This window comes from Malaclemys terrapin, chromosome 22 (genome assembly GCF_027887155.1).
Source record: "Malaclemys terrapin pileata isolate rMalTer1 chromosome 22, rMalTer1.hap1, whole genome shotgun sequence".
Classification (NCBI taxonomy): domain Eukaryota; kingdom Metazoa; phylum Chordata; order Testudines; family Emydidae; genus Malaclemys; species Malaclemys terrapin.
The window spans coordinates 1,610,464-1,732,359 of record NC_071526.1 but is presented as its reverse complement, the minus strand read 5'-3'; the positions used below and the strand labels follow the sequence as shown (position 1 = coordinate 1,732,359).

Genomic DNA, 121,896 nt, shown 5'->3' with positions numbered 1-121,896 from the left:
TGATATGGGGTCTGCTTTGAATTCTTTATAGTAGGTGATGTCGGAGAGTTGTCAGTTGGCTTCGGTAACGTAGTCATCACGGTTGAGGACTACAATGGCACCCCCTTTGTCTATTGATTTAATCACTATTTGGTGGTTGGATTTCACGGGCTGTATTGCTGCCCTTTCAGTGGTGAAGAGATTGTACTGATGTGATGTTAAGGATTTCACAGTCCATTTTTTCCTGAGACAATCAATGTAATTATTAAGAGTGTGGTTTCATCCATTGTGGGGTGTCCAGTAAGATGATTTTTTTTTATGACTGTATGTGAGGACGTGGTAATTGTGTGTGGTGTTATCTCTGTTGTGCAAGAATTCTTTGAGGCGGAGTTAATGGAAGAATTCTTCTAATTCTCCACATTAGTATGGTATCAGGTATGACACTGTATGGAATATGTGGATCACTTTATAAGAGTGTTGATACCAATATTGGTAAAATTGCAAGGAATCTGACCAGATATGCTATGTAAGATATAGGTATCTGAAAATGTTATGATTTGCAAAGTATGATAATCTAGTTTATATGTTTGTATCACGTTTGTATTAGGAATTATAGATCTGTAGGGTATATTTGTATTTCCAAACTTGTGCTGTGTTTCTGGCTGACACCCCCTGACAAAATAGCATCAGCACTAAGCCTGCTTGATGGCCCATTAAGGGACATCAACTGTAGAATGAACCGATTGAAAGGGCCAGGGACTACACCTTATGACTTAGGCTACGTCTTCACTACCCGCCTGAATCGGCGGTAGAAATCGATCTCTCGGGGATCAAATTATCGCGTCTCGTTGGGACGCGACAATCGATCCCCGAATAGACGCTTGTACTCCACCAGTGCAGGTAGGAGTAAGCGCCGTCGACGGGGGCGCCGCGGAGGTCGATTTGCCGCTGTCCTCACAGCAGGGTAAGTCAGCTCGGATACGTTGAATTCAGCTACGCTATCCGCGTAGTTGAATTTGCGTTTCTTAAATCGACCCCCCCACCCCCCGTAGTGAAGACGTAGCCTTAGCAAGGCATGCAAGAGCATGCCTATGGAGAGAACCCTAAGGCCTTTCAATGCCATGTGCTATGAGTTTGTGTTTGGAACAAAGGAAGTACCAGCCACATGGCAAAAGGATTGAAGGGCAGCAGCATCATCTCCATTTGGATGTACTTCAGAGGGACTTTCAAGCCAGCAGACACCAATACTGCTAAGAACCTGATACATGGACTTTGAATCTTTGTATGTGACTGCTTTACCATTTAACAACTCTTCTTGTTCTTTTTTTTCTTTATAATAAACCTTTCATTTTAGATGCTAAAGGATTGGCTGGCAGTGTGATATTTTCAGTAAGATCCAACTTAATACTGACCTGGCAATGTGGGCCCTTTGGGGTCAGAAGAACATTTTGTATAGTGAACAGAGTTTTAAAATAACTTCTCACTGTAGTGGATCTAGATGCTGACTGGAAGCCAGAGAACTGGAATGCAATAAGGGGACTATGTGATTCCTTTTTTTTTTTTTTTTTTTTTTTTTGCTTCTTGATAACCAGTGTGACTGGTTGGGGAGTTTAACTTCAGTGTTACTCACAAGACTGGTGGGTATCTGCTCTCCCTTTTGCAGCCTGCCCTGACTTTGGCATTTCCAGTGAGGGCTGCCCCAGGCACACTGGGTCATATCCGGTTTTGTGGTGCAGCAGAAGTTCAATTCTTTGGGGAGTACAAATATTTCAGCTCCAATTAGCGGTAGTTATGAAATTTCCCAGGGTACAAGCTGGACTGTTAAACAGCTCTGTCCCCTCAACTCTCCAATTGGGTTGCCTTTTACAGTGCTTCACTATGAGAACAACCACTCCTAGTCTGTATACACACAGCCTCCAGCATGCAAAATCACTCCCAGCTGAATTATGAGTGCTTGTAGCCAGCCACTCCTGAATTATATTGCAGTGACACCAGCAAATTCCCAGTCCCAGACTTGTCCTGCCCAGTTCTTGCCTTCTGTTTAGTACAAGCTCATAGTCCGTCATTTCATTATAGAAAATGATATGCACAAACCCAGTTATCTTAAATGGAGGTTCCAGACACTTCAATCCAAACACACACTGGTTTAGATAAAAAATAAAATAAGTTTATTAATTACAGAAAGGTAGATTTTAAGTGATTACAAGTAATGAGGCATAAAAGTCAGAATTGGTTACAAAGAAATAAAAGGTAAAAAATATCTAACTTAACAAGCTAAGTGAACTTAAAGCAAAAAGGTTTTTCTCACCACATCATCACAGCAGTCTGGCTGGATTTTGTCCAAATGGTGAGTCCTGGTACTACACGTAACACAACACAGGTGTTCCACATTTTGGTCATTAGTCACACCTTTTGAATGATTGTGTCACACACTGGCAGGTTTGAAGGTTGAGAGGTATACTTAGTAAACCAGCGTTTGCTTTACTAGTATTTTTTACTAACACTTATAGCCATCAGTGTAATTATGGATTGCTTACCCAAAAACTGTGTTGAAAGAATGTGAAGTCAAATCAAGCACTCAGAAATTAGGAAATGCCAGAATTACTGTTGCCCTTGCAACCCTAATTCACCTGCCCAATGCATATCCATGTGATACAATCTTTAATTACATAATCACATTTTATTTTTCTCCATGACCCCTGCATCATTCCGTGCCGAGACTGGATGATGCTCAGGGAATGGTTTCTTATTCAGTCTTTTTCCTTAACTTCATTGTTCAGTGTGTGGTCTCTGGCCTTGTTTACTGCACTCCACTCAAACCTTGCACTGAATACAGAATGGGCTCCTTTATAGATGATATCTAGTGGTAGTGAGTTCTACAAGCTAATTGTGCACTGTGCAAACAAATATTTCCTTTGATCAGTTTTAAATGTGCCCTTGTTCTCGATCACTGATATCAGGGGGGAAACAAGCAACTAGTTACTGGTTGCTGATTTGGGGTTTTTCCCCTAAGCAGCTTGCAGTATCCTAACACTATCATTAACTTCCTGTGTGTAAATCCCTCTGTAAAACAAGGATAATAGTACTTCCTAACACATTCATGTTTGGAAAGTGCTTTGGGATTCCCACATGGAATGATTGGTAGTTTGAGTATCACAGTTACTGACCTTGAGATCATAGGGTCTCCTTTAACAGAAATGGGCCCAAACTTGAAAACCAGAGTTTTGGTTCAGGTTAATCTTTAAAACTCTTTGCCAATAATGAGGAGGGGAACTTGACTTGTCCCTGATGTTAAGTCTCAACCTGTTCCCTGGCAATGGCCAGTAATACAGTAGTTTGGGCACAATGTAGTGGATCATGTGAACAAAGATGTGTGGATGAATATATTCTTTAACTCCATCCTCCATATCCTCGCAAGCAGCCCAAAGGGTAAATGCAAGATAAACTTTGCCAATCTGGCACAGCTTTTTGGCTACATGTAGAATTCCTTGGCATTGGGAAATCAGCACCTCCTTAGCTAAATCCAACTGGAGAAAGGACAAGCACATCCAAACCAAAATTTCTCTAGTAAAAGCCTGTCACTCAGCTGAGAAATGAAAACCAGGTTGAATGAGTGTGAAAGTGGTTTATTGAGAATTAGTTACTTGTTAAATATAATTATAACATGTTCAGTGCAATACAAGACACAACTGAAAAGAGAGTCCTGGTCCCTAGTATTTTATAACCTGGCCCTCAAGCTGGTACTCTTAACACTGAATCGTACATTACCTCTCATATAATCCCATTGGTTTCAGTAGGACTACTCAATGTGAATAGGGGTATTGCAGTTGGCCCTGAGAGAATATTTATGCTCATGGAATACAGCTACCATCAATCCTCTCAGCAGGCAAGGTGGTGATTCGGTCTCAACTTCACCTACCAGAAATCACAATGTAAAACTTAATCTGAAAAAAAAAAAATTGAAACCCTCTTCACAATACTGATTCTTCATATGACTGTTAAACAGTCACTTTATGGAGACCTAAACAGTCACTTTATGGGTTTCCACAATTGTTTGTCCTCTGTACTGTCCATTACCCTCACTTCATTATTGTAATGGATGGAACCACCTTTCTTCTCTCCGTTTTGCTCTGTTACAGAAAGTTTCTGAAAATAATTGGTTTTCAGCCATTAAATCATTTCAGTCGGACTATTCAAACCCAGCATATTTGATGCCCACCTTTTTAAGCAAAGTGCAAAGCTCTTCCCTTTCCCAGTCTTTTGGAAAGTGCTCCTTGTTATTGACCTGTTACTGGCTACTGGCTCAAGCCAGTGTTTCAGAAGTTGGCTTCCTACTGAAACCTCATTTCTTTCCCTTTTCCCTTAACAGGTTAGATTGTGCTTTAATCTTCTATTTCGTCATTCCAGACAATCTACTCTTTGGTAGTTTGAAAAAAAAGATTGCTGCCAGTGAACACGGTGCGATATCATGGCAACCTGGTTTTGCGGGGTTGTAGACCTTAGTTGTACTTTCTACTGCACCAAAGGAAATAAATGAAGGTTAAATACAGTATCAGTTGCCTTTGAATTCTACCCCAACATCTATTTATTGTTATAGAAATATTCCTCTGGAGTTTTTTCACCTTCTGTTGCAGCATGGGCATGGGTCACTTGCTGGTTTAAATTAGAATAAATGGTGGATTTTCTGTCTTTAAATCATTGTTTAAGGACTTCAGTAACTCAGCCAGAGGTTATGGATCTATTGCAGGAGTGTTGGGAGAGGTTCTGTAGCCTGCAATTGTGCAGGAGGTCAGACTAGATGATTGTGATTGTCCATTCTGGCCTTTATGTCTGAGTCCTCATCCCCTGATTCTGTTCATCATTACATATGTCATTCTTATAGTCCTGTTTGCACTATCTTAAAAATGTGTGCGTATTTCATCACAAGCATCCAGCTTGGCTAGATTTATGAATTTCTACATTTTGGTCTGGGTGAGAACATCACTTTTTTCTACCCCATTTCTCTTCACGTCCCCTTCACACCGCTCCTCCCCATTTATTGGTGAATGTAGAAAAAATATTAGAGGATTGCGCACAAGTGGGCAGAGTCTTATATTTATTTAAGACTCTCCTGGAGGATCCATTTTGCTAAGTCAGGCCAGGACATCCTTGTCCTGCATGCAGTTTACAATTTCCCATTAGTATAATCCTGTTCCTCCTCTAAAATTGAAATGATCCTCTCAGAAGCAGAAGTGAAAAACGCAGCAAAATTTTTAAACATATATTTTAAATGATTTGGGTAAGTTTAAAAAAAATTCCAACTGGAGTGCATTGTCTGTCCTGTGCAAATATCTTTGTTTTTGCCCTTTGATAATAAATGCAAACATCTAGTAGTAAAGCACTTATTGCCATAGCAGCTAAGCACAGTGGAGCAAAACATATTTGTACAAAGTTATCCACAATGTGTAGCATAAACTAGTCTCTATTGCAAGATTTCCAGGAACACACAGTACAAAATGAACACACTTAAACTCTGCAGCAAACACCACCCCCTTCCATTGTTCTCTGAAATTTGCAAAACTCAAGTAATGGAAGCCCGCCAATGGGAGAGTTCTCCAAAACCAGAAAATTCTGCTACCATGCCTGGGGAGTGCCACAACATCCTCCAATAACTGTCACAGTGGGGCATAAATGTGAGAGGCGGTGCCTCCAGCAAGTAAGCCCGCTAAGAGTTTTGAAGATCATTGCCATTACTTTGGATTGCATTCCAAATGAACAGGGATCCCAGGCAAAGGTTTGAGCATGAGTGTTAGGCACTCAGAATGGTTTGCTCTAATAATCAAGTGGATGCCATATCTGCACTAGAAGAAGCCCCTGTGTAGTCTTCATGGGCAGCCCTAAGCAGAGATCATTGCAGTAGTCTTGCCTAGAGGAGGCAAAGGCACATGCAGTTCTGATCGGGTTCTTACCCATGTCCTGCACTGTAGCATCTGAATGCATGGGTGACCACTGTGAGGTACTTAGTAGAAAGGAAAAGTCTAAACTTTTTGCCCATTCACAGATATCAAAGTTTCAGTGATCCACCAGTGATGACTGGGGATCGAAGAGCTGGGAATCCTCTCAGTGAAATATGGGCATAATATAATACCATTGTTGGTCGGATGATTGGAGAGGTTTGGAGTTTGCCACACAAACACTCCTAGCAGTTCTCTGGCTGGTATCACTAGGCTGCTGCTAACTGGTATAAATAACTTTTTCCGGTGTCAATGTGGCAGATGAGTTTTTCCCATCACCAGCTGGGAAATTTTTCTAGAAGAATTGAGGAACCAAAACCTCATGTAAGAACCAAACCGAGTTCCCCACCCTGTTCTACTTCCTGTGCTTGAAGGAAGTTCAGTATTGAGCAACTCAGGGTTAGACAAGAAGCCTTGAGTGTCTTCTGCTCTGTAACCAAGCCTGGCACCCTCAGGATAGCCAGCTTTCTGTGGGCCCAAATTGTCTGCCGCCAGCACTGTTTGGAGCAGGGTCCATTTCACCCTGGACTGAATGCCTGAGCTTAAAACCCTTGACATTTTTGCACTGGACTTAACACCACGGCAGCAGTTGAGTGGTTTGGAGGGTGCCCTGGGGTGTGGCCACAAGCTGTTAGTTTATTAATGATAAAATACCAGAAAACAGTCTTCAAATAAGCAACCAGCTACATTTCTTTGTTTCCAGCAGCACAAGCTTAGGGACAATGGCCACTCCCTCTTTATAATCCCATCTATAATAAATAAAAGCGATGATGAAGCAGCATTAAATTCATGTGCTATCTTAACTCCTATGCTGGCAATCATCCTCTGTCACTTAGAGGTTTTCAGTTGATATTCGGTCTCTCTGAAAGATATGTGCTAGCTCAACCAGAAGTTATTGGGCTGGGTCTAGGAATAGGTGACATTCTCTAGCCAGTGATATGCAGGAGGTCAGACTAGATAATAGTCCCTGGTGGCCTTAAAATCTATACATAAGGATCCCAGGGATTGGGGGAGCTATGGCTGAGGTTTCCAGCACATCACCAATACTCATCGACTTTCACAGACCCCCCTTCTCTCCAGGCTGGTTACTTGGATCAGATTCCATAGAATCTCTGTCATTCATAAGGGTGAGCTCGCCTCATGGCAATTCCCTTGCCTTCCCATGTTAAAGTGCTGACAGATCCCACAAGGAGATAGGAGGAGGGAGAAAGACTTGTACAAGGTCAATGGCATTTTTCTTTACAGAAAACAAACTGAGCTGTGATTAGTGTCCCATGAAGCATCGGTATGTGTCAGAAGGTGCCCCTTTGCAGACCCTGCTGGGTCCCTATTCCTCTGGTTGCATTTGTGGATACAGGGATTGAATGGTCATAATTCCTCTTCCTGATGGAAATGCAGAGATCTGGCCCACTGATGTGTCCCTCTCCGGCCTGGCTTAGTGGGAGGAAGCTGATGACACAAGTGGCCCAGCCCTGCTCAGTAGGAGATAGGGCTATATTCATTTCTCATGGGGGTGGTGGGGAGGTCATTGATGGGCACTGTGCCCTCGATCACTGTTTCAGTGGTTTGCCTGGAACACTTGCGACTCCCTTTCATGCTTTTAAGATTCTCTGAAAGATGCTTCCTGAACTTCTTGGTGAGGAAGCAGTAGATGACAGGGTCCAGCATGCAGTTGGTGCTCAGGAGGCATAGCATCACCTGATGGGCATCATTGAGCTGCTGGCGCAACGGACAATTTTCCTTCTGCCACAGCTCTAGGACCGTCAGGGTCCAGGGGAGTTCAACGAGATGGTGAGGTACAAAGCATATGATGAATACAGCCAGGACAGTGCACACCATCCTGAATGCCCTCTGCTTGACATGGGTGCTCTTCTGCAGCTGCACTGACTTGGTCAGCAGTGTCTTGATAATGAACAAGTTACACACCAGTATAAACAGGAAAATGAAGACAAAAATAATGAATATGACAACGTGGCTGGCGAGGATGGGCACATTGTTGTCAGAGGTAGAGGTGTTATAGCCCTCAAAACACCGCTTGATGGTGCCATGGTTAATTTCATTAATTCCATCCTTAGCGAGGTAGTACAAAGCACTGCTCATTATCACCACCCAGATAGCTGCGGAGAGGAAGATACCCCTTCTCCGGGTGGGGAACTGAGCGGCTGTGATGGGCTTGGTCACTGCCTGGAATCGGTTGTATGTGATGACTGTCAAAAAGGCGATGGAGCAGTAGGTGTTAACAAAGAACAAGTAGCCGGCCACGTTACACAGGAATGGAGGCATAATCCAGTTTCCATTGTTGTGATAGTAAACTATCCACAGGGGCAGTGTGATTAGGAACAGCAGGTCAGCCACTATCAGGTTCACCATGAAGATCTTGATTTCGTTTAGTTTCCTCCAAGCATAAACGTGGCAGAAAATCCACAGCACATAGCAATTGGCAATGAAGCCCAGAATGAAGATGAAGCTGTAGAATATGGTGAAAAGGAGGTATCTGAACTCAGAGTCCGCCCCACATGAGGTGTCATTAGACGGGGTGGTGACATTCATGGGTGAAAAAGTTCCCCCCTTTGAGGACATTGTGTCACTGACCCAACTCTTCCAAGGCAGAAAATTTTCTGTCCTCTTCTTTTCTTCTTATTCTAAGAACACAAAACATATGATTACAGCATGTAGGGCCACTGCCAAGCCCCAAAGCCACCTGTCTGTTCTCAGTTCATATCCCCTCTGACTGCAGGAGTTCTCCTGCATTCCTCTGTGCCACTCACCCCTCTGATCTCTCCTCTCACTCTTCGACCTCAGACACCCACCCTGCTGTCTTCCCCCCACCCACTCCGCTCCTTCCTCTTCTCAGTATTCCTCCAGTTTCATACCCACTTACATCCTATGCCCACTTGCTCTGTGGTCCAATCTCCCTTACTTCTCTAGTTCCACAGCCAACTACTCATTCTATCACTTTCCTTATCCTGACTTTCCAGGGATTTGAAGAAGCCAACTGTAAAGTATGGGACAGAGCTTATCCTGAAAGTGTTTTACTCATGATACAAACCCTATGTCGGTATCACAGTACCTGAGCATTTCCATGGTTATTATTGGAAATCAGATGTGTTTCCTAAAGTCTCCTTCTTGGACACTGGTCATATCACAGGGCATTAGGCACCACATAAGCCATGTTCTTTAAAATACAGAATGGCTGGTCACCCTACGAGTTCAAATCTGCCTACCCCACCTGCCCCTCCAATCTCAGTCTCTTTCCCAGATCTGTGTGGTGAGGAAGTTGCTCTTTAATTGTTGCTGGCCTATCTGACTTGCACTGAACATAAGAACTAAGAATGGCCCTACCGAGACAGACCAAAGGTCCATCTAGCCGAGTATCCTGTCTTCTGACAGTGGCCAGTGCCAGGGAAGGAATGAACAGAACAGGTAATCATCAAGTGATCCATCCCCTGTCGCTCATTCCCAGATTCTGGCAAACAGAGGCTAGGAACACCATCCCTGCCCATCCTGGCTAATAGCCATTGATGGACCTATCCTCCATGAATTTATCTAGTTCTTTTTTGAACCCTGTTATGGTCTTGGCCTTCACAACATCCTCTGGCAAGGCGTTCCACAGGTTGATTGTGCGTCACTGTCCCTTCTCACATAGGTTACTTCCTCTCTTTTCTCCTTTACTGTTGACCAAGCAACAACCTATTGCCACATAAACACAGAGAAACCAGAATCATTAGTTAATCACATATAGTATATGGGACAGTAGGCCCAGTGAGCTCTGATAGCTCCACCTCTAAGAGCTCACCCATTTCTTTGAAGGAGGGATGTGTTTGTATAGGGACAGATGCTGAGTTTCTTGTAACATGACTTTACTGTATAAATATGCTGTGAGCTATGATGCCTGCTGAACCAACCAATGCATAATCAAAGCCCCTGGTGGTGGTGCCGCCCAGCCCTCTCCCCCCACCCCCTCCAGGGTGCAGTGTGGTGTGCATGTCCCATGAAATAGATCCATTCCATTGCAGGTTTACTGACAAGCAGCCCATGGCAGTGGGTGTGTTCAGAGCCTTTCAACAGCAGTGCTTGGAGTTTGGGCACAGTCGCACTCTGGAAAGGCCCTGTGAAGTCTCTGCTGACTTATCAATGGAAGAGAACATACAGGAAACTAATCTGTCCCTAACGCCTCGCCAGGAGCTGAGTGGAAAACACAAACAAATGCCCCTGTTTTCCTCACAATGTCACCTTGCCCATAGAGCACCTCTCAAGAGCGACTTGCCTGTCTCTGCTAGAAGACCCCTGGCCAGGGAGGGGGAGGGCCCCAAATGGGAAAGGGGTAATTCCTAGACATCCAAGTTGAGGAAGAGTTTGTAGGCTGGGAGACTGGGACCCGCTGAGGGAAACTGCAGAGAGAAGCTGCATGGTGCCAGCTGTTGCTCAGTCAGGCTGCTCACTCAGCAGCAGCACTGAAACAGCGCTTATATTGACTGCCATGAGAGAGCAGTGGGAAGATACTGCCATGGCTGCAACACCCCCAGCAGCACCTGGCAGCACAGAGAGGGGTGTGGCTAAAAGAGAGCTAGAGGTTTGCTCCAAACTCACCTGTTGCTACTGGAGGAGTCCATCAGCCTTGACAGCTAGCACAGTGTTCGTGCCCTGGCATATGCAGAGGGCTCTGGATTGAGGTGATGCTGTTCAGTGCTGGTTAACCTCTGAGCCTGGTCCTCCCCACCCTGTTCAGTAAAGGAGCCTTTTTGTGGCTTTGTTCCAATCCATCGTGTCTGCTGCACCCAGAGATTCACTCATGCGGCTGCTGCACTATATTTAGTGGCCTGGAGATGTCCAGGCAGAGTCACCATGTGCTAATTTAAATCAGATCCAGGAATCCTTCCAAGCAAGGCCACCTCCTGGCCTTCGTTCCCCAGTGCGGTGGGGGTAGGGGTCACTATTCAAGCAAGGGGCAAGAGGAATCATCTGGAATACACACTGTGGGGAAATACAATCAAATCTCTGTTTGCACCAACCAGGGGCTTTGAAGTTGCTTCTCTCTGTCCATCCATCCATCTAACCTAGGATTGGCTTGTGGAGACTGAACTATACTCTCTCCTGGAAGTGACCCCTCTAGGTCAGCGTGTGCATGAAGCTGCCCATGCTGTGACTGAGAAAGGGGACTTTGGGCTCCTGGCTGTCAAACCAGCAATGTTTTCCAATTAACATAGGGTTACCATACGTCCGGTTTTTCGGCAATCAAACCCCCGTTCGGGGGGAATTGCCAAAAAGCCTAGCATGTCCGGGAAAAATACAGCCGGGCACTTCCTCTCCCGCGGCTGCTCTGCTCCTCCCCGACTCAGACTTCGGCTCTGTTTAAGAGCCAAGCTGCCTGAGCCAGCGCTACCGGCTTCGGGCAGCCCCCTTGCCTCCGGATCCCAGCCGCCGGCCCGGCACTTCTCCTCCCCGGCTCCAGCTGCTCTGCTCCGGCAGCGCAGGGTCCGGTGGCACGAGGGCTGCCCGAAGCCCGTAGCGCTGGCTTGGGCAGCTTGGCTCTTAAACAGAGCCGAAGTCTGAGTCCGGGGAGGAGCAGAGCAGCTGGAGCCTGGGAGGGGAAGTGCCCGGCCGGGGGCGCAGGGTCCGGAGGCATGGGGGCTGCCAGAAGCCCGAGCGCTACCGGCTTCATGGTTTGCCGGGCAGCTTCCAGACCCTGCGCCCCCGGCTGAGCACTTCCCCACCCGGGCTCCAGCTGCTCTGCTCCTCCCCTGACTCTTCGACTCTGTTTAAGAGCCAAGCTGCCTGAGCGCTCCGGCTTCGGCAGCCTCCTTGCCTCTGGACCCTGCGCCGCCGGCTGGGCACTTCCCCTCCCAGGCTCCAGCTGCTCTGCTCCTCCCCTGACTCTTCGGCTCTGTTTAAGAGCCAAGCTGCCTGAGCCAGCGCTACCAGCTTCGGGCAGCCCCCTTGCCTCCGGACCCCAGCCGCCGGCCGGGCACTTCCCCTCCTGGGCTCCAGCTGCTCTGCTCCGGCGGCTCGGGGTCCGGAGGCACGGGGGCTGCCCGAAGCCGGTAGCGCTTGGGCAGCCCTTTTCGCGTGGCTGGGAGGGAGGAGGGGAAGTTAGGGCAGGGACTTTGGGGAATGGGCAGAGTTGGGTGGGGAAGGGGCGGAGTTGGGGCGGGGCCGGGGTTGGAAAGGGGCATGGCCAGAGCCCCGTGGAGTGTCCTTTTTTTTTATTTTTTAAATATGGTAACCCTAATTAACAGTGAATGGAGGTTGATGCTGAATGTACAACAAACCTTTTGTATTAATTCTACTCAGTGCCAAGGAGGCCAGCATTATGCACTGAAGTACAGAATATATGGGAGAGTACAGCCTGCAAAGGAATTTAGTTACCAAGTTTCTAGAGGCTTCCCGCTCCTAGTGCATCATACTTGCCCTAACAGACAGGATTTCTCTGCCTATTTAATGCAATAACCATGTTCCTGTCTCCCCACACATCCTGTAGGCCTAGTCCAGGGAATGAGCATTGCAGCCCAGGGAGTGCCGCACATTCAGGCCATCCTGGCTCACCAAGTGTGCATCCCAGCATAAATGGACAGATCCTCGGCTGCTGCAACCAAGGCATTTAGTGCAGCTTAGGAAGTCAGGTTAAGAAAAAAGCAACAGAGGGTCCTGTGGCACCTTTAAGACTAACAGAAGTATTGGAGCAAGATTCAGACTAAACACAGCTACCCCTCTGATACTTGACACCAGGTTAAGAAAGTAGCTTTAAATTACCATTGTGTTCCCCAGATCCAGGGGCCATCCTGGTCCCAGTCCCAACTCCAGCCTGAAGGCTGCTCTAACTTACAATATTGCCCAGCAGTCAGAGATCCACTGGGCAAGAGGGAACTCTGGGGATACACTCTTTGCCAGGAGGGGTTTGTGCCATAGTAACCTTTGCACCAGCATGACACAGCGCACTGGAGGGTCTGACCACCTCAGGCTGTGTCCCAGACTGAACAGGTATATCTAGCTCATCACGTGCCTATCTCCACTCAGTGACTTGGATTGGGCACCAGGTTTGGAGTGGAAACTGGGATTCCATTCCCAGCTCTGCCCTTGTCTCACTGTGTGACTTAGGAAAAAAATCACTGCATCTCTCTGTGTCTTCGTTAGTTTCCCCATCCGTAAAGCATGTTAAGTGCTATACATACTTATGTGTCCTGCGGAAATATGCCTCGCATATTCCAGCCCCAGGAGTACCTGTCCTGATGGAACATGTCCAACACTCCCATCCCAACAATGGCAGGGCCAGTGGATCTCAGCCTGGGTTTGTGTCCTGGCCCAGTGAAGAGGTGTCCCAGCACAATGTGTCCAGTGCATACTCATCTCTCAGCACAACATGTTCTGCAGGTCCTGGTACAATGTGCTGAAAGTGACCCAGCTGATGTACACATGATCCACTAAGTCCCTCTGGCTTGCTGAGCAGAACTGGGAAGGGGTGATTTCACTCCAGAGGTCAGACTCTTCTCTGACTACACTAATGGCTGAGGATGATGTTGGGGCACTATTCTGCTGAGGGCCCTGATACTAGAATGAGATATAAAATGAAGCACTAATTGCTTGTGATCATTAAAGATCCCATGGCACTTTTCAATCTGGGTATGAATTCCAGTGTTGTGATGCCAGTCAGAACAGCAGGGGTTAAGGAGAGCCTTTGGGCCCAGCTAACCCCACCCTGCTATCCCTGCAAACAGTGCCAGGCCTGGAGAGGGGAGAAAAGGTCAGAGACTGGCTCGGTTCAGGGCTGACTGCGAAGAGGCAGGAGCTACCTGCCTTCCTACCCATAGGCACCGACTCCGTGGGTGCTCCAGCCCTGGAAAAAAATTGCGGCTGCTTATCACCCACTGACAGCTTACGCCTTCCTTCCCCTCCCAGCGCCTCCCGACCGCCGCAATCAGTTGTTCGGTGGTGTGCAGGAGGCACTGGGGGGAGGGGGACAAGTGGGGATGAGGTGCGCTTGGGGGAGGGGGCAGAACTAGGTGGGGAAGAGGTGGGGTCGGGGCTTGAGGTAAGGGGTGCAGTGGGGGCAGGGCCTGGGGCTGAGTGGAGGTTGGGCAAAGGAAAAAGCCGCTGCCTGTGTCCCTACCTGAGGGGAAGGAGCTCTAGCCTACCAGCCAAGGCAGCCACCTGGGAGAGAGCACTGTCTTCCCAGACAAGGGAGCTTGCGAAGGGGACCTATGTACCCAGCACCCCAGGTAACTGAGTGAGCGACCCCAGAGACATTGTGGGGCTTGCCCTAACCAACTTGCAGCTGCCCTGCCCAAAGGAGCTGCGCAAAACCCAAGAGAGGTCGGCAAGCCACCAAGCAAACTGGACTAGAGGGGCCACACCCCAAACTGAATTGACTGGTAGGACATAGCCCAGGGCAGTGCGTTTTGACTCCCTGCTTGGGGCTACCCCTCCCTCCGTCCATCCCCCCCATTCTCCAGTTCAGAGGTTGACATGCACAGGGCTCTGGGCTGGGACCTGGTGGAGAGGGAGGGCCTGGGTCCCTCTGCCCCCACTGGCTTTAAAGACTGAGGCTCCTCAACCAAGTAGAAGGCTGAGAGCCCTGGCCAGCCCTCAAAGCCACCTGTTACAGATGTCTTGGCTAGATTCCAACCTGGGTAATTAGTTCTGTTTACCAAGAATTCCCCCAGCAGCTTTAGTGGGGGTACATCGTTCTCTCTGCTTCTTCTTGTAAACTCTTAAGTAATGCTGCTGCTAAGAGCTCAGGCCAGAGGTGACTGCATTTCAGCAATAGATGAAGTGATTCCTGTGGATGTGGCCTATAAAATGCTCTGGGATCCACTGAGATGAAAGGTGCTCTGGCAGGCTTCCCCCACCCATTGGCTAACAATATGGGAAGGGTCATCATTTAGTCATTGTTATGTTATACTCTAAAATCAGAAAGAGCATGGCCAAAGCCAGGAACGAAGGCTATACCTCTGTCTCCAGGATCATGATACTTCCTGTTCATTCAGTGAGCTCCAATCACTTGACAAACAAGGGTGAGCATCATTAGTTCCATTTTATACTAGGGGAACTGAGACACAGCGGGGAAGTCACTTGCCCAACATCAGCCAGCGAGTCAGTGGCAAAGCTAGGAACAGAGCCCTGGTCCCCTGATTCCCAGTCCACTGGCCATGTTGCCCCAATACAGGATAGACAATAGCATGGTAGCTTGGTACAGCAATCTCACCCAGGTAAACCATTCTAAGAAATTCAGGCTAGAATGCGAATTCCATATGAATAGCACTAGTGAAAGCTAGTCCCTGCTTACCAGAGTCGAATGGATGCAGCGTGATCTCTCCAATGCCAAACTTTGAAGAGCAGTGGCGTATTCTGCTTGCTGGGTCTGCTTCCAGGTCCTGTCCGTCCCAGCCTGTGGCTGCAGCCTCCCTGCACACACAGTTCTATTGATCAGAATTGCAGAACTGAAAGGATTGCAAAAGCTTCCTGCCAAGTCATTAGAGAAGAGGAAATGTCATGTGATAGCAGGGCGAAGGAAAAGAGAAATAAACTAAGACATGGGGGGAAAGCAAATTGACAGCAAAGACTGGGTGTCCCTGAAAAGACATTAGCAGTAGCATTTCATCAAAGGAACTCTACTTCTAATGGCTGTGTTCCTGAAAGAGATAGGGACATCAAAATTCGCCTCTGGAGGCCAAGTAGGAATGCAGTCCCTTGTCTGTGGTTAAGTCAGGAAGCAAACAGCACTTGAATGGCATCTTTCCCAGCAGCAGGGCTGGCCTGTGCATAGAGTGCTTTTTCTTTACAAATCCAAGAAAATTAATTGCTAGAGAACTGGTCACTCCACATAAAGGCTGGAATTTTTGATGCACAACGGCCACAGGGGCCGATTCTCCAGTAAATAGTCAGCTCTGCATCTTTACGCCAGTACTAAACAGACTTAAACCTGGGGAATCCAGCCACTCTAGGACTCCTGTTCTGCAAGGGGATCCTCGGGGGTTGATGAGCCATCCTAGCCGTTCCTACCCTACTCTCTACCAGGCACTGGTGTAGGGGTTAAGACTGGAGGAAAGAAGACATGGCCTGGGGTATCTTTGTGCCTGACAATCCCTAGCTCCCAGAACAGCCCTGGGGCCATTGTCAGCTGGTACAACTTAAAGCAGCATTGGACCATTCTGTGTTGCTCTTGGGAACTGGCTTAGTGCTTGACAGCCCCAAGATCAGGGCACCAAAGATGATTTACATAACAGCCCAGGATCTGGGCCAGCGAATGCAAAGTTCTGCTTCCCATAGCCATTGTAACTGGACAGCAATCATAGAATCATAGGGTTAGAAGGGACCACAAAGGTCATCTAGTGAGTCTAACCCCCCTGACAAGATACAGGATTTGTTGTGTTTAAGCCATCCAAGACAGTTGGCTATCCAGCCTCCCTTTGAAAATCTCCAGTGAAGGAGCTTTCACAACCTCCCGAGGCATCTGTTCCATTGTCCTACTGTTCTTACAGTTAGGAAGTTTAACCTGAGATTTAATCTGCTATGCTGTAGTTTGAACCCATTGCCTCTTGTCCTTCCCTCTGTGTCAAGAGAGAACAACTCTTCTCCATCTTTTTCACGGCAGTCTTTCAAGTATTTAAAGACTGCTATCATGTTCCCCTTCAATCAGGGCCGGCTCTAGGGTTTTGACCGCCCTAAGCAGCCAAAACAAAACAAAACAAACAAACAAACAAAAAGCCGCGATCGCGATCTGCGGCGGCAATTCAGCGGGCGGTCCTTCGCTCCCAGGGGGCGTGAGGGACAGTCCGCCGAATTGCCGCTGAATACCTGGACGTGCTGCCCCTCTCCGGAGCGGCCGCCCCAAGCACCTGCTTGAGAAGCTGGTGCCTGGAGCCGGCCCTGCCTTCAATCTCCTCTTTTCCAAACTAAACATGCCCAGTTCCTTCAGCCTTTGCTCATATGACTTGCATTCCATCCCTTTGATCATCTTTGTTGCTCATTTCTGGATCCTTTCCAGTTTCTCTAAGTCCTTTCTATACATTGGTGACCAAAACTGGACACAGTACTCCAGCTGAGGCCTACTTAGCGCTGAGTAGAGTGGTACTATCACCTCCCATGACTTGCATGCTGTGCCTGTTAATGCAACCCAAAATTGCATTTGCTTTTTTTACAACAGCATCATATGGCTGACTCATGTTGAGGTTGTGATCCACCTCCACTCCCAGATCCTTCTCAGCAGTGCTGCTGCCAAGCCAGTTATCCCCCATTCTGTATTTGCGCATTTGGTTTTTCTTCCCTAAGTGTAGCACTTTACATTTGTGTTTGTTGAATTTCATTTTCTCGTCTATAGCCCAGTTCTCCAATTTATAAAGAGCCCTCTGAATTTTAGCTCTATCCTCCCAAGTGTCAGCAACCTCCCGCCCCAGCTTTGTGTCATCTGCAAATTTGATCAGTATGCTCTCTATTCCCAAATCCAGGTCATTAACAGAGATTTTTAACAATACTGGACCCAGAACAGATCCCTGTGGAACCCACCAGAGACCTCCCTCCAATCTGACATCATACCATTAATAGTTACTCTTTGTTTGCGGTTGTTTAACCAATTATGTGTCCACTTAATGGTAGTTCTGCCTGTAATAGAAAGAGAGCCTGAGATATAAGCCCTTGTATCAGAGATCCGGCCTGTGGCCTGAACTAAAGTAGTGGTCAAGCCTTGCTAATATAAAGCAAAGTTAGCAAGAGACAGGCTGTGAGCAGAGTCAGGCTCTGCCTGCGTGCAGGCTCACAGAATCTGTCAAGAACAGGGCTGGTATTGCAAAAACACACACATTCCTGAGAAATGCTGGGCACAGGACACTCATGCAAACACATTCCAGAAGGATGGTACCAGAACACCCCAATACCAAGTATGGTACAAACACATGCCCCAAGGATGATACAAAAATACACTGACCCCCTCTTAGAGATAAGGTCAGGATGACAGTGTGATGGATAGATATGTTTTGATCAAACCAACATGTAAAAGGTAATGGGTGGTAACTAACTACGTCAGAGGGTGGTAACTGACCATGTCAGAGGGCAATACATAACTTGTTTGTATCAGTGTATAAAATGGAGTCTCAGACTGGGAGTGTCTTTGGCTGGCCGGGGGGCAGTGAAAAGTCCTGCCACTGACTGAGCTGGTCCATTGTGATGGGCATACATGTGTTAGTGATCCTGTAGAATCTTCATTAACAATAAACCTGGCCGGGTGCCTTCGCTACTAAACAGGTCTGTGGTTATTGGGCAGTTCGATCGGAACCTGCTGTACGGGCTATCTGGCCAGAGCCAGTGCAGCACGCAGATAGAACACATACACATAGCCAACATCTGATGACACTGCGTAAGCCCACATTTCTCCAGCTTACTTATCAGAATGTCAAGTGAAACTGTGTCAAAAGCTTTCCTGAAATCCAGGTATATTATGTCCACTGTGTTCCCCCTATCCTCCAAACCAATTACCCTGTGAAAGAAGGAAACCAAGCTGTTTTGGCATGATTGTTCTTGGTAAATCCATGCTGGCTGCTAGTGATCACCCCTTCATCCTCCTGGTACTTGCAAGTTCTCAGCAAACTCTCTGTGTTTGCTTCTCCTCTGTTCGCTGTTGTAATACATACACACACCGCGGTGTTAAAGTCTCCTCTAGAGGTGACTGGAGAACAGTGGGCCACCACATTGCCCAAGAGCTCACTGGGACTAAAGGTCACTATGGGTATGTCTACACAGCATTTTGGAGCAAGCCTCCCAGCTTGGGTCAACAGACTTGAGCTTGCAAGGCTCATGCTAGTACTCTAAAAATAGTGTATAGACAGCACCCCTCCCCACACACACATGATCCGTAGGCTTTAGAATCTGAGCGCCAGCCCAAGGCACAACTTCAAAGTGCTGTCTAGACAGGCATTTTCTTGCCAGAGTGTTACCACGAGCCCTGCTAGCCCAAATCTGCATGTACCCTATGGCTCTTCCCCATTGAGAATCAGAGACAACCCATGCCTGCCAATAGTGGGGGGCAGAGTGAGAGCAGCCAGCTTCAGCAGATGTTACTGAGCATGCTCAGTACAAGACAAGCAGCAAATCGGGGGGAGGGCATATGATCTTGCGTGCCCTCCCACCTAGGGTTGCCCTAGGGTTGCCAGGTGTCTGGTTTTCGACTGGAATGCCTAGTTGAAAAGGGACCCTGGAAGCTCCAGTCAACACTGCTGACCAGGCCCTAAACGTTCAGTTGCGGCACAGAGGGGCTGGCAGGCTCCCGGCCAGGCTCCACGCAGCTCCCAGAACCAGCGACATGTCCCCGTGGCTCCTCGGTGGAGGGACGACCAGGGAGGCTCCACGTGCTGCCACTGCCACAAGCAGTGGGAGCTGCGGGGGTGGCGCCTGCAGGCGGGGGCAGTGTGCAGAGCCTCCTTGACCATTCCTAGGCCTAGGAGCTGCACAGAGGGACATGCCAGCTGCTTCCCGAACCCCCTCCCACACTCCTGTCCCAGCCTGAGCCCCTCCCGCACCCTGAACCCATTTCTGGCCCCACCCTGGAGCCTGCACCCCCAGCCCAGAGCCCATACCTCAATCCCCTGCCTTAGCCCAGAGCCACCTCCCACATTCTGATCCCCTTCGCCCCACCTCCCCGCCCAAAGCCCTCTCCTGCACCCCAAACCCCTCTTCCCTGGCCCCACTCCAGATGGGATCAAGACCAGGCCAGAAAACGCTGAGACCCTCTGCCCCACAACCACACAGGGACATGGGCTGCCAACCACCTAGTCTGATATGTGTCAGGAAGAGACATGAGGCTGAAGGACACTGAAGGAAGAAGGAACCCCTCAGAGACTGTCAGCACAAGCTGCCCTCACACTCGTGCAAAGGCAGGGGGCAGGAATCCCTGGAGTGTAGACAGTAACTGGCCTGTGCCATTGGCTCGATGCTGAACTGCTGGGCCTCAAGGCAGGGAAGGAGCTGGTTTCCACGGACAGGTGTAGAAAACTCAGGAGAAGAAATATGGGTGAAGCAACATTATGACCCCATTTACACTGGCTACTGGGGGGGGGGGGGCAGATAGAACTAGCATCTGCCAAGCCTCTGCGACAGGGGCTGACTCTTCCCCTCCCCATGCTTTACTCAGCCCTGCCACTCACTCAGAAAGGGACGCAGTGCCATGCTGCCCCCCAGCAGCACTTGGGAACAGCGCATGTGTTCTGGGCCAGCACTGGGATCCCAAGCTGTGTGCGACAGGGGCAGCAGAGCTGATGTCAGGGCCCGGCCAGCAGCTCAGGGGATGCGGTGCCTCAGGGGAGAGAGCTCTGGACAAAGAACAAGCCTAGGAGCCAGGAGAGCTGTCTGCCCTGCCAGTGCTTGCCTGTGTGACTAATGCTGACCTCCTCTTCCCACGCCTTCAATGACACCAGCCGGAATGCCCCTGTTCTTCCCGCAGGCTGCCCCTGCACAGGGCATGCCTCCTACTCCTATCCTCCCTTCAGCAAGCCACTAGGGAGGAGTCCCCTCTAGGAGAGACTGAGGGCTTGTCTACACTGCGAGGTTGTTGACAAAACTTTTGTCTTTCACAGGTACTTAAAAAAGTCCCCCCTGCCACTTACAGGGCTGGAAGTATTTTGTCAGCAAAAGTGCCAACAAAATACCTACAGAGAGCGTTTACACATGCTGAGTTTTAGCTGTGTAGTGTAGACAAGCCCTGAGGGACTGGAGCCAAGGTAGCAGCAGGAACATTGGGTGAGACCCCGACAGACTCCCTGCTAGTTTTGTTTTCACATTTAGCACAGCACAATCAAAGGAGCCTCTCATTTGGGGAGCTCAGGGACCTGGTGCCCTGCATTAGCCCCCAAGGGCCAGACTGGCCAGAGGTTCTGAGCAGCTGCAGCTCCCATTGACATCAGCTAGAGTTGCCAGGTGTCTGGTTTTCGACCAGAACGCCCAGTCGAAAAGTGACCCTGGTGGCTCCGGTCAGCGGTGCAGTGGAGCTAAGGCAGGCTCCTTGCCTGCCCTGGCTCCGCACAGCTCCCAGAAGTGACGGCATATCCCTCTGGGTGGCCCAGTAGCATAGCTAGGGGTGGAGCGGGGGGAGTGGCCGCTCCCCCACTGAGCACAAGTGGCGCCTTGTCAATTTCTTGGCGCCTTTGTACTCACCCGGGCAGCGATAAAAAAAAAAAAGGTGCCACCCACTGCGGCGCTTTTATTTTACTCACCCGGTGGTGCTCCGGGACCTTCACTCGCTCCAGGTCTTCGGCGGCACTTTGGCGGCGGGACGTCACTTGCTCCAGGTCTTCTGCGGCATTTCGGCGGTGGGACCTTCACTCGCTTCGGGTCTTCCGTGGCACTTCGGCAGCAGAACCTTCATTCGCTCCAGGTCTTCGGCGGCACTTCAGCAGCGGGACCTTCAGTGCCGCCGAAGACACCCGGAGAGAATGAAGGGCCCGCCGCCGAAGACCCGGAGCACCGCCGGGTGAGTAAAAGCGCTGCAGCGGGTGGTGCCTTTTTTTTGTTATTGCTCCCCCATTCCCTCCACCTGGCTACGCCACTGGGGTGGCCCTAAGGTGGAGGGACCAGGGGACTCCATGCACTGCCCCCACCCTGAGCTCCCACTCCGCAGCTCCCATTGGTCAGGAGCCGTGGCCAATAGGAGCTGCGGGGGCGGTGCCTGCGGGTGAGGGTAGCGCGCACTGTGCAGAGCCACCTGGCCCCTTTACTTAGGAGCCGCCTGGAGGGATATGCCACTGTTTCTGGGAGCCGCCTGAGGTAAGCACCACCCAGAGCCTCCCTCCCAGAGCCCGCACCCAGGGCCGTCCTTAGGATTTATGGGGCCCTACGCAGTATTATTAAACTGGTGCCCCTGTGCTTCGTACGCAGCAGACGCTGCGGCAGTGGCTCAAGGCAGGCTTTGTGCTGTCACATGGACGCTGCATCCTGCAGCCCATTGCCACACCTGGCTCACCACAAGCATTTTGACAGGAAGTACCAAGCAGTAATAACACCAACAATAATACAAGTGTGTGTGCGTGACAGTGCGTGTGTATGTATGTGTGTGTGTGAGAGAGACAGCCAGTACGTGTGAGAGAAACAGAGAGAGAGATTGTGTGTGTGTGACTGTGTGTTGGGGGACTGTGAGTCATGAGAGGCAGAGTGTATGTGGGTGTGAGAGCCAGTCGATGTGCGAAAGAGACTGTGTGTGTGTGTGTGTGTGTTAGTGAACTGGGAGAGACAGTGAGCGCACTGTCACTTTAAGTCCCCCTCTTCCTCTCCACCCCCCACTCACATAGAAGTTTCGCTGCTCGGTCCTGGCCCCGTCCCCCGCCGGAGACCGAGTGCCGCAGGCAGGCAGGGTCCAGGGAGCGACTCAGCTCCGGGCGGCAGTGGGCCGGGGCTGCGCCGCTCTGGGCTCCCCAGGGCTGGGTCGGCAGAGCTGGAGGCTGGAGCCCGGAGCCCTCAGCCGGCTGGCTGAGGAGCCAGGGAGGGAGGGGGCGGGGTTGGGGAGAAGCCTGCCAGCCCAGTGCGGGGGAGGGCCGGAGAAGAGAGGATTCCAGCTGAGGCCAGTGAGGGTGGTGCCCCAAATTTTTGGGTGCCCTACACAACCGCGTATACTGTGTATGCCTAGGGACGGCCCTGCCCGCACCTCCTGCTACACTCCAAACTCCTTGGCCCCAACCAAGAGCCTGCACCCCCAGCTGGCGCTCTCCCCCACTCCTGCACCCCAACCTCCTGTCCCAACCTGGAGCCCCGTCCTGCAAACCAAACCCCTCATCCCTGGCCCCACCCCAGAGCTTGCACCCCCAGCCAGAGCCTGCACCACTCCGCAACCCAACCCCCTTCCCCAGCCAGTAGCCCCCTCCCATATTCCAAACCCCTTGTCCCCAGCCTGGAGCCCCTTCCTGCACCCCAAACCCCTCATACCCAGCCCTACCCCAGAGCTCACACCCCAGCCAGAGCCCTCACCCCCCTGCAATCCAACCCCCTGCCACAAGCCCCCTTCTGCATCCCTGGCCCCACCCCAGAGCCCGCAACTCCAGCCAGTGCCCTTACCCTCTCCCGCACCTCAACCCTCTGCTCCAGCCAAGTGAAAATGAATGAGGGTGGGGGAGAGTGAGCGAGGGAGGGAGGTGGGATGGAGTGAGGGGCCTCGGAGAAGGGGCAGGGGCAAGGTAAGGGTGTTCGGTTTTCTGCAGTCAAAAAGTTGGCAACCCTAACGTCAGCTGCAGCTGTGAGTGCTGCTGGAAACCAGGCCCCGCCCTGGGGATTTCACATCAATGTCTCATTTCTGGAGTGCCCAAACTCCAAGGGTAGCTGAGGAATGCTGGCCATATTCTTCCCAGTAAGAGACTCCGTGTCTTGGACAAGCCCTTCCAGTGTGAGCCATTCACCTGCATGTATGCACTGCGCCCACAGCACAGACACCTGGAGCCCAGCTGCCTCCCCCTTGCTGCGTGTGGCCCAGGCAGTGTCATCCAGCTGCCATACTGCCAGTATCCAGGAGTAGTGTGAGGAGCCCAGCAGAGCTGTCCATGGGGTAGGTTGTGGGAGCAGCTCAGGCGCTTTCCAGCACTAGGGATCTGTTTAGTGTATCTGAAAATCTGCACACAGATTGTTAATGAGCCAGTACATGCCAATATTTAATGCTAAGGGGGGAGCTGTGCACCACTGCCTGTCACTGGCATCAGGAGACTGGGAATGGCCCAAGCTGTGAGAGCCTTTCCCAGCCCCTTCCCCAACCCCCTGACATACAGAGGTGTCTGACTGTCTCTAGCTGGCCTCAGAGGAACAGAGATGGTGGCAGCAGCCTCATTGTGGCACTGCTTGCCTTCTTGGGCTTGACTGAAAGAGTCAGAGGTGTCATTCAGATCACACACCTCCAGGTGCATATTCTGAGCTGCACCTTTGGGAGTTTCTGCAAGCAGTCCTGACCAGCTCCCCTTCCCCATAACTCACTACAGACCCTTTCAAGCAAGAGAAGGGCTCACAGGATAGTAAATGCAGCAAAGAGTCCTGTGGCACCTTATAGACTAACAGACGTATTGGAGCATGAGCTTTTGTGGGTGAATACCCACTTCGTCGGATGCATGTAGTGGAAATTTCCAGAGGCAGGTATAAATATGCAAGCAAGAGTGAGTCAGGCTGGTTAGTTCAATCAGGGAGGATGAGGCCCTCTTCTAGTAGTTGAGGTGTGAACACCATGGGAGGAGAAACTGCTTTTGTAGTTGGCTAGCCATTCACAGTCTTTGTTTAATCCTGAGCTGATGGTGTCAAATTTGCAGATGAACTGAAGCTCAGCAGTTTCTCTTTGAAGTCTGGTCCCAAAGTTTTTTTGCTGCAGGATGGCGACCTTTACATCTGCTATTGTGTGGCCAGGGAGGTTGAAGTGTTCTTCTACAGGTTTTTGTATATTGCCATTCCTAATATCTGATTTGTGTCCATTTATCCTCTTGCGTAGTGACTGTCCAGTTTGGCCAATGTACATAGCAGAGGGGCATTGCTGGCATATGATGGCATATATAACATTGGTGGACGTGCAGGTGAATGAACTGGTGATGGTATGGCTGATCTGGTTAGGTCCTGTGATGGTGTCGCTGGTGTAGATATGTGGGCAGAGTTGGCATCGAGGTTTGTTGCATGGATTGGTTCCTGAGTTAGAGTTACTATGGTGCAGTGTGTAGTTAATGGTGAGAATATGCTTCAGGTTGGCGGGTTGTCTGTGGGCGAGGACTGGCCTGCCACCCAAGGCCTGTGAAAGTGAGGGATAGTAAATGTGGCTTGAGGGCTGTCAAACCTGCCAATGTGTGACACAAGCCATCAAACTGAGAACATGACTGAAATGTGGAACACCTGGCTTTTGTTATACATTGCCCCATAATTGACAGGTTTTTTAACTACAGAACTTCTTCAGGGTGTTTTCTGACTGTACAAATTAAATTGATACAATTTTAAAATGAGAAAATTAGAAAAATTGATACCATTATATGCATCCATAACTCTCTTCCGCCCCCACCGCCAGGTCATCATCAGGATTTGAATCCAAGACATTCAGATCCTTAGCACACATGTTTACTAAGGAAGGAGCATGGTCTCATGGTTAGAGCAGTGGCTGGTTAGAGAGAATATAGCCAAGCTCATAGAGTTGGCACATCTATTATGACAATTTCCCAACTCAAAAAGTGTTGCATCCAACATGGGGGAGTCTATATTAGACTTCATCTTCACAGCTAAAGAACTGATCATAGAACTAAAAATTAATGGTAATTTAGATACACATGATCATGATTTGGTCACATTTATAATGTGCAAACAGAAAAAAGTCCAGACCAGTGATTTATGTACCTGTTGCTTTAAAAGGATCAATTTCAAAAAGTGGAAAACAGTTATGAGCCAATTCAGCTGGAAGTAAGAATTTTATCAGAAAAATGTGAATGATAACTGGCAATTGCTTAAGAATACTTTACTATATGCCCAAAAAGCCACAATCCCACAACTCAGGAAGAAGGCCATGCTAATTAAAAAACAGACCAAGTTTAGTGGGGAAGTGAAGGCTGTTGTTTGTTATATATGTTCAAACATATATAACAAATGGACGAATGGAGAAGGTGATAGTAATGAATATAAATCAGAAGCTAGAAATTGTAGAAAATTGATAAGGGAAGCAAAATAACACAAGGAAAAATCTATGGCCAGTAGAGTTAAGAACAATAAGAATGCATTTTAAAAAGTAGTAAGATGAAAAAGAATCCTAACAATGGTGTGATGGGGTATACCAGCCCCTTCAAGGCTTCCTGCTGGAGGCCCTGCGATCCTACCACACCCCGCCCCAGGTAGGGTTGCCACCTTTCTTATTGCTGACTCTTCTCCGCCTCTTCCCCCAAGACCACACCCCTGCTCTGCCTCTTCCCTCAAGGCCCCGACTCTCCTCTGCCTCTTCCTCCCAATGCCCTGCCCCCATCATTCACTCATTTCTCCATCCTGCTTGCAGGAAGGAGGTAGCCCCGATGAGCAGGGGCTGTCATTGACTAATGACCTGGTGCCTCCTGCCACCCCACAGTAACTGGGCTTTTGGTTCGGGTGCCATTTAGGGTTGCCAGGTTCCCTTTTTGACCGGACTTTCTGGTTGAAAACCAGGCACCTGGCAACCCTAATTAGCACCTGGACACAGAAGCCAAAAAATGGACTGTCCGGTAAAACCTAGACAGGTGGCAACCTTAGACCCAGGAAGAAGCAGCAGAGGTGGGTCCTACAGGCCTGCCTAAATAGGCCTCATGGAAGGAGCCAATCAGAGCCTAGCAGGCTCAATTAAAAGGAGCTATAGGGCCTGAATAGGTCAGTTCCTGGCTGAGACCAGAACAGCAAGGAAGGGTGCTTGTTGCTGCTGACAGGAGCTCAAGAAGAGAACCAGAAGACAGCTTCTGGTGATCTCTCTATTTAGCAAGGAGGAGGAAGATTTGAGAACCTCAGCCCTGAGTCGGGGTGAAGAGAAAGGGGCTACATGGGAAAAGGCCCATGGAATAGCAGCAGGAAACTGAAGGAAGCAGTATGTGGCTGCTATATGTAGGGTCCCTGGGCTGGCACCCGGAGTAGTGGGTGGGCCATGGTCCCTCACCCCGCAGCCTACTAGCGAAGTGACCTAAGCCCCCAAGGGGGACAAGGGTCTGTTTGGAAGCCCAAGTGAAGACAGTTTTGTTGAACTCTGCAACCCTGGAATGGGGCTGAACTTGAGAAATCTGGCTGGAGAGCTGGGGCAGTGAAGATAAAGAGGCTCCGGGCAGAAAGCCCCCAGGGGCAGTGCTCTATAACAGTGCAGGGAAGGACAAGAAAACTCCTGCTTCCCACTTTAAACAAGCCCTGCTGCTATTAATAGCTCCTCCAGGGGGGGTTGCTAACTACACAGGAATTTCAAGTAGATAGTGTTAGTTCAGGCCCCAATTCTTCCTGACCTCAGAAGAGATCAGCCTTAGCATTGCCATATGTAGCATTGTACATGTTCAAAGCAGTGTGCAGTATTTGCAGTATTACCAAAGCCAAAATTTCACAAATTATGAGTCAGATCCTACTGGGAATTGTGTGATTATGGGAGACTTTAATTTCCCAGATATAGACTGGAGGACAAACGCTACTACTACTAGTAGGGCCCAAATTTTCCTGGACGTGATAGCAGACAGATTTCTTCACCAAAGGGTCGCTGAACCAACAAGAGATGATGCCATTTTAGATTTGGTACTGGTGAGTAGTGAGACGCTCATGACCTGGCTCATAGAACTCAGCCTGAGAAGGAGCCAGAATTTACCAATGTACATTGCCCAAAAGCCACAGTAATATGTCAGCAGCCCCCGATCAGTTCCCCCACTCCAAGCGCCTCCCACCCACTGGCAGCCCCACCCTCTCTCTCCCCGCACCTCCCAATCAGCTGTTTCGTGGCTGGCAGGAGGCTCTGGGGGGAGGAGCGAGGAGGGGATAGGAAGGGGTGGAGTATGGGCAGGGCCTGTGGCAGAGCCAGGGGTTGAGCAGTGAGCACCCCCCAGCACATTGGAAAGTTGGTGCCTGTAGCTGCAGCCCCAGCCCCGGAGTCGGTGCCTATACAAGAAGCCACATATTAACTTCTGAAGAGCCACGTGTGGCGCCGGAGCCACAAGTTGGCCACCCCTGTCATAAAAGAACTGGTTGTAGGGTACAACCTTGGGTTCAAGTGATCGTGAGCTAATTTAGTTTAAAGTAAACGGAAGGATAAACAAAAATAGATCTGCAATTATGGTGCTTGATTTCAAAAGAGCAAATTAAAAATTAAGGGAAGTAGTTAGGGAAGTGACTGGACTGAAGAACAGAAGGATCTGAATGTGAAGTAGGCTTGGAATTACTTCAGGTCAAAGTTGCAGAAGTTATGTGAAACCTGCATCCTAAGCAAGGGGAAAAAATTCATAGGGAAGAGCTGCAGCCCAAACTGGATGAGATAAAGTACAACATGGTAGATCATGCCAGACCGATCTGATCTCTTTCTATGAGAAGATAACTGATTTTTTAGACAAAGGAAATGCAGTAGATTTAATCTACCTGGATTTCAGTAAAATATACAGTGCCACATGGAAAATTATTAGTTAAATTGGAGAAGATGGGGATTAATATGAGAATTGAAAGATGGGTATGGAACTGGTTAAAAGACAGACTACGATGGGTTGTACTGAAAGGTAAACTGTCAGGCTGGAGAGAGGTTACTAGTGGAGATCCTCAGGGATCAGTCTTGGGATCAATCTTATTTAACATTTTTATTACTGACACAAAAAGTGGGAGTGTGCTAATAAAATTTGCAGATGACACAAAGTTGGAAGGTCTATGCCAATATGGAGGTTGACCAGAATATCATACAAGATCTGGATAACTTTGAAAATTGGAGTAATAGAAATGGGATGGAATTTAATAGTGCAAAGTACAAGGTCATTCACTTAGGGATTAACCAGAATTTTTGCTATAAACTGGGGACATATCAGTTGGAAGCAACAGAGGAGGAGAAAGAGCTGGGTGTGATGGGCGATCACAAGATGACTATGAGCCACCAATGTGATGCAGCCATGAAAAAGGCTAATGCAATCTTAGAAAGCATCAGGCAAGTAGAGATAGCAAAGATACCATTATACAAGGCACTGGTGAGACCTCATCTGGAATACTGTGTGCAGTTCTACTCTCCCATGTTCAAGAAAGATGAAATCAAACAGGAACAGGTGTAGAGAAGGGCTACTAGCATGATCAGAAGAATGGAAAACCTATCTTATTAGTGGAGACTTAAGGAGCTTGCCTTTTTTAGCCTAACCAAACAAAGGCTATGAGGAGATATGATTGCGCTCTATAAATACACCAGGCGGATAAATATCAGGGAAGGGAAGTTTAAGTTCCGCGCCAATGGTGCACAAGAACAAATGGATATAAACTGGCCATCAATAAATTGTGGCTTGAAATTAGATGGAGGTTTCTAACCATCAGAGGAGTGAAGTTCTGGAACAGCCTTCCATGGGGAGCATGTGGGCAAAAAAACTAACTAGCTTCAAGACTGAGCTTGATAAGTTTATGAAAGGGATGCTACGCTGAGACAATGGCATGTGGCCCGTCTGCCACTGCTAGTGCAAGTATCTCCAGCCATTAGTGGAAGAGCTGGGATAGGACTGGTCTTTGGGCTTGCAGTTCATTGTCCTTTCCCCTTGGTGCCAGGGCACTGTTTCTCATTTGGCTTCCCAATCTTGTGTGCAGTATTGTGAGTCTGCCTGCAGCAAGGGCCAAAATCAGGTTACGATAAATTTGTAAGAGTGAGTAAACTGTTGTTCCTCTAGGCCAGTGGTTCTCAAACTGTGGGTCGGGACCCCAAAGTGGGTCATGCTGAATATGAGTCAACAGTGTGCCCTTGTTACCAAGAAGGCTAATGGCATTTTGGGCTGTATAAGTAGGGGCATTGCCAGCAGATCGAGGGACGTGATCATTCCCCTCTATTCGACATTGGTGAGGCCTCATCTGGAGTACTGTGTCCAGTTTTGGGCCCCACACTACAAGAAGGATGTGGAAAAATTGGAAAGAGTCCAGTGGAGGGCAACAAAAATGATCAGGGGGCTGGAGCACATGACTTATGAGGAGAGGCTGAGGGAACTGGGATAGTTTAGTCCGCAGAAGAGAAGAATGAGCGGGGATTTGATAGCTGCTTTCAACTACCTGAAAGGGGGTTGCAAAGAGGATGGATCTAGACTGTTCTCAATGGTACCAGATGACAGAACAGGGAGCAATGGTCTCAAGTTGCAGTGGGGGAGGTTTAGGTTGGATATTAGGAAAAATGTTTTCACTAGGAGGGTGGTGAAGCACTGGAATGGGTTACCTAGGGAGGTGGTGGAATCTCCTTCCTTAGAGGTTTTTAAGGTCAGGCTTGACAAAGCCCTGGCTGGGATGATTTAGTTGGGGTTGGTCCTGCTCTGAGCAGGGGGTTGGACTAGATGACCTCCTAAGGTCCCTTCCAACCCTGATATTCTACGATTCTATGATTCTATGTCCCCATTTTAATGGGGTTGCCAGGGCTGGCATAAGATGTGCTGGGGCCTGAGGTCGAAGCCCCACCGCCCTGGGCTGAAGCTAAAGCCAGAGATCTTCAGTCCTCGGTGGCTGGGCTCAGGTTACAGGCGGTTGGGCTTGGGCTTTGGCCCCCCTGCTTGGGTGGGCTCAGGCTTCAGTAACCCCTCTTGGAGTCACGTACTAATTTTTGTTGCCTGAAGAGAGTCACGGTGCAATGAAGTTTGAGAATCACTGCTCTAGGCCATGCTGCCTTAGCATATGATCCAAGGGCCCCAGATTAGTTGTGTCGTGTTGTCTCTTATATCTCTGGATGTGACCACCCATCACATTCACTGACCAACAGAGTACATAGGATTCCAAAGCCACCCCCTTGGAGCCCCAGGGTTGGGAATGCCTGTGTATCCCTGACTCCCTTGTGTCACTGCCTCAGTGGTCAGTTTCTGTTAAAGAGACTGGCGCACAAAGAGCACCAATGTTCATGTCATTTGTGTTGGGGGGGAGGATTATTTGCTGGCAATGAAGGGACAATTGGTTATTTTTGCTGAATAGTGATTTATACTGAGACAATTCAAGACATAGAAACAGTCCATCATGCTTATTTCTTTAAAAGAACCAAATCATTTCCAGAGCCCAGACAGACATTCCATGCACAGGAAATGATGTCATAGTTCTTACTATAAGCAGAAAGCTAGTGATTTCACAAAACCACTGTTTCGTTAGTTTTACTTTCATTAATTAACAGAGAAGTGGAGGAGCTGCCAGAGTGGATCAGACCAGGGTCCCTCTAGCTCAGAATCCTGTCTCTGACAATGGCCATCACCAGCTGCTCTGGAGGAAGGAGCAAGGGGCCCACAGGAGCAGTTACGGGACAGCATGCACTAGGAAAAGGCTCGTGCTGATCCCTTTAACTAGAGGTTGGTTCATGGCCTGAATCAGGAAGTTTCTTTCTCTTCCAAAATTCTGGGGTGGTTTTGTTTGTTTCTTTGTTTCAATCTTTCCTTTTATATCTCTGGATAGTCAGGTCCTCCTGTGACGAACTGGGCCTGTTCTCACGGTGGTCTGTGAATGCTGACAGGGGAGTGTGCTGGGATAGTCTGCATTGCAGGATGGGATCTGCCCGAGGGCGCCCGAGGGCACATACCTGAGTGTGTAACATGAGAACCCAGGAAGGGGTTGAAGGCGAGGCGACTCCTTAGCCCGGGAAACTGAACAAAGGCTGTGGGAGGGGTCGCTAAGGCAGAGTGCTGGAAGCAGGCTGGAAGGAGGCTGGAGAGATGGCTGGGAGGCAGAGATGGCTCTGACCCCCCAAAGGGGGGCGGGCTAGCATGCCCTGGGACCCCAAGCTGGACCTAACTGAGGGGGGCCCTGTTGTCTGTGCCTGCAAGACCTGTCTTGGACTGTATTCCTGTCATCCAAATAAACCTTCTGCTTTACTGGCTGGCTGAGAGTCATGGTGAATCGCAGGAAGTCGGGGGTGCAGGGCCCTGAGTCCCCCAATACTCCGTGACAACTGGTGGTAGCGGTGGGATCTACTGCACCCCGTGGACGGTGCTTCCTGCAGTAAGTGACTGGGGAGCAGTAAAACGAAGGGGGATTGACGGGGACCAGGCCGGCTGAAGAGTGGGAGAGAGACGGTTATTACCCCTGGGAGTGTGTGACCAGCGAGAAGGACTTTTGCAGTAACAGGGTCCCCCGGGGGGATCGCAGCGAGTGGTCCCAGGGGCGGAGGAGTCTGCAGCTCGACCCTGGCAGAGAGGCGGTGACCTCGAGAAGAGCTGGCACACTAGGGGTCCCCCTGGGAACTGTGGGGAGCTGTGAGCACACAGGCCGGTGAGTGGCCAGCAGGAAGATGTATGCCAAGCGGCTTAAGAGCGACCTGGTGGAGCTGTGCAAGCAGAGGCGGCTGCGCATTGGGAGGCTCACTAAAGAACAGCTCATTGCCCAGCTGGAGGCGGAAGATCGCGCGAATGAACTGATCCCTGTGTCTCAGGGAAGCAGCCTGGCAAATGCAGCGCAGGCACCAGTGTCTGTCCCAGCTGGGAGTGGTCAGCCGGCTGCTGAGGGCTTCCCGAGACCCCTCCTTCCTATGCCTAGGGGAAGGGTGGGGAGGAGCCCAGCAAATACCGAAGGCACCGTGACCCCCCTGGCCAGCAGGGGGTCCCCCCGGCGAAGCCCGCCGGCCAGCAGAGGATCCTCCCGGCGACGTTCGGCATCCGGGGAGCGGAATTGGCTGGAATGGGAGAAAGAGCTAAAACTGAGGGAGCTGGAGGATCGTGAACAACAGAGACAGCATGAAGAGAGACAGCGTCAGCATGAACGGGAGGAGAAAGAGAGACAGCATCAGCGTGAAGAGAGACAGAGACAGCATGAACGGGAGGAGAATGAGAGACAGAGACAGCATGAAGAGAGACAGAGACAGGAGAATGAGAGACAGCGTCAGCATGACCTGGAACTGGCGAGATTGAAGGGCAGCGAACCCCCGGCTGCGGTGAGTGAGGGGGGACCCAGGACTGCACGGAGCTTTGATAAGTGCATCATGGCCCCATACAAGGAGGGGGAGGACATGGATGACTTCCTGGAGGCCTTTGAGACGGCCTGCGAGCTGCACCGGGTGGAGCCCGCGGACAGACTCCGGGTCCTTACCCCCTTACTGGACCCCAAATCCGTGGCATTGTACCGCCAACTGGGAGAGGCAGAGAAAGGGGACTACGAACTATTCAAAAAGGCCCTGCTACGTGAGTTTGGGCTGACTCCTGAGATGTACCGGGAAAGGTTCCGGAGTCAAGATAAAACCCCTGAGATCTCATATCTGCAACTAGCCGCCCGCATGGAAAGATACGCCAGCAAGTGGGCTGGTGGGGCCCAGACGAAGGAGGACCTGATTAAACTGCTGGTACTGGAGCAACTGTATGAGCGGTGCCCATCCGACCTGAGGCTGTGGTTGGTGGACAGAAAGCCAGAGAACCCGCGACATGCCGGGCAGCTGGCTGATGAGTTTGTAAAGAGCCGGTCAGGGGGTGGCAGGGAGGAGTCCCAAAGGAGCAATCCCACCACAACGCAGAGAGAGAGTCACCATGGGACCTCCCCGTGGGAAAATACAGAAAAATCCCATCAGAGGGGAACATCCAGCATCAGGACCATCCGACCCACTCAAGGGGACCCATGGGACATGGGCTGCTACCACTGTGGCCAAAAGGGCCACATACGGGCCCAGTGCCCCAGGCTCAGGGACAGACTGAGCAGGCCGAACCCACAGAGGGTTGACTGGGTAGAGACCCAGCCCGGCGAGAGGCAGCATTCCCAGGGAAGGGGGGCTGGCAGAGTACCACCTGCTAAGGAGGGAGGAGAGCCCCAGGCCAGCTTCTCTGGGGGGCCAGATGCTCCGGATTCAAAGTTCTCCGTTTACAGGGTTGGCGCGGGGCTGTCCCTGCGGAGCGAGTGCCTTGTTCCCCTGGAGGTGGATGGGAAGGAAGTTTATGGTTACTGGGACACGGGCGCAGAGGTGACACTGGCCCGGCCCGAGGTGGTGGCCCCAGATCGGGTGGTGCCCAACACCTTCCTGACCCTGACCGGGGTGGGCGGGACCCCATTCAAGGTTCCCGTAGCGAGGGTACACCTGAAATGGGGGGCCAAGGAGGGCCCCAAGGACGTGGGAGTGCACCACCATTTGCCCACTGAGGTGTTGATGGGGGGGGACCTAGAGGACTGGCCCAGCAGCCCCCAGACCGCCTTAGTTGTGACCCGCGGTCAGAGCCGGCGAGGGGCACTGCGCCCTGGCCTTGGGGGGGGTGCCTTGCCTGAGGCACGGGACCCTAACCTGGTGGGGAGGGAACGCCCAGGGACGCGGCTCAGGGAGGCTGCAGCTTCGGACCCAGCGGGCGAGAAAGAGCAGGTGGCCATCCCCGTCCCAGCTGCTGAGTTCCAGGCCGAGTTGCAGAGAGATCCCTCCTTGCGGAAGATAAGGGACCTGGCCGACCTCAATGCGGTACAGACCATGGGACGAGGTGGCCGGAAAGGATTCCTGTGGGAGAAGGGGTTCCTGTACCGAGAATGGGCTCCCCCAGGGAAAATGGAGTCAGGGGGGATCAGGAGGCAGCTGGTGGTACCCCAGAAGTATCGCCGCCAGCTGCTGTGCCGGGCCCATGACATTCCCCTCTCAGGGCACCAGGGAACCTGGCGTACCCAGCAGAGGCTGCTACGGAGCTTTTACTGGCCTGGGGTCTTTGCTACTGTCCGACAGTACTGCCGATCCTGTGATCCCTGTCAGAGGGGGAGGAAGGCCTGGGACAAGGGGAAAACAGCTTTAGGACCCTTGCCCAGCATAGAGGAGCCTTCCCGGAGGGTGGCCAAGGTAAAAAGGGCGGCTCTAAACCAAGAGAGCCCAAAGCACAGACCTCCAGACTGGAGCGCTGGGAGAAGACCACAGCCCAGTTGGAGCCCCAGAGGTATGGGGGTGGGAAAAGGGCGCAGGCCGCATAAACCTTCCCACATGCGAACTGCGAGTGCCATCAAGCACCCCCAACCTAAGGGGGAGCGTGAAACTGGAGGGGCCTGGTGTAATTCTCACCAAGGAATGGGAGGGATGCGGGGGCATCCATGGGAACGGGGGTAGGTTCGAACTTCCCCGGGTCACTGGCTAAAGTGACCCTGCTCAGTTCGGTCTCGAAGGGGGGAGAGATGTGACGAACTGGGCCTGTTCTCACGGTGGTCTGTGAATGCTGACAGGGGAGTGTGCTGGGATAGTCTGCATTGCAGGATGGGATCTGCCTGAGGGCGCATACCTGAGTGTGTAACATGAGAACCCAGGAAGGGGTTGAAGCGAGGCGACTCCTTAGCCCGGGAAACTGAACAAAGGCTGTGGGAGGGGTCGCTAAGGCAGAGTGCTGGAAGCAGGCTGGAAGGAGGCTGGAGAGATGGCTGGGAGGCAGAGATGGCTCTGACCCCCCAAAGGGGGGTGGGCTGGCATGCCCTGGGACCCCAAGCTGGACCTAACTGAGGGGGGCCCTGTTGTCTGTGCCTGCAAGACCTGTCTTGGACTGTATTCCTGTCATCCAAATAAACCTTCTGCTTTACTGGCTGGCTGAGAGTCATGGTGAATCGCAGGAAGTCGGGGGTGCAGGGCCCTGAGTCCCCCAATACTCCGTGACACCTCCATATAAACATCCAGACCTTTTCTGAACCCTGCTAATCCTGTGCCTCAATGATTCATAATTTAAAGGAATTCTGGATTATCTAGTATGACCTCCTGCATATCACCGGCTACTACATTTCACCCAGTTAGGCCAGTACTGAGTCTTTAATTCTTTATCAGTTGAATCCTGTATCCTGTACCAACAGGGCGGCTAACAGGGGAGTTTGAGAGGGAGTTCTCATTGGAGGAGAAGGTACCTGTATTTGCATCTGTCCTGTGTGTTCTTGGGTGCTCTTGTGTGTTTGTTTGTAGGGGCCGGCAGGGGCTGGGTGCTGGGACGGACGCCGAGCCCTGAGCAGGGGGCGGGGCTTGGCTGATCAAGGGGCCCATAAAAGCGGCCGCCCAGCCAGGCAGCGGTACAGCTGCGAGCAGCGGCAGCCAACAGGGCGGCTAACAGGGGAGTTTGAGAGGGAGTTCTCATTGGAGGAGGCAGGAGGGCGGGGTGTGTCGTGTGCCCTGTGTCCCCAGGTGCTGTGGGCAGAGACTGCAGCAGCCAAGAGCCAAGCAGCAGCAGCAGACAGAATGCAGATGGCTGCATGCGGAAGCTGTGGTATGTACATAGTCCTAGCAGGAGACCTGGAACAAAGGTATGTGTGTATGAAGTGTCGCCTTATAGTGTTACTGGAGGAAAAGGTTAAGGGGCTGGAGATGCAGGTAGAGACCCTGGTGGAGTTTAGGCGGGGGTTTGAGCAGCTGATGGAGGATCGGCAAGGCGGGGCTGAAGGGGAAGGCTCTAGGGTGCAGGAGGAGGCAGTAGTAGATGACAGCGAGAGGGGAATGGAAGGAGGAGATCCAGGGAAGTGGAAGCATGTGACTGTGAGAAGCAGGCCAAGGAAAAGGAGGGCCAGTGAGGGGGGAATAGAACTCAGGAATAGGTTTGAGTGTTTGGAGAACGAGGTGGAGGGGCAGCAGGTGGTGACTGAAGGTGGGAGGGTGAGGAAGAAGAGAAGAGCTGCTAGTCCGAGAGAGAGGGGGGAGGAGTTGATGGAGACAGCACCAATTATGGGCCACCAGAGGATACAGGAAGGCATAAGGGGGAGCATAAGGGAAGATAGGAGCAGACACAGGTCAGGACTAGAGGGATCGGAGACTAGATTACTAGATCGCACTGTTGCCAGGCGACGGCAGGTGTATGTAATTGGAGACTCTTTACTGAGGAGATTGGACAGGCCTGTGACCAGTGCAGACCCAGAGAACAGAAGGGTGTGCTGTCTACCGGGTGCAAAGATACGCGATGTGGACCTGCGGTTGAAAAGGATCCTAAAAGGAGCAGGTAAGAACCCCTTGATAATCCTTCATGTAGGAACGAATGACACGGCTAGGTTCTCGTTAGAGAGAATCAAGGGAGATTATGCCAGGCTGGGGAAGACTCTCAAGGAGATAGAGGCTCAGGTTATCTTTAGTGGGATTCTGCCTGTTCCGAGGGAAGGGCAGCAAAGGGCTGATAGGATTGTGAGGATAAATAGTTGGCTAAGGGAGTGGTGCTATAAGGAGGGCTTTGGGATGTATGGCCACTGGGAGGCTTTCGGGGACAGACACCTGTTCTCGCGGGATGGGCTTCACCTGAGTAGGGAAGGAAATAGACTTCTGGGAGGGAGGCTGGCTCATCTTATCAAAAGAGCTTTAAACTAGGAAGTTTGGGGAGATGGTTGGGAGATGCACAGTTAATCTCCACGCCAGTTTCCGGTATTCAAAAGCTGAGTGTAATAAGAGGAGACATAGCCGGGGAGATGAGATTGGACATAGGAGGGACAGGGGGGACGAACACAAAGAGGCCCGCAACATACAGTGCTAGTAATGGGAGACAGGCTAAACGACATACATTAGGCTGTTTGTACACCAATGCGAGAAGCCTAGGTAATAAAATGGAGGAATTGGAGCTCTTGGTCCAAGAATTGAAACCGGATATCGTAGGAATAACTGAAACGTGGTGGAATGGCGGTCACGACTGGAACGCAGGTATGGAGGGGTATGCGCTGTTTAGGAAAGACCGGGATAAAGGTAAAGGTGTGGGGGTGGCATTGTATGTCAATAGTGAAATAAGCTGTAAAGAAATAATAGTGGATGGAATAGATAACACAGAGTCCGTCTGGGCGATACTCAAGCTGGGTATAAGTACTACTAGAGCCTCTCCGGGGATAGTGCTTGGGGTGTGCTATAGACCGCCGGGATCGACCCAGGATATGGATAAGGAATTGTTTAATGTATTAAGGGAGGTAAATACTAATAGAAACTGTGTAATTATGGGGGACTTTAACTTCCCGGATATAGATTGGGGAACAAACGCTAGTAGCAATAATAGGGCTCAGATGTTCCTAGATGTGCTTGCGGATCAATTCCTTTATCAAGTGGTAGCTGAGCCGACGAGGGGGGAGGCCATTTTAGATTTGATTCTGGTAAGTAGTGAGGACCTTGGTGAGGAAGTGGTAGTGTGGGACAACTTGGGCTCCAGTGATCATGAGCTAATTCGTTTTAAACTAAATGGAAAGAGTACCAGAATTAAGTCAAAGACTAGGGTTTATAATTTTGAAAAGGCCAATTTTAACAAATTAAGGGGACTGGTAAGGGAAGTGGATTGGGCAAACGTATTAAGGGACCTAAAGGCAGAAGAAGCCTGGGATTACTTTAAGTTAAAGATGCAAGAGCTGTCAGAGGCCTGTATCCCCAAAAAGGGAAAAAGATTACTAAGCAAGAGACTTAGACCGAGCTGGATGAGCGACCGGCTGAAAGGGGCGATTAGGAAAAAACAGAAAGCGTACAAAGAGTGGAAGAGGGGAGGGATCAGTAAGGAAACTTACCTTAGTGAAGTCAGAGAATGTAGAGATAGAGTGAGAAAGGCCAAAGGCCGGGAAGAGTTGGACTTAGCGAGGGGAATTAAAAGTAATAGTAAGAGGTTTTACAGCCATATAAATAGGAAGAAAGCAAAGAAAGAAGAAGTGGGACCGCTGAAGACTATAGCCGGAGAGGAGATTAAAGATAATCTAGGCATGGCGCAATATCTCAATGAATATTTTGCATCTGTGTTTAATGAGGCCAATGAAGGTATTAGGGATACTAGCACCGTTACAGAGGGGCATACGGGATGGGGGATTACCGCATCCGAGGTAGAAACAAAACTAGAACGCCTTAATGGGACTAAGTCGGGTGGACCGGACGATCTTCATCCGAGAATATTGAAGGAATTGGCGCGGGAAATAGCAGGCCCATTAGCGACTATATTTAATGAATCTGTAAACTCGGGGGTAGTCCCGTTAGACTGGAGAATAGCCAATGTGGTTCCTATTTTCAAGAAAGGGAAAAAAAGTGACCCGGGTAACTATAGGCCTGTTAGTTTAACATCAGTAGTGTGCAAGGTGCTGGAGAAGATTCTGAAAGAGAAACTAGTTGAGGACCTTGAAGTTAATGGCAAATGCGATAAATTACAGCATGGTTTTACAAAGGGCAGATCGTGCCAAACGAATCTGATCTCCTTCTTTGAGAAAGTAACGGACTTATTAGATAAGGGAAATGCGGTGGACCTAATATACCTGGATTTCAGTAAAGCGTTTGATACAGTACCCCATGAGGAACTATTGGTTAAAATGAAAAACATGGGGATCGATATGAAAATCCAGAGGTGGATAGGGAATTGATTAATGGGGAGAATGCAGCGGGTCGTATTAAAGGGTGAATTGTCGGGTTGGAGGGAGGTTACTAGTGGAGTGCCTCAAGGTTCGGTTTTGGGACCCATCTTATTTAATCTATTTATAACTGACCTCGGGACCGATTGCAGGAGTGAGCTGATAAAGTTTGCGGATGATACGAAGGTGGGAGGAGTTGCAAACTCGGAGGAGGATAGGGATACTCTGCAGGGAGACTTGAATGAGCTTGTGAATTGGAGTATCAGAAATAGGATGAAATTTAATAGTAAAAAGTGTAAGGTGATGCACTTGGGGACGAATAATAACAATTTTAGTTACAAGATGGGGACGCATTGGTTAGAAGTAACGGAAGAGGAGAAGGACCTAGGGGTCCTTGTGGACCGCAGGATGACTATGAGTCGGCAATGTGACGTGGCGGTGAAAAAAGCCAATGCGGTCTTGGGATGTATTAGGCGAGGTATATCTAGTAGAGATAGGGAGGTCCTGCTTCCGTTGTATAAGGCGCTGGTGAGACCTCATTTGGAGTACTGTGTGCAGTTCTGGTCTCCAATGTTTAAAAAAGATGAACTCAAACTGGAACGGGTGCAGAGAAGGGCGACTAAGATGATCAGAGGAATGGAAAACCTGTCGTATGAAAAGAGATTAGAGGAGCTTGGGTTGTTTAGTCTGACAAAGCGAAGGCTGAGGGGGGATATGATTGCTATCTTTAAATATATCAGAGGGGTTAATACAAGGGAGGGAGAGGAATTATTCCAGTTTAGTACTAATGTGGACACGAGAACGAATGGATACAAACTGGCCGGGGGGAAGTTTAGACTTGAAATTAGACGAAGGTTTCTGACCATCAGAGGGGTGAAATATTGGAACGGCCTTCCGAGGGAAACGGTGGGGGCGACGGACCTGTCTGGTTTTAAGATTAAGTTGGATAAGTTTATGGAGGGAATGGTTTAATGATAAAACATAGTAGCCAAGGAAAACCAAGCAATGGTACATGAACAGCATAATGGCCAACAAGGGTCAGGCTAGAGACTCTTGCCTATATGCTCGGGGTATTACTAATCGCCATATTTGGGGTCGGGAAGGAATTTTCCTCCAGGGTAGATTGGCTGAGCCTCTGGAGGTTTTTCGCCTTCCTCCGCAGCATGGGGCAGGGATCACTAGCAGGAGGGTCTCAGCCGATTGAAGTCACTAAAACACAGGATTGGGGACTTCAACGGTAGAGTCCAGGGAAGGGTCTTGCGGCCTGCAGCATGCAGGGGGTCAGACCAGATGATCATAATGGTCCCTTCTGACCTTAATGTCTATGAGTCTATTTTGCCCAGGATTGATGTCAAACTAACTGTTCTATAATTGCCTGAGACATTTTGCTTGGTCTTTATGATGGGATAACATTAGCACTCTTCCAGTGGCTGTGAGTTCCACCTGCTAATTGAGCAATGTGCAAAAAAGTATTCCCTTTATCAGTTTGAATCTGCCATCTTTCTAGTTCATTGAACATGCCCTTGTTCCTGTGTTATGAGAGGATGTGAACAGGAGTGCCTGATTTACCTCCAGTGTTAGTTTGTCTACCTGTCATGTCTCTTCTCATCCTTTGAAGACCTGGACTTCGCAGATGATGTCGCTCTCCTGTTACATACCCGACACCATATACAAGAAAAATCAGCTCGACTCAATGCATTCAGCCAGCAATAAGACAGATATTATGACCTTTAATATTGCCTCACCATCACCAGTATGGATAGAGGATTATGTTCTCATCAATGTAGAAACATTCACATACTTGGGCAGCACCATCACCCAGGATGATGGAACAAGCCGGGACATCCGCAACAAAATCAATAAAGCCAGGAACACCTTCAGGATCTTAAATACAGTCTGGAAATCATCAAAATACAACATCAAAACCAAACTCAAGATTTATCAGAGCTGTGTACTTTCAACACTACTTTATAGTGCAGAATGCTGGGGAATGAGAAAGTATGACATGTCCAAACAATCTTCATTCCATACAACCTGCCTCAGAAAAATCCTCCGTATCTTTTGGCCCAGAACAATCTCAAACTAAGATCTATTGACACAGTGCAGCCAAGAGGATCTGAGCACTATCATTGCAGGAGACATTGGAGATGGATCGGTCATTTGATTCCATCACCAGAGTAGCAATAAGATGGACACCTGAAGGCAAGCAAAAATGAGGCCCCCAAAAACAACATGGTGAAGAGCTGTGGAAGTTGAGCTGAAAAACCTGGGGCACAGCTGGGGAACCACTGAAAGACTTGCCAGAAATAGACAGGAGTGGAGGAGCTTCGTCACTGCCCTAAACACCAGAGGCGTAATAGGAACATGATGATGATGATAAATGGTGATGGCCAGATGCTAGCTTTGCAGATGCAATTCTCTCATATGAATCGGGCAACAAAAAACAATGTTATAAAAGAAAGTCCAGAGACCTTTGTCAATGAGCATAAATAATTTTAATGCATTTATTTGAGAAAAATTCTCAATGGAATGCAATAAAGAATGAGGCAGCCAGATTCTGCCCTCCTGCCTGAAGTCAGACATGCCATTATTAATTAGGAGTATTCTGACATGCATTGCCATCATGCCCAAAGGGACCAGTCAGAACCAGGACGTTGGTGTGCTGGGTACTGCACAAACACACAGGTAGGGCTGGTCACTGTCCCAACGACCTCTAATGACAATAGGGTGACCAGACGTCCCGATTTTATCGGGACTGTCCCGATATTCACTTGTTTGGTCAGGACACTGGACAAAGAAGCAATTTTTGCCCTCCGCTCCGGCTCGCCCCCCCCCCCCCCCGCCCCGACTCCGCCCCCTCCTTCCCCCATTGGATAGCTCCCCAAATCCCTGTCCTGGCCCCGCCTCTTCCCCACGCACGCCGCTTGCGTGCTGATCAGCTCTATGGCGGCGGCGCAAGCGCTGGAGGGAGGCCTGACACCAGCGTGTGTGGTGCGGTCTCTATGAAGATTAAGAAGGTGGTGCAGTGCAGCAGCTGCTCCTGGAGACCAGCGGACGAGGGATGTGTGGAGGGGGGATGGAGGGAGTTGCTCCGAGTCTGCGCCTCTCTCTTGGCACGGCGGCTGTGGGGGGTCCGTGGTGCGGGCGCTGTAATCCGAAACCTCCTGCCCGTGAGTGGAGTGGAGGCGGCGGGGGAAGAAGGAAGCGGCTCGGCTCGGCAGTCCCACACACACCAAGGGGGGAGCGCTCCGGTTTGTTCACTGGAGCTTATGGCAGCTACAGGGTGGGGAAGGGGGGGTCTGTGCCTCCTTTGCGGGGCTCTCCCGTCCCCAGGTGGGTTCTCGCTGCCCCCTGCTCCTGCAGCCTTCCCGGCCCCACCCCCCCCGGGACTTTGCCTCCTGCACCAGCCTTTGAGTGCGGAGGAGGGACAAGCCCGTGCCGGGAGGGAGGCTGGCTCTTAGGGCAGAGGAGCAGCTGAGCGCTTGTTGACGTCACTAGGCATCACCCTAGGTAACTCGGGAGGGTGGAAGGCCATTAAGTGTCAATGAAGCCTTCCTGCACTAGGCCTAAGTGAACCAAACTCTATCCTTCCATGTTTAAACTCTGATCAACCTTAAAAGCCAGGTGCAATTGGAATATGTAAGCAACCAGTTATCTGTGTGCAACCCCCTGCTCAAGCGGTAATAATGAGGCCTGCATGTTTCTGGCTGAAGGGGAAAAGGACAAGATAATGGTTTAAAGAAGTTACTAAGAAGCTAGGCTTATAGCTGCCAATAATGACTTAACTGCTTAAATGTAATCGTTATTTGCTTAGTAACTATTACCAGGGACGGGAGGGGTAGAGGGAGGAATGGGGGGGAGAAAGGGAGGGCTAGAGGAGAAGGGGGGATGAGGCTTAACTGCAAAATGTATAAAAGAAGAAAAACTGTTCCTGTTAATGTGCTTGATCTGAGATGTGCCAGTCTCCTTGCACCGCTTTGGGATCCCAAATAAACTTTGTTTGCTTCTCCCCCTGGTGTGTTTATTGACGCGAAGCACACCGGGCAACGAACCCGCTGTTGCTTTGCCTCGGGCACTCTGTGCTGGCAACAGTTTTGGTGCCCAACGTGGGGCTCAAGGCTGAAATTTAGCCTTGCCCAGACCCCTCTCGGAGGTCGACAGATTGTGGCGACGACCGACGCCCAGCGCGCACCGGTGACTTTACCGGGGGCCTCGGCGGAGACATGGTTTGGTCGACCCCGGAGGGCACAACGGTGCAATGCGCTCGAGTAGTGGAGAAGCAGCTGCGGGTGACAGTGGGGAACCGGTCCCGTGGATAGGGTGATGGTGCAGAACCGGACCCTTGGATAAGGTAGGAACAGTCCAGTGGGGACTTTATCTGTCTTGACCTGGGGACGCCCAGTGTCTCCCTATGGGGCAGGGACAGAGTATGGCAGGCAGGGCAAGGTGTACACCCTTGGAATGCATTCTGGTGAATTGGAAAGTGTTTGGCGCAAATCCAATAACTAAAAGTAAACTGAAAAGGTTCTGTACAGTAGACTGGCCTCAATATCAGCTAGAGGACCAGGAATGGTGGCCACCGGAAGGATCACTTAATTATAACACGATCCTTCAATTACTTCTGTTTTGTCAGCAAACGGGTAAATGGAATGAACATATGTATGTACAGTTGTTTGTTGCTAAGAGATAGGTTAGATATTTTGCAAAAGTGTAATTTGACTCCGACAGGTTCGGTAGTAGCTATTGTTAGTCCCCAGAACCCCCCCCCCCCCCCCCCCCCCCCAGCTGTAATGGCAGGTCCGGTGTCCCCTTCGGCTATCACACCCCCACCATATAAAGACAAGGTGTCTCAGGTCCCAGAGATTGCCCCCTCGGTGGAATTTTATCCGTTGATCACTGAGGTCCATGGTGTCCAGACATGGCTCAGATAGGAATCAGGCCACTACTATGCAGGTTTACACCCATGTGCCTTTTAACCCGGTGGACCTAGCAGCCTTTAAGGCACAGGCAGGGGAATTCTCTATGAACCCAAGCAAGTTTATCTCAGTCTTTGAAGGGTGCCTGGCTAGCTGTAAGCCTGACTGGGATGACTGTAATGTCCTTATGCGGACCCTGCTGCCTGAGGTGGAGCGTAATCAGGTTGTGTCTAAAGAAAAGGAAAATAGGCAAGCGAAAATGATGGTTGCAGCAGTACAGGCCGGTGGCAGGGGAAAATTCCAGGAAGGTGGAAGGGGCCGGGGAATGAGAGGACGTGGGCGCCCTACCTCACAGGAAAGGCGTCTGGGTCGCAACCAGTGTGCCATATGCCAGAAGGAGGCATTGAAAAAATGAGTGACCCGAAAGGGAAGGTACCCCTATGATGGCAGCGGAGGATCAGGAATGGGGGTGTCAGGGGAGACGGACTATCCTGCCCCCAGAACCCCAAGTAAAAATGCGGGTGGGAGACTTGGACATAGACTTTTTAATAGACTCTGGAGCTGCACGAACCACCGTAAACCAACCCCTGCAGCTGCCTGTGTCAGAGTCCCTCACTGTGGTGGGTGCCACAGGGAAAGGAACCAAATGCCCAGTATATGCCCCAGCGGAATGTGCTTTGGGAAACAGAACTCTATCTCACAAACTGGTTAACCTCCCCGATTGTCCAACGCCTCTACTGGGACGGGACCTGCTTTGTCGCTTAGGAGCCACCCTGCATTTCACCCAAGATGAAATAACCCTCACCTTACCCCCAGAGAATACCTGGATAATGACCCTTGCAATTGAGCCCTCAGCCATGCAACCCCAGAGTGGAGCCAGTGGGAGGACAAAAGGAGGGTTAAAAAGCATCTTTGCTGGACAGTGTTGGCCCAGGGATTTAAAAATTCCCCCACCCTTTTCGGCCAGGCCCTGGCCAGAGACTTGGAGGAATGGGACAATGAGGACAGGGTCCTCCTCCTGCAATATGTGGATGACTTGTTAATTGCCGCTGTGGGTCTCACCCCTTGCCTTAAAGCCACTGTGAGCCTCCTGAACTTTCTTGGACTCCTCAAAAGTGGGTGTGCTCATCCTGGTTTGTTGCTCCAAAGCTCTGTATAGAAGTTATTTTACTGGAAGGGTGTATAATGGCAATGTGTATGTGTTCATTGTTGGGAAAAAGATGTATGAGTGAAGAATGGAAGTTTCCTCTGTAAGTTAAAAGAAGCCAAGAAGGAGAGAAGGAAAAAGAACAGAACGAGTTAACTGAGGAAAAAAAATATAGCTAGCAAGCTCAGTCCAAAGATAAGATGCTGGCACCATCCAAGGACATTGTTCACAGCTAAGACTTGGCTGACAACCAAGAAAAGGGGGGCCTAAATGTGCCCAAGCAACTATGAGATCTGCAAAACACTGCCAGGCATTAATGAAATGTGTTAGGTTTCTTTTCTCACAGATAAAAGAACTGCTAACCAAAGACCCTAGCAGCCCTGCCATTCATTGAAACAAGGAGACTGAGTCTACGTAAAGTCCATCAACAAAAAACTGCTTTGGCTCCACACTGGAAAGGCCCTTTCCAAGTTCTGTTAACCACCAACACCACTGTGAAGTACCAAGGACTGCCCACCTGGACCCAGGCTTCTCACTGTAAAAAGACCCCTCCACCTCGGAAGGACTCTCCAACTGATAATCCTATTTAAAGACAGGGTGATGTGCTAGTAACCTCTCCCCTGTATGATGCTGAACCACACTGTTTCAGGAAAAGAGAAGAAGGAACACTTGCTTCATTGAAACCACAAAGTCCAGGAATTCCTGACTACAAAAGACATTAAGAACTGACCCTGGTGAAGAAACAAAGAATTATACGCTGGCAGGGAGGCTCTTACCCAGCTTATGAGTAAATATTTTCTAACTTCTGGTCTTAGACCCCTGGCCTCCCAGGTACAGGCTGAATGTCTAGTCTGCCAAAAGAACAACCCTCGACCAGAAGTGTCAGTGCCACCAGCCACTCTGGAACCTAACCCAGGCAGGGCCGGCTCCCGGGTTTTGGCCGCGCCAAGCAGCCAAAACCAAAAAAAAAAAAAAAGCCACGATCGCGATCTAAAAAAAGCCCTGATCGCAATCTGCGGCGGCAATTCAGCGGGAGGTCCTTCACTCCCAGGCGGAGTGACGGACCCTCCGCCGAATTGCCGCCGAATACCTGGAACTGCCGCCCCTGTCTGGAACGGCCGCCCCAAGCACCTGCTTGAGAAGCTGGTGCCTGGAGCCGGCCCTGACCCCAGACCCAGGGCTGGTTTAGCAAATAGACTTTACTGAGTTCCCCTGGACCCAAGGATTCAAATACCTTTTCGTCTTGGTGGATCGATTCAGCGGATGGCCTGAAGTCTTCCCATGCCATAACAACACTGCCAAAACGGAGGCTCTGAAATTTGTCAAGGAGATCATTCCCCGCTTCGGACTCCCCCAGTGAATGTAATCTGACAACGGAACACACTTCACATCCCAAGTCATTCAAAAGATATCGGATGCCCTGCAAATTCCCTGGAAGCTCCACACTCCATGGTGACCGCAGGCCAGTGGAGTAGTGGAACGCACAAATCAGACACTTAAGCAGCACCTCTCAAAGGTCTGCCAAGAGGCTTCCCTTAAGTGGCCTGATGCCTTACCCCTTGTTTTGCTCCGCATTCGCGCTCTCCCAAAGGGCAGGTTAGGGCTCAGTCCCTTCGAGATTATGTTTGGAAGAACATGGCCTATGAACAGTACACCGGTTCTGGCAGAGAAGTGGGAAATGGGGTGTGGCTTTTTATCTCAGTATGTGTGCTCTCCGTCTGCTGTTCTCTGTTCTCTCCACAGGTATACCAGAGATTTGCAGCCTCTCCCGCTGGATGCCCCTGTCCACTCCTTGCAGCCAGGCGATTCTGTTCTCGTTCGGACCTGGAAGGACTAGCCTCTCCAAGAGAAGTGGAAGGGACCCCACACCGTCCTGCTGGTCTCCCACACAGCAGCAAAGGTCAAGGGACACAAGAACTGGATTCATCACTCCCGTCTGAAGGCAGTGCCCGCTCCTGAATGGTAGACCATCCAGCCTACGGAAAAGGACTACCAGCGATGACTTGGGACTTAAACTGTTATTCAAAAAAACAATAAGATCTGCTGGGAATGCCCTGTGGTCTCTTTGGACAGTCGCAGCGCACTCCCCGTGAAAACTCTAAGCGTTAGTTGTGTTTACTCTCACAAGGCCGGCCTAACCTGGTGGCCTGGTCCTTTTGTTTTTAATCTGCCTACTATTGGTAATTGATATTTTGTGGGTATTTGGGGAATTGTAATTGTTAGGCCCTAGGATCACCTGCCCAGCATGAGTTCAGGTCCAGGATCTGCCACAGTGGTGCTCTTTGCCATAGGGACACTCCTCTTGTTAACTCCCGTTTCCCCCCAGGCACATGTGGGATGGAAAGGGATCCCTACTAACTTGGAAACAAACACATATGAGTCCTTGAAGGTTTGCTTTGCCTAAGAGTTTAACCTTTCTAACTGCTGAGTATGCTCCCAAATCCCGCACCACGCAGCAGGGTTACCCTGGAGGGTGGTCCCCCAAAATTGGTCAAATATCTGCTGGGGATGGTTCAGTAGGGGAAGAAATACCTCAGGTACCCCCTTGTCACAAAACTGTACCATTGAATCCCAGTATGCATTAAGGGACAACCTCTGGCCACCCCAGGCAGCGTAAATCTTTGTACGCCACCTCAGAGCCCATTAAGGAAGAAGACAGGTTGGGTATGATCCTCCTCCCATCCTATGGGGTGGGATGACTAACCCAATTTTATCGTAGGCTCTCTGTGTTTCTCACCAAGTATGTCAATAAGACCTTAGCCATAAAAAAGAGCCTTAACTCAAAGCTATACCAGCTCCGGTTGCTGTCCCTGCAAAACAGACAGGCCTTAGATTATGTTTTAGCCTCCCAGGGCGGGGTGTGTGCCCTTATTGGGAATGAATGTTGTACTTATGTCCCGGAAAACTCACAGGACATTAACAAGCACGTCCTGTCAGCCAAACGGGCTTTTGAGCAGTGGGAGGCCCAGGAAAGGAAACCCACAGTTTTCAATTCCCTTTGAAGTTGGTTGCCCAACCTAGGAGGACTGAGGGGTGGCCTTGTGCGTCTCCTCCTCACCGGTGTGGTACTGTGCCTGGTCACCCTCCTCCTAATTGCTTGTTTTAAATTGCTCCTCCGTAAGCTTTGTGCCCCCCGTTCCTCAAAAATCCCGGCATACCCTCTCATTGAAAACCCCAGCTTCATAGGACTTAATCATATCTTGTCCACAGACTATGAGAAAACTCAGCCAAAAGCTTGTTGAGTATTCTCAAAGGAGGGAGTTGTTGACGTCACTAGGCATCACCCTAGGTAACTCGGGAGGGTGGAAGGCCACTAAGTGTCAATGAAGCCTTCCTGCACTAGGCCTAAGTGAACCAAACTCTATCCTTCCATGTTTAAACTCTAATCAACCTCAAAAGCCAGGTGCAATTGGAATATGTAAGCAACCAGTTATCTGTGTGCAACCCCCTGCTCAAGCGGTAATAATGAGGCCTGCATGTTTCTGGCTGAAGGGAAAAAGGACAAGATAATGGTTTAAAGAAGTTACTAACAAGCTAGGCTTATAGCTGCCAAGAATGACTTAACTGCTTAAATGTAATCGTTATTTGCTTAGTAACTATTACCAGGGACGGGAGGGGTAGAGGGAGGAATGGGGGGAGAAAGGGAGGGCTAGAGGAGAAGGGGGGGTGAGGCTTAACTGCAAAATGTATAAAAGAAGAAAAACGGTTCCTGTTAATGTGCTTGATCTGAGACGTGCCAGTCTCCTTGCACCGCTTTGGGATCCCAAATAAACTTTGTTTGCTTCCCCCCTGGTGTGTTTATTGGCGCGAAGCACACCGGGCAACGAACCCGCTGCTGCTGTCCTCGGGCCCTCTGTGCTGGCAACACGCTGCATCTCTGATTGCAGAGCCGGGGGGCCCAGCCCGCGGCTGCAGAGGGTTGCGGCGGGGCGGGGGGCGCGCTCTGGCGGCTCTTTTTTTGCTCCGCTCCCCGGCCACCCGATATTTCCTCTTTGGCATCTGGTCACCCTAAATAACTATTTTACTGAATAGCAGCTAATGAGTCAATGCGAAATGCTGTTGTCTGTGTATTTCCATTAAGCAGCTGCTGAATATTAACTGGACTCATTGCTGAAACCCCGTGTTCAGCATTCTCACAGGAAAGGCAGAAATTCAGTGCCTGTCTCTGCCTTGTGCCATCACTCATGGCAGTGCAGAATGGTTGTAATACACTATCCGGCCATTTGGTAGCAGATGACACCCCCTTCGCACAGGTGCAAATAGCCACGTCGGATACAAGACATTAGGAATCAGAAGCTCATTCTGCACCACAGATAACATGTAGCTATGTAACTGTTATGGTTTTGTGTTCTGTGTACCGTACCTTTACATTTCTAGGAGCCTTTAGGCTGCAGAGACAGCTGCCATTTTGTGCAGCAGAGTGGCTGCATCATGTTACAGAGGAGTCACACACTGTCATCTTGAAAGTCATTGTCACTAAAAGTATCTTGCTGCTTTTTGTGTTGGAAAATGTACATGAAGACAGCCACTGACTGTGCTATAGTTCTGCTCTGGCCACAGCAGTACTGGAAAGTCTCTCAGAGGCCTCACTGCAATTCCAATAACAGGAGGATTTGGAGCCAGGACAGAACTGTGCTTCCATCATTCAGTAGCGACTGAGCCATGGGACACGTGACTCAGCGACAAAAGATGCTAGTTCTAAATCTACTGCACGGTGTGATTCTCTGAAATCTTGGCCTTACAATTCCAGACATGTAATCTGTGGCCCATACACAACATTTCATGGTCAGCACTGCCACATTTTATCTATTTTGTTATTTTAATTCATGGTCACGCAGATTCTGGCACTTTCCAACCTGATTGCTTCAGCAATGCGGCGTGGTGACTTTCGCAGCAGAGCATGAGGGACAGCTCAAAGCACAGCTGTGTGTAGCTGCATAATCTGGTTCTGATTTCTTGTGGCTGAAGTGGGAGGCAACACAGCTCAGTATTTCTGCCTTTGCCGGAAGCACCAGTGCTGAGTTAGATTTTCAAAGCATACTGCAATGGGGACAGTACTGAGATGGGCCTTGATGTGAACTCATTTGCCTGGTTAATTTCGCCAGTGGCTTGAGTATGTCAACTCCCATCTCAGCCACATCCCAGGGAGCAGGAGTCAGCAAAGTGGCTCAAGCTTCCATGGCCCTAAGCAGTATTTTCTTTTACTCATGCCAGTAAAGAAATATTAAATCAGCCCCCAGAGCTTTCTACCTTGTTAGCACTCCATAGACTAGCAGGAAACAGACCTGCCTTGCTGGCCATTTCCAAAACACAAATACACAACAGGAAATTATGCAACACAAAATGAAATGTGTAACGTGTAAAGCTCGGTGAAGCAGAGTAATAGAAGCGCAAATGAAATGTTCCCCACGACCCCAAATTTAACTACATAGTGAGAGGGCCAAAAAAGGGCCCCTCTGGTTAAACAGAGTAAAAGCAGTCAGAGGCAAAAAGGCAGCCTTTAAAAATTGGAAGTCAAATCCTGCTGAGGAAAATAGAAAGGTGCATGAGCTCAGAGCAAGTGTAATGTGCTCCCATGCTGATGTTGCAGCATTTCACATTCTTGTTCTCTCATCTGGGTTCTTGCATTGGGCCCATCACTGCAGTATCTGAGTGTCTCCCAGCAGAAAATAATGGCATCCAGGGCCTCTCTGTCTTTCTTCCCTGTTCACCATAGGCAGGGCCGGCTCTAGGCACCAGCGCTCCAAGCATGTGCTTGGGGCAGCACTTTCCAAGGGGCAGCACTCCGGCTCCTTTTTTTTTTTTTTTGCTTGGGGCGCAAAAAGCTGGGAGGCCGCCCTGAGTGAACTGTGGCGGTGGGGGGCACAGGGAGGGCGGCAGGAAGTAACCCTGGGGGGGGCAGAGGAACCGCTCCCCCCCAGTTCATCTCTGCTCCACTGCCGCCTGCTCCCCCGAGTGTGCAGCCACTCCACTCCACTTCACTTCTCCCCCCTCCCTCCCAGGCATGCCACGTGAATCAGCTGTTTTGCGGCAAGCCCGGGAGAGAGGGGTAGGAGGGGAAATGCAGTGCGCCCGGGGAAGGAGGCAGGGCCTGGGATTTGGGGAAGGGGTTGGAATGGGGTGGGGAAGGGGTGGAGTTGGGGGTGGGGCCGGGGGGGCATGGGAAATTTTTTTTGCTTGGGGGCGGCAAAAAACTTAGTGCTGGCCCTGACCATAAGCAGGTTCTGGCTGCTCCTGAATGCAGAAGAGTGGTGCTGGCCACAGTGATGCGTTTTGCATTAGCTTTAAATGCAGCCAGGCTGGCCATCCTGGTTTTCTTTGCCAGTGAGCTGTGTAGTCTGGGTCTGGTTCCCATGAGGACTCTGTCAAACCCAATTGTTAATCAAAAAGAACAGGAGTACTTGTGGCACCTTAGAGACTAACAAATTTATTTAGGGTTACCATACGTCCGGATTTTCCCGGACATGTCCAGCTTTTTGGGCTCCAAATCCCTGTCTGGGGGGAAATCCCAAAAAGCCAGACATGTCCGGGAAAATCGGGACATGCGGGTGGCGGTGCTGGGCCGGGGACCGGGGGCGCTGAGTGCCGGGGGCCGGCGGGGCCGAGTGCTGGCGGGGTCGGGGACCGGGGTGGGCCGGGGCCGGCGGGGCCGAGCGCCGGCGGTGCCGGGGACTGGGGGCGCCGGGGGCCAGTGGGGCCGAGCGCCGGTGGGGCCGAGCACCGGGGGTGCCGGGGACCAGGGGCACCGAGCACCGGGGGCCGGCAGGGCTGGGGGCCAGTGGGGCAGGCGCCGGCGGAGCCGGGGGGGTGCTCGGCCGGGGGGGTGCTGAGCGGGCCGGGGGGCCGGTGGGGCTGGGGGGTGCTGAGCAGGCCAGGGGTGTTCGGCCGGGGGCCGGCGGGGCCAGGGGGTGCTCGGCCAGCGGTCCGGGGGCCGGGCCGGGGACCGGCAGTGCTGGGCGGGCCGGGGTGCTCGGCCAGGGGCCGGCACCCCAGGGCCCGAGCCGACCCAGGCTGGAAACGCCAGGGGGGCCAGCCTGGGCCGCGCCTCCTCCCCCCACACCTCCCCTTACCTGCTTCAGGCTTCCCGCGAATCAAATGTTCGCGGGAAGCAGGGGAGGGGGTGGAGTTGGGGCGGGGACTTTGGAGAAGGGGCGGAGTTGGGGTGGGGGCGGGGCCGGGGCCCCGTGGAGTGTCCTCCTTTTGGAGGCTCAAAATATGGTAACCCTAATTTATTAGGGCATAAGCTTTCGTGGGCTACAGCCCACTTCTTCGGATGCATATAGAGTGAAACATGGAGGAGATATATATACACACATACAGAGAGCATGAACAGGTGTATGTGTGTATATATATCTCCTCCATATATGTTTCACTCTATATGCATCCAAAGAAGTGGGTTGTAGCCCACAAAAGCTTATGCTCTAATAAATTTGTTAGTCTCTAAGGTGCCACAAGTACTCCTGTTCTTTTTGAGGATACAGACTAACACGGCTGCTACTCTGAAACCAATTGTTAATAATAATAATATATGGAGCTATACCTATCTCATAGAACTGGAAGGGACCCTGAAAGGTCAATGAGTCCAGCCCCCTGCCTTTACTAGCAGGACCAAGTACTGATTTTTTCCCCCAGATGCCTAAGTGGCCCCCTCAAGGATTGAACTCACAACCCTGGGTTTAGCAGGCCAATGCTCAAACCACTGAGCTACCCGTCCTCCCTTTTCCCCCTTCAGTTAGCAGCTGTTGTGGGAAGTCAGGGCTGAGGAGGAAGAAAGCTGATATCTCAAGCAGGTGGGGCCAGTGTCATGCAGGGCTTTGAAACTGAGGTCAAGGAGCTAAACTCTGTGTTCAGTGGGGAGCCGGAGCCGGAGCCAGTAGCGGCTTTGCCGTGGCGCCGGGCCCACGGGCCGAAGGGGCCCAGGGAAGCCGCTCTTCAGTGCTGCCGGCGCTGGGCTCCTGCTGTGTAGCAAGGCAGGCTCTGCAGCAGCAGTGAAGCGCCTCCCCCAGCGCTGCGTCCCTGCCCGCCCTGCTGCGGTTCGGATTAGCTGTCTGTCTCCCAGCAGCAGCAGGAGGGGAATGGGAAGGGTTGAGGTCCAGAGCTAGCAGCTCCTGGGAGGAGGAGAGGCGGGGCCGGGCCTTGGGGGCCCACGAGCCATCAGCTGTTCAGCGGGCGGAGGAATCATTGCAGAGCCACCCAGGAAGGAAGTTTGTCTGGCTCTGAGTTGCTGATCAGCATGGCTGGTCACCGGTGTAGTGGGCAGAGCTGTTTAGGTGTTTTTTGGCCACCAGCCAATCAGCGAGGGGAACTCTGCTCGAGGTGCAGGAACTGAGCAACCCCACAGGTGCAGCCCCACCTCCTTTTCCTACCTGCTGCTTTCTGTGGCTCTAGTGCAGCGCCCAGCCTCGCTCCAACCTCTCACCCAGCTAAAGGCAGCCAGGAACAGTAGCTGAGCTGGTAAATGTATTTCAAAGGGAGTCTTGGGGCGAAGGGGGCTGAGGGAGACTGAAACCCCTTCCCAGGTGGCTGTGCTGAGAGCTGGCTGCTGGCAGGGTGGCCGTCTGCATGGTGGGGGCCTGGGGGGCACCAGCTGCCACCCACCTCTCTGCATTTGGCAGGGGACTCAGCCAGAGGCATCTCCAAAAACATCCCCTGCACCCCCGCAGCACAGAGACTGAGAGTACTGGCCCTGCTGGGCCGCTGGACCAGGACAAGCCTGGTGGGGGGGGCATCTCCTGGTCTCTCCTGCTTGCCCTCCCTCCCCACGCAGAGACAGTGGCCACATGTGTAGTGCGCTTGGTCCCCCTCCCTGGCATCTGGGTGACTGCCTCTTAGGGGGCTGGAAGGAAAGAGGCAGTGGGGAAGAGGGATGGGGGATAGGTAGGAAAGGAAAACTGAGGCTATCAGGGGAAAGTGTCCTAGCAGTGCAATCTCTGCCTTGGGGTGTGGATGGAATTGTCTCCCAAGGGAAGGCTGGAACTACCTGCTATTGTATTATGTGTGCTGCCCAAACCCAAAATACTAACATCCCCCTATACTCTGTATGTTACCCCCAATGACCAGTAACTGATGCTTCAAATTTTCTGTATCGTTTATTTTTAAATATTTTCTAATCAAATTTTAAATGTTTTTAGTCCATGTGCTCTGGGTGGGCCGCGTGCTGAAGGTTACCGATTCCAGGGATAGGGGAAATGGGGGCCCAGCAGCAGCTGGGGCTCCCCTGTTAAGCAGGCCCAACAAACCCTCACCCTGACAAGCCTCACCTCCCCTGCATCTGTACCACCCCACTGAGCCCGAGTCTGCACCCGGACCCCCATCCAAATGAACCCTGTAGATAAATCTCTGTATTAAGCATCTTCACATAACTTTCATATGACGTTGTATTATGCGTCTTCATATAACCCTGTATTAAGCTATTGTCATACAACTTTGTATCAAGTCCTTTGATATAGGACCTTTGTATCAGATCCCTATGTAGAAAAAACTTATAGAAAACTTTGTGTTAAGCCTTGGTATAATGTTATAGCCCCTCAGGATAGTTAAAGTATAAGAAAAATGTCTTTTTGCTACTAGAATAAGATTCCCCCCACACACACTCCCTTAATCAATTGCCATGTTGAATGAATGAGGTGTGAATGAGCAAGACATGGAAGGCAGCACCTCCAGACAGGTAGTTGGAGAGGGGATGGAAGCCAGACCCAAGGATAATCAAACTTGTCAAGTGGGCTCACTAAAGAAGAGCAGGTTTTAGAATAGCAGCCGTGTTAGTCTGACAGACCTGCGGGTGGCTATATTACAACAGAAAAACTTCAAAAACAGACTCCAAAGAGAGACTGCAGAGCTAGAATTGATATGCAAACCAGACACAATTAACTCCGGTTTGAATAAGGACTGGGAATGGCTGAGCCATTACAAACATTGAATCTATCTCCCCTTGTAAGTACTCTCACACTTCTTAACTGTCTGTACTGGGCTAGCTTGATTATCACTTCAAAAGTTTTTTTCTCTTAATTAATTGGCCTCTCAGAGTTGGTAAGACAACTCCCACCTGTTTATGCTCTCTGTATGTGTGTATATATCTCCTCAATATATGTTCCATTCTATATGCATCCGAAGAAGTGGGCTGTAGTCCACGAAAGCTTATGCTCTAATAAATTTGTTAGTCTCTATGGTGCCACAAGTACTCCTGTTCTTCTTTTTAAAGAATAGCAGACATATTGATGGCCTCGGGGGCGGGGTGGGGTGTTAGAATCAAGCACCTTCTTTTGGAAACACCCTTTTTGAACAGTATTGGGACAACATCTAGAAGGAAGCAGCACAAAGGACCAACAGACACAGATTTTGAATCTGGTATAGATTTGCATGAGAGAGAAGCTGCTATAAATGTGAGATTTCAGAGTAGCAGCTGTGTTAGTCTGTATCCGCAAAAAGAAGAACAGGAGTACTTGTGGCACCTTAGAGACTAACAAATTTATTAGAGCATAAGCTTTCGCGGACTGCAGCCCATCCGAAGAAGTGGGCTGTAGTACTGAAGTACTCCTGTTCTTCTTTTTATAAATGTGAGGTGTCTTGCAGAGGACCCTGGGTCTTGTCAACATTGGAGCATTGATCCAGATCAGCAGAAGCCCGGCTCCACCCCTCCCCTATCTAACTCACCTGGCCAGTGAAGATAAGGGGAGCAACTAGTTGGTAACAACAACAACAAGAGGAAGTGTGTTTGTGTGTGTGTGTATGTGAGTGCATGAGTGTAATATGCATATGCATATGATACAGTGTTGATTGATGCCTGTATTACCAATGAATGTGGCATTTGCCTTATTCCCCCTGAAAAGACCCTGTGCAGTACTTTAAGTACAACAACCCCACCACCCCTGCACCCAGACTCCCCCCCCCCCCGCCCACGCTGAGCTCCAACCACTTTCACTTGGTCCCCCCCGCAGACTCCCATTGCCCCTGCACCTGGCACCTCCCTGTGCATCCAGATCCCCCACTGAGCTGCCTGCACCCAGACTGCCCCCCCCAGAACCCTCTTACCCCCATCTGAATCCCCCACACTAAGTCCCTCTGCACTGGGATCCTGCTGCTGGGCTGAGCCTCCCTGCCCACATCTGTGAGCCTGGCACAAAAGGGGCAGGGCCCCAGGGTGTTTCTGTGGCAGGCCTGGCCCTTGTGCTGGGTCAGGTTCAGTCTCACTGCCAAGTCCCTGTCCCAGGGGAGGGGGAAGGCTGCAGGGATCTCTCACCTCCATGCAGCCAGTGGCCTGTGCTCCCCACTGCCATGGTGGAGCTTCCACATGTATTTATTATTAAAAAACAATCAGAATTTTAAAATATGATGCACAGAATTTGATGCAGAATTCCCTCAGGAATATGGGGCGCTGTACAGCTGTGATGGTGGGACTGTGAAGGGGGTGCTGGACAGTCGGGGATCTGTGAGTGGGGGAGCTGGGCAGGGGGTATGGTGTGCAGGGTGCTGGTCAGTTGTGGTGGGAGGTCAGCGGGAGGGGTCTCTGGGCAGGGGGTGTTGGGCATAGTGGGTCTGTGGGCATTGGGCATAGGGATCTGTGGGGGAAGTTTCTGGGTGAGGGTGCAGTGGCATAAGGGCAGGGCAGTGGGCAGGGGGCAGTGTGGAAGGGGCACGCTGGCAGTGCAGGGCTGGGCAGGCCACTGTGCGTCTAGCAGTTTGGGGTTTGTAAATAGTGCCCTTGAGCTGGGCTGAGTGGGGCCAATCCTGATGCGCCTCATTACCCCCCAACCGGCCCCTCACTCTGCCGACCGCCCCCCATCACATGCCCTATTTCCCCAATGGGGGCCCACAAATATGTTTGGCGCCGGGCCCACAAAAAGTTAATCCGGCCCTGGCCAGAGCAAAGAACCAGGCAATGTGTTCCTGGGAGCCGGTGCTCTGCAGACGCTGCTGCACTGTGAACCAAGTGGCGCATTCTCAGAGCTTGGCCTCCATTTCCTGAAGACAGAGAACTGCAGCAGTCTTATCAGGGCATTTCCCATGCAACTCTGTGGCTAGCTCAGCAGCTGATAAGATCAAGTGTGACCTGCTGGCCGGATGTAGATGGGAGGGTGTTCTGCTGTGGGAGTGTGCAGGAGCAGGGCAGAATCAGGCTGGCCTGCGGAGATGTGGATGGTTCAGCTAAACGGGATTCCTAATGGTTATGTGGGTATTTTGGTGCAGGTCTGTGTGGATGGTCTGACCCTGGAATAAACCTGGGCTTAGGGTGGATTCAGCTATGGCTCGTAACAAACCCAATTTAACTAACTCCGTTCTAGCCATATAGTTTCCAAGATAGGAGTGTCCACGCAGCCTGGCACAGGAATACCCACTCCAGTTAAACCAACACAGGAGGTGCCCAAGGCCATGGGCCCATCTAACTGTCTAGGGCCAAGGGATGGGGTTGCTCTGGCAGAGTTCTCCAAAGTGTTCCCCTCTCACTGCCAGAATCAGCTCCACCTCATGTGGGGTGGCTGCTGCCGCTCCTCTCACCCCAGTGCTGATGTTGGCCAGGCAGCGAGAGGCCTAGGAGGCAGGGCCGGTAATGGTGGCCATGAAGCCAGAGCAAAGCTAGGTGTGGTCTGTGCCCTGCTGGCCCCTCAGCCTGGGCATCTTGGCAGCTCACCTGCTGGTTTCCTGCAGATGCTGAATGGGGAGGGGAGTAGATGAGCCCCAGGAGATGGGAGTCCTGGAGGTTGAGGACTAGTTGCCTTGAATGACCCTGGGCTTCAGTCAGAGATGAAAGGCCAGAGCCATTTCAGGGCCTTGCTTGTCGTCCTGCTGCTTTGGAGGCAGTAGCACATCATGGTGGCAAATGCTGCAGAGACCTGCAGCAGGAGCAGAGTGGCTGCACCCCTGGTCTGTGGGCAGGAGCCTGTCACTCAGAGCCCAAGTGCTGGAGCCTGGTAGGGACAGGGCAGGAGCTGCTTGCAAAGTGGGGAGCATTCAGTTTGCACAGGTGGAATGAGCAGACGTGCTATTAGGTGCCGGGTCCACGCCTTAGTCACCAGGATTCACAGTAACTTTTCACTCCAGAGACTCTAGCCCAGCTGGAAGGAGCTGAGCAACGTCTCCCCAGGCTGGCTTGCCATACCTGGAGTATGTTCACACTTCACAGCCTTCAACCTGGCTGGGGTCACTGTGAGTGCCTAGTCCCTTGTCCTGTGGTGTGGCACCTCGGTGCGCTGGCTGCACAGGGGAAGCCATGTTACCTGGAAGGAGGAGGACGTCCCAAACTGTGCATGTGGCTTTTGTAATGAAAAGCTCCCATAGCAGGTGTCTCTGGACTGGTGCCAAAGCAGGACCATCCCTGGGATGCAGCAGGATGCTGTGTTTGAGTGCTGGCTGGCTGGTCACTGGTCCAGCCTGGAGAGTGGGCAGAACACTAGTCTGGGCTCTGTGCCTCCTAGGGTTAGAAGGGCACTGTGGAAGGGCTACATATTGCAATGGGCATGAAGGCTTCGAATAGACCTCTGGGCTCAATGTCACTGCAGCATTATTCAACTGAATCCAAAAAACAGGAAGGAGCCATTTGTGCACAAGGCAAATCCCCTGAGAGTCCCCTTCCAACCCATGCTGCTGCATGCCCAGGAGTTTGGGGCTAGCTCCTCCCAGCTCCATGCTGTAGCCTTCCCTCCCGCTGCCAAACCCAAGCCTGCCTGCCTGTCAGCAACACCCCCAAAATGATGTCCTTGGAGCTAACACCTGGAAGCGCTGGGTCCCTGCACCCTCTTGCTGGCTTGGGGTGATTATCAGTGCAAGGGGAGTTCCCTGTCCCCCAGAGCTGAGGCTGGAGAAAGCAGCTGCTCCTCTTCCCTTCCCAGGAGCCACACCGTCCCCTCCTCCCTGACCCTTCAGTAGTACATCTCCATCAGGCAGAGACTTTCGTCTTACAGCCCAGCTGGCATTACCTTGGCTGGTGACCACTGACTCCTGATGCTAGCACCCTTGTGGTGGTGGGTGCTCACCTGCCCCTGGTGTGTCAGTCCTAGACTATGAGTGCTCTGCAGCAGGGACACATATTCTTTGCAGTGTTTGCAGAGTGCCCTGTACAATGGGGTGCTGTTCCCTATCTGGGGTCCTTTGGCATGACTGCCGCAACAAAAATAAATAACCCAGGAAGTGGCCTGCTTCCCTGCCATTGATACGCTCCAGCCTATTCCCAGCCGCACACTTAGCACCCTTGCTCTGCCGTGCTCAGAGTGCAGGCACCGCAGCCTTGGGTAGGCTCTCTGCTGGGCAGCTCCAGCACATGATTCAACCAAGAGCCTTGGCATGCTCAGGCTGTGAGCGTAGCCAGTTCCTCCTGTCTCTGTGAACAGTCTCAGGATGCGGCAAGAACGGGCTCATTTCTAGGGAGCTTCTAACCAAAATCAGAACTACTGACTGCAAAGGACTGGGGATGGGCCAGTGATACCTCTCAAGCCTAGGTCATGGGTTCTAGTCCTACCATGAGGATAAGACAGCCCCACATGATGGCTGGGCAGGGAAGGGCACATCAAATGAAAATGAGAGGCTGCACATTTAAAACTGAGCAAACAAAATACTTTTTGGACAATGCACAGTAACCTATGGAACTCACTGCCACAAAGTATCACAGAGGCCAAGAGCTTAACTGAATTCAAAAACAGATTGGCCGTTTGTATGGAGAACAAGAATGTGCAGAGATATGATAGTAGAGAATGTTATTAAATCTAAGCAAGAGTTTTTGAAGGGACACAAATCTTCCTGTTTCAGAAAAGGAGCCAACCCTTACCTAAAGGGATCAAAGGGGTCAGGAGGTGTCTTCCCCCCGGGCAGGTTATCCTGTAACTGCTACTGCAGGGCTCCTTCCACTTTCCTCTGCAGCAGCTGGTGCTGGCACTGTCAGAGACAGGATCCTGGGTGCCGCGCTCTGATCTACTCTGGCAGCTTTTAATGAAGGCGAAACTAACAAAGTGATGGTGCTGTGAAATCACTAGCTTTCTAATTGTACCAATTATTGTGCAATAATTGTGAAATCATTTCCTGCACGTGAAATGTTCAGCTGGGGCGTGGAACTGATTCAGACTGGATGCTGTGTCCCAGAGAGCAGGCAATGGGTTCACGGGCATCTCTGCTTCTTGTCCTTCCTCCTGTCTCTAACTGGTGCAGACACCTCAAGCAGGTAGGAAGTAGGAGTGGCGAGAGTAGTGGTGGGCGTGGGGAATTCAGGGGTTGTGAGCTGAGTACCACACTCTGGTCCCCTGCAATTCAATCCTTGGCCACCCAGGAATGGGATTTTCCTGGATCTCTGTGTCCCCTCCCCTCTGCACCTTGTGCAAATCTCTCAGCGGGAAATGCATGGAGCGAGCACAGTGGCTTCTGGTGAGAATGTAGCACTATGGACACTGACTCCCTGCTGGGCAAAAGAGCAGCACAGAACATCCTGTTTGGAGAACACTACAGTGACCTTGCCTGCTCACTGTTTAGCTCTCTGTTTACTCCAGCTTGATATTCCCCGGCTGAGTGAAATCGGCTCAGTGTGAAATGGTGCCAAACCTCTCCTGGCCTGTGACTGGCTAGAGCAGCCCCCAAAGCGCCAGCATCTCTGGGCACCTTCACCCCACACCTCAAACAAAGCAGCAGCTAGCAGAAAACAGCTGACCAGAAATGACCAGCCATCCTGTGACACTGCAGCCCCGGGCTGGTGCTCCCCAAAGGCCTGGGTACGGAGATGGGCCCTGCCAGGCACCCTGGGGGTTACTGGGACTCCTTGGGACCCAGGGGCAGTAAATCCCACAGCCCTTTCAGCCCAGGTGGCTCCAGTGCCAGCGCCTCTACTCACTGCAGCCATGGCACCATGACCCGGGGAGAGACGTCTCACAGATAGGACTCTACAGGTCAAAGCCAGACACCTTCAATTCAACCCAGAACCCCAGAGGCCACAAGGGGGCTCTCAGTGCAGTGCACTGCTCCTGACACAGGCTGCAGGGTGCCTTCAGGGGCTGCCCCCAAAGCACACACACTGCACTAGCCTGGAAGGGACAAAGGCCCAGATAAGGGGTGTTGAAGGAAGAATGGTCCAGTGGTTAGGGTGTTAGCCTGGGTCCTGGGGTCAATGCCCTGCTCTGCCATGGACTCCCTGTGACACCTTGGACAAGTCACCTCCACTCTCTGCCTCAGTTTCCCTGCCAAATGGAAGACTAGCCCCCCTGCAGGGAGGGGGTGTGTGAGGCTAAACTCAATACAGAGTTAGGGTGGCCAACTTTCTAATTTGTGAAAACTGGACATTGAGAGACAGAACCTCCCCTGCTCCACCTCTTCCCCCTAAGGCCCCACCCCTATTCCGTCTCTTTTCCCTAAGGCCCCGCCACTGCTCCTCTTTCCCCCGCCTGTCACTTGCTGCTCTCTCCATCTCCCGCCCCCTGCCAGCTGGGTGACGTGTGCAGGACGTTCTAGGTCGAGCCACGCTCTGGGGCTGCAGGGGTGACTAGGGCATGAAGAACCACGCTCTGGAGTGGGGGTGACTGGGGCAGAGTGTGGGAGGGAGAGACGCACGCCGGGGGTGGTGGGGTGACTGGGGCACCCTGGAGGGGCAGCACCACAGGGGAGAGGCATAAAGGAGGCTGAGAAGGGGTCCCAGGCGGTGAATCTGGCCACCGGCCCTGCTCCTCAAATGCCGCATGCTTCAGGAGCCCTCCCCCGGATGCCAGCTGCTTGTACCTCTCTCTGCCAGAGCCAGGCAGTTCCTGAGTGCTCCTCCTACTCCAGCAGTAGCTGCTCTTCCCACCTTCCTAGCGGCAGAACGGAAGCCGATTGTGGACGGTTACTCAGGTCACTGGACTTTTGGTGTCCGGTCAGTAGTGCTGACTAGATACTGCCAGGTTCCCTTTTTGACCGGACTTTCCAGTTGAAAACCAGACACCTGGCAACCCTATAGAGTGCAGGTGCAGACACGACGGCAGCTGGATCCCACCGAGACACCAGACACCCTGAGCAGCAGGAGGAAATGTTGCTCTTATTTGCCCTGAGCTTTAGCAGGAACTCTCTTCCTTCCACCCTGGTGAGGCTGGGTGTGACGAGCTAAAGATAGCTCATCACCGGCATGAGGAAGGTACTGTAGCCCCCGTCTTCCCACTGCCGCCCCCCCCCCCCCCAGATACACACACTCTGAACCAGAATGGGGCACAGGCAGAAACCTGCTGAGTCCCGTGAGTGAGCTGGGGGGGGTTGCAGACAGCCATTCATTCCCACGTGCCCTTGGACGCTCTCCTGGGGTCTCAGATAGCGAGCCATAGGGAGCACTGATTGCACTGAAAACAAGTGCTGGGCAGAGCCCAGGGACAGGGCAGAGGCCCCAGCTCAGATAGGGATGGATGCACAGGGCGGTTTCTGGCCCAGGCAGGTGGAGGAAGCAGAGGGGTTTTGGAGGCAGCCAAGGGATCAGCCCAGTGATGGGGGAGAGAGATTCCCACCAGGAGAACGGCCAGGAAAGGACCTTCTTACCTTGGGCAGCGGAGCACGGAGAGCTGGAGCCACCAGGAGCCTTTGCAAAGGCAAGCTGTGAGGGATCCCTGAGAATGGAGCCTGTTTCCTGTCTGCTCAGAAGACTCTGCCCCAGAGTAATGAGCAAGAAGGGGAGGTGTGGAAGAGGAGGGATGCCTGGGTTCACAGGTGAGTGAGTCATCTTCCTCTTGGCAGCTGCAATACTCCCCAGACCTGCTGCTATTCTCAGGGTGCGGCCTGGACCAGGCACTGCAGATTCCACCTATTGACTCACACAGCGTTTGGCAGCTGTTCTTGCAACTGGGCTGCTGCTGAGAAGCTGAACGGCAAGTCCCCTCCCAGGGAGGGGGCTGTGGGAGGCAGGAGGCCGTGCATAGCACCTTGTAAATCAGCACTATTGGTGGTGTTATATCAGCAGTTCTCAAACTGTGGGCTGGGACTCCAAAGTGGGTCACCAGGGCTGGTGTTGGATTTGCTGGGGCCCAGAGCTGAAGCCAAAGCCCGAGCCCCGTCACTGGGGCCAAAGCTCAAGGGCTTCAGCCCTGGGTGGTGGGGCTCAGGTTATAGGCCTCCACCTGGGGCTGAAGCCCTTGAGCTTCACTTTGGCCCCCCCGCCCTGAGCACCGGCTCCGTACTCCCATTGTCCGGAAACCATGGCTAATGGAGCTGGTGCGGGGCGGAATGGTGCAGGTAAGAACAGCACACGGAGCGTCCTGGTCCCCCCACCTAGGAGCTGGACCTGCTGGCCACTTCCAGGGCACAGCGCGGAGCCAGGACAGGCAGGGAGCCTGCCTTAGCCCCGCTGCGCCGCTGAACGGGAGCCGCCTAAAGTAAGCCCACGCCCCAACCCCCTGCCCTAGCCCTGAGCTCTCCCAAACCCAGAGCCCCCTCCCGCACCCTGAACCCCTAATTTCTGGCCCCACCCCAGAGCCTGCACCCGCAGCCAGAGCCCTTGCCCCCTCCCACACCCTATCTCCCTGCCCCAGGCCAGTGAAAGTGAGTGAGGATGGGTGGGGGAGAGTGAGCTACCGAGGGAGGGGAATGTAGTGAGTGGGGACGGGACCTCGGGGAAGGGACAGGGCTAGGATGTTCATTTTTGTGCCATTAGAAAGTTGGCAACCCTACCCTGCATGGGACCATAGGCAAGCCATTCCTTTGGGTCCGCTTCCCCCTCAGAACTCCCCTCCCACACAGGGTAGGGCTGCCAGGCATCTGGTTTTCGAGTGGAACACCCATTTGAAAAGGGACCCTGGCGGCTCCAGTTGGCATCACTGACCAGGCCGTTAAAAGTCCAGTCAGTGGCACAGCGGGGGTCCAGGGCTAAGGCAGGCTCCCTGCCTGCCCTAGTTCTGTGCAGCTCTCGGAAGCGGCTGCCAGGTCCCTGCAGCCCCATGGCGTATGGGCAGCCAGGGAGGCTCCATGCGCTGCCCCCGCCCTGAGGGCCAGCTCCACAGATCCCATTAGCTGGGAACTGCAACCAATGGGAGCTCTGAGGGTGGCACCTGCGGGCATGAGGGCGGTGCACGGAGCCTCCCTGGCCACCCATGCATCTAAGGCCTGCAGGGACCTGGCGGCTGCTTCCCATAAGCTGTGATAAGCGCCGCTGAGACCCCACGTCCCAACCCCCTGCCCCAGTCTGGAGTCCCCTCCCACACCCAAACTCCCTCCCGGAGCCTGCACCCCCCAGCCTCCTGCCACAGCCCTGAGACCCCTCCTGCACCCTAACCCCTCATCCCCAGCCCACTCCAGAGCCTGCACCCTCAGGTGGAGTCCTCACCCCTCCTCTGCACTCCAACCCCCTGCCCCAAAGTGAGTGAGGGTGGGGAAGAGCAAGCAATGGAGGGAGGGGGATGGAGTGAGTGGGGGCGGGGTCTTGGAGAAGGGGTGGGACAGGGTGGGGCCTCAGGGAAGGGGTTGGGCAGGGGTGTTCAGTTTTGGGTGAGCAACTCTAACCCAGGGCAGTAGTGAGACTTGAGTCCCTGCTGTCCAGAGGCCTTAGGCAACACACTGGCATTAATGGAGCTTTGGAGCTGGCCTCCTCAGAAACGAGCGACCTGGGTGACTGGCCTGATCCCAGGGCCCGCGCAACCCATTAGGCGACCTAGGCGGTTGCCTAGGGTGCTACAATTTGGGGGGCAGCGACCGCGGCGGTATTTCGGTGGCAGGACCTTCCGCCGCCTCTGTGGGGGGCAGCATTTTGGGGTGGGACCTTCCGCCGCCTAGGGCGGCAGAAAAGCTGGCGGCGCTCCTGCCTGATCCTCGTTACTTTTCTTGGGTTGTTGTCCCCAGTGCAAGTGACGGCATAAGCCCTGCCCACCATCACTGTGCTACTCATGCCTTAGCAACTAAACAAGGCATCCGCTCACCACCATGGCAGGCCTACCTTTCTTAGGCACTGGCATACGCTGCTCTGGGAGCACTGCACTCGGATGTGACGGGCCGTTTCCTCAAATGTGTGTGAAGTTTGTGGATTGTGGCACTGCTGAATCATGGGAAGATTGTCCCACTCTGAGTCTCTGATGTAACAACAGCTCACATGTGCACTCACTCACGGGACTTGCCCAATGTAGATAGGAAGAGAGCATTGCAGGGGAATTTTTTGTGTACTATTTTGCAATTACACTGGTTTCAAAAGAACAGAAAAATTCCAGCTAAGGGCCACACGTTCACAAGTGTTAGATTCACAAATGTGTGCCCCACACAACTGTTGGTGCATGCAATACCTGCAGTTGAGGGAGGAAACTGACCATTTGCATACCTTACCATCCTATTACAGTGCACTAGCAAGATGCCACGCTCTGTGCCTCGGGGGAACACCCTACACTCCCATATTCATCCTTGTAAAATGATTGTGTGGTATCCAGTGCAAAGTTTGTCATGTCGGTATCTTTGGCAGGGCCGGCTCTAGGCACCAGCGAAGGAAGCAGGTGCTTGGGGCGGCCAATGGAGAGGGGCGGCACGTCCGGGTCTTCGGCGGTAATTCGGCGGTGGGTCCCTCAGTCCTGCTCGGAGGGAAGGACCCGCCGCCGAATTGCCACTGAAGAATGAAGTGGCACAGTAGAGATCGCGGTTTTATCTTTTTTTTTATTTGTATTTTTATTTTTATTTTTTCGCTTCGCCGCTTGGGGCAGCAAAAAACCAGTCCACAGGTTTGGGGGCTGTCTCAACTGGGGGGGGGGGGAGGCTGAGGCAAAGTGCCCCTCCTGTACAGGTGCTGGGTCCAGAGCAGTTCCCCAGAAAACCCCCATTGTGGCCGAAAAGGCCTTGGGCTCCTTCTGCCAGGAGAGGAGAATAAGGACCGGTCACCCTGTTTCTATCCAGTGGGAACCTGGCTGGCCTAACCCTAACCCTCTAACACAGAACAAGTGGCCAGCTGGTGGGGGGCCAGGGGCCCAGGCCTGCTTGCACTGCAGGGCAAGCTCTCCCACACTACAGGTTTGACACTCTTTCATTCCATCGCCTCCAACCTGTGGGCACCCCTGGCAGTGCCACAATGCTCCCTCCAGGCCAAGCCCAGGCAGGGGGTGCTGGGGGGAGCTGGCACTGCCCAGGCCTATGCTGGACCTGCTCAGGAGGGCTGTCAGTCTAGCACTACTAGTGCTTGTGCTGTCGTGGCTCCCAGCAGCACACACCTGGCCCTCGGCCTGGAGCTCCTCTCTCACAAAGCCCCGGCCCTGGTGACTCGGCTCCTGCCCCGGGCCCAACAGTGGAGCCACTCTAGGCTCATTCTTCCTCCCCATCCCTGTCCTTGGGCCAAGCTGCAGCGCTGCCAATGATCATACAGCCCAGCTGGGCCTGGCCCAGCTTGGGGGAGGGGGAGGCAGGGTGTGTGTGGGTGCGAGGCTGGGCCTTTCCAGCCTCTCTCAGAAGCTGCCGACTTCACTTTTGTTATAGAAAATTAGATCTGGCAAGAGCCATGTGGCTCAGGCTGCCCATTAGCATTGGCGCCTGCAAGCTGGGAGCTCAGCTCTTCTCCCTACTCCTACCGCAACAGGCCTGATTCCAGCCTGTCTCCACTGCTGCATCCTGCCCCAGGAGCCCCTCACCCCCATGCCCAGGGACACAGGTAGGCCCTAGCACCAGTATGGGGTAAGGTACAGTGCCTTGGGCAGAGCCGCCCATCTGGCAGCCCAACCTGTTTGGTATTGTCCATTGGTGATAGCTCCTTGGGGCAGGCCTCAGGTCAGGCTTCGTGCTATGCGCCACAGGCTGTGGATGCAGAACAAGTAACTCTCACACTGTCTGGGCAGCCAAGGACTCAGTGCGAGAGTAAATTTAAACCAAGGGCTGTTGCTAAGAGGGCTTTAGTTTATGGCTTAATAACACATGAAAATTAATTCAGATTAAGGTAGAGTGTGACTTTAACAAGCAATAGCTAATCCTGAATAGCTGCCCATGTGGACAAGCCCTTAGGCACACAGCTACTGTACTTGAAAGCCTCTGATTTTCCCATTTGCTAATCACCTTGGACATGTTCCAAGGATCTTTTGGTCCTAGGCCATTTTCCCTTCAGTTTAGCGCACCCTGTGACCTCATGCTGTCCGAGCTGGGCTATGAAAGGAACTGTGGTGCCTTCCCTCACCTCCTGACGCCCTACGTTGATATCTGGGCACAAGAAAGAGGGGCAGGTGGGTGGTGAGCGCACATGTGCAGACTCTACCTCAAAGAGCTCCTGCTACTGGCAAGTAACCTTCATTTTTAATTGGAGAGGCTGCTGCACATTATTCCCACTCCTAGGAATCTGGAGAGACTGAGGAACTGGGGTTACTTAGGCTGCAGAAGAGAAGAGTGAAGGGGGATGTGATAGCAGCCTTCAACTACCTGAAGGGGGGTTCCAAAAAGGATGGAGCTCGGCTGTTCTCAGTGGTGGCTGATGACAGAACAAGAAGCAATGGTCTCAAGGTGAGTGGGGGAGGTTTAGATTGGATATTAGGAAAAACTATTTCACTAGGGTGGTGAAGTATTGAAATGGGTTACCTAGGGAGGTGGTGGAATCTCCATCCTTAAAGGTTTTTAAGGCCCGGCTTGACAAAGCCCTAGCTGGGATGATTTAGTTGGTGTTGGTCCTGCTTTGAGCAGGGGATTGGATTCATAGAATATCAGGGTTGGAAGGGACCTCAGGAGGTCGTCTATTCCTATCCCCTGCTCAAAGCAGGACCAACACCAACTAAATCATCCCAGGTCTCTTCCAACCCTAATATTCTATGATTTCGTGTATGAACTATCCTTGGTGAATATACGTTGGCCAGCCAGCCCCGTAGCTCTCTGAAACATAGCCTGACATATTAGACTGCGTAAGTGCACACTGCCATATGCCTCAAACAGCTTCTTACTGTGATGAGAGGATATGTTGCTAAGCCTAGAATTATGGCTTGCATCCTCTGAAAACCTTGCCAGTGGAAGGAAGGCTTTGCCTATTGTGGAATCCAGGACAGGTCCAATAAATTCTACTTTCTATACTGGAAACAGGACAGACTTATCTGTGTTGATCAGCAGGCTAAGCACATTGAACATGAACCAGATACTATACTGGACAATGCTTGCTACCTGGCTCAACCTCTTACTGACCAGTTGTCCAGATAGCGGAAGATGTGGACTCCTGATCTCCAAAGGAAAGCCGCTACCACGGCCATACAATTTGCAAATATACAAAGGACAGCTGACAGAGAAAGGGGCAGCACTGTGAACTGATACTGAGAACTATTGACTGAATTTCAGAAACTTTTTATGGCCCCATGGATTGCCATGTGACAGTAAGAGTCCTTTAAGTCAAGAGCAGTGCACCAGTGCCTTGGCTCCAGGCAAGGAATAACGGAAGCTAGAACGATCATCCAGAATTTTAATTTCTTAAGGAACTTGTTTAACTCTCTCATACCTCAATAGGCCTGAGATACCTCCCTCCTTTGCTTTTGGGATCAGGAAGTATTGGGAGTAAAAACAACTTCCTCTTAGCAATAGAGGGACTTCTTCTAGAAGCAACAAGAAGCAGCAACTGTATCTCTCACAACACCATGGCTTCAAGAGAGAAGTCCCTGAAGGAGGGACAGGAAGGAAGTGGGGGGGGGGATAGAAATTGAAGGGTGTATCCCACTTCCACTGTGCTTAGAACCCTCCGATCCATGGTGATGTGGCCCAAGCACAATGGAAATGGGACAGGCAAGTTGCAAAAATCGGGGAAGGGAAAGAGCACTTTTGGAATTGGTATTCTGTCCTCGACCAACCCACCAAAATGTGCTCTTGGAGGATGCAGCCCACATGGCAGGGGCAGAGGGTTGTGGTTGATGTCTCTTGTAACCCCTACCCATCCTCCTTGGCAGATCACAGGCTCAGAGGTACAAACCCCAGGAATCACTGGGTCTGATAGGGGTGCAAGGACCCCTTTCTGCCACTGGTCTATAAATCCCTAGGGGCCTCAGAGTCACTCTGGAGTCCCTGTGCAGACTCTGCACAATCTCAGTTTTCCCTGAGAAGAGTGACAGCTCCTCAGATGGGAGGCCAAAGATTGCTTGTTGAACCTCCAGGGAGACCAGAGGATTGCAACTATGAAGAGCGTTACATAATGATGGCGAAGGCCACGCACTGAGACACAGAGTTAGCTGCACCTAGACCAGCCTGTAGAGCTGTTCTAGGAACCAACTTGCCCACTTCCACCATCACCTCCAATTCTTGTTTTGTGTCATCTGGGAGCTTGTCCTTAAACTTTGAAATTGTATCCCACAGGTAAAATCATTGCTCCCCAGCAGGTTTGCAAATCAAAGCTGTAAATCTCCTGTGGAATAAAGCTTCCATCCAAACAAGTCTAGTTTCTTAGCCTCCTTGTTTTTTGGAGTCAGTGCCTGGTGACCATGTCTCTCCCTTTCATTAGCTGCAGATACTTCCGGGAAGCCTGGAGGGGGACGGTTGTAGAAAATGTTCGAACTGCTGAGAGGGGATATAGTATCTCTTCTCTACTCTTTTCGCGGTAGGTGGTATGGATGCTGGGCTCTGCCTAGAATAGGTTATTCTAAAGTAGACTCTAGAATAGCCTCACCAACTGGCAGAGTTATCCTCAGTGGAGCTGCCAATGTGAAAATGTCCACAAGCCTTTGGGACTATTCCTGGAGCTCCTGTGTGTGGACATCCAGAGCCAAAGCCATCCTTCTCAACAACTCCTGATGGGCTTTTCAGTCATCCAATGCTTGGGACAGAGGCTCCCCCACAACAACCTCATCATGGGATGAGGAAAATGGTGCCAATGACTCTTGGGGCTGATCCTGTCACAACTCTTCCCAGCGTAGCTTGTGAGAATGGTCCTGTCCTGGCATGGTGCCAGACCCAGCACCGAGAGTGAGCTGCTTATAGCAATGTTCTTGATAAGCAGCCAAGAAAGTATCTTGGCTTTATCTTTGAAAATTCGTGGCGATCGAGGGAGGTCCTGGACAATTGGAAAAAGGCAAATATAGTGCCCATCTTTAAAAAAGGGAAGAAAGAGAACCCAGGGAACTACAAACCGGTCAGCCTCACTTCAGTCCCTGGCAAAATCATGGAGCAGGTACTCAAGGAATCCATTTTGAAGCACTTGGAGGAGAGGAAGGTGATCCGGAACAGTCAACATGGATTCACCAAGGGCAAGTCATGCCTGACCAACCTGATTGCCTTCTATGATGAGATAACTGGCTCTGTGGATATGGGGAAAGCGGTGGATGTGATATAGCTTGATTTTAGCAAAGCTTTTGATATGGTCTCCTACAGAATTCTTGTCAGCAAGTTAAAAAAGTATGGATTGGATGAATGGACTATAAGGTGGATAGAAAGCTGGCTAGATTGTCGGGCTCAACGGGTAGTGATCAACGGCTCAATGTTTCGTTGGCAGCTGGTATCAAGTGGAGTGCCCCAGGGGTCATTTTTATTCAACATCTTTATTAATGATCCGGATGATGGGATTAATTGCACCCTCAGCAAATTTGCAGATGACACTAAGCCGGGGGCAGAGGTAGATACGCTGGAGGGTAGGGATAGGGTCCAGAGTGACCTAGACAAATTGGAGGATTGGGCCAAAAGAAATCTGATGAGGTTCAACAAGGACAAGTGCAGAGTCCTGTACTTAGGAAGAAAGAATCCCATGCACTGCTACAGGCTGGATACCGACTGGCTAAGCAGCAGTTCTGCAGAAAAGGACCTGGCGATTACAGTGGACGAGAAGCTGGATGAGAGTCAGCAGTGTGCCCTTGTTGCCAAGAAGGCCAACGGCATATTGGGCTGTATTAGTAGGAACATTGCCAGCAGATTGAGGGAAGTGATTATTCCCCTCTATTTGACACTGGTGAGGCCACACGTGGAGTATTGTGTCCAGTTTAGGTCCCCCCACTACAGAAGGGACGTGGACAAATTGGAGAGAGTCCAACGGAGGACAACGAAAATGATTAGGGGGCTGGGGCACATGATTTACGAGGAGAGGCTGAGGGAACTGGGGATATTTAATCTGCAGAAGAGAAGAGTGAGGGGGGATTTGATAGCAGCCTTCAACTACCTGAAGGGGGGTTCCAAAGAGGATGGAGCTCGGCTGTTCTCAGTGGTGGCAGATGACAAAACAAGGAGTAATGGTCTCAAGCTGCAGTGTGGGAGGTTTAGGTTGGATATTGGAAAACACTATTTCACTAGGAGGGTGGTGAAGCACTGGAATGGGTTCCCTAGGGAGGTGGTGGAATCTCCATCCTTAGAGGTTTTTAAGGTCAGGCTTGACAAAGCCCTGGCTGGGATGATTTAGTTGTGTTGGTCCTGCTTTGAGCAGGGGGTTGGGCTAGATGACTTCCTGAGGTCCCTCCCAACCCTGATATTCTATGATTCTAAGTAGGTTGGGAAGGATGTACGGATGCTCTGGACAAAGGTGGGAACCCCCATGAGTTCTGAAAGGGCCATTGATATGGCCCTGTTCCCTGTTTGCAGACCAAGGGTCCTGGCAGTATGCACCTGCTGGATTTGGGAGTGAAGCCAGGGTGGGCAGGCACTGAATGCTGCCCCGATGGGTACCACTACGGAGATAGCTCTCTGACAACTGTGCCCTGAAGTGCACATACATCTACAGTGGAATAGATATGTGCAATCACTCAAAGAACCACTACTGTTGTCTTGCTCAGGCCAGGCTAATAAGGATAGCCATGGCTCCGTTGTGTTTGATTTTCCCGAGAACTCCCTGAATTGGAGGAACTGGGAAAACACAAAGAGGAGACCGTCTCCCCAGTCTAGAAAAAAATCATCCAGATGGACAGGTTGTCTGCTCCTGTTCTGGAGTACATTTGGAGTTGTACCTTATTGCGAACAGGTCTCTCTCTAGATAATCCCAGACAAAGAAGACATTGCTTGCTTCCGAGTCCTTGAATGACCGCTCAGGCTGATCACAGGTCTCTGATCAGCAGCTTGGCCTGTATGCTCTCCTTGCCTGCAAGGCAGAGAACTATAGAATAAATTCAGTGTATGATCATAGATTCCAAGGCCACACAGGACCATTGCGATCATCTTCCTATATAACACAGCCCAGAGAACCTCCCCAAAACAATTCCTATGGCAGATCTTTTAGAAAAATATCCCATCTTGATTTAAGTGATGGAGAATCCACCACAACTCTTGGTAAGTTGTTCCAATGGTTAATAACCCTCACTGTCAAAAAGTACACCTTATTTCCAGTCTGAATTAGTTTAGCTTCAATTTCCAGCCATTGGATCATGTTAGACCCACGTAGGTACATACAGACTATAACTAAAGTCACCCTTAACCTTCTCTTTGATAGACTAAATAGATTGAGCTCCTTCAGTCAGTCACTATAAGGCAGGTTTTCTATTCCTTTAATCATTCTCATGGCTCTTCTCTGATGGGCACCAGAACTGGACACAGGATTGGAGCAGCGGTCGCACCAGCACCAAATATAGAGGTAAAATAACCTCTGTATTCCTAGTCAAGTTTCCCCTTTATGCATCCCAGGATCATATTAGCTCTTTTGGCCACAGCATCACACTGGGAGCCCATGACTATCCACCACACTCTTCCTCCCCACCCCAAATAAATCTTTTTCAGAGTCACTACTTCCCAGGATAGATTTCCCCATCCTGTAGTTATGGCTAAAATATTTGCTCCTAGATGTATACATTTACCTCAGATATACACATCTACATTTATTCACCACTGCCACAGAGCTCTGGCCTCTTTGTACAGCTGGCTGGAATTGCACACGCTCTTTTTCATATAGAATGGTGCTATTGGCTGGAGAAGAAAGGACGTGAGAGCCCTATGAATTGCTCTTAATTCTAGAATGTTGCTATTAGGTTTTTCTTGCAGAAATTCCAGTGATGGTGCCTTGGCAAAGTCTTGTAATGAGCTTCGCAACCCTGCCTGGAAATACTGGAGGTGATTGTGGCTGAGAGAGCTGAAGGGTTGAAGACAACTCTGTTGAGGATATTGCGAAGTTGAGTCCACCATGAAGGACAGGAACACATCTCTGGGCAGTGCCAATCTCCTAAACATGCCGTCTGAATTTGGTATATAGTATTTTGCTAGCCAATGTAGAGGCTTCATCTTTGGATGAGCATACAGAGCTGCACATGCCCCTGAAGGCCCCTCAGCGTGAGGAAGGACATCACTGTTTGACACAAGTTCCAAAAAAGGCGAAACAGTGAGAAGGTTGAAGGGGTCTCGTGCTTCCTGCCGAAGCTGAAAGGCTGTTGCAGCGGAAGATGATGTGGCAGATCTCCTCTCTTGTGGGTTTTAGGGCTTGTACTTCTGCCACTACTGAGCAGGGAACTGGTGTCGGCATTGCTTCCTTTGAAAAGAAAGGGAAGCAGAGGTTGGGTTTGATGTCTCTGATAACAGAACAACAGTACCCTGAGTCTCTTTAGAGGGGAGTTGAGATGTCCCCAGAGCCCTTGCGATAGGATTGGTCTCTTTTCAGTTTCTCTAGAACCTTTTCTGTTCTGCAGCAACAGCCCTTCACCATCCAATGGGAAATCTCCTCCCCAGTGTAGGTAAACAGCCACAAATGGTGGCTTGGGGCAACTGCAGATGCTCCAGCTCTAAATGCCGTATCAGAAGCCATGGCAGATGCCCTCAGGCCATGCTTAACTACCAGCTGAGTGTCAGGGATTAGGGCTTTGGCCAGTTTTCTCTGTTTTTCCAGCAGTGACTGAGCAAACAGTGCTATTTTCTCCCAGAAGGGATACTGGTATTGGGACATCAGTGCCTAACAGTTCACTACTCTAATGCCTAGTGTGCAGAGGAGCATTTAGCTTCTTACCTTCACCATCTGAAGGGCTAGAGTGGACTCGACCACCTACAGCTCTTCGACTGGCAACCACCACTACCAACAAATCTGGGGCTGGGAGAGCAAGAAGCCCTCACGCGGAAGATAGTACAACTTGTCTGCAAGTTTAGAAATTACCTGCCCAGAAGCTGGGTTTATTCGGGTATTCTTTGTTGGCTACAATAGGTCATCTAGGCCTGGCAAGGTAATCTGACTCCTAGATGGTGAACCCAGGATATTGAAAGCTAGATATGTCATTTCCTCCAAGGTCACTGAAGGGACGCGTAAGGTAATAGCCTCCTTCTCTGTGCTCATGAAGTTATAGCATATCCTCTGGGGGAGAGGATGCACTCATGGTCATCCAGCAGAGTCTGAATGTCTGGATCTGTACATCTGTCTTGTGAGTTCAATTGGACTTTCCATCTCATCCCCAGCCACCACATGCAGGATTAGAGAAGTAGACTGTTCCTTCGGTAGCAGCAAGAGTAACAAACGCAGGCAGGACAGAGCCAGTGCAGGGCCCTCTCTTTGAGCTCTTATGTGAGAAGGCTCCTTTTGCAACTGTCCTTGCTCAGTCCTTTTGATTTTGGGGAAGTACCAGAGGGAAGGGTTTTATGGACACATTGCCCATTGTGGTACCTTCCAGCCCTGCCACTACGCAGCAGGGAATTAATTCCTATCATATGCTTGGATGAAAAAGGGTGATCTCATGGTCTGAAGGGCTGGAGCCAAGAGCCTTGGTAATGCTCTCTAGGTTCCCTGGGAGGGGAAGGATAAGAAAGGTGTCAAGCCAGTCGGTATCAGAAGGGTAGCCGTGTTAGTCTGGATCTGTAAAAAGCAACAGAGTCTCCTGTGGCACCTTATAGACTAACAGACGTATTGGAGCATAAGCTTTTGTGGGTGAATATCCACTTCGTCAGATGCATGTCAGTCTCTTTCTGAGTAGAGTGCAGATACTGAGGTTTCCAAGGATGACAACAATGGTTTTAAAAAATGCTAAGCTGAGACGGGTCAGATATTGCCCTGGAAAACTGGTAAGAGTCCTAGGGGGCGGTTAGTGTGTTTCTGGGAGGTTTGCATAACGGGGGAAACTAGCTTAGCCTTGTACAGTTTTCTTTTTCTCTCCCAGACGAGGAACCATCCCTACTCCCTTACATTTCCCCCCCCTGTCTTTTTGCACTGAGGATAAAGTATCTAGTGCCACTGAAGGGCCCCTGATCGAAGGGTATCCCAGGGGCTTGATGAGATGAACCTATGTCACTATTAGAGGGGTAGCCATGTTAGTCTGGATCTGTAAAAAGCGACAAAGAGTCCTATGGCACGAAGTGGGTATTCACCCACAAAAGCTTATGCTCCAATACGTCTGTTAGTCAATAAGGTGCCATAGGACTCTCGCCTATGTTACTGTGGATCCAGTAGGAACTGAGGCTCTGAAAGAGCATCAGGCTCCTTATCAGGCTTATAATGAGCATAAGACTGGCACCGTAGCCCTAGGTCCAGCATAGAGAATGAGTCCATATTACAGCCTTGGCCCTCAGTACCAGACTTTATTTCGACTGTGGCTTTGGTGGCTGGAGCCTTGAGGGGAGATTTTTACACAGCAGTGCACAGAGCCAGAAAAGCCAGATCCTGAGGGGAAAGCCCTTGAGGGCAGGCTGTCAGCAGAGGTTGACACCTCTAAGGCCAAGCATTTCTTAGCACTGGCTCCAGTCGAGGAGGTTGACAAGACTTTGCCAGGCTTTTTAGACACCTCAGAGGACTGGCTGCATCTTGCAGCCAGAAGGAGGAGCTGCTAATTCCTCCTGCAATGGCACAGCTCAGAGATGCTGCTTTCTAGCCCTGGGGGGTGGAGGTGCAGCCTGTGGAGCCGTGAGGGGAATTACCTTTCCCCCCCCCACCCCGGGCAAGCCAGATGGACTTGTGCCTGAAACAGGAAAAACAGCAGGGCAAATGACCCAACTCTTGAACCCTGGTTTCTCAATCTTTGGTTCTAACATATGGCAACTGGGGAAGGGGGGGCTCTGCACCAGGGTGCCAAGGGGTGTGTGTGCTCTGCACTAGAGTGTCAGTGCCGGGGGGTAGGGGAGCTTGACTTTGCACCCCGGTGCTGAGATCCTGGGAGAAAAGAAAGGCTACATAAGACATTTTTTAAATGATAAAAATTGGCCAGCTAAGGTGGCGGAAGTGGGAATGATCCATTCCAATGAGTCTGGGTCAGACTGACCCTGTATCTACTACAGCCTCTGGAAGGAACGGAGGTTGTTGGTGCACCATGCCCCCGATAGCCCCACCTTTGGTCAGAGCTGGGGGGAGGGTTCAGGGGTGCACAAGCCCTCCAAGACGGACTGCTACTAGCAAGTTTCACTAGTCTAAGCTGCACCCGTGGTGCATCCTCAGCAGCAGGAATGGGCAGAGACCATTCGAAGAGACCACTGATTTAGCTTAACAAAGAGAAGGTTAAGGGGTAATGAGTATAGTCGATAGCTGTTGCCCATGTCAATACCTATTTAATAATGGGCTCTTCAGTCTAACAGAAAGATACGTGATCCAATGGCTGGAAATTAATACTGAAATAAAGCATGTTTTTACCAGTGTGAGTAATTAACCATTGGAACAATTTATCAAGGATCATGGTAGATTCTCCATCCCTGACAATTTTTAAATCGAGATAGGATTTTTTTTAAAAGCTCTGCTCTAGGAGTTGTTTTGGGGCTGTTCTCTGGCCTGCGTTACACAGGAGGTCAGACTACATAATCACAGTGGTCATTTCTGTCCTTGGAATCTATAAAAACCACTTTGTTTTACAAACTGAACATGGGACCCAAACCAGCCCAGCAGCATCCTTTCAAGGGGCTGGAGAAGTCTTTATCTAGCAATGGCAGGGTGCTTGGGCCTCTACATGCCAAAGACAGACAGCTCCAGTGCCCAAGGGCATCCAGCCTCCTGGCCAGAGTAGATGGGACACAGGCAGGAGTCTGGAGGAGGAAATCAGACAATTATGAAGCCTGTACAGTCAGCACAGAAAGGAACAGCAAGAGCCATTGCTAGATTTTTTTGAGCTATCATGGCAAAGCCAAGCAGACCTTTCCTCACAGCCAATCAACAGGCAGCTGCTCCAATCCAGCTCCAATTTGCAAAATAGTTCTGCTGTGGTATAAGCCTGCAGAAGCAACCCTGCAACCAAGAAGAGCTTTGTGGGAAGCGTGGCCTCATGGAAAGGAGATTCGACCTTGGCAATGGAGTCATTGCTAGGACTCTAATACACACTGAATAGAGTGCCCATGAGGCAGGCTGCCAAATTATCCCCCAGCCAGGAAGCAGGGACAATTTCTACCAACACTGGACTCAACAGCTTTTACCAGCCATGAGGGAATGAACCCACGTGGCACGTCACATGTCAAAGCTCCACCAGCATCTCCAGAACCAGACTGAGCAAGATGGATGGAAACTCCTCTGGCAAACACATCCTAGTCATGCTCCAGACAGCCAGTTTGCCACAACCAACTGATCCCACCTCCAGAGAGAATCCAGCAATACTTGTTGCTTCCTCTCAGGAACAAGAGTATGGACACAGTCACCTCCCTGCAGGAACCAGCAGCACTACACACTCCATCTGAGCTCAAACCCGGTCCATGCCCTCAGAGAATGGCAGACTGTTTTCCAGCATGTACAGGAAGTGCAGCCCCCGCAACTGGAGATGACAGACTGAAGGTGATTCAAGGAGCAGCAGCAACTGCATTCGCTCAGCTCTTCACCAGTCTGACTCTGCACTCGGCACATTAATGCCCATTGCGTCTGCTTATGGAATGAAGTGCCAAAGCAGTGACTTGGAGAAGGGATCTTCAGTCAGAGCAATTTCTATAGTGACCATCTAATGAGTTTGCAAGCAGGTGCTGGAGCAGAAGCTGGCCTGAGGAAGCATTCACACCAAGCAAAGAAGTGCCAAGTACCAGAGGCTGATGTTCTCCCTCAACGGTTCAAATTTGCATCTTTGGAATAATTCTGAGCAAGAATCAAACAACTTGGGTAAAAATTTATTTTACATACAGAACAGAGTATCTTCTTTACAGAAGGTGACTAGCAAGTCTGAGATTCCCAGAGCTCTGAACTGGAGAGCCAGGAGATTGCAGTTTAAGAATCAGACACAGGGGGTGGCTTTCAGCACCACGCACTTTGGTGGGGAACTGCAGAAGGTTTAACTGCACAACTCCAAGTCAGGCTCAAGCCCCCCCACACTCCACACCCGTGTCAGGCTGGCAAATGACCCTTGGCTGGTAGAGATCTTTCCAAAGTTTGACTCGCTGAGAAGGACGAGGCCTGGGAAGATGCCAGGCACCATTTCAAGCATCTTGTTTAATTCGACTCTCACAAAACTATACATGAAGATGGTGGAACAACACAATCTCTGTGAAGTACAAAACATTAAATTACGGGGCTGCAAACAAACAGGACAGCAACAACAGCAGGACCCTCCTAGGCCAGTTATTCTATGAGCAGCTGGTTCATGACTGATTTTATATCACGATCCTAATTCAAATGTACAGAGTACAAAAAATACTTTGACCAATATTCAATTGTACCGGAACCAAGCAATCTACTAAAAAGCAATTACTCTAGAGGCCAATAAGTCCTTAAAAGCAGGGAGGGGCTGAGGAGACTTGCTCGTGCATAGCTGCCGCCAGACTCATTCGCGCTGCTCCATTTTTACTTTGGGAGGTCTCAGAAAGGTCCTGTTTTTTTTTTCTTTCTTCCCTTTTGTATTTGCCTGGAAGTTTCTCCAGCTGTCCACACGGCCATCCCGACTCTCCTGAGCAGGACAAAGGAGGAGGAAGGGTTAACAAGAGCCAAGAATAGGTCACCTCTACCAACTCCAGCAGATTGCTGGCATTTTCCTTTTTGCCCAGCAGAGGGCACTCCCCACGGAGATCCCCTAGCACAGTGGTCCCCAAACTGTGGGGTGCACCCCCTAAAGGGGGCACAGAGGAACTTTCAAGGGGCACCAGGGGGGTCCTCGGCCAGCCCACACAGGAAGTGGGGAGGGAGCACCACCTGGCCCCGCTCTCAGCCCCAGCTCCTGACCACAGCTTCCGAGTGGGGTGTGGACCAGGTAACCAGGGGAGGGGTGCAACTGAAAAAGTTTGGGGACCACTGCCCTATCAAGAGTGTAGATGACTGCCAGCTCCTGGAAGGCCACTGGACAGCAGACAGGGACTGAGAAGAGCAGCTGAACAAGAATATGACCAAGAGTAGTTGCTGGATGGTTTCCAATCCCCCCAGTGCAAGAGAAGTATGTTGGTGTCTTGCTCTAGCAGAGACTAGCCAGGGTTTGCAGCAGTAATTGGGGCCATCAAATCCTCATTAGCACAAAGCAAACAAGAAACCTCACTTCCCATCTCTGCCTTAAGTCACCGATTAATCAGCCAAGAACCAAGCCTCTGAGTCCTAGGTCACAGCTCTCAGCCTTTCCCCACCTTCCACCCCACATCCCAGTAAAGCCTGTGTGCCTATGCTGCAGCATTAACCTCCACCCCAGCCACCACTTCTTCCTTTTTTCACACCACTCCCTTCCTGAGCCATCCCCATGACAGAGGTGTGGCAGAAGAAGGGCTCTCAGCAGTATGTTTTACTCTCCTCCTCCACCAGCTCTAGGACATAACTGGAAGGGGGGTCAGCCTCAAGGGGGCACCCCACAGACCTTGCTCCTATCAGTCGACAGGCTGAAGGCCCCAGACAGTGGGACAGAACAAGGAGTGTCCTGGTGGGTGGGTGTTTCCCTCACATCATCTGAGCAGCACGCAGAACAAGCACAGAGTCTGCCCCAATGTGCTGACTATAGCCTCTGGGCCCTCCTGAACCAAGGCAGGTCTAGACACAGATTTTGTACCAATTTAAATATTTCAATTCAGGGACGACTTTTTAACCCCAACAGTTAAATCAGAGCAGCCTCCTAGGGTGGCCAGTTATCCTGGTACGAAGAGACTTAAACCAGTATAACTCATTTCCACACATTTAGGGGAATGAGCTATATCGCAGTAGGACATCTTCATACCTGAATATCTGCACCCACCCTAGGGGGTTGACCTGATTTAACTAGACCAGTTTCTACAGATATTTAAACTAGTACCAAACAGTGTGCGCAGACTAACGCTAACACGTTGGGCCTCAGGCTGAAAACTCTGTGCATCCTCGCACTGCAGCGGACCCAGCTCCCTGCTTGGGAAAAGCTGCACAACAGCTTCCATTCTAGGCCCCTAATTCACATACTCTCAACTGGGGCAAACTTTCCAGGCTTGGAATCTGTGTGAACGAGAATTTTCAGAGGGTGCATGAGCATGGTGGGATGTTCTGACCTGCTTGTTCTTCATAGCGATCACTGTAAATGGCTGAACTCTCAAGCCAGGCCTAAATAGCCCCCACTGAGCCACACATGCCAACTTTAACAATAATTGTTGTAAAATAAAGCTGTGAGCATTTGGAAATGCAGGAGGGAGCACACAATAGAAAGCCCCTTGGGGTGGAAACAGACAGTACAGCTGATCCAGACCAACTCAGAATACAAGGAGGACCACAGAGAGGGACCAAAGTACCAAAAAGAGACATTAGGGAAAGGGCCACAAGTATCAAGCTGTCAATTCCACAGCCCCACCCCCCAGTCTCAGTTAGAGATGGTGACCTGCACAGAAGGGGCGACTGTACCTGTTGTTGCTAATATCCAAAAAGGATTCAGAGCTTTTTAAAAGCATTTTTTCCTCCTGCTTTTAATCCTACCAATATCCAAAATGTCTAGACTTTCTTCCCAATTTGGGCTGGGGACTCTGCTGACCCATAATTGAATAGGTGAAGAGAGCTGAATCTTGAGCAAAGAGCTTTTCTCACAAATGTCTGAGGGATGTCTGAATTAAATGGTTTAAACAAAACCAGAGTTTTCAACTGTCTGAATAAAAATCCCTTCTTTCAATTATTCAGTTGCATTTCTGTTATATTGGTGATGTCAGAGCCTTCTCAGTTCTACAGGTGCCCCTAGAACTAAATTCACATGACAATCTGAATTTTGGACATAAAAACACAGCAGGAAAAGTTAAGAGAACTTTCAGGCCAGTCAAAGAGACAACTCTCCAGGGCTCCTCCTTTGCAGGTCATCTCAAAATGTCTCGGCCAAACCCTGCCAAATGCCCTGTAGGATGTAGTAAGATGAAGCCCTGAAACATAAACCCTTGGTATCAGAGGCCTGGCATAAGGCCTGAGGCCTGAATCAAAGGAATGGTCAAGACTTCGCTAACATAAAGCAAAGTTAAGCGGTGAGCCAGAGGCAGGCCCTGCTCCCAGAAGTTGGCAAGAAGGCGGTTGTTAATTGCATGTATACACATACCTAAAGGGTATCAAGCACTAATAGTATAAACAGGTTCCAGGATGGCACCAGAACAGTCCAGTATGAACACACTCCACAGAGATAAGACGGAACAGCCTGACCCATCCTAAACAACAGGATCAAAAGGATAATATGATGGATAGACTTGTTGGTTCGAACCAACATGTACCAGGAGAGAGGCAGCATCCCAACTCACAGAGGGATTGTACCTCAATGCATCAGGAGTGATGTGTAACTTGTTTGTATCTGTGTAGAAGAATGCATCCCTGGGGCGGTGTCTTTGTCCGGCCTAGGGGGCAGTGGAGTGTCCCACCACTGACTGAGCTGTGTCCACTGTCAGGTGGCACATATTCGTAGTATATGTCTGCAGGAAACTATTACTGTGTTTCATTTGACAATAAACCTGGCCGGATGCCTTCGGACCTTATTGGAATCTGTGGTCATTGGGGGTTCTCTCGGGGTCTGCTGTGCCAGCGATCTGCAGAGCTGGGGCAGCACACAGGGAGAACACACACACACACCACTGACTGTTATCATCACTGAACAGAGCAGAGCACCACACCGGTGGTGTCTGACGACATAGGAAACCATCTCTCACTGTCCAGGGACAGACAAGGCACTAACTGATCCTTTCCTTTCCTGACTCCTAGAATTCTAGGAAGCAGACTCAGACTGGAGCACGAGGCAGCAGAGAGGAAAGCAAGACGTACATGAACAAACACTAGCGAGTCAGATGGAGACGCAGCAGGAGCATTACTAGAAAAATGAATCCATTCTAAAATACAAACCTGGGTCCAGTTTACATATAAAATGCAGTTATTGTCTGGAATGCTACTGAATAAACATGGTTCTTCCTACTCTGGAGACTTGCTCCCTATGTGAAGCTACTGGCTTCAGTAACACAAAATGAGGTTAAATTACCCGGCAGAGTCTCACAGCTCTGGGAGGGAAGCTGGATTCCCCTTTGGCTCTCAGGCCAGAATGGTTCACTACATTCTGATTGCCAAACTTTTGTTGTTGGTGTTGATGCACATGCCAGAAAGAGCCTCGAGTGACCAGAAGGAGCGTATACCACTGGCTGCCAGAAAGAGCTTTTTATTTGTGAACTCAGCGGGTTTGAAATGGAGTCAGAGGACTCTCTGGGTGCCATTCTCAGGGTCACTTTCCAGGTCCAAATCTCATCTGAAGCAAAAACATTTATCTTGCAGCACTGAGAACTCAGAGGAGAATCTCTCCTAGAAACAAGAAACCTGAAACAACCTCAGCAAGGGTCTCCCCTCCAACAACACACAGAGACTCTCACCAAGAATTCACATGCTCTTCTGTCTCTAAACCTTCTCTCCCAGCTAGAGAGGGGTATGTGGGGGGGTGTCAATTAGTCCAGTTCCCAACATTAGCACACCTAGAGGGGCGCTCTACCTCTGCCCCCATTTGGTCTTTGATTCTCTGCGCCTCTGGCAATCTCAGCAAATTGAGATGGCAATTTTTGTGATGTGAGCACCTGACCACCTGAAACTAGCCTGGGACCCACCGACTAGTTCCACACTGGTTGTTGAACAGCCATCAGAGGTTAACTGTTATTGGTCACCAATGACCTGGGCTCAGAGGCAACCCAATCTCCTGACTTGGGGTAGATATCTGTCGGTGACCTGGAGGTGAAAGACACTGGACTGCAATTCACCAGACACCTACTCTCAGAAGGGGCAGGGATCACATCCTTTCCCTTGGCAGTGAGACACCCTTCAGTACTCATGAGACACGCAAGGGTCTGGTTCCTGCCCATCAATAAGGCAGCAAGGTTCCTATAGGATCCTTCACTAAAATGTGCCTACTTGGAGTGCCTCGTGCTTTTAGTGGATGGGATGATCTTCCTTGTTCTTCGTGTACATGCTCTGCACCCTACCCAAGAGCGGATATGACTCCCTAAATGCAGGTAGCAACTGGTTATGCTGCAGATTACCTCAAAGTTCTTCTGCCATTCTCGCTCTCGCTTGGCTTTCTCTTGAGCCTCGATTTCCTCCTCTCTCTGTCGCTTCCTGTACAAGAGGCCATAAAGCAATAATTATGGACCCACCAACATCTACATTAAAAAGACACACAAAACCCCTCACCACAGAGACATCTGCTCTGATTGCAAAGGGGAGACTAACTGCTTATCAGAACAGATGGATGAAATACTCACTTCTAAGCATCTAGTAGAAGAAAAGTGCAACCGAAGGTAGCATTATTGATACAAGACCCTACTTGCAAACCATACAGATGAAAATTTATATATATTTATTTATTTATTTGGTGACATCCATATCCTGGTGTCTCACCAGTCAGTTTTTATATGGTCTAGTGTGTATGTGTGTGTGTGTATATATATATATATATATATATATATACACACACACACACACACACACACATATACACACACACACACACACACACAAGACCATATAAAAAACTGACTGGTGAGCCACCAGGATATGGATGTCACCAAATGACAACACAACACCCAAAAGATTTCAAGCACGTAATTAACATTAGGAATTTAGCCCTTTGCACACTACTTGCATACAAACATAGGTGCCAATTTATTTAATTGTTTCTCTGGGAAATGCCAGTATCCTCAGTTTAAAATAACATTGTCTTTACAAACCAAGTCTCCACACCGTAAATTTACACACACAGAATTCTGCAGTCATGACATTATTTCTTCTCAGTAAACCTGAAAAAAGATCCTCATTCACACACACGGAACTCCGGTGTTGCTCATACCTTTCATGCATCTCTTTAGCTTCTCTCTCTTTCCTTTTAATTTCCAGTTCAGCAAAGAGCTTCATTGTCTGTTTGTACACAGCCTGTTTGAACTGTAAGCAACAGAACTTTATTTCAACAACAATGTATCGTAATGTGGTTACATAAGCCTCTGTTTTACACTAGCCCTAGTCTAGTCTACAGTCTAGCATCCAGGGGTTATTAGGGACAAGTAAGAAGCTCCAAATGAGACCCATAGTCAAAGGGCATTAATCATAATGTGGTGTGGCACAAAAGCTCAACTCTTGGCATCCAAGTTAATGCATTTCCATTGACCCCCACAGGAGCTGACAGGTCAGCAGGCCACTCCAGCCTTCCCTTGCTAGGGGGACAATTACCCTTTACCTCAGGATCCAAGTTACCAGCAACTGCAGAGCCAGAGGAACGGGATAATGCTGCACAGAAACACTCTGGTCACACAGCCTATTGGGTATGGTTGGCTGGAGTGAAGAAGTGCACCCCATTTCAGTTCTGCCATTGGTGGGGAAAGCATGCGGGGGGGGGGGGGGGGGGAGGGTATTGCCCCACAATGCCACTCTGCCCAAAATCCCTACCCAGCACCTCCTTCCACAGCAGTATCACCCAAGGTCAAAATCCTGTACCTTTTGGAGGCCCACAAGAAATAATTTTAATGCTCAAAAAATTGTATTGCTCTCTTATTTACAAGGCAGCCAGCCTTACTAGCAACCCAAACTAATGGGGGGCAGGGAGGAGTCATCTCACATTATGGCCTGCATCAGAAAAGAGCTGTGTTAGCCTGCCATAGTCTTTTTTCCCACTTGCTATTACTAAAGCAGAGTCGGAATCAAAGCTCACTGACAAGCCCTGCTACCCTTCTGTTGAGTCCTGCAATGTAGCCTTGACTGCTGCTATGGAAAGGACATGAGATCACTACCCAGGTATTATGGGCTTCACCGCAAAATCATTCTACACTAAAAAAACATGCTGAAAAATGGGAAACCTGGATTTAAATAGAAGAACCTTTAATAACCAACATACATAACAAGGAACTTCTAGAAACAAATGGAAAGTAAACAATGGTACTTCACTAAGGCCTCTTTATTAGCTGTCAACAGAAAGTCCCTTTGTAAGAACAAAAGACAAACTAGAAGAACATCCTTTAGTTTCTAAATACCTATTGAAACATACGCTCTTCCAAGTCACAGACAAGTGTTTCTGTATCATTGTAGAAATAAAAACTGCTTAATAGTCACAGATTCCAAGGTCAGAAAGGACCACTATGCTCACCTAGTTGACCTCTAGTCTGGAGTCATTGTGGATAGTTCTCTGAAAACATCCACTTAATGTGCAGCAGCAGTCAAAAAAGCTAACGATGTTAGGAACTATTCGAACAGAAATAGATAATAAGACAAAAAACATCATAACACACTATATAAATCCATGGTATGCCCCCACCTTGAATACTGAATGGAGTTCTTGTTGCCCCATCTCAAAGAACAGATATTAGAATTGGAAACAGTATAGACACAAAAATGTTTAGAAGAACAGCTTCCATACAAGGAGGGATTAAAAAGCCTGGGACTGTTCAGCTTAGAAAAGAGATGACTAAGGGCTGATATGATAGAGGTCTTCAAAATCATGAATGGTAAGTGAATGAGGATGTGTTATTTATCCCTTCACATAACACAACTAGGGTCACTGGATAAAATGAACAACCAGCAGGCTTAAAACTAACAAAATGAAGTACTTCTTCACACAACGCACATTTGCCATGGGATGTTGTGAAGGCCAAAGTATAACTGGGTTAAAAAAAGAATTAGATAAGTTCATGGAGGATAGGTCCATCAATGGCTGTTAGCCAAGATGGTCACAGATGCAATCCCTGGGTACGTCTATACTTACCTCCAGGTCTGGCGGTAAGTAATCGATCTTCTGGGATCGATTTATCGCGTCTTGTCTAGACGCGATAAATCGATCCCGGAAGTGCTCGCCGTCGACGGGGGAGCCTGCCTGCCACGTGTGGAACTAAGATACTTCGACTTCAGCTACGTTATTCATGTAGCTGAAGTTGCGTATATTAATTCGAAGTGGGGGGTTAGTATGGACCAGCCCCCTGTTCCAGGTGTCCCTAAAACTTCAAGTGCCAGAAACTGGGATGGGACGACTGGGAAGGGATCACTCAAAACTGCATAGGGCCAAGAACAGATTCCTCTTTGACTTTCAGCCCCTTTAAACAGTCCCAAAAATATCTGCTCTCATGCAACTTACTACTTCCGGATCATCCTCCTCTACGTTGGTTGGCTTTCCTTCCTTCTTTAACAACTTCTTTTTTTCTTTCACCTAAAGAGCGTCATACATCAGAACAAAAAGAGCATTTTATTAGTGTTAGGTTAGTGGTGTCCAGCTGATTCTTTAACCCCGACACACCCACGTAACTAGGTGTTTTGCATAGAGACCTTAACCTGGATTTGTGTTTTACATTACATCCAAGTGTTAAGTATCAGAGGGATAGCCGTGTTAGTTTGTATCCACAAACACAACGAAGAGTACGGTAGCATCTTAAAGACTAACAGATTTATTTGGGCATAAGCTTTCATGGGTAAAAAAACCCACTTCTGCAGATGCATGGAGTGAAAATTACAGATACAGGCATAAATATATATTGGCACATCAAGAAAAGGGAGTTACCTTACAAGTGGAGAACCAGTGTTGAAGGCCAATATATATTTATGCCTGCATCTAATTTTCACTCCATGCATCTGAAGAAGTGGATTTTTTTACCCAAGAAAGCTTATGCCCAAATAAATCTGTTAGTCTTTAAGGTGCCACTGGACTCCTCACTATCCAAGTGTTGTGGCTCTAGATATAGATATAGATAGATAGATACACACACACTTACTTTGTACCAGTCTACTGAGAAGTTTGCCACAATCGCTAGCAGAACAGGTGAGTTTCTTGGTTTAGAGAGCCCCTGCATTTCCCCTTATCAGCCTGTTTCTCCAGTTTAGTGTGTGTATGACTAAGCCTACCTTTCAGCTTCCTCCCGCACTTTACAGGGCTTCTTCCCAAAACCCACCTGCCCCACTACACATCCAGTTCTAACCACCCTCTACCTCCCTGTATTTGTTCAGTATCATTCATTCATAGAGTTTAAGGCCAAATGGGAACATTAGACCATCTAGTCTGACCTTGAGTATATCGCAGGCCATTACATTTTACCCAGTTACCCCTGTATTGAGCCCAATTACTTGAGTTTAAGTTCATTCTCGCTCATGCAACTGGACTGTAGCTCCTTGGGGCACAGATCTGTTCTGGGTTTTGGACAGCTCACCTATTCTGCCTTTAGCATATACTGTGCTGTACAACTAAATGACAACAATTCTCTAAGCACCAAGGGCTGTTACACATGAAGTACTTACAGTATGTTCCACATATTCTTTCCCTGCCTGTATCACATCCAAGGCCCTCTTCTTTTGCTCCTGGTCCAGTAGCAACTTGTATGCTTTGTCCACAGCTAACAAGAACATAAGAACATAAGACTGGCCATACCGGGTCAGATCAAAGGTCCATCTAGCCCAGTATCCTGTCTTCCAACAGTGGCCAATGCCAGGTGCCCCAGAGGGAATGACCAGAACAGGGAATCATCAAGTGATCCATCCCCATCGCCCATGCCCATCTTCTGGCAAACAGAGGCTAGGGATACCATCCCTTCCCATCCTGGCTAATAGCCACTCATGGACCTATCCTCCATGAACTTATCTAGTTCTTTTTTTAACTCTGTTATAGTCTTGGCCTTCATAATATCTCTGGCAAAGAGTTTCACAGGTTGACTGTGCATTGTATGAAAAAATACTTTCTTGTGTTTGTTTTAAACCTGCGGCCTATTAATTTCATTTAGTGACCCCTAGTTCTTGTGCTATGAGGAGTAAATAACACTTCCTTATTTACTTTCTCCATACCAGTCATGATTTTATAGACCTCAAACATATCCCCCCTTAGTCGTCTCTTTTCCAAGCTGAAAAGTCCCAGCTCATATGGCAGTCCTTCCATGTCCCTAATCATTTTTGCTGCCCTTCTCTGAATCTTTTCCAATTCCAATATATCTTTTTTGAGATGGGGCGACCACATCTGCATGCAGTATTCAAGATGTGGGCGTACCATGGATTTATATAGAGGCAATATATTTTCTGTCGTATTATCTATCCCTTTCTTAATGATTCCCAACTTCTGTTCGCCTTTTTGACGGCCGCTGCACATTGAGTGGATATTTTCAGAGAACTATCAACAATGACTCCAAGATCTCTTTCTTGAGTGGCAACGTCATTTTAGATGTATAGTTGAGATCTGAAAGTTGAGATTATGTTTTCCAATGTGCATTACTTTGCATTTATCAACATTGAATGTCACCTGCCATTCTGTTGCCCAGTCACCCAGTTTTGAGAGATCCTTTTGTAGCGCTTCGCAGTCTGCCTGGGACTTAACTATCTTGAGTTGTTTTGTATCATCTGCAAATTTTGCCACCTCACTGTTTACCCCTTTTCCCAGATCATTTATGAGTATCTTGCACAGAACTGAGCACAGTACAGACCCCTGGGGGACACCACTATTTACCTCTCTCCATTCTGAAAACTGACCATTTATTCCTACCCTTTGTTTCCTATCTTTTAACCAGTTACCAATCCATGAGAGGACTTTTCCTCTTATCTCATGACAGCTTCCTTTGCTTAAGAGCCTTTGGTGAGGAACCTTGTCAAAGGCTTTCTGAAAATCTAAAGTTTCAGAGTAACAGCCGTGTTAGTCTGTATCCGCATCTGTATACTTTGCTGAAAATCTAAGTACACTATATCCACTGGATCCCCCTTGTCCACGTGCTCAGGGAACCCCTCAAAGAATTCCAGTAGATTGGTGAGGCATGATTTCCCTTTACAAAAACCATGTTGACTCTTCCCCAACAAATTATGTTCATCTATGTGCTGACAATTTTGTTCTTTACTATAGTTTCAACCAGTTTCCTGGTACTGAAGTCAGGCCTGTAATTGCCAGGATCATCTCTGGAGCCCTTTTTAAAAACTGGCATCACATTAGCTATCCTCCAGTCATTTGGTACTGGAGCTGATTTAAATGATAGGTCACAGACTACAGTTAGTAGTTCTGCAACATCACATTTGAGTTCCTTCAGAACTCTTGGGTGAATACCATCTAGCCCTGGTGACTTATTACTGTTTAGTTTACCAATTTGTTCCAAAACCTCCTCTAATGACACCTCAATCTGGGAAAGTTTCTCAGATTTGTCACCTAAAAAGAGTGGCTCAAGTTTGGCAATCTCCCTCACATCCTCAACCATGAAGACCGATGCAAAGAATTCATTTAGTTTTTCCGCAATGGCCTTCTCGTCCTTGAGTGCTCCTTTAGCTTCAAGATTGTCCAGTGGCCCCACTGGTTGTTTAGCAGACTTCCTGCTTCTGATGTACTTAAAAAAAAAATTGCTATTACTTTGAGTCTTTGGCTAGCCATTCTTCAAATTCTTTTTTGGCCTTCCTAATTATATTTTTATACTTCATTTGCAAGAGTTTATGCTCCTTTCTATCTTCCTCACTAGGATTTAACTTCCACTTTTTAAAGGATGCCTTTTTGCCTCTCACTGCTTCTTTTACTTCGTTGTTTAGCCACAGTGGCACTTTTTTGGTTCTCTACGTTTTTTTAATTTGTGGTATATATTTAAGTTGAGCCTCTATTATGGTGTCTTTTAAAAGTTTCCATGCAGCTTGCAGGGATTTCACTTTTTGCGCTGTACCTTTTAATTTCTGTTTCACTAACCTCCTCATTTTTGTGCAGTCTCCCTTTCTGAAATTAAATGCTACAGTGTTGGGCTGCTGTGGTGTTTTCCCTGCCACAAAGATGTTACATTGAATTATATTTTTTCACTATTACCAAGTGGCCCAGCTATATTCACCTCTTGGACCAGATCCTGTGCTCCACTTAGGACTAAATCAAGAATTGCCTCTCCTCTTGTGGATTCCAGGACTAGCTGCTCCAAGAAGCAGTCATTTAAGGTGTCAAAAAACTTCATCTCTGCATCCTGTCCTGAAGTGATAGGTACCCAGTCAATATGGGGATAGTTGAAATCTCCATTAATATTGAGTTTTTTATTTTAATAGCTTCTCTAATGTCCCTGAGCATTTCAAAGTCACTATCACCATCCTAGTCAGGTGCTCGGTAGTATATACCTACTTCTATATTCTTATTATTAGAGCATGGAATTACTATCCATAGAGATTCTATGGTACAGTTTGGTTCATTTAAGATTTTTACTTCATTTGATTCTACGCTTTCTTTCACATATAGTGCCACTCCCCCACCAGCATGACCTGTTCTGTCCTTCCGATATATTTTGTACCCTGGTATTACTGTGTCCCATTGATTATCCTCATTCCACCAAGTTTTTCTGTGATGTCTATCATATCAATACCCTCATTTAATACGAGGCACTCTAGTTCACCCATCTTATTATTTAGACTTCTAGCATTTATATATAAGCACTTTAAAAAGTGTCACTTTTTAGCTGTCTGCCATTACATGATGTAATGGAATGGAACTTTAATTCATTTGACAAAAAACACATTCACAAAACACTATGAGTCTAAGCTACTACGTGACTTTTGTAGACTGTTTCCAGGGATCTCCTAGGTCAGTCACAACTTGACTAGCTAGAAGAAATATCAATACAGACTCCAATGGCAAAGACCTTCCTTGGGCCACATTTAGGATTCATTAGGCTTGAAATGGTCAGTCCCAGTAAGTGGTGGGGTTTTAGAGCATCAGGCAGTTAGTTTTATACTGCATGACTCCTACTGGCTTTAGTGCAAAGTGTGTGGCTAAAACCCACAAAACATTGCCCTACACACAGTGCACATGTTTTTCTGCTCCAGTTAGAAAAGTCCCACTAGATCTATATGCCACTTGAGTTTCAATTTGTCTATTATCAGACTGTAACAAAGCAACTGCTGCCACCTAGAGGAATTCTGCAGCTGTAAGAGAAAGTATTAATACTGAATAGCTGTATTTCTCTCTCTCCAAACGCACCTGCACTCAAGGCCCAGTTTGCAGTCCCTCACCATCCAGGGAAGAGAACAAGTTCTCCCCTGATCTAATAAATTAAAGCATCAAAACCAGCTAAGGAGAAACACCAGTACAGTACCACCATAGGTGACACTGTCAGGGATATTACCTTCAAAGGCCTTCTGGGCTCTTTCAGCATCATCTTGATTTTTGTCAGGATGTACCAATATGGATAACTACAAAGAACGAGAAAGACTGCAAGATTAGAATAGTTTTTACAGATAATGGATATTTCATAGATGCCTCCATGGAAAAAAGCACTCTTTCTGAAGCGACATCCGACAGGAGAAAAGCATCAGCTAAAAAGACACCACACTGCTTATATAGCACAGGATTCTCTCCTAGTGAAGAGAAAGTTGACTCAATGGAGTTTCCCCACTTAGTGTAGTATCAGTAAAGGTCTGAAGAGGACATTCTAACCAGTGGCAGCTTTAGGGCTAAATTTTAGGTGGGCATCATAATTCCACAGATCCACAAGGGCTCAATAAAAGCACTTCTGACAGAACGCTCAGTCCTTTGCTTATCTGATCACAGTGTAGAACAAACACCCTTCCTTAAATCCCACTGTTCCAGAGGCCTCTGTCCACTGCCTAGCTCAAAACTCTGCTGCATACAGATATGGTCTGCTCCTCAGTGAGGTTATTTCTAGGGCACAGGATATTTCAGTTGAAAGGCCTGAACTCCCTCACTATGCAAGGGATGCAAAGTGCAGAGAATTAAGATCAGCAAGTCACAGACATTGAAAAATAACTCAGGGCCTCCTGACTCCCAACCCCATGCTCATTTCCTCAAGCCATAGGAGTATTTGGGGAAGATGCAATGCAACAGTTGGGAGTAGAATCCCCTTCACAACATCCTGCTCTCCCACAATACCGGGAAGTTCCCTGGCAGGATAAGAGAGTTGTTCTGCAAAAGTCAAGTGCTCACTGGACTCCTTAGCTACACATACAATCTATCATTAGGGGCAGGGTCATGGACTTTGCTAACATAAATATGCACTGGGCACTTCAACACTCTCTTGGTCAAACCAAGACCAGTTTCTCCTCAGACCAGGCCACGCACTGCTCTGCAGCAAAGGCTATTTCCCCACCAATATGCAGCCTTCATACCTCAGCCATTACAGATAGCAAGAGCTGCTCCAAAAAAGTGCAAGGGCTAGTCCCTAATGGGCATTCTCCTTATGCTCATACACAGCTGACCCAACTTTGCTCAAGTTCTCAAGGTCCCTTCAGAGACATTCAGTACTACCACAGCTAGACCAACACAATGGCCACATACCTGCCGGAACCTCTTCTTTATTTCTTCATCTGTGACATCAGGATCCATCTGTAGTACCTAGAAGTACCCACAGCAGAGAGAGTTTCATGACAGGCACCAATTGTCAGGTTCCCTGTGGCCCAGCCCTGTAACACCTGTTTTACTGGCATACAGGAACAAAAAGTCAGAGGGGGCGTGGCTGGAGCATGTTGCTGTTCCAGTCTCCAGCTGGCCCCAGTATCTCAGTGATGCAAAGGTGCCAGGAAGCCACCTTTAGCTGCTAACTCCAATTTCAGCCCTGCAGTACAGCTCAACTTGTCTGGAATAGAAAATCGGAGCTGGTAGTATTTAGTGAAATACAGGTTAAGTCATTTTTAACAACCTGTTTCCTGCCCAAAATTACTAACATCACTTTTGATTATTGATCTGATTGAATACCTATGACAGTCTCTACCATTAATACTGTTTGTTTAATTTACGCATTTTTCTCATCTTGAAATGAGAACAGATGGTGAGTTTCACTGCCTGGTTCTTGAGTGACACCCTTGTGGTCCAGAGTCTGGAAGTTTGTCCGAGGAAGTGCCCATTAGGATGTATCTGAATTTAGGAAATTTCTCTTCTGAACTGGTCTGCTGAATGAAAGATCTGGGGAACTTCTGTGCTAGCTCAACTCTTGAGTCTATAGGCACTGCAGCAGATGATGTTAATTAAAGAAATTGGAAATTAACTTTAATTCCAGAAAGAAAAACCCATGTAGCTATTGGATTTCACAGGGTTTTCTGAAAAAATGTGTCCACTTTCTAACCAAGTGTCAGGATTCTGTGCAGAACTATTCTGTGCAGAACTATTCTGCAGACTCACCCTGGCAGACAGAGCAATTGGGCTCCTCTTTAGCTCAAACTCAGGAACATAGAAGGCTGAGAGTTTCTCAGGCTAGAGACAGGAACAGGAGATCCTGCACAAAGGCACCATCAGAAGAGCCAGCACAGGCTATGTTTGTTATATGTACAGTACAGCTTCAAGGCTTTGCTACAGCATGAATGCATGATGCACTGAGCGCAAGGGGGCACACCCTCATTTCACATACCTTGATGATCCTCTAAAGTGCCACAGGTAACTGACCTGAATTTGCTTACTGCCCTGCAAATTACATAAAACTTTATTCCAAGAAGCAATCTGTGCTAAAGCTTTGCTTCAGACGTCCAAAATAAAATGCACAAGCAGTAAATACCAATGCAGTCGAGTCTGATAAGACCAGAAGCTGGTGAGACAGTCATGTTATACCCTCACCCAAAAGATGCCAGCCATAAACCTGCCAAGTCTCCCAGTGACACAGCATACCAGTGAAACCTGCCAACAGGAGGTGCATGTTCAACTTGTGCCTCCTATTGGCTGAGCAGGGAGCGTGAGAACACAGTCTGTCTGATCAACTCTTGCTATCCGGGACTATGCCTGGACGTATTTTTCAATTGTTATTAAATATCCAGTAGGTAGACAAGGATCTCTAAGTAGGAGTCAATAAGAAGGAGAGGGTTCATACTTACTTCAAATGGATTCAGGTTGAAATAGGAGGATCCAGGTCGGGTCAGTCTCTCAATCTGGTTTTTTGGCGTTAAAACAGAGTCACGCTTTTCGATCTGCTTCACCTGGAGAGGACACTTCATTAACTGAGTGATCACCACATAATTAGTTGTATTCTTGTATGACCACCATGACAGAGGGTTTCATTCAAAGGCAACCTACACAACATCCCACCCAGACTCAGGTCTGCAGCCATCAGCTCAGCGGGGACTTTCCTTGCTCAGGTATTTGCTGAGCTCACTTTATTCTTTTGCTGCATAATGCTATAGAACAATGCTCTCTCTTCACCTTCTCTATCCTCTCAGCCACAACAGTCCAGATACTGGTTTTGCTTCTTCCTGCACTAACCTGTTCAGCAGCTGTGCCCTAAACCCTGTACCATCTGATTCCTGACATCCTAACAATGCTGCTCACCTTCAGCCTTCACCATTCTCTAAGCTATATAAACTGCCCCTTAAAGTCTTATCTACACACAAACCTTCATGGGTTTAACTAGAGGTGTGGTTTTAAACTGATTTAATTAAGCTGGCACAAATGTGTGTGCAGATTTACTTATTTAAGAGTGGACTAATTTTGGTTCATCTTACTATTTTTTTCTTCACCATAGGATTAAGCTAAACTGAAATAAGAGCATCCACATACATACATTGGTTCAAATGAACCAGTTTAAAAGTCAATTTATGTTAAATGAGCACAACATAAGAACGGCCATACCCGGTCAGACCAAAGGTCCATCTAGCCCAGCATCCTGTTTTCTCACCATGGCCAATGCCAGGTGCTTCAGAGGGAATGAACAGAACAGGTAATCAAGTGATCCATCCCAACACCCATTCTCAGCTTCTAGCAAACAGTGGCTAAGGACACCACTCATATGTAGACAGCGGTCATGTTAAACTGGTGCAAGTTTATGTGAAGCTAAAGCTTAACAGTCAGGAAAAGGAAAAGAAAATCCTCTGCACTTGTGTGGGATGGCAGATTGTCTAAGAGGCCAAGTGATGAGGTGGATCAGGTTCAGCAATGGTGCAGTGCTTGGCGTGCACACACACAAAGCTGCTTTCAGTGTAGGTATAATGAAAAAGGGGAGCTGTCTGAAGTGTACAATTCCCACTGAGTGTGATCCTCAAAATACAGCGTACAGTATGTACAACTAAAATATTGCACATTAGGATCCCCTTCATTTGCAACAAGAGTAGTGAGATGAGCCCCTCTTGACAAGGAAGGGAAAGACCCCTCACCGGTAGCTTTGGTTAAGCCTGAAACTTTTAGGTCACCTTGAGAGCTCGGAACAGAGATTCAGCACCTTCATCTGTCCTCATTTACACTCTTCACTCGGCTACCCTGGAACCTGTATTCTGCTGGTTTATCTCCTGCTTTGTTACAGTGGCCAGTATGCACTAGACTCTAATAAACGCCTTATACAGTATCATGTTCCTCTGACATAGGTAACTTGTTAATTACCTTCCTTTGGGGTTTTTTTTTGGGGGGGGGGGGGGGGGAGATGAAGTAGCATAAAGATGTAGTCCACTTTAAAAAGAACCATTTCTTAGGAAAAAAGTAAGTGGTGCATTTGGGCTGCAGGTTGGTCTCACTAGCTGAATCACTGTAGATAAATGTGTAGTCGGATATTTGCTGCCATTGACACTAATGTTGCCTCTCTCCACCTTGTTTCTTTTCTAGGGGTCTGTCTTTATGAACAAAGTCTGGGAGAAGGTAAGGAGAAGCTTCCCACAGTGACTCCAGCCTCATCCTCTGCAGAATCCAGGTTTGCATTGAAAAGCAATTTTAGGATGCAGGAGCCTGAAGTCAGAGGCCCAGGCCTGCGCCCAGGTACCCGAACATCGCGGCTGATAGTCAGAAGCGCCCCTCAGCCAGCAGCACCCCGCCGGCAGTGGGGGCGGGGCTGACAGAAACCACGAGCCCTGCCCCTGCGCCGCTGCCGGGCGCACCGCCCGGGGGAGGGGGGCCCTGGCGAGCCCAGCTCGCGGTTCGCAGCGGCTCTGCAGGGCTCGGGGCAGCTGCCCAACTGCCCCAGCGGCGGCTGGTCCGGGAGGAGAGGCACGGCCCGGGCAGAGCCTCGGCAGCCCAGACGCTACGAGAGGGGCCACCCCAGGCCCAAGCGCGGCCGCCCAGCCCGGAGAGCCCGCGCGCAGGTACCTCGCTGTAGAAGGTGAGAAACGCCTCCTCGGCGGTGCCCCCCGCCCCGCGCTCCCCCGGAGCCGCCATCGCCCGTGACACGGTGACCCCCACGTGACACAGACACCGTGCCCAACAGGGGCCGGCACCCGTCACGTGATCGGAGCTCAGTTCTACGCAAAGAGGCCCCGCCCTAGCCAGGCCCCGCCTCCTGCTCGCTGCTGGGGGAGGGTGAAAGGCCCCGCCCCAGCCTAAGGCCCGCCCGCGCTGGCTCCGCCATGATCCCGCGGGGGGGGCAGTGATCTCCCTACACCCCCCCCCGAATTTCCCCAACCCGCCCAGCTTTGTGAACTAGTTACCTGCCAATTTAGTGACTGGAAATTTGAATTGAAATTGAAACATTGATACACACTTTAAAAGCATATACAGTGTATGATACAATCCGTGTAGCTGAAAAAGTATCATTGATTTGAAAAGTATGAACGTAGACTAGCTTCCCTATACGGCGGTTGTTTTCTAGGACAATGTCAGTGCATTCATTCCGGTGATGCTGGCCAATCTAATCATTTCAAATGATGATTTGTAACAAAGTTTAAATGAGCGCTCCCTGACAGCTAGTGATGAGCTGGGGCTGGGGGGAAAGGCTTCAGGCCAGATTGTATTTACAGTCACACCTAATCAGGGCTGGTGCAACCCTATGCGAACTAGGCGGCCGCCTAGGGCGCTTAGTGGTTGAGGGCACCTAAAAGCCTGCTCAGGGGAGGAGGTAGAGTAGAGGTGAGCTGGGATGCGGGGAGGGCCGCCTGCAGTAACCGGGGGGGTGCACAGGGGAACTGCTCCCCGCCCCAGATCACCTCCACTCTGCCTCCTCCGCTGAGCACACAGACCCCGCTCTAATTCTCCTCCAATCGGCGCCGCAAGCCTGGGAGGGGAGGAGAATTAGAGCGGTGCCGGCACACTCAGCGGAGGAGGCGGAGCGGAGGTGAGCTGGGGCGGGCTCCCCGGGCGGGGTTAGCTTCCGCGGGGGGGGCTCCCCAGGCGGGGTTAGCCGCTGCAGAGGGGGGGTACCCGGGTGGCAGGCTGGGTTAGCTGCCACGGCGGGTGAGGTTAGCTGCCACGGAGGGGCTCCTCTGGTAGGGGGGCGTGGTTAGCTGCTGCAGGGGGGTGGGGTTAGCTGGGTGGGGGGATGGCACAAGGTGGAAGTTTTGCCTAGGGCACGAAACTTCCTTGCACCGGCCCTGCACCTAATACCTAGGTATCCAGCAAACAGAGCTGTGTTGCCCAAGTGATAGATTTTGGCTGGGGTTGGGTTACAAATCATTTGAAAGGGCGGGGGGAATGAAATATTGTTGTTCTTATTGTATGAGTAAAAGGCAGTAGAACTGTACTTAGCCTCAGAGTAACAGCCGTGTTAGTCTGTATCCGCAAAAAGAAGAACAGGAGTACTTGTGGCACCTTAGAGACTAACAAATTTATTAGAGCATAAGCTTTCGTGGACTACAGCCCACTTCTTCGGATGCATATAGAATGGAACATATAATGAGGAGATATATATACACACATACAGAGAGCATAAACAGGTGGGAGTTGTCTTACTAACTCTGAGAGGCCAATTAATTAAGAGAAAAAAAAAAAAAAAAAAAAAACTTTTGAAGTGATAATCAAGCTAGCCGAGTACAGACAGTGTGATAAGAAGTGTGAGAGTACTTACAAGGGGAGATAGTCAACGTTTGTAATGGCTCAGCCATTCCCAGTCCTTATTCAAACCGGAGTTGATTGTGTCTAGTTTGCATATCAATTCTAGCTCTGCAGTCTCTCTTTGGAGTCTGTTTTTGAAGTTTTTCTGTTGTAATATAGCCACCCGCAGGTCTGTCACTGAATGACCAGACAGGTTAAAGTGTTCTCCCACTGGTTTTTGAGTATTTTGATTCCTGATGTCAGATTTGTGTCCATTAATTCTTTTGCGTAGAGACTGTCCGGTTTGGCCAATGTACATGGCAGAGGGGCATTGCTGGCACATGATGGCATAGATCACATTGGTAGATGTGCAGGTGAACGAGCCCCTGATGGTATGGCTGATGTGATTAGGTCCTATGATGATGTCACTTGAATAGATATGTGTACTTAGCCTGTGCTGATTGAGGGCATCAAGAGAGAGGGTGGGGACCTGTCCCTCTCCACTGTTTAAAGACAGAGCTGATTAGGCTCCATAGATAGTCTTTTGTTCTGTTAAGTGACCACTGCAGCTGAAATCACTGAGAATCAGGGCTAAGTGCTTAGTCCTGCTGTGGGACAGTGTTTCTGTGGAAGGGACGGCCCAGACTGCACTAGCAGCAAGCTTCCCCCACTGAGAGCTGGTGGAACCTCAAGAGACCAACTCGCAGAGGTCACAGTGGTGGCAGCAGAAGGTGACGGCGCAGGGCCATTGGCAACAGAGTGGTGGAGCGAACGGTAGCACAACAAACAGCAGTGGCCAGAGCGAACAATGAGCAGCTGGAGGAACGAGCAAGGTGCCTTCTTACCCCCCACCTGTGAGGTGTACTCATGTGAAAGCACCTCCGAACTCTGAGTCTCCACTGACCAAGGACAACACTGGTGAGCGCGGTGCGGTGGAGGGAAAAGTGAGGGGCACGTTAAATAAACATTTGTTTGTTGGACTATATTTTAGTGACTTTGCTCCAGAACGCTAGATTTGTGACTGGGAATGGAAACTTATATAAATGTTTCCTAGTAGGCCAAGATTTTTAAAATGCATTATTTGCCAAGGTTGTTATCTCACCTCGTTGCTATCTTGAGAGGTCATTATGTTGGGGAGTTTCTGTACTAAACATTTTTATTATTATAATTAATTTTTACATAAGAATGGTCATACTGGGGCAGACCAATGGTCCATATAGCCCAGGACCTTGTCTTCTGACAGTGGTCAAGGCCAGGTGCTTCAGAGGGAATGAACAGAACAGGTTAAGTGATCTATCCCCTGTTGCCCATTCCCAGCTTCTGGCAAACAGGCTAGGGATACTCAGAGCATGGTGTTGCATCCCTCCCTATCCTGGCTAATAGCCACTGATGGACCTATTCTCCAGGAATTTATCTAGTTCTCTTTTAATCCTGTTATAGTTTTGGTCTTCACAGCATCCCCTGACAAAGAGTTCCACAGGTTGAATTTATGTTGTGTGAAGAAGTACTTCCTTTTGTTTTTTTTTAAAAACCTGCCACCTATTAATTTCATTGGGTGACTACAAGTTCTTATGTTATGTGAAGGATTAAATAACATTTCCTTATTCACTTTCTTCACACCAGTCAAGATTTTATAGACCTCTATCATATCCCCCCTTAGTCGTCTCTTTTCTAAGCTGAAAATTCCTAGTCATTTTAATTTCTCCTCCTGTTCCATACCCCTAATCATTTTAGTTGCCCATCTCTGTACCTTTTCCAATTCCAATATATCTTTTGGGGGATGGGGTGACCAGATCTGCACACAGTATTCAAGGTGTGCACATACCATGGATTTATATAGAGGCAATATGATATTTTCTGTCTTATTATCTATCCCTTTCTTATTGATTCCCAACATTCTGTTTGCTTTTTTGACTGCCGCTGCACATTGACTGGATGTTTTCAGAGGGCTGTGTTGGTGAGTATCTGAGTGTCTGTTGCGGGGACAGTTTGTCAGTTTGATCATGTGCTTGATTGTTTGTTTGAAAAGTGTGAATTGGGAGTGCTTTGTTCCAGGTGGGCCTGACTGTTATAAAAAGGCAGTCAGCAGCGAACCAGCTGAGCAGCGAACAGCGGAGGCTAACAGAGGCAGTTTGCCTGGGGAGATCCCACTGAGACTTCCATCTTGTGGGCTTCTCTGAGTAGTTACTGCAACAGCTGAGGAAGCTCTTAAAAGGAAGGTAATATGGATGGCAAGCGTTCAGCTGTTGTAACCTGCACAGGTTGTGCCATGTTTGTCTTTCTTCCACAGGACAGAAGCAACTTTGTCTGTACAAAGTGCAAGCTGGTCTCCATATTGGAAGAGAAGGTTCGAGGTCTGGAGAAACAAGTGTTGACCCTGTGTTGCATAAGAGAAAATGAAGATTTCCTGGAGAGACATCAGGATATGCTTCTATGGGCACAACTTTCTGAAGAATCAGAGCAGGCTGTGCAGCGGGGACAGAGGGACGGTGAAGAACTTTGGCAGCAGAAAAAGAAAGAAGAGCAGCCGTGTGCCAGCAATGGAGATACAGGTGAGCAACCGTTTCACGTTCTCTCCACAGATACTAATGCGAAGAGTGGACTAGATGATACAACTGAGGGAAGGGAGCAGAAGGAGACTCCACTGAGTGGAAGGCATGAGATGTACTGTCATAGGGATAGGGGTTCCACAACCACCGCTCCCAAGAGAAGGAGGCAGGTGGTGGTGGTCGGGACTCCCTCCTCAGGGGGACTGAGTCATCTATCTGCCCCCCCGACTGAGAAAACCAAGAGGTCTGCTGCTTGCCAGGAGCTAGGATTCACGATGTGACGGAGAGACTGCCAAGATTCATCAAGCCCTTGGATCGCTACTCCTTCCTGCTTCTCCATGTGGGCACCAATGATACTGCCAAGAATGACCTTGAGCGGATCACTGCAGACTATGTGGCTCTGGGGAGAAGGATAAAGGAGTTTGAGGCACAAGTGGTGTTTTCGTCCATCCTCCCTGTGCAAGGAAAAGGACTGGGTAGAGACCGTCGAATCGTAGAAGTCAACGAATGGCTACGCAGGTGGTGTCGGAGAGAAGGCTTTGGATTCTTCGACCATGGGATGGTGTTCCAAGAAGGAGGAGTGCTAGGCAGAGACGGGCTCCACCTAACAAAGAGAGGGAAGAGCATCTTTGCAAGCAGGCTGGCTAACCTAGTGAGGACGGCTTTACACTAGGTTCACCAGGGGAAGGAGACCAAAGCCCTGAGGTAAGTGGAGGAAGAACGAGCAGGGAGTGCAAGATGGGAGGACTCCTGTCTCATACTGAGAAAGCAGGACAATCAGCAAGTTATCTTAAGTGCCTATACACAAATGCAAGAAGCCTGGGAAACAAGCAGGGAGAACTGGAAGTCCTGGCACAGTCAAGAAACTATGATGTGACTGGAATAACAGAGACTTGGTGGGAGTACTGTCATGGATGGATATAAACTGTTCAGGAAGGACAGGCAAGGCAGGAAAGGTGGGGGAGTTGCATTGTATGTAAGAGAGGAGTATGACTGCTCAGAGCTCCGGTATGAAACTGCAGAAAAAACTGAGAGTCTCTGGATTAAGTTTAGAAGTGTGAGCAACAAGGATGATGTTGTGGTGGGAGTCTGCTATAGACCACCAGACCAGGAGGATGAGGTGGACAAGGCTTTCTTCCGGCAACTAGCAGATGTTACTAGATCGCAGGCCCTGATTCTCATGGGAGACTTTAATCACCCTGATATCTGCTGGGAGAGCAATACAGTGGTGCCCAGACAATCCAGGAAGTTTTTGGAAAGTGTAGGGGACAATTTCCTGGTGCAAGTGCTGGAGGAACCAACTAGAGGCAAAACTCTTCTTGACCTGCTGCTCACAAACCGTGAAGAATTAGTAGGGGAAGCAAAAGTGGATGGGAACCTGGGAGGCAGTGACCACGAGATGGTCGAGTACAGGATCCTGACACAAGGAAGAAAGGAGAGCAGCAGAATATGGATCCTGGACTTCAGAAAAGCAGACTTTGACTCCCTCAGGGAACTGATGGGCAGGATCCCCTGGGAGAATAACATGTGGGGGAAAGGAGTCCAGGAGAGCTGGCTTTATTTTAAAGAATCCTTATTGAGGTTGCAAAAACAAACCATCCCGATGTGTAGAAAGAATAGTAAATATGGCAGGCGACCAGCTAGGCTTAACGGTGAAACCCAGGCCAGTCAGCATCACCTCGGTCCCTGGAAAAATTATGGAGCAGGTCCTCAAGGAATCAATTCTGAAGCACTTAGAGGAGAGGAAAGTGATCAGGAACAGTCAGCATGGATTCACCAAGGGCAAGTTATGCCTGACTAACCTAATTGCTTTCTATGATGAGATAACTGGGTCCATGGATGAGGGGAAAGCAGTGGATGTCTTATTCCTTGACTTTAGCAAAGCTTTTGATACGGTCTCCCACAGTATTCTTGCTGGCAAGTTAAAGAAGTATGGGCTGGATGAATGGACTATAAGGTAGATTGAAAGCTGGCTAGATCGTTGGGCTCAACAGGTAGTGATCAATGGCTCCATGTCTAATTGGGAGCCAGTATCAAGCGGCGTGCCCTAAGGGTTGGTCCTGGGGCTGGTTTTGTTCAATATCTTAATTAATGATCTGGAGGATGGTGTGGACTGCACCCTCAGCAAGTTTGCAGATGACACTTAACTGGGAGGAGTGGTTGATACGCTGGAGGGTAGGGATAGGTGTGCAGAAGAGAAGAATGAGGGGGGATTTGATAGCTGCTTTCAACTACCTGAAAGGGGGTTCCAAAGAGGATGGATCTAGACTGTTCTCAGTGGTACCTGATGACAGAGCAAGGAGTAATGGTCTCAAGTTGCAGTGGGGGGGTCTAGGCGGGATATTAGGAAAAGCTTTTTCACTAGGAGGGTGGTGAAGCACTGGAATGGGTTACCTAGGGTGGTGGTGGAATCTCCTTCCTTAGTGGTTTTTAAGGTCAGGCTTGACAGAGCCCTGGCTGGGATGATTTAGTTGGGAATTGCTCCTGCTTTGAGCAAGGGGTTGGACTAGATGACCTCCTGAGGTCCCTTCCAACCCTGATATTCTATGATTTGAAGTGCAGACATTGTGTGACCTAACAGTCCTCCAGCAGCTTTCCCACAATGCCTGACAGTGGCTACTCTGGTTACAATTGTAAATGCCATTGCCCAGGGGTCACAGAAACCAAAACCCCCAACCACCACCACCACCTCTTTAAAAACCCTGCATAGTTTTTAAATGCTTTTTCCTAATTGCCCAGGGAGCACACCTGGCAGCTGTCCACTGTTGTGTTCAACTGTCCGACCTACTGTGCTGTCTACACGCTCTAGGTGTGCTCCTGCCTGGAGTAGACAGGAAGTATTGGATTTCCTGGCCTATGTGGCGAAGAGTCACAGATAATGAGCAGATGTAGTAACATCAACATCTACATGCAGATTACACAGGGGATTAAGGAGAAGGGCTACAATAGGGGGCAAGAGCAATTCCCTGTGAAAGTGAAGGAACCATGGCAGGCATAGCAGAAGGGCAGGGGTGCTATCAGTTGATCCTGTGCTGAGCCACCCACCTGCCACTCTTACAAGGAGTTGCATGCCATACTTGGTGGAGACCCCACAGAGCACCATGGATACTTCTGAGAAGCCTGAGACACAGACCCATACCATGAACAGTGAGGAGGAGGAGGATGGGGGTCTTGTGACTGAGGGGTCCAGCTATGCTGTGAGTCAAGACTGTTCAAAACTCTACCATAATCTAGTCAGTCCCGGAAGCCTAGCATAGGTAAGCCTGATGCAGGTCAAGGAACCTCAGGTTAAGAGTGTGAATTCATTTTCCATTACTATGTTTAAATGTACAGATGATGTCACACCCCAACATAGCAGAACACAGGTATCAAATTTTCATTAATTTACTCATACAAGTAGAGGTAGTGGTTCAGCAGACATCAGTAGAGCTGTTATCTGCATTTCATTTCCCCTATAGGGTTAGGTGGAGGGGCGGGGGGCAAAGAATCCTAGAAGTGTAGGACTGAAAGGGACATCAATAGGTCATTTGGTCCAGTCCCCTTCACCAGGGCCGGATTAACTTTTTGTGGGCCTGGCGCCAAACATATTTGTGGGCCCCCTGGGGAATGATTGTAAAAGGGGCCGGGGGTAAAGGCACAGTGGGGCAGGAGCTAGGGTTGGTCTCTGGAGCAAGGGAGGTCTCAGGGGTAAACTGCAAGTGCAGCAGGGCTGGGGAGGGGGTAAACAGGATTCCCCCCCCCCCCCGCCTCTGTCCACATAGAGCGGGTACCTACCTGGTTCTAGCTGTTGTACTTAAAGTACTGCACAGGATCTTTTCAGGGGGAATAAGGCAAAACGTCACATTTATTAGTAATACATGTATTCATTAACACTGTATCATATGCATATAATATATTACACTTACACTCATACACACACACAAACACACTCCGTCTTGTTGTTACCAATTAGTTGCTTCCCTTAACTTCACTGGCCAGGTGAGTTAGATGGGGGAGGGGGTGGAGCCGGGCTTCTGCCGATCCGGATCGATGCTCCCATGTTGACAAGACGAGACCCGGGGTCCTCTGCAAGACACCTTACTTTTATAGCAGCTTTCCTCTTATGCAAATCTATACCAGATTCAAACTGTGTCTGTGTCCATTGGTCCTTTGTGCTGCTTTCTTTTGAGTGTTGTCCCAATGCTGCAAAGAGAGTGTTTCTAAAAGAAGGTGCTTGCTTCTAACCCCGAGAGGCGGCCGTTGGTATGTCTGCTTGTCTTTAATGAGCCCACTTGACATGTTTTATTGTCCTTGGGTCTGGCTTCCAGCCCCTCTCCAACAGTAGAGGCTGTCTGGAGGTGCTGCCTTCCATGCCTTGCTCATCCACACCTCATTTATTCAACAGGGCAATTGATTAAGAGTGGGGGGGGGAGAGCTCTTGTTCTACTGCTAGCAAAAAGAAATTTTTCTTCTATTTTATTCTATGCTTAGGGGCTATAATATTATACCAAGGGCAATGCAAAGTTTCTAAATGAGGCTTTGATACAAAGTCCCATGAAAACAGAGGTCACACGTGGGTAGACCCACCACAAGGTTATATGAAGAGGCACAATGTAAAGTCATATGAAAATTATTAGAGATTTATCTACATTGTCCCCCTTTTGACCTCTCAAGAACAATTCTTCAGTGGTCACCATATAAATCTTTTGTATTTGTTGCAAACAAACCAAACAATTATAACCAGGTGAATATAACTAAAACCATTACAATTGACTAAACACCAGATATAACATAAACACAAATGCAAACAATTATAATTAGAATAATTGGAAATACAACAAAACCATTACCATTCCAATAATTGGGTACATTGACAAACAAAATGAGGCCCAAGTTTGATGCTGCAATAGCCATCAAACAATAAGTCACTGAGGTCAGGACCTTTTTAAGCACACACAACAAATAAGATTTTGTAGGAGTACCACAGTTGTTATGCAAGGTTAAGCTGATTTGGACTTAAACTAACATTCAGTTGCTAAAATGTTGTAGAATTTCCTATTTTTAACAGTTGTTCTCAGAGGTTTCTGGGGACCTGAAAGATGGGGCCATACAATTATGGGCCAAGGTCTTACAGGTTATGGGGGCCCAAGAACTACCCTTTAGGGCTTGGGGAAGTAGAACCAGAGTGCATAGAGGAAAGTGTGGAATTAACAATACAAGCAAATGTAACTAACAATACAAATGTATTAATAACAAAAATTAACAACAAAATGACTATTAGAGAACCTAACAAAAAATAAACCTGATGCACTGGGGACCAAAGTTTTTTGGACACAAGTGGTGATTGATAAATTGGATGGACATGGGGGAAGTAGAGAGAGGAAAAGACATTTGCCCTCTCTAGTGTAGTATTCCCTCTTTTTCTGGACCCAATGCTAGCACAGGACACCACTAGAGACAGACACAGAACATGCAACACAGAACACTGAACACAGACTTTGTCATGACACTATAACCATGGTATTTTATAACTCTTCAGCTGGTACCAGCTCTCCTGATGTTCCGGTTCAGAGCCTGAAAGATAGAAGCTTGGAAACAAATTAGCACAGTGCTTTCACCATGGCAGAACCTGCTTGGTCTCTGCCACAGAGTGTTTGGTACTTGGGGCTGCACAAATGCTAATTAAGTGGTGCATTTCTTGTGAGTGTAAATCCTCCCTTTCTCTCAGTAAAAGGGCGTTAAAACTTCATCTAGGAAAAAAAAAATTTTTTTGTTTTAAAATCTCCAGCCATTTTGCCATGGCCTGGAGATCTGAGACAGAAGCAGGCACTGTTGTTAACTGTTTCAATGGCATTTTGGCCCTGGGAGGAGGAATTTACCCAAATATCCCCCTTCCCAATCTCCAGAGGGGTCCCAAAGGTCTGCCCCCTTCTGGGGTCTCAAATGTTTCTTCTCCTGATGTTACTGCTGCTGTAAGATTTGAGAGTGCTGTTTTAACTCTCTGTACCCAACCTGTTTTCAGTTTCTCTATCTGTTGCTTGCCTGGGCCCGATCCTGCTTTTTCCAAAAACAGTTTCTTTCCATGGGCACAAGCCTTGTTCCACTACCAATTTAGCAAGGAGGGTGGGCTTTTCAACTAGCCCCCACCCTTCCTGGTTCCGTTTCTTAAACATTTTCTTTAAAATTGTGAAATTACCACAATATTACTTACAAAACAGAACAAACAAACATAAACCACACTACACTGCCCAAACTCCTATATCCTTCAGAGTTTGGTTTAACAGAACAAGATCTGCATCTTATGTTTTTAACCCACTCTGGGCCAGAGGGAGAGACGCTAAGCTTCCCTCTGTATTGCTCGGCCTGCTACCACCGAGGGTTCATACACCAATTATACAAATCCTTCCCCGGATCAGAGTGAGAAACACTAAGTTCTTCTCTTTAGCTTAGTCTCGCTACGGCTGAGGGTGTATGTACCTCTATAACACAATTTAAACCCAAACTCCTATATCCTTCAGAGTTTGGTTAATTAACTGAAAGTTTACGCTCTTTTTCCTATAGTGCCAGGCCTGCTAAAGCTGGCGGTGTGCACACCAGTTTGATAATAACTGTGGGTTCTATGCTTGCTCCCCCTTTTGCATTCTCCACCAAAATGTTGTATTTAAAGTACTGCACAGGATCTTTTCAGGGGAATAAGGCAAAACGCCACATTTATTAGTAATACATGTATTCATTAACACTGTATCATATGCATATAATATATTACACTTACACTCACACACACACACAAACACACTCCGTCTTGTTGTTACCAATTAGTTGCTTCCCTTAACTTCACTGGCCAGGTGAGTTAGATGGGGGAGGGGGTGGAGCCGGGCTTCTGCCGATCCGGATCGATGCTCCCATGTTGACAAGACGAGACCCGGGGTCCTCTGCAAGACACCTTACTTTTATAGCAGCTTTCCTCTTATGCAAATCTATACCAGATTCAAACTGTGTCTGTGTCCATTGGTCCTTTGTGCTGCTTTCTTTTGAGTGTTGTCCCAATGCTGCAAAGAGAGTGTTTCTAAAAGAAGGTGCTTGCTTCTAACCCCGAGAGGTGGCCGTTGGTATGTCTGCTTGTCTTTAATGAGCCCACTTGACATGTTTTATTGTCCTTGGGTCTGGCTTCCAGCCCCTCTCCAACAGTTGAGGCTGTCTGGAGGTGCTGCCTTCCATGCCTTGCTCATCCACACCTCATTTATTCAACAGGGCAATTGATTAAGAGGGGGGGGGGGAGAGCTCTTGTTCTACTGCTAGCAAAAAGAAATTTTTCTTCTATCTTATTCTATCCTTAGGGGCTATAATATTATACCAAGGGCAATGCAAAGTTTCTAAATGAGGCTTTGATACAAAGTCCCATGAAAACAGAGGTCACACGTGGGTAGACCCACCACAAGGTTATATGAAGAGGCACAATGTAAAGTCATATAAAAATTATTAGAGATTTATCTACATAGCCCATTCTCGTTGTCTCTCTCTGCACTGAGCTGCCCCTCCTCCCACAGCAGCAGGACAGGTTCTCTTCCAGCCCTCTGGGTGGGTGTTGGGAGTGGGAGAAGCGGAGGCTAATGTGGTTACTCCTATAACCGGACATTTAGTTTCCAGTCAGCACTGCTAACCGGACACTCAGGTCCCGTTTTCTCCTGGAGTTTCCAGTCTAAAACTGGATACCTGGCAACAGGGCTGCCAGAAAAGCCTGAGGGGGGGAGAGGGGCAAGCAATCATTTTTAAAAGTAAGAGTACTAAGCCTTAAGGGGCGGGCAAGTGGCGGGTGGTCTATGGAGTGGAGAGGAGCTAGTGGGCAGGGCCATGTCTGCTGTACTGCCCAGATAGGTTGGAGACTGTGGGGATCAGCTGACACAGTGTCCAGGGCTGGTGCAAGGATATTTTGCACCCTCGGCAAAAGTTCCACCTTGTGCCCTCCCCCCTGCCCCCCCCCCCCCCCCGGAGCATTGCTTATTATAAATTTTCAAAAATGAATACAGTGGAGTCACATCTTACACGGGGGTTAGGTTCTAAGGTCAGCGCGTAAATTGTGTATAGTGAAAATTACTATGAACTACAGTATACACTGTATACACTAGAATAGTGGCACAAGAGCTGTTTTGTTTTCTTTTTTAATGGCAGGCTGCGGGTCCCGGCCACCGCTGAGCCTGCTGCCGGCCTGGGGTTCCGTTCACTCAGCTGCCAGCCGGGGTCCCAGCCAGTGACGCCGTTCAGCCTCCTGCCATTCACTCAGGCCGGCAGCAGGCTCAGCGGGGCCAGGGACCGAGACCCTGGCTGGCAAGGGACTGGCAGCCAGAACCCCAGATCGTCAGTGGGCTGAGCAGGGCCAGCGGCCAGTCTGCGGTTCCGTCTGCTGGCTCCTGCCAGCCGGGATCCCAGCCGTCGGCCCTGTTCAGCCCGCAGCCAGCTGGGGTCCCGTCCGCCAGATCCACTCAGCCTCCTGATGGCCTGGGTGAACGGAACCCCAGGCCAGCAGGAGGCTGAGCGGGGCCGGTGGCCGGGACCCCAACTGGCAAGGGGCTGGCAGCCAGAACCGCAGACTGGCGGCGGGCTGAACGGGGCCAGTGGCTGGGACCTCAGCCTGCTGCCGGCCTGGATGAACAGAACCCCAGACCGTTCACCCAGGCCGGCAGGAGGCTGAGCGGAGCTGGCTGGGACCCCAACAGACTGAGAGGGCTGAGCAGGGCTGGCAACTGGGACCCCTGCTGGCCCCCCTCAGCCATCTGAGTGAACAGAACCCCAGGTCGGCAGCAGGCTCAGCGTCAGCCGGGACCCGCAGCCTGCCATTAAAAAAAATTGGCTTGTGTGCCACCTTTGGCATGGGTGCTGTAGGTTGAGGACCCCTGTTCTAGTGTATACTGTACTTTATGGTAATTTTCACTATACGCAATTTTCCTCTTATGCGGTGACTTTAGAACCTAACCTCCATGTAAGATGTGACTCCACTGTAGTATAAAACATTTGGGGGGGGGCACTGCTTTTTGGTACCCCCAAATCTTGGCGCCCTAGGCGGTCACCTATTTCACCTAGTGGTTACACCGGCCCTGGGAGTATCCCCAGCCCAGGTGATGTGACAGCCAGGGATGGATTTAGAATTAGTGGGGCCCCCCAGCCCTGTGCTCAGCTTCATTTTTGGGGCTCCTGCTTGGGACCCAGCCAAGAAAAAGAACATTCTCTCTTATCTCCCCCTGCCCCCGTTTTTCAGTCTTTTTAAATTCATCCTCCTCCTATAAGTAATAGCAAGTAAATGAAAATAAAGTGAGGTACCTTGATTGTTCTTGTCGTCTAACTTATTTTTCCACAGACCACTTGAAAATCACAGAGGGTCTCGACGGACCACTTAATGATCTTTCTAAATATTGTAAAAAAATGTTTGGGTGCGGGGTCTGGCCAGGAGTTAGGGTGAGGGAGGGGGCTCAGGGTTGGCATAGGAGGTTGGGGTGTGGAGCGCTTACCTGGGGCAGCTCCTGTTTGGTTCTCAGGATGGGGGTGGGTATGGGGGGGCGGTGCAGGAGTCAGGGCAGGGGGCTGGGTGTGTGTGAGGGGGGTGCAGGAGGCAGGACAGGGGGTTCAGGGTATGTGGGGGGTGCAGGGCATTGGGGATATGTGAGGGGGTGCAGCAGTCGGGGTAGGCAGAGGGCTGTGGATGTGGGCTGGGGTCATGGGGGTGCTTACACAGGGGGCTGAAGGGGGTATGCCCCAATTCCAGCCCCTTCCCCAAGGCCTCAAATGCCTGCACACTTAAGGGGACAGCAGCTGCTGTTGGAAGTCAAGTATCAGGGGGTAGCCATGTTAGTCTGTATCTACAAAAACAACAAGGAGTCTGGTGGCACCTTAAAGACTAAGGTCTGGTCTATACCACCCGCCTGAATCGGCGGGTAGAAATCGACCTCTCGGGGATCGATTTATCGTGTCCTGTCGGGACGCGACAATCGATCCCCGAATCAGCGCTCTAACTCCACCAGCAGAGGTGGTAGTAAGCGCTGCCGACAAAAAGCGGCAGAAGTCGATTTTGCCGCCGTCCTCACAACGGGGTAAGTCGGCTGCGATACGTCGAATTCAGCTACGCTATTCACGTAGCTGAATTTGCGTATCTTAAATCGACTCCCCGCTGTAGTGTAGATGTACCCTAACAGATTTATTTGGGCATAAGCTTTCGTGAATAAAACCTTCGGATGCATCCGAAGAATAAAAATAAATAATAATAATGGAGATATCCCATCTCCTAGAACTGGAAGGGACCTTGAAAGGTTATCAAGTCCAGCCCCCTGCCTTCACTAGCAGGACCAAGTACTGATTTTGCCCCAGATTCCCAAGTGGCCCCCTCAAGGATTGAACTCACAACCCTGGGTTTAGCAAGCCAATGCTCAAACCACTGAGCTATCCCTCCCCCCAAGTGAGGTTTTTACTCACGAAAGCTTATGCCCAAATAAATCTGTTAGTCTTTAAGGTGCCACCAGACTCCTTGTTGTTTTTGTAGATACAGACTAACACGGCTACCCCCTGATACTTGACACCATGCAAGGCACTAAATTTAGCCGTATGGAGTGGAAATCCATCAACCTCAACAAAAAACTTGCACAGATACAGACAGACATCATCTTCCTCTCCAAATGCAAGCTGTTGGAAGGGGCATTTCCCTCACTAGTGTTAAGCCGCCCGATGCTCCTAGGACTTGGAGGGACAGCGTGGCTGCTACTCTAGTCTCTAGCTCAGGCTGGAGCTAAGAGGAAGGACACGGGTGCTGCTGTGCAAGGTCCCTCGCCCCCATTATGAGTTGGAGCCAGGGGCAAGGAGTGGGGAAGTGGGAGGGGGGAGCTGAGGGAGAGAGGGGGCCCTGGGCAGGGCAGGGGACACAGCAGGAGGAGGATGGGGAGGAAGATCTGGGAAAAGGGGGCAGTCTGTAAAAAAATCACTTCCTTCCAGAAAAGCAGACTCACCCTGCCCAGGGTCCAGGCAGCGCCGCTGCTGCTCCCTCCCTCTCCCCCTCTGCCCCAAACAGCTGATCGGGAGCAGGGAAAGTGAGAGGAGGAGGGGCAAGTACACCACACGCTGGGGAATTTACACACAGGATTTTTTGCACTGATTTTGGTACACAGTAAAATTTTTATTTTCTTGGAAAATAATTCCTCTTTATTTCTTCACACCATATGCTGCCAAATACCTAGTACTTCTGAAAATACCCACTACATGTTATTATTCATGGTGACAAAACTCATAGGACCTGTCATAAATATACACAGGGCAGATGTACTGAATTGCCTTACCTGTAAGGGGTTAATCAGTTCAATTAACCTAGTTAGCACCTGACCAGAAGGACCAATGGGGAAAGAAGATACTTTCAAATCTGGGTGGGGGCAGAGGTTTTGTTTGTGCTCTCTTTGTTTGTTCCCTCTCTGGACGGAGACAGGGTCCAGGCAGGAAAAACATCTCCTGGAAACATACCTGAAATGAGCGTCTAAGATTACAAAAATTGTAAGTAAGGTAAGGAAATGCGTTAGATTATCTTTTGTTTTAGCTTGTGAATTTTCCCTATGCTATGAGGTAATTTTATTTCTGTTTTGTAACTGGAAAGCAGAGTCAGAGGCGAATACTCTGTGTTTTAAATCTTTTTATTTACCCTGTAAAGTTACCTTCCATCCTGATTTTGCAGGTGTGATTCTTTTACTTTTTTTTGTAAATAATTTTTTTCTTTTAAGAACATGATTGATTTTCAATGTCCTAAAAACCATGGGGTTTGGTTTGTGCTCACGTTGTAACCAATTGGTTAGTATATTAGTCTCAAGCCTCCCCAGGAAAGGGGGTGAAGGGGCTTGGGGGAATATTTTGGGGAAACAGGGACTCCAAGTTGCCCTTTTTCCAGAATTTTTGTCTAAATCACTTGGTGGTGGCAGCAATACCATCCAAGGACAAGGAAAGGATTTGTGCCTTGAGGAAGTTTTAACCTAAGCTGGTAGAAATAAGCTTAGGGGGTCTTTCAGGCGGGTCCCCACATCTGTACCCCAGAGTTCAGAGTGGGGAGGGAACCCTGACAGGGTCAATGACAAACACAATGTAATAAATATAAATGTTCAATGAGTACTGCAGAATTAATAGGTGCTTTAATAGACAATGTTATATTCATAAATGTACACCAGGCAACACAATTCCTAACAGCCCCCAGAATGTCAGGGGCAAGTAGAGCTCAACCCACCAACTATATTACTGTGGCTGACTGTTGAAGTGCTCTTTCAAGCCCTCCCTTAGCTGCATAGCTCCAATAGCCCTTCTGTTTGGATGTTCAAACTCAGCAGATAAATGATCCACTTTCACGCTGGCGGCAGTCTTTCCCTCTTTTTCTTACAGACGTTATGCGGGACACAACAGGCAGCTAAAACCACTAGGATATTTTTCTCACAGAAAGACAGATAGCCGTGGATCATTTTTGTGGATCGGAGGCCGATACAAATTTTGTATCTGTGCAGGGCTCTATCTTTAATCTACTAAAACCACATTCAGCTGTCATTCTGCACTTGCTGAGCTGATCACTGACACTTTCCTTCGTGTTGTCAAGATGTCAGGCATATGGTTTTATAAGCCAGGGAAACAAGGGCTAGGCTGGCTCACCCAGGATCACTACTGGTATTTCAACATCACTAATGGTAATTTGCCGGTCAGAAAAGAAAGTCCCTGCTTGCAGGTTTCTGAGAGACAAGGTAGGAGAGGTAATATCTTTTATCTGTGTGGCTCAAAAGCATGTCTCTCTCACCAACAGAAACTGGTCCAATAAAAGATATTACTTCACCTACCTTGTCTCTCTAATATCCTGGCACCAACAGGCCTACAGCTACACTGCATGTGGCTTTCTGAACAGTCCTGTGTTCTCAAAGATGCACTTATACTGTGCACTTTCCCTAAGCTGCCAACATTGATGTCGATGAAGTATTCCTGGTGCAGGGGTGCCATTTGAAGGGGGCAGGGGACGGTCTACTCACTCAAGCCCCAGACAGAGCTCTTAACTGCAACAGCTTGAGTGTGATATGTGATGAGTTCAGAAGCTGGGAGCAGCAGCACAGCCTCGGGGCAGGGAGTTTGTTTATAAACAGAGGCAGGGTGATAAAGATAACAAAAGGCTAATCATTACAGTAAATTAAGGATCCTTAGATGATCCTGAAAGTACACCTCTACCTCAATATAACGCTGTCCTTGGGAGCCAAAAAATCTTACTGCGTTATAGGGGGAAACCGTGTTATATTGAACTTGCTTTGATCCCCGCCCCCTGGGAGCACTGCTTTACCGCATTATATCCAAATTCGTATTTATATTGGGTCGTGTTATATCGGGGTAGAGGTGTACTGCCACACATTTCAGTTAAAAGATAGCAAACAAAGGGTAGGAATAAAAGGTGAGAATGGAGAGAGGTAAATAGTGGTGTCCCTCAAGGGCTTGTACTGGGACCATTTAATGATCTGGAAAAAGGGATAACAGTGAGGTGGTAAAATTTGCAAATGATACAAAATTACTCAAGATAGTTAAGTCCAAAGCAGACTGCAAAGAGTTACAAAGGAATCTCACAAAACTGGGTGATTGGGCAACACAAAGGCAGAAGAAATTCAATGCTGATAAATGCAAAGTAATGCACTTTGCAAAATATAATCCCAACTATACATACAAAATGATGGGGTCTAAATTAGCTGAACCTGTCAAGAAAGAGATCTTGGAGTCATTGTGAATAGTTCTCTGACAACATCTGCTCAATGTGCAGTGGCAATTAAAAAACAGAATATTGGGAATCATTAGGAAAAGGATAGAGAATAAGAGAAAATTATCATATTGCCTCTATGTAAATCCATGGTACGCCAATATATTGAATAGTTCATGCAGATTTGGTCACCCCATCTCAAAAAAGATATATTGGATTTGGAAAAGATACAGAGAAGGGCAACAGAAATGATTAGGGGTATAGAACACCTTCAGTATGAGGAGAGATTAAAAAGACTGGGACTTTTCAGCTAGGAAAATAGATGACTAAGGGGGGATATGATAGAGGTCTATAAAATCATGACTGGTGTGGAAAAATTTAATAAGGAAATGTTATTTACTCCTTCACATAACACAAGAACTAGGGGTCACCAAATGAAATTAATAGGCAGCAGATTTAAAAATTTATATATTTCTTCACAGTCAACATGTGGAACTCCTTGCCAGGGGATATTGTGAAGGCCAAAACTATAACATGGTTCCAATAAGAACTAAATAAGTTCATGGAGGATAGGTCCAGCAATGGCTATTAGCCAGATCTAACACCATGTTCTGCATGTCCCTCACCTCTGTTTGCCAGAAGCTGGGAGTGGGCAACAGGGCAACTTGATGATTGCCTGTTCTCTTCATTCCCTCTGAAGCACCTGGCATTGGCCACCATTGGAAGACAGGATACTGGGCTAGATGGACCAATGGTCTTATGCAGTATGGCCATTCTGATCTTCTTACATAGAACCCAGATGTATCTGTTCCCCATTATAACCCACTAGACCCTGCTCTGCTCCAAGAGCTGGGATAGAACCTAGGAGTTCTGGTGGGGTCTCTCTCTGCACAGAGTTAGTAATAAAGTAAGAATACACATTAAAATTTTAAACCTAACCAGTATCCTTGAAGTGACTTGCCACAAGATGTCAGAACATGTTGTTATTAGAGCTGTTTGGGTCTAATATTTATTTAATTTTCTTTCTTTTATAAAGGAATTAGGTACAGGGCTCCTGTCAGCTAATTGCTAAATTATCTGCCAAAAACTAGAGTTTTCAATTGCCTAAGTAGCCTCAGAAATCACGGTTAAAGTTGCCCCCCCTACCAAAATCTGAAATGATGCCCCTGTCCCAGTGATCCACCAATGCTTGCATAGTCACAGAAAAGTAGCTTTTCCGTTGACTTACACTATGGCAAGATGGGCTGGTGCCTGTGACAGGGTGCTAAGCAGGATCTGCTTAGCCAACCCTCTGTCACTCCAGCTCCAATTAAGGGAGGTGAATTGGAGCTGGGTAGACAACCTGGCCCTGATTGAGGAAGCTTGAACAGCTGCTACCTCATCAGGCTGGGGCTGGATAAGAGCCCGAGGGGAAGGAAGCCAGGGGGAGGAGCTGGAAAGAGGAAAGCTGCAGTAGAGGAAAGGCAGTGAGGGGAAGCAGAGAGAGATAGCTTGCCCCCTCTCTCCTGCTGGTGGACTGCAAGAAGGGGATTACTTGTATGGTGGAAAGGTGGTGGGAGCGCAGCCTGTACATAAAAGCATCAGGTGGGCACTGCACCCAAAGATCTCTGTGTGACTTTCTCAGCCCAATGGGGGCAGGAGTCAGGAGGGCCAGGAAACTCTCGTGGAGATACTGGGCAATCCGCTACCACAGGTTCCTTGCCAGAGCTGCTTTATTTCTTGCCCCATTAACGGTAACTTTCCTGCACTACTTTGCCTTTAAGGGGTGGGGGGACCATTGCTGCACATAGGCGAGCCATATAGGGGCTAGGGCAAAAGCCGCAGGCTTGGAGAAGACCCTCCCTTGATTCCCTGCTCACCCTCAGCAGCGAGTTATCTTCCATAATGATCACCTCCTGTGGAAAGTGTGGGGACAGGATTGATTATCAGGTCCTCCCCTCCCCCCCACAGTGCTGGCTCTCCCCAAGAGCTATGTGCCCAGTGTACAAGAGTGATTTACCCTGCCCCTGCAGCTACTCACAATTTTGGGGGGGTCTTGTGGCTCATGTGGCTTTCCTGGGGTCAGCCAGTTAGTGACAGGTATGTGAGTACTGGCTGTGTTTTAAAGTACTGAAACAATGTTATCTGTGTTGCAAACAATACTGCTTCTGTAAAATGGTGCATTTAAACTTCACAGAGATGACCTTGGGAGCCCAGCCTACCTCTTTATCAGCGGCAGAATGGCTGCGCAGAATTAGAAAGCGGCCAAGAAGAACTAAGGAGGACTTTCTCCGTGAGGTTATGATGCACTCCGCCGCTGAGAAACAGGAATTGAAGAAGTGGCAGGACTGCGAGAAGAGGGACCGAAAGGAGAACACGGCGCGCCAGAGAGAAGCCACAGAGCGGCTCTTAAATGTTATGGAGCACTAAGTGGACACGCTCCAGGTGATACTAGCTCTTCAAACCAAGCATCTCCACACCCACCCTCCCCTGCAGCCACTGTCGCAAAACTCTTTCCCATGCGCCCCACACACACCGCCAACACACTGTTATCAACCTCCTGGCTCCACTCTCTACCTGCAGCATTCCACTCCTCCCTCCTCATAGTCCAGCACTGTGGATATCCACTACCCATTGCACTCAACACACATCCCCCCCTCTACAGTTTGGCCGTGCTGAAGTACAGCATGCGGTGCATTGTACTCCAAAGAAGAAAGTTGGGTATGATCCCTGGACATACACAAATCTGTAGCCATCCTGGGACCCCTCCTCCTCTTGAGACCTTCCCATTCCCCATCCCCCTCCCTGCTGATGAATGTTTTTGTTTGACTCTCTCCTCCAGTTGTTGTCTTTTTTAATAAAATAATTGTTTGTTTGAAAGAAATCTTTATTAAGTGAAAGCAAAAAGAGCACTGCAGAGCAACATACAATTATATTAAGGCCCCTTCTTGCATCATGTGCACCAATCACCTCCTAGCATTACAAGCACTGCAATCCTGAGCATAGCAACAAATATTAGTGGCTTTCAGCTTCAAATTGCTGCCGCAAGGCATCCCTGATTCTTATGGCCCCGTGCTGTGCTCCTCTAATAGTCCTGGACTCTGGCTGTTCAAACTCAGCCTCCAGACGCTGAGCCTCTGCGGTCCAGCCCTGAGTGAGGCTTTTATCATAGAATCATAGAATATCAGAGTTGGAAGGGACCTCAAGAGGTCATCTAGTCCAACCCCCTGCTCAAAGCAGGACCAATTCCCAGCTAAATCATCCCAGCCAGGGCTTTGTCAAGCCGGGCCTTAAAAACCTCCAAGGAAGGAGACTCCACCACCTCCCTAGGTAACGCATTCCAGTGTTTCACCACCCTCCTAGTGAAATAGTTTTTCCTGATATCCAACCTGGACCTCCCCCACTGCAACTTGAGACCATTGCTCCTTGTTCTGTCATCTGCCACCACTGAGAACAGCCGAGCTCCATCCTCTTTGGAACCCCCCTTCAGGTAGTTGAAGGCTGCTATCAAATCCCCCCTCATTCTTCTCTTCTGGAGACTAAACAATCCCAGTTCTCTCGGCCTCTCCTCATAAGTCATGTGCTCCAGACCCCTAATCATTTTTGTTGCCCTCCGCTGGACTCTTTCCAATTTTTCCACATCCTTCTTGTAGTGTGGGGACCAAAACTGGACACAGTATTCCAGATGAGGCCTCACCAATGTCGAATAAAGGGGAACGATCACGTTCCTCGATCTGCTGGCAATGCCCCTACTTATACAGCCCAAAATGCCGTTAGCCTTCTTGGCAACAAGAGCACACTGTTGACTCATATCCAGCTTCTCGTCCACTGTGACCCCTAGGTCTTTTCAGCAGAACTGCTACCTAGCCATTCGGTCCCTAGTCTGTAGCAGTGCATGGGATTCTTCCGTCCTAAGTGCAGGACTCTGCACTTGTCCTTGTTGAACCTCATCAGGTTTTTTTCTGCCCAATCCTCTAATTTGTCTAGGTCCCTCTGTATCCGATCCCTACCCTCTAGTGTATCTACCACGCCTCCTAGTTTAGTGTCATCTGCAAACTTGCTGAGAGTGCAGTCCACACCATCCTCCAGATCATTAATAAAGATATTAAACAAAACCGGCCCCCAAAACCCTTCCCTTCACAAATATTATGGAGTGTACAGCATGCAGCTATAAGCATAGGAATACTGTCATCGGCCATGTCCAGCTTCCCATACAGGCATCACCAGTGGGCTCTTAAACAGCCAAATACACACTCAACAATCATTCTGCACTTGCTCAGCCTGTTGTTGAACCGCTCCTTGCTGCTGTCAAGTTGCCCCGTGTATGGCTTCATAAGCCACGGCATTAAGGGATAGGTGCGGTTTTCCAGGATCACAATGGGCATTTTGACTTCCCCGGCGGTGATCTTCTGTTCCAGGAAGAAAGTCCCTGCTTGCAACGTCTCGAACAGGCCAGTGTTCCGAAAGATGCGTGCATCATGCACCTTTCAGACCAGCCTGCGTTAATGTCTGTGAAACGCCCATGGTGATCCACAAGCACCTGGAGAACCATTGAGAAATATCCCTTGCGATGAATGTACTCTGTGGCTAGATGGTCTGGTGCCAGAATTGGAAGGTGTGTGCCATCTATTGCTCCTCCGCAGTTAGGGAAACCCATTTGTGCAAAGCCATCCACAATGTCACACACATTGCCCAGAGTCATGGTCTTTCGGAGCAGGATGTGATTAATGGCCCTGCACATTTCCATCAACATGACTCCAACCAGTGGCGTAGCCAGGTTCTAAGTGCAGGGGGAGCAAACATAAAAAACGTGCCCCCCCCTTGGCTCCTAACGCTGGCCATGCCCCCCACTTGGCTCCTCCTCCAGCCGCTCCGCGCCCTCCCCCTTGGCTGGCTCCTCCAGCCGCGCTGCACTGCGCCCCCCCTCGGAGGGGCTCGGTGGGGGGGGCGCGGGGAAGGAGTGGCGAGCGGACGCTACTCGCTTCTCCCAGGGGCTGGGGAGAGTGGAGCAGTTGGGCGGGCAGCAGCTGGCGAGATCCCCTCTCCCTGGCAGCTTCCTGCTTCCCTTGGCCCGGGCAGCCCAGCATTAGCAAGGGGCGGAGTCCCCGCACCTTGCTAATGCTGGGCTGCCCAGGCCGAGGGAAGCAGGAAGCTGCCGGGGAGAGGGGATCTGCCCGCCAGCTGTGGAGCGCTCGGCCGCCGAGCCCTGAGCCGCCGCAGGAGGTGGCCGCGGCGATGCTGGGGCCGCGCTGAGCGTGGGGCGCGATGGCCGAGGAGCCGGTCCCTTCACTCCTCCAGCCGCACCCTCTGACCCCCCAATGTGAACATACAACAGCAGTTTTCCTTCTGCACTCTCTGAGCGGCGCTGCCCTCTGTAACTGCCGGCGCTGTAACTTTGCCAGTGTAGACATCACTTAAGTATTATCTAGCCTATCCACTATGTCCTCCACTTTGCTAAGAGTCATAATCCTGTGACTGTGGCCCTGCACAATTGTATAATAACAGCCTGATTTCCCACTGACGAGTAGTAATACAACGTTGCAAGCTTACAGAGTGAGATGGCCACTCACTTGTCCACTGTTAGTGCAGCTCTCTTTCTGATCTCCCTGCACTGAAAGGACCAGGATGAGCTTGGTGCACAGATCCAGGAATGTGACCTTTTGCATCTGAACGTGCAGCCACTGACAGTTGTCCCAAGCCTGCATTACAATGCGATCTCACCAGTCAACAGGGCCGGTGGCTCCAGGCACCAGCGCAGCAAGCATGTGCCTGAGGTGGCCAATGGAAAGGACCTTCCGCTGAATTCCCGCCGAAGAACGAAGTGGCGGTGGTAGAGCTGCCGCCGAACTGCTGCCGATCGCGGCTTTTTTTTTTTTTTTTTCCAAGCGGCAAAAACGCTGGAGCCTGCCCTGCCAGTCAGTACTTGTTTCCCTGGCTCATGAGCCATGCTCCACAAGCACCAACAACCTTGAAACATAAGCGCCAACTTCCCCTCTTCGCAGTGGGTGCTCGACCCCCCCTCTCGGCCCCCAGCCCTAACCCCACTCCACCTCTTCCATGAGGCCCTGCCCCAGCCCCACCTCTTCCCCGCCATTCCAACCCCTTCACCAAAGTCCCCACCCCAACTCCGCCCCCTCCTTGCCCCTATTCCAACTCCTTCCCCAAATCCCTGCCCAGTGCCCGGCCCTGCCTCTTCCCCACCTCCTCCCCTGAGCGCACCATGTTCCCACTTCTCCCCCGCTCCCAAGTGTGCTAACGCTGCCAAACAGCAGCGGCCAGGCGGGAAACGCTGGGAGGTAGGCGGAGGAGCGGGGATGCGGAGCGCTCGGGAGGGAGGGGGGGGCAGGGAGATACTGCCGGTGGGTGCAGAGCACCCACCAATTTTTCCCTGTGGGTGCTCCGCCTCCGGAGCAGCCTCAGAGTCAGCGCCTATGCCTTGAACTGGCTTTTGCTATATCCCACAGCAGCAATCTCTCCACAAAATAATCATGTCCCCACCACAGCTGCAATTTTTCGTAGAGCTCTGTAAATACTGGAGCATCATTCAGCCTCTATTTGCACCACTCATGACACTAGTGCACAGCTATTTGGGTTCCATGAGATGGTGAACAGTGAGAAATGCGCAAGCTTGAGGGATTTTTTTTTTTTAAAAAAGACATGCAAATGATGAGCCATGGCTAATGCTATGCGATGCAGAAAGTTGTATGAGGAGAACTTGAGCGGCTGCTCCCAGTCACTCCTGCAGGACATCTCTGCCCCCCCCATTGCCAAAACGTCCCAAAAGACCGTGAGCGCCCTGCACTGGACAGCGGCTTCCCATGGTGCCCTGCACGAGGCCTGTCACACAGCTCCAAGCCCAAGGGTGCTGTACGGCCCGTGGCTGGGACACGTCGAGTCACGTGCTTCAGACGTTTGCACCTAGCCATGGCCCAGGACACCCAGTGGTGCCAGCTGCAGGCCGCGGGTTCTAGACCGCACAGCCCCCCCGCAAGCGCCCAGCCTGCGCGCGCAACCCGCGCTCTTCCAGGGTCCGGGCTTGTCGGCCCCGCCCCACTCTCCAGGACACTGATTGGTGCGGAGCAGGCCCCGCCCTGCCCCTTCCGTCGCGGGCTGTTGAGCGACTCTCCCTGCGCGCGGCGCTGGTTGGCCCGGCCGGCCCCTCCCCTTGCGCGCGGCGTTGTAAGGCTGGGCCGCAGCGCCCCCGCGTTAGTCCGCTCCAAGGGCAGGCGGGTAATGGCGGCGGCAGGGCTGCGCGGAGGCCTGCGCGGGGCCTTGGTGATGCAGCAGCGGGGATGGAGCTCGGGCTCGGGCTCCGACCAGGTACCGCGGCTCAGCCGCGTGGGGAGCGCTGGGCCCGGGGGCTCCCCTGAGGTGACGGTGTCCCTGCCGCTGAGGGGGTGCTGGGCGGGGACAAAGCGCCGGGGCTTTCCCTGATGTCTCTCTCTGTCTCTCTGCAGCTGGGCGAGCTGGGGAGCGGGGCTGGGAAGGGCGGCGGCGGTGGCGGCTCGATCCGTGAGGCCGGAGGGGCCTTTGGGAAGAGGCAGGCGGCCCATGAGGAGCGATACTTCAGGTGAGTCTTTTCCGCCCCGTGGGACGCCCGGACTCCTGGGTTCTGGTCCAGGGGTAAGCATGGCTGCCCCATCCCCTAGGTCCTGCCCCTGCTACTGTCGGTAACCTTGGGACACCCTGACTCGCCTGGCTGGGGACACTAGCAGAGCAGCTGTCTGTGGAACGAGGTCACATGCTTGCTGCTCTGCCTCGGGGGTCTGGCTTCTGTGCCGTCCGGTGCTAGGCTTTTCAAGCCAGTTACATTCATCCCTGTGTAGTAATAGTCCTGTCAACTCCACAGCTGATTAGCCGTGAGAATCCTTTCTGGGTAAATGCTGCATTTGCTCTGGTATTGGCGATTTCTTAAAGAATAAGAGAAGAGTCCAGCTGCAGCCATGAGATGAGGGGCAGGAGAAAGACATGGGAATATCCCAGCTGAGACAGCAAATCCTCCTGTATGTTAACAAAAATCAATAACTGAGATTGCCCTCTGTTAAATCTGCCTTGTATCCAAGCACCTTATGTAGTGACCTGCATGTGTTGCAGACCCTACCCTCTCACCCATTACAACCCGATTTCTCTTCATAAAATTGGAGTAAGACCTG

At 49.8% G+C, this 121,896-nt stretch overlaps 3 protein-coding genes across 5 annotated transcripts in view; 1 reads left to right on the top strand and 2 right to left on the bottom strand.

The window, feature by feature from the left end:
- Positions 1-2,130: 2,130 nt before the first annotated feature.
- On the bottom strand, positions 2,131-62,423 carry PTAFR (platelet activating factor receptor). Of its 2 annotated transcripts, none has more exons than XM_054011625.1 (4): positions 62,337-62,423; positions 15,253-15,371; positions 10,563-10,946; positions 2,131-8,614 (listed from the first exon to the last, which is right to left on the bottom strand). In XM_054011625.1, the coding sequence occupies exon 4, from the start codon at positions 8,550-8,552 to the stop codon at positions 7,449-7,451; it is 1,104 nt and encodes a 367-aa protein (XP_053867600.1). In that variant the 5' UTR covers positions 8,553-8,614; positions 10,563-10,946; positions 15,253-15,371; positions 62,337-62,423; the 3' UTR covers positions 2,131-7,448. The 2 variants fall into 2 exon arrangements, 1 of the variants encoding a protein (XP_053867600.1); XR_008443034.1 differs by lacking the exon at positions 2,131-8,614 and adding an exon at positions 8,746-9,662.
- Positions 62,424-77,623: 15,200 nt separating this feature from the next.
- DNAJC8 (DnaJ heat shock protein family (Hsp40) member C8) lies at positions 77,624-95,958 on the bottom strand. 2 transcript variants are annotated; one of them, XM_054011626.1, is made up of 9 exons: positions 95,852-95,958; positions 93,661-93,762; positions 92,138-92,194; positions 90,969-91,035; positions 87,160-87,254; positions 86,009-86,080; positions 83,741-83,832; positions 82,935-83,010; positions 77,624-78,412 (listed from the first exon to the last, which is right to left on the bottom strand). In XM_054011626.1, exons 1-9 carry the CDS (start codon positions 95,918-95,920, stop codon positions 78,290-78,292), a joined length of 753 nt encoding a protein of 250 aa, XP_053867601.1. In that variant the 5' UTR covers positions 95,921-95,958; the 3' UTR covers positions 77,624-78,289. The 2 variants fall into 2 exon arrangements, with proteins under 2 accessions (XP_053867601.1, XP_053867602.1); XM_054011627.1 differs by lacking the exon at positions 92,138-92,194.
- Positions 95,959-120,879: 24,921 nt separating this feature from the next.
- Positions 120,880-121,896, top strand: part of ATP5IF1 (ATP synthase inhibitory factor subunit 1) — a 1,695-nt gene continuing 678 nt past the window's right edge. The window contains exons 1-2 of the mRNA XM_054011629.1: positions 120,880-121,063; positions 121,201-121,313. Of these exons, the coding sequence (XP_053867604.1) occupies positions 120,977-121,063; positions 121,201-121,313 (200 nt within the window). The 5' untranslated portion in view covers positions 120,880-120,976. The remainder of the gene's footprint in view (positions 121,064-121,200; positions 121,314-121,896) is intronic.

Coding starts and splice junctions, on each gene's coding strand:
- PTAFR (XM_054011625.1), bottom strand. CDS start 8,552: ATGTCCTCAAAGGGGGGAACTTTTTCACCCATGAATGTCACCACCCCG.
- DNAJC8 (XM_054011626.1), bottom strand. CDS start 95,920: ATGGCGGCTCCGGGGGAGCGCGGGGCGGGGGGCACCGCCGAGGAGGCG. Junction 93,763..95,851: donor TTCTCACCTTCTACAGCGAG/GTACCTGCGCGC, acceptor TGTCCTCTCCAG/GTGAAGCAGATCGAAAAGCG. Junction 83,011..83,740: donor GCTAAAGAGATGCATGAAAG/GTATGAGCAACA, acceptor CCTCTTGTACAG/GAAGCGACAGAGAGAGGAGG.